Source organism: Bufo bufo, chromosome 6, assembly GCF_905171765.1.
Source record: "Bufo bufo chromosome 6, aBufBuf1.1, whole genome shotgun sequence".
NCBI lineage: Eukaryota > Metazoa > Chordata > Amphibia > Anura > Bufonidae > Bufo > Bufo bufo.
Genome location: NC_053394.1, coordinates 106,756,823 through 106,881,571, shown reverse-complemented (window position 1 = coordinate 106,881,571; position 124,749 = coordinate 106,756,823). Strand labels below are relative to the sequence as shown.

Sequence of the window (124,749 nt, the reverse complement as noted above, 5' to 3'; positions counted from 1 at the left end):
GCGGTAACCGTGCACAAACCCCGCCCACACCTAAGCGCCCGCCCTCTCTAAAGCTCCAGGGAACGGGAGATGAAGCCGGAATCTCGTCACTTCACATGCGGTATTAGGGCTGTGCCTGTGGTTGATACAATCATGGAGGAACAACACGGAGATGCCAACGTCCGCTCAGAGCCTTACCTGACGTTTCTGACGTATCCCCACGTGACTCATCCAAGTACGTCGCTCGTGGAGGAACGGCGCCATATTGTTGGAAGGCTACCCCGCTGTGCATATGGCGGCTCGTTAAGGTTCTTTGACGGGCAATGTTATCCTTATCACAATCTCATTCTCGTATAGTAAGAAGCAGTTTCTCCTCCAAGTATCTGGAAGGCGCTGTTCAAAATCAGTACAGTTTCCAATACAGTCCAAACAGGCCCCCACCACCTTTATATCTGCTCTGGGTTTACTTTGTGCAGCTATTCTGAAATATACCTTCCAGGAATTGTCCTTCAGGTTTTCTTCTGAAGACTTGTGGTATCTAGAACAGACTGGTTGCTAGGGAAAGTGCTGTGTGGTTGCTAGGCAATGTATCTTTGCACAAGTTTGTATCTAAAGCCTGATGAGTTACTGGGGGAAGTTTATCAAAACTGGTGTAAACGAAAACTGGCTTAGTTGCACCTTTCATTTTGCTAAGGAGCTCTGTAAAAGGAATGGTGGGATCTGATTGGTTGCTATGGGCAACGGCCAGTTTTCCTTTACACCAGTTTTGGTAAATCTCCCTCACTGACAGTAGGCGGAGCAGCGGCCTGGGATCAGTCACACCTAGGGTTGCCGCCACAAAAAATACTGACCATCAAGAAACCTGACAATTCAGGGGAATGGCCTATAATTTAAAAAAAATTAGCCGGATTTTTTGTATTAGTGCCGGATCCGTCCTGCACAGACCGAACAAAACGTGAAAAAAATAAATGCCGAATCTGTTTTTTCCAGATAACATAGTAACATAGTACATAAGGCCGAAAAAAGACATTTGTTCATCCAGTTCAGCCTGTCATCCTGCAAGTTGATCCAAAGGAAGGCAAAAAAAACAACAACTGTGAGGTAGAAGCTAATTTTCCCCACTTTAGGCCTCATGCACACGACCGTTCTGTGCATCCGTGTCCGTTGTTCCGTTTTCCGTGATTTTCTGCGGACCCATTTACTTTCAATGGGTCCGTTGAGAACTCGGAAAATGCACCGTTTTTCATCCGCGTCCTTGATTCCTGTCCGTCAAAAAAATAGGACCTGTCCTATTTTTTTGACGGACAACGGTTCACGGACCCATTCAAGTCCCCTCCCTCCCCTGTATTACATTCATTGGTGGCCAGTGCGGCCCCCCCCCCCTCCCTCCCCAGTATTACATTCATTGGTGGCCAGTGCGGCCCCCCCTCCCTCCCCTGTATTACATTCATTGGTGGCCAGTGCGGCCCTCCCTCCCCAGTATTACATTCATTGGTGGCCAGTGCGGCCCCCCCTCCCTCCCCTGTATTACATTCATTGGTGGCCAGTGCGGCCCCCCCTCCCTCCCCTGTATTACATTCATTGGTGGCCAGTGCGGCCCCCCCTCCCTCCCCTGTATTACATTCATTTCATTGGTGGCCAGTGCGGCCCCCCCTCCCTCCCCTGTATTACATTCATTGGTGGCCAGTGCGGCCTCCCCTCCCCCCTCCTAATTAAAATTCCCCCCCCCCCCCCATTATTGGTGGCAGCGGAGAGTTCCGATCAGAGTCCCAGTTTAATCGCTGGGGCTCCGATCGGTAACCAGGACGCTACTGCAGCCCTGATTGCCATGGTTACTTAGCAATTTTAGAAGCATTATACTTACCTGCACTGTCTGTGACCGGCCGGGCGCTCCTCCTACTGGTAAGTGAAAGGTCTGTGCTATAAGCAATGCGCCGCACAGACCTGTTACTTACCAGTAGGAGGAGCGGCCAGCTTACCAGTAGGAGGAGCAGTAGCGTCCTGGTTGCCATGGTTACCGATCGGTGCCCCAGCGATTAAACTGGGACTCCGATCGGAACTCTCCGCTGCCACCAATGATGGGGGGGGGGGGGGATTTTAATTAGGAGGGGGGGAGAGGGGGGGCCGCACTGGCCACCAATGAATGTAATACAGGGGAGGGAGAGGGGGCCGCACTGGCCACCAATGAATGTAATACAGGGGAGGGAGAGGGGGCCGCACTGGCCACCAATGAATGTAATACAGGGGGGGGAGGGAGGGGGGGCCACACTGGCTACCAATGAATTTAAAACTGGGGAGGGAGGGGGGTCTGCCCCCTCCTGCCTGGCAGCACCTGATCTCTTACAGGGGGCTATGATATGCACAATTAACCCCTCAGGTGCGGCACCTGAGGGGTTAATTGTGCGGATCACAGCCCCCTGGGAACGCCTCTGTGTTAGAATATACTGTTGGATCTGAGTTTTCACGATATAACTCAAATCCGATAGTATATTTTAACATAGAGGCGTTCCCATGGTGATGGGGACGCTTCAAGTTAAAATATACCATCGGATTGGAGAAAACTCAGATCTGATGGTATAATAGGGACTCCTGACTTTACATTGAAAGTCAATGGGGGACGGATCCGTTTGCAATTGCACCATATTGTGTCAACGTCAAACGGATCCGTCCCCATTGACTTGCATTGTAAGTCAGGACGGATCCGTTTGGCTCCGCACGGCCAGGCGGACTCCAAAATGACTTTTTCCTTCATGTCTGTGGATCCTCCAAAAATCAAGGAAGACCCACGGAAGAAAAAAACGGATCACGGAACCCGTTTTTGCGGACCGCAAAAAAAAACGGTCTTGTGCATGAGGCCTTAGGGGAATAAAAAATTCCTTCCCGACTCCAATCAGGCAATCAGAATAACTCCCTGGATCAACGACCCCTCTCTAGTAGCTATATCCTGTAATATTATTACACTCCAGAAATACATCCAGGCCCCTCTTGAATTCCTTTATTGTACTCACCATCACCACCTCCTCAGGCAGAGAGTTCCATAGTCTCACTGCTCTTACCGTAAAGAATCCTCTTCTATGTTTGTGTACAAACCTTCTTTCCTCCAGATGCAGAGGATGTCCCCTCGTCACAGTCACGGGAATAAATAGATGGGAGAGATCTCTGTACTGACCCCTGATATATTTATACATAGTTATTAGATCTCCCCTCAGTAGTCTTTTTTTCTAAAGTGAATAACCCTAATTTTGATAAACTTTCAGGGTACTGTAGTTGCCCCATTCCAGTTATTACTTTAGTTGCCCTCCTCTGGACCCTCTCCAGCTCTGCTATGTCTGCCTTGTTCACAGGAGCCCAGAACTGTACACAGTACTCCATGTGTGGTCTGACTAGTGATTTGTAAAGTGGTAGGACTATGTTCTTATCACGGGCATCTATGCCCCTTTTGATGCAACCCATTATCTTATTGGCCTTGGCAGAAGCTGCCTGACACTGGTTTTTGCAGCTTAGTTGTTTGCTGTTTATTAAAATTCCTAGATTCTTTTCCATATCAGTGTTACAGAGTGTTTTACCATTTAGTATGTACGGGTGACTTGCATTATTCCTTCCCATGTGCATAACTTTACATGACACCAGAAAGACAGATCCGGCATTTCAATGCATTTGTAGTGCTTCTTTCACATTCGCGTTTGGTGCGGATCCGTCATGGATCTGGACAGACGGATCCGTTCAGATAATACAATCGTCTGCATCCGTTCAGAATGGATCCGTTTGTATTATCTTTAACATAGCCAAGATGGATCCGTCTGGAACACCATTCAAAGTCAATGGAGGACGGATCCGTTTTCTGTTGTGCCAGATTGTGTCATAGAAAACAGATCCATCCCCATTGACTTACATTGTGTGTCAGAACGGATCCGTTTGGCTCAGTTTCGTCAGACGGACACGAAAACACTGCAAGCAGCATTTTGGTATCCGCCTTCAAAGTGGAATAGAGGCAAACTGATGCATTCTGAGCGGATCCTTTTCCATTCAGAATGCATTAGGGCAAAACTGATGCGTTTTGGACCGCTTGTGAGAGCCCTGAACGGATCTCACAAACGGAAAGCCAAAATTCTAGTGTGAAAGTAGCCTAAGACGGATCAGGATCCTGATCAGTCTTACAAATGCCATGCCAAAACTGCTTGCCGGATCACTCTGCCGCAAGTGTGAAAGTACCCTTACCCAGTAGATCCAGCACCGCCATGCAGGTTCTCCTTGCCGGGCTTTGTTTACTCAGCAGTGACGTTACACCACATGACCACTGCAGCCAATCACTAGTCTAGTTGCAAGGACCACCCAAGCAGCAGATTGAAAAGGCATGTCAATTTTTCAAAATTTCATTTTATAAACTATTAGACAATATTTTAAAAGGGGTTATCCAGCCTTTACTACGTGATGGGTTTTTCCTCAGAATAGGCCATCTCTAGCCGATTGGCTGCTCAGCTCTTTTGTCTCGGGTGGTGGGTGCTGGACCTACACGGCACTGTGAACCTTGTTGTGGAGGGAGCGCATTACTACAGTGCTTCTCACATTTAGAGGGGTTCTCCACTTTTGCTATATCAATGACTTATCAACAGTGTCCGTGCAGTGTTCTCTGTGCGATGGTGACAGGGAACAGGTGTAAATACAGCTCATCCGTCCACACTTCAATGGGACGGCTCCATCCTATTCACTTGAATCCCGTGATAATCTGATACTGATGACCTATCCTGAGGATAGATGATCAATATAGCAAAAGCAAAGAGCCCCTTTAAGGAAGAGTTCACGTCACTGTTAATTTTTCCATTCTTCTGATCCGTCAGAAGAATGGAAAAATAAAGTAAAAAACAGAACCTAAGCATCAGTTATGCACATTTGGCGTCTCTTTGAGCCATTTCCGCCGTAGATCCGTTATTTTAGACGGGGGGAAAAAAGTACTGGATGTGAGACCTCTTTTTTTCCGTCTAATATAAGAGGTCAGCCAGTTTCATAGGTACAAATCTCCTGTTTAAAGGGAACCTGTCACCTCCCAAAACCATCCCAAGCCGCCAGCAGCGTGTTTCTGATGATGCCTTTCTTCCTGAAGGCAGATGCAGCAAAAGTACTGAAAATGTTTTATCCCCTGCCCAGCGCGCTTCTCCACACATGCTTGAAGTCACAGAGGCAGCGGCCCCCTTCCCTGCTCCTTTGCTGTGACTGACAGCCGGCAGTTCGGCTGGCTTTGCCAAACTCTCTGCATAAGCGCTGTCAGTCACAGCGAAGGGGGCGCAGTTACCGTGACTTGAAGCAAGGAGGCCACTGCCCCCGTGACTTCAAGCATGTGTGGAGAAGCGCGCCGGCAGGGGATAAAACAACCTTTTCAGTACTTTTGCTGCATCTGCCTTCAGGAAGAAAGGCATCATCAGAAACACGCTGCTGGCTACACGCAGGTACTGCAGGCGGCTTGGGATGTAACAGATTCCCTTTAAAGGTGTACAGCCCATAACCACTGCAGCCAGTCACTGTCCTCAGCAGTAGACCACCGAGGACAGTGATTGGCTGATGTGGTCATCTGCCGTATAACATGTCCCTGCTACAGTTTGCAAACCAACAGTGGCAGATGGATCGGACCAGTGCTGGAGAAAGGGGCTCCAGCACTCCAGGTTACATTCACACGAACGTTGTTTGTTTCCGTTCCTTTTTTTTTTCTTTTGCGGACAGCATGCGGACCCATTCATTTCAACGGGTCCACAAAAATGCAGACAGCACACAGTGTGCTGTCCACATCAGTATGTCCGTTCTGTAGCCCCGCAAAAAAAATTATAACATGTCCTATTCTTGTCCGTTTTAGGCATTGCTACCATGGATCTGCAATAAAATGGATGGCATCCGTTTTTCTTTTTGAGGACCGCAAAACACATACGGTTGTGTGCATGTAGCCTAATTTATATATTTTTTGAAAAAATTTAGGCTATTGCAGGGCTTGTCAGAAATTTTAAATTATCTTGGACAACCCCCATGAGGATTGTCTGGAAATGCTTACCCTTGACCACTGCCATAATGTATGAACACATCTCTGGGCCTTTTGGCACCAGTTATGGAAGAAGACTCCTTGTGTTGTAGCAAGATGAAAAACTTACAAGATAAAGATGCTTTCCCTATCCTGTGGCTCTGCCTCAGTTTCAGAACTACAACCCTGGAATACTGCCATAAGGAGTCTGGTTTCCATATATTTTGCAACAAAGATGGAGATGTCTTCCCTGGACAAGCATGATGTACAGTATAGTAAATGTATACAGAGATCCTCTGTTGTTGTGGAGGAGCCGATGTGTCCATGCCGGCCAATCACTGCTGTAGGATCAGATGTAAACTGGGAGACCAACAGTATGTGTTTAATTCACACAGTATGAGTGTAGATGGCAAATTGTGGACTTGTCATGGTTAACAGCTGGACACCAGTGATAACCACCATGACCAGAGCAGTGTCTGGCCCCATTATTGAGGTATTGGAAGAGGTCATTGCTCAAAGATAATCATTGTACAGGGTTACGATTTTTATTTATTTATGTAAATTAAAGTAGAGTTCTCCATTTAGTAAAAGTAGGGTAGAGCAGTATGTGGTCATGGTTACCTTTCAGGATGGAATACTCCTTTAAATCTAATAAAAATAACTTACAGCAGTTCACTTTTTGGCTAAACTGCAGATATATTGAATGTATTCCCATCTCAGACATAGATGGCATATCACTCCATGCAAGCATGGCCAACCTCCATTCTTCACTATAGGAGTTCCGTAAAAAAGCTGAGCACTGGCTCAGTTATGGCTGACAATCCTATCGTGGTGAATAGAAAGGCGGCAGTGAATGCGCAGTGCACTCTCTCCATTCAGCACTATAGGCCTTCCATAAATTACACTCTGCTATTTTCCGAACTTGCAGGGAAGTGAATGGAGAGTGTGCCGCGCATGTGCAGTGTGCTCTCCTTCACTTCAGGGGCCCCGTTCTGGAGATAGGAGCGGGTCTCTTCCTCTGGATCAACTTTGCAGGATAACAGGCTGAAATGGATGGACGTAGAACTTTTTTCAGCCTATCTTACATCACTGTACCCCCAACCCCTTTAAATATTTTGCCTGAAGCAAAATATGAAGTCATAAAACATCTACAATTAGTGAAACTTAACCATAGTAGATATTTATTCTACTTACAAAATTAACATTTACATTAGTAATGTACAGATATTCTCCCATAAAAAAACACTGATTTACACAAATTCTCAATATTTTCCCAATTCCTGAATAGAGATCATGAACTCAGAAATTTCTATGCAGCAGAGTATAGAATTAATTTGCTATTGTTCTCTTCAGAATACTTTATATGTCACTGCCCCTTTAACCATTAACTTATAGGTGCATTTTAACCAATGACTATGTTATTCATAGAAATAAAGTGCAGATTTTGGCCATTTGTGAATAAAACCTTGTCCAAAATTAGAAAAAAACCCCCGCTGTATTCCAAATCCAGCACCACACATGTCCAAAGGTTGTGTATAGTATTGCACCTCAGCCCCCTTAACTTCCATGAAGCGGACACTGAAAAAAACAAAACCACACATAAGCAGGTGTGCTGCTGTTTTTAGAAGGAAGCATCCCTGTTTTTCCAAGCCTCTACAAACCGTTAATTCTGCATATGTTTAATTTCCAAGTAAATATATATGCTATATTAATCATTTGGGGCTAATGAAGGGAAAAATGGACACCAAAACTATAGTTGACTGTCTGGAGAAACTAGCAGCATCAGATGTAGAATGGGAGAACCATCAAGAATTTTATAGTGTTTTTTTTTTGTTTTTTTTACAAAATATTCCATTGTGTATGAACAAGAAAATCCTTCTGACTTTCCTTGCAAGATGCTATAAATCTAATTTAAGTATGTACAGGTATCTACAGGTACACATGTACTCAGTGCAGGGCCCCATCCTTTAGAGCATAAAAAAAGGTTTCAATGCGTTATCAAACTGCTAGAGAACAATGGTGTGAACAACGAAACGCTCCTCTTCAGTGATATAATCACCATCTTAATTGTCCGATGCGAGGGTAAGACGCGAAATGGGGACCAGTGTGTATGACAGAAAAGCTTGCCCCCGTCAATTAGGGGAGCAAAATATAAAATAACAACATATATATATATATATATATATATATATATATATACACACACACACACACACACACATATATATGTACATTAGTATAGTCCTGTTTCTCTGCCTTTAAAAAGTTCATCATGTCCGACTTGAAGGGGCAGGCTCATTTGTTGATGTGCTCTTGGAAGAGTCTTTCGACCTATCTAATTTGGAGTCTTTGTTGGTCTCATTGCTTTTGCTGCGGACGGTACGCTCTCGTCCTCTTTCCCTGTCGCGGTCTCTTGTTCTGTCACGATCTCTTTCTCGCTCACGGTCTCGCTCCCTGTCTCTATCACGATCTCTACTTCGAGACCTGTCCCTACTCCTTGATCGATCTCTGCGTCTGTATGAATCTCTGTCACGGTCTCTATGCCTGTCCCGGTCTCTATCTCTGTCACGATCTCTGTCCTTCTCTCGCTCTCTGTCTTTTTCTCTGTCACTATCTCTATCCCGATCTCGTTCTCTGTCCCGGTCTCTTCCTCTGTCCCTATCACGATCTCTGTTTCGCTCTCGATCTCTGTTCCTATCCCATTCCCTCTTATCTAAATCTTTATCACCATCTCGCTTTTTCTCCCAATCTCGATTTGATTCTCTTGTTCTTGGTCGATCAAAATCTCTGTTTCTTTCAAAATTTCTCTCTCTGTTCCAGTTTCTACCACGGTCTCTGTCCCACTGTACATCATTTTCTCTTTCCCTTCGTCTTTCATCAGATCCTTGATTTGATGCATGTTCTGATTGCTCTGTTTCATTAGATCCCTCAAAGTTTCGAGGTCTTCCCTCTAAACCTTGACTGCGATGGTCCTTACTCTGTCTGTAACTGGTAGATCCCCAGTGATCTGGATCTTGCCTATGTTCTGTAAAATCCTGATGGGAATCTGGGCCAGCTTTGTCCCAGTTTTCACTTCTGTGTGGAGGCAAAATGGTTGGAAGCTCAAGCAAAGGACGAGGTCGCATTTGTTGAGGTTGATCTGAAAATCTAGAAGTTGCAGGACCCCGTTGTCCACTATACGGGACAGGAACAGAAAGACACTGATTGGGAAATAAAGTTGGTGAATTGTTATTAGGATCATCCAACAGATGAGGTGAAAGGCCTCTTGGTCCAGGATAGTTACCTGAACCCTGCAAGTCTTCAAATTTATTTGGATATTGTCCACGAGGAGGGAGATTTGATGGTGCAGACCCTCCAAATGATGTCTGAATCTGTGCTGCTCTAGACTGTCTAGATGGACCATCAAAATTAAATTGTTGTGCTCGTCCTCCCATAAATGGAACTGGCATGGATCCTATAGGACCATCAAATCTTGGAGGTCCATCAAACAGAGGTGCATCCCCAGTACCACCAAACCGAGAAACTTCTAATTCTAAATGTGGACTGTTTGCTCTGTCAAATCTAGGAGGTGAATGTCCTTTTTGAGTCGGAAAAGTATTAATAGATGCTCTGTCTTTAAACAGATGAGGAGGTTGATGACTGAAGTGTTCAGGCATAACAGACCCAAGTCCCTTTTGCTCAAGGTTTTCTTCAGACTGAAGGCTACTGTATACTTCTAAATTAACAGAAAAATTGTCTTCAGAAAACATGGAGGATGGTCGCAAACCTGCATTAGACATAGATGGTGGTCTCTGTTCGCCGAACAGTGGTAGAATGTCATGTTGTGGTGGCCCCAATAATGAATTATTAGGAAGCGACAAATGCCTACTATTGCCCTCCTCCCGGAAAGAGGCTACTTGGCCCTTGTTCTGTGCAAAAAGGGATTCCCTTGGAGGTTCGAAAGGATCAGGATGATTTCTACGAGGAAAATTTCTAGATTCCAAATCCCATGCTGGCTCTTGTGCCAAAGGAAATCCAGTAAATGGGACAGTCTGAATTCGTGGTAGAATACCTTCAGGTGTTGGTAATAATACTTTGCGTGGGGCTTTAGGTATGCCTATTGAACTTTCCGATGTAATAGTTACATCTTGTATGCTTTTCCAAGGTGCATCCTCTCGCTTCAAGTCTCTCTCAACTTTATCAAGGATTATTTCAGTTTGCTTAGTGATTTCGATACTAACTAGAGGTTTTGCATCTTCCTCTGTACTGGAAAATGGGTTTACTACAGGGATAGACACATTAGATTCACATAAAAATGGTTCAGGTTCTTCCTCACTTAATAGCTGTTTGCTAGGAATATCTCCAAACTCTAAACACATTTTTGTTGATGCCTGTCGAGGATCCCTGGCTTGTCTTGGATCTCGGCTGGTAGTGATAAGTGGTTCTGAAGTTGCACTCATGTTAGTCTGTGTTATACTAAGCTCTTGTTGGAAGAATTCATTCTTTATTAAGGAAGATTTTGGGGGAGGTGACATTAACGCATCAGATACTGAGAAATGAGCCATAGACACACCTACAGCTGCTCTTTGCTGCCTCAGAGCTTCTTCCTGTTCCTCCAGTTGTCTTTTTTGTTCCTCTATCTGCTTGTTTAGTTCTTCTAACATTTTTTGTTGTTCCAAAAGGGTAGAAGAATCAGGAACATTGCTCAAAATCTCGGCACCTACTTCCCCAGGCTTGACTTTACCAGCAGGAGTCATCTTATTAGGGAAATCTTCAACTGGAACTTTAGCTTCTTCTAAGATTGTTTCATCCTCTGGATCATATGCCTCATCATCATATAAATTTTCACAAGGTTGTTCAGGTTCGTAAGGCACTTCATTATTGTCATCAACTACTGAAGTATCAAATGCCTTTTCCGGATTATACTCTTCTTCTGGATCATAGGGCCTATCATTATCCTCCTCTTCTAACCCTTTTTCTTTTGTCAGTTGACCAAACTGCTGCACAATGGGGTCCACAAACCCTTTCTCAACTACAAGGTCTACAGTAGAGGTGACTGTTGAATCAGAAGATACAGCAGGAGAGTTTGAGGTTTCATCAGCTTTCTTATCAGATTTTCCAAAGAGAGTTTTCAAAATGTGCTCCAGTGGAGTGGAGGTCTTTGACACTGATGCAGGCTGTTCAGCTGCTGGTGGTGGAGAATTACGTGCAGAGCTGGCTGCAGATATGGTGTCCACTTTAATAGATGACAATGGAGGAGCAGAAGGAGCTACCCTTGGAACAGATTCTGCAAGTGGAGGAGGAGATCCTGGTGGTGTTTTACTTTGAACAACATCACTTGAGAGTGGCTGGTATTTCTGGAACTTCTTTTCTGCTAGAGATGGGATAAGAGTTTTACCAAAATTTACAATATCCATCTCCTCCTGGTTTGGAGCTTTCATTCGCTTTTCTTCTACTTTATCTGGGTCACTTGGAACGGGACGCTTGTTTCTCTGACAAATAACCAATCCAAGGATTAAGTTTGGACGTGTTGATTCAAGACCTACAAACCAAAGAAAAGGTACATCAGAGATGCATTTTCTTATGATGCCTCTTGCATCATGCACAAACATATTGTCCTCTTAAGAAAAGGTTGACACACATCTTATAGCATCACATGTCTATACAATTGGCTTGCCCCTGGAGACTGGGGTAAGCCAATTGTGAATCTATGGGGCAGTAAGCAAGGTAGCTATATTAAATATATGCAATTTATTTGCTGTTGTAGCTCCATGTCCATCATGTCTTCTTCAGGTGCTAAGTATAAGCTTCTACAGCAGGGGTCAGCAACCTCCGGCACGCCAGCTGTTTTGAAACTACAACTCCCAGTACGCATACTTGCTCTGCTTTTCTAAGAACTCTTATAAAAAGCAATGGAACATCCTGGGAATTGTAGTTTCACAACAGCTGGAGTGCTGAAGGTTGCCGACCCCTGTTCTACAGGATACACCTCTGAAACAGAAGCCAGGGACTGTGTTCTGCCATTCTTCTAATATGTGGGATTGCATTGTAATGCTTTTATTTTGGGTACAGAAGCTAGTGGGAATGTCAGAATGAAGTCAGCAGATTTGTAGCAGAAATTTCTGCAACTGAAAATCAGTTACATACAAGTGAATGGTCTTGTTTCAGCAGCAAGCAAATTGACGCCTTTCAGATGAATGGAAGGGTCCCAGAAATTTTGTCAAAAAATCTGCCCTGTGTGAATATATCCTTAGCGAGTTGCAGCATTTAAATGCAAAGCTAAATGGCACACATTATATAATGAATAGCACCAAAGAAACATACATCGACTATGTGTGGTCTGTTTAAGGCTAGATAGTGGTGGAGTCTGGGTGCTGGTATGGCTATACTGTGGCTGTGTGTATTAAAAAAAAAATAAAAAAAAAAAAATCGACCCAAAGTAGACAACAATGTTCAATGTGTGACTATTCATCTGGACTTGCCAAAGCTTTTATGATTTTATATCTGCTTATTGCAAATTATTGTATGTAATTAACAGCAGTGCGATGAAGAGGTGGTGATATACTGTTCTTTAAATCTTCTGGTGTGAATGTGTATTTAGTAAAACTTGTACGTTTTGGGTCTAGGTTCTTCATATTTGAGGTTTTATAATCTGATGTTATGTGTGCGAGGTCTTCCAGGAAGGCTCTGATGGACAACTTCGCCAAACGTCAACAATCCCCTTGTGGATGTGGCTTATGAAGGGGACATGTTTTCACTATTCTTACATGTAATGCTCAAAATTAACACTCATGTGTTTGAAAGTGGATGGATCAGCAACTCTTGAAGTTAAGCAAACAATGACGACATTTTATTTTTAAAAAAACTTTATTTCTTTGTTTCTTGAAGAAAGACATCAAGCAGCGGCACATTCCTGTCCTGACATACTGAAGGCAGTACGGGTTCAATACTTACCTGACCCATTTTTTCTAACTGACAACAGCGTGTGGATAAAAGTGATTTATTTTAAGCACAACTTCTTACCTGGTCCCTCAAAAGGCAACAGTTTTGATGGAATTGGGTCCTTTGCACTTAGTGGTATGAGATAAAGGTCTTTGACGTGTCGGTTGTTGTTGGCGACGACCCCGAAGCGACCACGGCTGCTAAAGTATGAGTACAGGGAGATGTACGCCACCTCTTCCTCTTCTGTGGCAGGGTGAAAACGGATCAAGGACAGTTCCTGGAAATCAAAAGCACAATATTGGTATAATAGCTTTCAAACAATCGTAATCTGGCATCTATGAGGCTGGATGGGTGGCAGATTATTAGACAAACATATTAAAACTCATACTGGAAGTAAGTGCTAGATTTTCTGGATAATCAGATAAAATGAATTTCACTGTATAGTTTTTAAATAATGAAATGTATGCAATATTGTGTAACCCTTGCTTAAAAAGAGAACATGTCATCATAAAATGACCTATTGTTTAAATCATGTTTTTATGTTAAACACTAGGAAAAGTAAAAAATAAATAATTACTAGGCCTATAATATGTTATACTATACTAAAATATGTTAGGACTTCCTGTCTTAAAAGCAACTCCATGACACAATGGACAGGAGCTGACCCCATTGGCTTACATGGGAGCGTTTTCTGGGCATGCTCTGTGACCTGTGCAGAGGTCAGGAGGGAGCTGATAAGCTGTAATATCACCCATTGTGAATGGTGGATCCAGTGGTATCTATACAGAGGTGTTCCTGGTCATTGTAATTCTGCCTGTGTTGATAATAGGTACTGAAAAGTTACCTGTACAGAACAGGAAATCATGACCTAATATTAGACCTAGTGGCCAGTGTGAAAATGGCAGGAATATATACACTTGTTTTTAATAAAATATATATAGTGACATGGAAAATGTAAAAATACCAAAAATTCTAAAAAATGTTTAACACAAAAATGTCATTTAAATATTAGGTCATTTTCTGATGACACTAAGTTGCATACTTACTTTTGACAAAGAGGACTTCAGTTTTCCCACATAATCCCACACTGTCTTTGGAGAGATTCTACCACCAATGTGAATGGTGTCTGGCAAGTCCTACGTGACACAAATATATGAATGTGAGATGCCATTGTTTGAAGGACATGGGTTACTAAAACACTATTCTATATAGACAGAAGACTAGACACCAACCTCATTCAGATACTCAACAGAACCAGAGACGGGGTACGCCTTGGTAACAAACTTGGCCACAGACTGCATGTTTATGAATCCTTTCCATATCGGACTCAGGCGAGAAAGGAAAAGGGATGTATCTCCATCTTGAGGTGACCGGATATCTGGTAAACTGTAGAGATGTAACCATAAAAAAGGTCAGCAGGCAGCTATGTGCTATCCTGAAAGATAGCTAAAGGCCAATAAGAAAGAAGTAAGCATTGTTAGGGTTTTCATAATTTCCGTTCTGGCCACCAGGAGATGTTTTTTTTCAAAGCATTGTAGTTAGGGACAGCAAAAAAGCTCCTCAAATCTGTTCTTGTATGGCTTAGACCAGGGCTGGCCAACCTGCGGCTCTCCAGCTGTTGTAAAACTACAATTCCCACCATGCCCTGCTGCAGGCTGATAGTTGTAGGCTGTCTGGGCATGCTGGGAGTTGTAGTTTTGCAACAGCTGGAGAGCCGTTCCATTACAGACTAGAGCATCCTCTTCTGTCCAACCTGAACAAGCACAAAATCTCAGAATCCTAAATATCTAATCTAGTAGGAGAGCAACTGGTAAGTTACTACTCACATCCGGCTAAGTGAAATCTAGCTAATAAATGCAGCAGGCTTGGCTACAATACAACACTGCATCACAACTATCTGTAGATAGGTACATTCAGCCCCAAGATGAATGTGGGAAGATGCAGATCCTCTCAATATTATGGGTGATACGCCCTAAATCTTACGTGTAGTTTGTAACACCTGCAAAAGCAGAATGGCTAATGTCACAATTGCCCCTTGCTGGATGAGTTAGTATAAAACTATGTGGCCTTGTACTTAAAGTATGAACTGAGCACTTCAAGATTATCCTGGGGAAAAATTGCAAGTGCACTGTAGTCGCCAAGCTCCTTGGTCCCATTTCCAATGTTTGCATTAATTACATGGACCTTTCGCCTTCATTTCAGTGTAGGTAAGCTTTTATTCACTGGTGTATGCTGGTCCGTATTTAGCAGCTGCATTTGAAAACTCAAACCAAGAATGGGGATTTAAAAATAAATAAATAAAAATTAAGCCATTTTTTTTGTTCATTTCTTGGTTTCGGCCTTCAATTGCCAATGCAAAAACCAATGTGACAGAGGCCTTAAATCTCCATGATACTTTTAGTTTGGGTTAACCCTTGAGTGGGCTAGGATTAGCAGATGTAGTACAGATGCTAAATTGCACCCACGCTATCGGCAGCAGAATGAAACCTTAGGCTACATGCACACGACCATTCCGTTTTTTGCGGTCTGCAAACCGTGGATCCGCAAAACACGGATGGCGTCCGTGTGTGTTCCGCAATTTGTGGAACGGCACGGACAGCCTTTAATATAACTGCCTATTCTTGTCCGCAAAGCGCGGACAATAGGACAGGTTAAAAAAATTATTTGCGGGGCCACGGAACGGAGCAATGGATGCGGACAGCACACGCATCTTTTGCAGCCCCATTGAAGTGAATGGGTCCGCATCCGAGCCTCCAAAACTGCGGCTTGGATGTGGACCAAAACAACGGTCGTATGCATGAGGCCTTAGGCTGCATTTAGAGCGTTTTCATGAAGGACACTAGTAGTGTGTGGTGTTTTCGCTTACAACCTTTCTCCTCCAGAGGTATTTTACTGCAGATCAGAACATACTGTAATAGAGACACATTCTCTTTGGGAAATGTTTGCCTGTAATTGAAGCCACTCCAAATCTTAAAAAGGAAAGGTATAGAGCGAAAAACTCTTCCCATGTGACTTCAGCTTTGAGTTTACCCACTTCCTTTACACTGAAAACGAGACTTCATTTGACCACAGCCCAAGCGCTCCACCACCTGGCATGTTGCATCTGTATTAAAGGGAATCTGTCCGCATGAGCTTGGATTATTACTTTCAGTATTACAGTATTGAGTTAGTACTGCCAATAAGTGGCCCAGATCACTTCTTTTTTTTTTTTTTTTACCCCCCCCCCCCCCCTTCTTCCCACAAATTGTCATTGCCCGTAGCTGCACTAAATATACACAGCCTGACAATGTATTTCAGCTTTGCAAACTGACACCCGGGGGACCGTAGAATTAAAAAAATAAAATAGCGCACCTAGGGCTTCAGTTAATACTACAAGAGCATGGTGACAGACTCTCTTAAAGGATGCAAAACCTGAAGCTTCCTTGATGATCTTAACTATGTTAGGCAGAACCTCAGATGGTATAGGCTCTGCAGTCATACAACAGGCAGTTAGATTGGCTTACTGTAGCTGTATTTAATTCACCACAGGGTGGATTCACAACTGCCTCAAGTTTACACAATAGACAAATGCTTTCACTGCAGATGGCAGGCATGCAGGTTTTCAGGTAGACTTATCTATTAAGTAAAATTATGCCAGATGTGAATCCACCTGAAGGGGTGATACACAAAACTTTTTTTTTTTTTTCCTGGAAAAAGGTAGGCAAGAACCTACTGAACTCTTCAGGGCACAGAGGTAGCAGATTAGGTCTAGACTATGCCATTTGCATATCACTTATATAGTTACACCCCATACACATTACTGTATGTAAAGTACTCGATCGGACCCACTGTTCTACAGGTTATATGTAATGCTCTAGTTAACCAGCCTAGCTAGGAGTAAGCCAACAGGGTCATCGATCCACAAGAGGAGGCATGCACTGTATAGGTTCTGTAAGAACTTCTGGATTACGCACTTTACGTTTGGTGAAGACGATGATAAATATCGGATGTCAGATGTTGGCTTCATCAGAATTGACTTGGGGGCCATGAAGACGGGAGGAGGTGGTGGCTGTGATGGCGGTTCCTCATCCTTAATGAGTTTAGGGCTTGCATTTGGGGCAGCAGACACTGTAGAAACTAGGGGACGGTTGATTGCTTTTCGGGGATCTCGGCCAGATAAAGTGACTGTGGTAACAGGGTTGGAAGGGGATTGCAGAATAGGTAAAATTGGCTCAGGGTATATGGGGGAAGCACTGGGTACAGGTACATTCTTTGGGGCTGTTTCAGGGACAGTCTCGTCGTCTTCAGCAGTGTCCATAGGTGTTTCAGGTTCTTCAGGGGGAGGAGGTGGCTCATCTACAATCTCTGGTTCTGGTTTTGGTTTTGTTTCAACCTTCTTTACGACAGTTGAGGAAATAGTTTTCATACGTTTGTTTGGAGGCTCGTCATCAGCTGGCATCTGACCTGCAGAGTGAAACAGAAGATTTAAAGAGTTTTTCCTAAACTATAAAACCTCACTTAATGTAACCTTACGGGACTTGGACTCCATCTTTGGAAACATTAAATTCTTGGTCATTTTCTATATAGCTGAAGATTACCTGTACATATTTTACAGTTCAGATCAAAGAGATGGGCACGGTGCTGGCTTGTTGTATCGTTTAGCATGCTGGTAAATACATCTGGCAGTGCCAAACTACTCTTCTCTGGAGCTCGAGCAGTTTCTTGCTGTTCCTAAGTCAGAGACAATACACATTACAACTGAAGCTTTGAATTCAATTATTGTAATGCAAAAAGTAACACAAATATGAACCATTATCAAGCAAAACAATACGACTAAAGAAACCCGACAAACCCTTCTAACCCCAGGCAATCAGCTACCATTACCAGGGGAAACTATGTTGCCATTATCATGTCCAAATGCAGAATAGGGTATGGTAAAAGTGGCTTAATCTAGTTCATTTAAATATTTGTTACCTACCGTATCAGTATCAGACATTGGGGGGGATTCCTCCATATTAACTGTATTCCTGGAAGAGAATTTATTTTCCCCACGAGACTTGACCTTCAGAACCACACCCTATTAGAATGAGGTAAGAGGGTGAAAAAATAGCAATCAGACAACAAGCATGGTCTTCACATTCAATGTTATTATCTTCAAGCTACTTTCATAGTTTAAAGGCCCCTATACACATCAGTGTGTTGTCAGCTGAACCAGCTGCTGGATTCGGCACACACTTTAATGACTCTTCCCCGACTGATGTTAGGGTAGAGAAGGATGGGGCAAAATGGGTATTTTCACCTGATCCATTTTTTCTCCCGGAAGATAAGCTGCTGCCAGAAGCGTCTGGTAGCGCCTCTTTCTGCTCTCCCCATAGAATATACATACACATTGCTATTAAATATGTATGGGGTTGAGCAGTAAGTATAATTGGGAAGTAAAACACACAGAACACAAAACACACTGACTGGCTATGCAGTTTTGTCATTAGGAAGCCTATATTAGCATTTATAATCCTTAAAGCTGAACAAGGCTAGGTTCAAAGGCTAGCAGATGCTGGCACTTTCTGAACACCGATTCATTGATACTTAAACATACTAATGAACATAGGTAAAATATAGTTCAATAGAACCTGTCACCATGAAATGCAGTGCAATCTGCAGGCACCATGTTCTAGAGCAGAAGCAGCTGATATATTTTTGTGGGAAAAGATTCAGTAAAACTTATACATTTATATTGTTACTGTTATTGCTTGTCCTGTTCTGGACAACAGATCACTGTTGACATAGCATGATTTGCTACCCAGAATCAATGATTTAGGTATCCCCATAAACGATTATTTCCCCTGATGAAAGAACATTTTGCGATCTACAGTACCTTTACATAGGCCGATTATCTGGAACAAGCGTTCTTACTAACCTTAAACAGGGACTGCTATCACTGATCATACCTCCCAGGTGAACAATGAAGCCAGAAAGAGCAGAGATTTAAAATGTGTAAATTACAGGCTTCACTGAATGTCTTCCCACAAAACTATGTATCAATCTGCTCAGCTAAGATTTATGAACTAAGATTTTGTGGTTTAAAATGAGGTTGTGAGAAAAACACACCGATTTAGATCCAGCTTCTTTCCAGGAAGAAATCTTCTTCGATATGAGGTCTTCAGGCTTTAGACGCACCAATTTATTCAATGGGATTTGCTCACGCAGGACTCGGTGGAACAGTCCCTGAATATTAAACATATTCTATATTTACATCTCCAAATGTACTACTGGGCGTCTTCATCCTACACAACATTTGCAGGTTTACGTGCCTCAGTCAATAAGATGACTGACAATTTATTACTTACACAATCTAAGATAAATATACGATTCTCTATTCTACACGAAAATATGAATGGAATCCTCACTATAACAGATGAGAATGCCAATCTCCAATTATAAAAATGTTCATGAGGGTGTACCTGATTTTTTGGATCTTTCAGGTTGAACATCAGGTTTCGGTACTTGCTCTTGTAGCGGTTATCTGTATCCTTAAAGAGGCTGAACATTTCTTTTTCAATGTTTATGGCAATGTTAGCGACTTCGTTCTGAGACATCACCAAATCATCGCTGTCAGTCATCCTGTGTGGGGGGGGAGGGGGTTAAAAAAATAAAAAATTTCTTGTAATGTTTGGTGTGTTACGTATTAGGGTTAGGATATTAAACTTCAAACCTTGCAAGTACTTGGAAGCTTTAAGAGTAATATAGTATCTTTACTGGGGATAATGGGGTATCAAGTTTGCTAGAGAAAAAGATCTATAACTGAAAGTCTGTTCCATGCATCTTGAAATGAAACCGCTGCAGACATTTGCATCTTGTGAGCCTACTTTAAAGTCGGAAATTGCTTAGATTTGCTAACTTTACAAGTGTTCACTCACAAATACTAATCTATTTCATTACAGAGATCGCTGAAAAACCTCACTACATTCCTTGCACTGATATAATACCTTGACTGATCGCAGACATTGAGCTCCCCATCTATAAACATTGTGGGATGTGTCTCTATAAACAATGCTAATTCTGTTAAAAATTATATAAAATCCTTGCCATTGTTACTTAGGATCTATCCTGGTCATACGTTTCCTTTAAGATTGCAGTCATTAAGTATATTTGCCTGGAAGCTAGATATATTTCTAAAGTTCCTTTTACACGGGCCGATGTGTCAGGCAAATATCAGGAACGACCCTGACGTTCCTGATAATTGCTTGATTGTCAGCAAAACGCTGCGATTTCTTGTCCGCAGAGAATCACTGTTCCAGTCATCCTCAATAATTGACCCGATCATCGGTCTGTGTAAAAGGACCTTAAGTCTAGTGAAGATAACAAAACCTTCTCCCACACCTTTTTAAAAGAATTTCCTTCAACGACCTCCGAATGTTCTGTCGTATCTGTACATTAGGAACCTGTTGTGAGGAGCTGGATGTTGGCTTGGCAGACACTTTTGATGCTGGTGCTGAGTTTGCAGTAGAACTGGAGCTGGAGGTTGCATTGGAAGGAGAAGCAGAGGGCTTTTTAGGCAAGGAATTGGAGGTAGTCATCTTCTCAGTGGCTCCTGAAGATGATGATGGTTGAGTCTTTTTTGGAATTGGTGGCAATTTACTAATAGCAGAAAAAATGGAGCTAGCACTGGGTTTGGGTTTGATAGACATCAGGTTCTTGCTGCTTGTTGTAACTGGCGTAGATGACTGTTTGATGGGGGCTAATGGTGGAGAGATCTTCTTTAACATTGGAATTCTTGGTAGAGCAGATATTGGCTTCATCATCCCAACAGATGTAGGGGATGGAGGTGGTTTTTTAACAGGCGGTGTCGGGGTCTCCACTTTCTTTTCTGGTTCTTCGACTTTCTCTGCTGCTGAAAGTGAAAAAAAATAAAATGAATATTAAAAATAGAAGCAAAACAAAAAAGTGGAGTCCGGTTAGGCTGATGTTTAGATGGCACAAGTTAGAGTACAAAAAATTTGAGGTCTTCTGTCAGGTAATACACAGTACAAGGTTATGACCCCTTCCGAAGAGCAAGAGGATCAGGCATGCTGAATTTCAAAGTTAGATCGTTTGTTGTTAAATATTACCCGACAATTTTTGTGTTGTTGAAATTATCCATTTTGATCAACTAATGTGTATGGGTACTTCAAGATCTATTTAATCAGATCAGTCAAACTCTGGTACAAATTTGATCACACAACGAGAAGTCCTCAAATACAACACAAACAACAATCATGTACCAAAAGGGAAAGGAAATATCAGTGGTAATCAGTATTATGCACACATTCATTTCATAAACCAGCAACTAACTTAGATATATAGAAATCTCAAAGTCACACAAAAGGAGAGCAGCAATTTTCGCTAGCAATTCTGCTCAGGGATCCTCCCTGTGATCTGTCATGAGGATAGTGAAGGGCATACAAAAGGGGTATTCTATATATATATATATATATATATATATATATATATATATATATATATATATATATATATACACACACACACACACACACATCACAATAAATGTGTGATAGGCAATCTTAGGGCAGAATAACCTTATATTCCAGGCACAGTGGGGAGAAGGTATAAGGCTAGGTTCACACTTGAGCGTTTTACAGCGCGTTCAAACGCGCTGTAAAACGCTCAACACATGAAAACCAATGCTTCCCTATGGCCCTGGTTCACACTTGAGCGTTTTACAGCGCTGTAAAACGCCCTACGCTCAAACAAGTACTTGAGCTTCTTTGGGGCGTTTTGACGCGCGTTTGTGGCCATAGGACATTGCAGTCAATCACACAAACGCGCGTCAAACGCGCGTTTACTATTGCAAAAAACGCGCGTTAAACGCGCATATCAAAGACGCTCAGGTCTGAACCCCGCCTAAGGGAGAGTTGCCTGATTACTTGGATACTTCTTAAAATGGGATTTGTCACCATGAATTTGGACTATTAACTGCAGTAATACACATAAGGAGTCCAGAACCCTTTTTTTTATTTTCCTTTACTAGGTGGCCATATTATTACTATATAACATATTTATGGCTACTTATAATTTACAAGAGATTTACTGTAGTTGCTCACAGAACTACAAGCAGCTAGAGACTACTGCTTGTTATCCCAGTGAGCACTTCTGACCTCAATTATTTAGACCATTCCTCAGTTTATCATGTAAACCTACATGACAAAGCTGTAAATTACACCAAAAAGGCTTTTTGAACACTTAAAAGGGGTGGTCCGGGTTCAGAGCGGAATCTGGACAAATCCACATTTTCAACCAGACAGGCCGCTGGTCAAGAGCATGGGAGCATTTCATACTCTGATGTTCTCCTTTGTCCAGTGCTCAATCACGCAGGGCAAAGGCATTTTCTGGAGATCCGGTGACGTACATGGGTAAAGCTAGGCGGAGTCTTCCACCTAGCAGTGAGCCCGGTGACATCCCTGGCACTAATGGGCGGGCTTTAGCTCTACCCTGATCTGTAAAACGGTTAGGGCAGCTCTAAAGCCCGCCCATCAGAGCCTGCGAAAAATGTAAACAAAAAAGTCCTTGTATAGCACAGGGCAGGGGAGAGCATTGGACATGAAATGCTCCGATGCTCATGTCCGGGGGACTGCCTAGGTGAAAATGGGGATATGTCCGGGTTTAGCTCTGAACCCCGACAACCCCTTTATAGTAATACTTCCATCAGAAAGTTTTTAACGCAATAGCCATAGAAAACACTTGGGTAATCACGATAATCATAGTCGTTGAATTAAGGGCCATTTAGACGAGTAAATAGTTGTTACAATTCGAACGCTAGTAATTGATGGTGGACGATAATTGTGTACTGCGAATGTATGTAGCAACTGAACGATTTTACTAAACAAGCTTGTTCAAAAGCTGGTGAAATTGTTCATGTGAACAAGCAAACTATTACTAGTAGTTAATGAATTCTGGTAATGTAAATGTGCATTGTGTGACCTTTCGCCTATAGGCACGATGACTAGACTTGTCTGTACAGTCAACGATCGTTTCGGTGTACGATCAAATATGGACAAATTTGTAAGTGATACTGCCTGCATGTAAAAGGCTTGTCGTCATCATTGGTGTAGTGTTGGTAGGCCACTTGAGTCATTGATCACCTGAACAATCTACTCATCTAAATGAGCCACTAGGATAACAGTATGACAAATATTTTTTTTATAGGCCTAGATAAAGATGCCCACAGAAGAGCGTTGCATCGATTAGTGTCATGTATGATACTGTAATTGAGTCACTAATGGAGGCCTCTCTGTGGCTACAGTAACTGGAAACGTTACCCTGTTCTTCTGATGTTTCCTTCAGCTGGTGATGTCTTGTATTGTTGACAACAATGTCTACAGAGATGGTATCTAGTCACTTGTAGCTATAAAAGTAGTATACAGTCATGGCTGCAAGTGTTGGCACCCCTGAAGTTTTTCCAGAAAATTAAGTATTCCTCCCAGAATATTATCGCAATTACATGTTTATTTCCTTTGTGTGTATTGGAACACACACAAAAAATAAAAAGCCAAAAATTATATAATTTCATGCAAAACTCCAAAAATGGGCTGGGCAAATTTACTGGCACCTCAACCTAACATTTGGTTGCACACCCTTTAGAAGAAATAACAGAAATTAATCGCTCCCTATAACCATCAACAAGCTTCTTAAACCTCTCAACTGGAATTTTGGACCACTCTTCTTTTGCAAACTGCTCCAGGGTGCCTTCTCGCAACAGATCTCTCCACAGGTGCTCAATGGGGTTTTGATCCAGGCTCACTGATGGCCACTTCAGAACTCTTCAGCACTTTGTTCCCATCAGTTACTGGGTGATTCTATGTATGTTTGGGGTCATTGTCATGCTGGAACACCCATGACCTAGGACGCAAACCCAGCTTTCTGACACTCGGCCCTACATTGCAACCCAAAATCCTTTGGTAATCTTCAGATTTCATGATGCCTTGCACAGACAAGGCACCCAGTGTCAGAGGCAGCAAAACAACCCCAAAACATCTTTAAACCTACACCATATTTGACTGTAGGTACTGTGTTCTTTTCTTTGAAGGCCTTATTCCTGTTTTGGTAAACAGTAGAATGATGTGCTTTACAACAAAAAAAAAAAAAAAAAAAAAAAAAAAAAAAAAATCTATCTTGGTCTCATCTGTCCACAAGACATTTTCCCAGAAGGATTTTGGCTTACTCAAGTACATTTTGGCAAACTGCAGTCTAGCTTTTTTATGTCTGTCAGCAGTGGGGTCCTCCTGGGGCTCCTGTCATAGCGTTTTTTAAATTCAAATCTTGACGGATAGTTCGCGCTGACACTGATGCACCCTGAGCATGCAGGACAGCTAGAATTTCTTTGGAATTTAATTGGGGCTGCTTATTCCCCATCTGGACTATCCGGCGTTGCAACCCTTCATCAGTTTCTCTCTTCGGTCCACATCCAGGGAGCTTAGCTACAGTGTCATGGGTTGTAAACTTCTTGATTATGTTGTGCACCATGGACAAAAGGAACATCAAGATCTCTGGAGTAACCTTGAGATTGATATTTTTTCACAAATTTGGTTCTCCAGTCCTCATCTCCTCTTTCTGTTATCCATGCTTAGTGTCGCGCGCACACACACTGCAAAGATTGAGTCACCTTCTCTCCTTTTTATCTGGTTTCAGGCGTTTTTTTTTATATTTCCCACAGGCATGTTTGAACCCAGCATCACATGCTTGAAACAGTTGTTTACCCAAAATTTTGAAAAAGGTGCCAACAATTTTGTCCAGCCCATTTTTTGGAGTTGTATGAAATTATGGCCTTTTTTCCTCAGGTTTTTTGGTGTTCTTCCAATACACACAAAGGAAATAAAAGGTGTATAAGAAAACATGTGTTTTCTGGGAGAAATACTTCATTTTCTGGAAAAATTTCAGGGGTGCCAACACTTACAGCCGCGACTATTTGCCAATAAAGCAAAACAAAAAAAATGCAGTACTAGGATTATATTATATTTAATACAAATAATATACAAGACTTTATTGTAACCCATAATAAAAACCTGTTTAATACCCTGCAAGTTAATAGTGCATCTATGGAAAAACAGGCCCACACTGATGGCACCAGGCATTCCACTTCCAAAGCACTGGAATACTTTGGGTACGGGTGCGGCTTAGCTTGGCACAAAACAACCCACCATTTCCTCTCTCTATTCAGAAAGTACAGGTGCTATAAGCAGCAGAAGCAATAGCCAATTACACAATCAGTCCTAAATAGAAGGCACATGGAGGTACAGTATATGCATGAGGCCTTAGAGGTATAGATTGAAGAATTACTACACAGATGAGTCATATTATTCTGATGATCAGCCAATATCCAGGAGTAACCACAGTGTGCAGCATGGAGAGCAGCTAGATGGGCTGGGAGTGATTCAGTAAGGTCCCGGTAGGTTGTTAAATGTACTGTATCTGGAGTCATACTGAATGCAGTGCATCCCAGCTGCTGGAGGGTACTCAGTGTGTGGGCGATATTCTTTTTAAAATCTATTTAACTTTGCTGGTACTGTACGATGCTGTAAATTTGCTACACAAAAATCTACAATGGGAAATCTGCAGCATTTTAGTTACATGTGGGTATAAGTCTAAGACCTCTTGCACACGGACAGGTTTTTTTCCCCCCGTTTCCGTTCTTGCGGATTCCGTTTGCAGAACCATTCATTTCAATGGTTCCTCAAAAAATAAAAAGGAATATAACCCGTATGCACTGTTTCTGCTGAAAGACAGAACTTGTCCTATTATTGCCGGCGAATAACGATCCGTGGCTCCATTCAAGTCAATGGGTCAGCAAAAAATACGGATTGCATACGAAACATCTGTATGTCATCCGTTTTTTGCGGACCCATGCCCACTTTGCCCGTGTATACTGTTAAAACATAGGTCATACAATAAGTTTGTTTTCTTATGTTTTCTCATGGGGAGTGCCAATAGAAATTCTGTAGGGGTTGCCATCTAACCTATGAGGCCAGCACGGATAATACTAACATTTTAATGCAAAGTCGAGTAACATTATTATGACCACCATCTAATATCCAAAATAACTGCTGTGTGCAGCACAGACAGCAGCTAGACAGGCTGGGAATGACTCACTAAAAGTCCTGGTAGGTTGTCACAGGTATTTTGAGCCATGCTGACTGCAGTGCATCCCACAGCTGCTGAAGGGTCCATGGGGGAGGATCCATAGAGCAAACACGGCAATTGAGGTGGTCCCACAGATGTTCAATTGGGTTCAAGCCTTGGGGATTAAGGGGCCAGGCTAATACTTGGAAGTCTTAGTCATGTTCTTTCAACCAATCTCAGACATGTCTACCTGTGTGACATATCACACCATTTTGCTTGGAAGATCCCACCAGGGATGACAATCAGTATTTATGTGTGTATGGGACAGCAAGGATGGATTCATACCCAAATCATTCCACATGAGTAGGCCCAAAGAATGTCATTAAAACATTCCCCAGACCATAACCCTGCCACCACCAGCTTGTGTTCTTCCAACAATAGTTGCAGGGTGTTTGTTCACTGAGGTTTCTTGCCTGTCACACCAACATCCATTCATTAGATGAAGCTGAAAATGTGACTCATCCAAGAAGTCAACCCTTTGCCAATCAGTGGAGGTCCAGTTATAACACGGACGCAAAAATTGAAGCATTTCGTTAGAGGTGCAGTGACCATCCGTCTGCTTCAAAGCCCCATACACATCTTAGGTAGTCCTCGTTCATTTTGGTGTTAAGCTACTCCACTGTAGTATGTTGGTCTGCCCTTACACACCTTTGTACAAGACGTTTGCCTCTCCTCAATAGCACGTGGTACTCTAAAGTTTCCACGTGGCTTTTTCATGATAGTGCCTTTTGTCCACTCACTTTCACCACGGCAGCATGCACAGTTCAGAAACTGCGCAGTTCCAAAAAAAAAAAACCTGACACCCTTTGCCTGAAAACCAATAATCATCCATTTTTGCAACTGATAAATTGCCCCGTTTACCCATAACAGCAATGAGGGATGTGTGCAGATAACCTATCCCACACCTTATATACCCACCAAGTTAGCTCAGGACACATGACTTCCTTCATGAGCTCTGCACTGCAGACATCAAAAGTAGGAAGTGGTCATAGTTATGCGACTCGACTGTGTATAAGCCACGTCACTATATTATGAGAGAGAGAAAAAAAGAGAGAGAGAGAGAAAAAAAAAAAAGAGAGAGAGAGAGAGAGAGAGAGAAAAAAAAAAAAAAAAGAAAGAAAGAGAGAGACAAACAGAGAGAAAGAGAAAGAGAAAAAGAAAGAGAGAAAGAGAAAAAGAAAAAGAGAAAGAGAGACATCTAAAACCACTTTTCAAATGGTCCCTGGAATGGCAAACCATTAGAGGTTATTTATGCCTTCTCTCCAGAAAGTAGAACTCTAATGGATGCTGGCCTTATTTTAAAGTGGTCCTAGAGAGTAATAAGGTGAAGCAAAATAAAACATGTGGTTCAACTCACCTAATCTTCATTGAGAAAAGAATTCTCGATGCACAGACAGAGCTGGCTCCCAGGTTCAGTCATTTAGTCACTAAAGTGGAAGGCATCCAGCAATCAGGAATAAAATCCAAAATGACTTTAATTTTTAAATCCTAAAATAGTTTTTTTTTTTCCTTGACTACTGTATGCGTTCCATTTTTGCAACTGTCCTAGAGTGTGACATAAGGTCTCCATAATGCATTATTACTCTGCACAAAGTGCTTGTGTTGATGTATGTGCTTACACACACCCAACATATCCTCTGCGTCCACTCACTAGGCCTGATGAAGGGCTACCTATAGCCCGAAACGTTGCCTTAATGTATCGCACATCATGATGTCCGGCAGAATAAAAGGTCACAGATTTTCACCTTCAATTTTGGAGTGTTGTCAATTTGTATATGTATGGATGAAATTGTTCCTGAGGTGGAGCTGGGAACAAATCTAGACAAGCACCCACAGAAAGCCAGTTATTAGATGAGCGCTGAGATCATTCGGTTTGCATATTCTCGAATGGTGATGGAATACTTGTCCAAAACATACAATCTTCCTCTAGAGCTGTTCGCTTTCCTAGTGCAGCATTCATTCTTTCTTACTGTAGCCATCCACTTTGGTGCTGGTGCTTCATATCATACAGTAATAGGTGCATCCTCTTGACATTTATATATAATTAACCTACATACCTTACGATATATGATGTATTATATTGCCATGGAACTCAGGAGTACACCATTATTAGTATAAATAAGACACCTAAAGAGGCAGTTTTCATCCTCATTTACAAAAGTGTACTGTAAGGTTCTCATTCTCGATCCTGTGTGGATTTCTTTTTACTATGGCAACAAAAATGCAGAATAACATGATAAACCAACTAGAGCAAGACATGCACATTCTGCAGAATCTTCATATGTTTCTATAATCCTCTAATTCAACTCTTCAAATATCACTGGATTCAGATCCTTTAGTCATCCACATAGATAAATGTGAAGGTTAAGGCTGAATAATCAAAGCATCTTCTGGCTACATTAAACAAACATCGAGCAGAGCCGTCGTGAACCTGGACACCTTCATTAATTCACCACTGTGTCTTCTTATGGGAGTTATCCTATTTGGTTAGATTGTTGGTCAGTAGATCATCTCCATGATGTAGAATAAGCTATTCTTTGATGAACTTCCTTGTGCAACAACTTAAAACTCCACTCAGCATGCATTCACTGTGCATAGAACATTTTGGTCATGGTCATCAATAGGTTGCAGCCCCAAATGTATCAATTTTCAAATAAAGTCACTGAAACAAGCTATACACCATGTATGACAAAGTCCTCCAGTTTGGCTTGCGTAGAATGGCTTGCTCAGTCTCTTAATTCTAACTAGTATGTATGAATGTAAAGGTGGATGCAATAATCCCATAATGTGTTAACCTCTCCGTTCAAGCTTGGTTCCGTTGTTCATCCATTAGATATCCAGTTACTTATTTTGTCACGGCTTTGCGCGATCTTCGTGTAAGCAATAGCCATAAAAAGAGGAAATCCACATTTGATAGGCATCATACGTAGACACATGGTCAGTATTAGGTAGATAACATCTCATACGTATATGCTTGGACATCTTGTTCCAGAGAAATGGGTACTTATGTGAAGCTTTCCCCCACAGCCATATCTGCCTCTGCTTTTCTGGGAAGAGTTTCCAATAGATTTTGGATACATCAGGGTTTGTATTGCGCAGAGACTGAGTGTGGTGAAATTAAATCTAGCTGGACACAACTGGATGCTGAAATGAAGAAAAAAGATAAGTTGCCTTTACCCAATTGGAATTATTATCCGAGACTTCCTTGTGCAAAAGCCAAAAATGTTGCTCCTTGTCCACTGGGTTAGAGTCTCTTGCATCTTCCAAACTTCTATCTCAGACTACTATAATTCATCCCAAATATGATTACATTGTTACAGTCCAAAGGGGTTGATTTTGCACCACTGTATGGTGATCTCGGGCTTCTGTGGCCGCTTGGCTATGGAAATACAGTCTATGAAAATCCATTAGAACAGGTCTTTTGTACATATATTGCTTTCAGAGGCAGTACAGGACCCATTCATACAGGTTGCAGCAGGGGAAGAATATAGTAATAGTTATTTAGCGCTCTGCTTTTTTTATTCTTTCCAGCTCACATTCCCAGACTTTTAACCCTTTAACGCCCAGGCCTGAAACCAGACACTTGTGATTTTGCACGTATAGCGGTTTAACCAATTTTTACCAAAACTTTGTTTACTTGTTTGATTACAAAACAATTTTTTTTATTTTTATTAATGTTATATTTTAAAGATTTTTTCTTTTTTTTCTTTTACATGGGGAAAACTGCAAAAAAAAGAGCACCTGGCAGCAGATTTGGACGTATGAAACTGGCTGACCTGTTACATGTGCGTATGGCAGCTGAAGATATCTGTGTTGGTCCCATGTTCATATGTGCCCGAATTGCAGAGAGAAATTTTAATATATGCAAATAAGTCTCTGGAAGCAATGCGAGTGTTGCCATTACACCTAGAGGATCTGCTCTCTCTGCAACTACTGCGCACCCTGCACTTCGGTTGACAGGGCATATCAGTTGCAGAGAAAGAGCGCAGAGCATCTAGGAGCAACATAAATTCAAAACAATTTTTCTCAGCAAAGGGCAGATATGAACATGGGACCAACACAGGCCAGTTGTACAGGTACAAATCTGCTGACACGTGCCCTTTTTTTTCCACCCAAGCTATGGCTCCTTATTTAACCCCATAAGCAACCATTACATACCTGTACGCCATGAAGTGCACTGCATTAAGCCTCCATTACCTACAGGTTCGTCATTAGCTAACCGGCTCGGGACCAACGAGGGCGGTCCCGAGCTAGTGATCACTCTGATTGGCTAACCGGCAAAAGGTTCTGATCCCCACAGTTCATGACTGTGGGGATCAGAATCTTGTGAAATGTATGAATGCCAGCTGCCATCCCCCACCTTTCAGGATGGCCAGCGGTATGTAGCACTCAACAGCTGCTCTTACCCATCATCAGGATGGCCGAGCGTTCGCAGAGTATGTTACAGCTGACACTGCTGCTGCACCGATGTTGGCTGTTTTAACCCCTTCCATGCAGCAGTCCATAGACACCGCTGTATGGAAGGGGTTAAATATGCACCAGTGACACCAAAATAAGTTCCCTATTTTGTGTCAGTCGTTCAGATATATAATATGTATAGCTTAACACAACGACTTTTTGTGCGGCTTTGACGTTTTTCTTTTATTTGTATTTTATTTATTTTTTTACTTATTTTTGCAGTTTTCCCGCTGTAACTAAGGCATCCAAAAGGTGGAAAACAGCCCCATGTGGAGGCATCTGACACAGGCAATCAGTGTCTGTTAAGACCCAGCAGCGCTGTTTTGCCCAAGATATCAGGTGATCACCAAGCAAAGGACAATTCAGAAGTGATAATAAACCGCTTCTGTTTTCTCCTTGGGGTCCATGGCTGTCACTGACGGCTCTGGACCCAAACTACCCGTTAGATTGCAACAGCTTTAGTCCCACACCATACTGCTTAAAGTCCTGCACCAAGCAATGTACATTTACACTCTTGGTTGCTCTTAAGTTAAAGGGTGACTAGCAGCATTACCAGAGAGGAAATTTGGTGATCTGATGTACTGAAAGCACCCATCAATCAAGATTACAGCTTCTGAGATTTAACTTTCCTCTTTAAGATGTGCATTGTCTTGCTTGCAGTGCATGGAACAAGCACTTGCAATGACAGTGTGCCGCCGAGACTTTCAAGACGACGCGCAGTGTAATCTTGAAGAGGAAGTAGCTCTTGTATGAGCACCGCCTCCTTTCAAACAGCTGATCGGTGGGGATGGCAGTAGTGAGAACCCCACCGATCAGATATTAATGACCTATACTAAGGACAGGTCATCAGTATTGTACTGGCTGCACAGCCTCTTTAGGTTAGCAAATGTCAAGCTGCCAATCAAACCTAATGAAAATTAATGTAGTAATGGTGAAATCCCAACAGGTTTGTATTTCTGCTGACTGTTGTGTCACATTTGGTGGGTCACAAACTGACCACACTCAATCATTAGGATTGACGTATTACAAGTCACTGTGCAGCACTACAGAGCCACGTAGTGAATATGTCCACTTTTTAAGAGTTTAAATCACAGCAATGTTACGATTTATCTTGTAGCCCCATTGTTAGATTTAGTCTTACATAGCAGTCCACCACCAAAAAGAAATTAGATGCTTTCACGCACAGGTTTTTGCTTGCTTTTTCTGCACTTGTGTTCTTTGATGCTTTTTTTGCAGTAGAATCTCCAGCTCCAGATGTTAGCTGAAGGTCTATGTAAAATGTGAAACGCAGGACACAAGCAGGTTTTTTTGTGCTAGTTTTAATTTTTTTTTGTCTTTCTGGTTTCTTTTCAAAAAGCAGCATACTGTAGCTCTTGGCTTTTTTTTTTTTCAGGTGTTCTCACCATCTCTAGAGAGGAAAAAGGCCATGAAGAAAACACTAGTGGGCAAATACAAAGTCTGTAAGAAAAAGCTTGGGGAAAAAACCGGTGACAAAAAAAATGCATGCGGTTTATCCAGGTTTTTTGGTGGTGACAAAAACTACTAGTGCATGCGTGTATTGACCCTTAAATGGCCATTTTATAAAAGAACCTTTTATCGCCTACCCAGTTATGGGTTACCCACTAGAACATTCATGTGGATTAGCAGTGGAGTTTAAATGGAGCGCCAATGAAGCATAATTCACTCCATTCAGCAACTATCAGCCTCCTATTAAATGGAGTGGCATGGTGCATGATGTGCTCACCGGAGTCATGTAGGGATCAGAAAAGGGAGCTTAGGACCTATGGTCTAGCAATCAGTTGGGGTACCAGTGATCAAACATCTGTCCTTTGTAGGAAAAAACCCTTTCCAGGATTTTAGACCATCACTATCTGGTTGGTGGGGGTCCAACTACCCGCACGCCAATCAGCTGTTTGGCAGTAGCTCAGTCTTCTGGGTGGTGAATGGAGCTGGCTACCAACAGAACTACCGTGCAACAGTGTCAGACGCCTGCAGATCAGATAGGGATTGCCTATCCTGAGGATATGCCATTACTTGTAAGATCCTGGACAACCCATTTAAAATGGAGCATGCTTAGGGTACGTTCATATATGAGTTTACAAATCCAGCAGGCTGCTCCGCAAAGGAACAGCCTGTCAAAAGGGATGCCGACTTTTGGCCTAACAAAGTTGTGTGTGTGTACAAATTTGTCCAGCTAAAACCGGGCATTTATGCCAGAAAGCAACCGGATCCCATTGTAGTCAAAGGAGTCCATCAGTGCACAGCATTATCCATCTAGGCCAGATCCAGCAAACAGTATGCTGGATTTGTAAACGCATACGTGTACATTATTTCTCATTTCCTAGAGGTGGATACTTTCTGAGGCAGTCACATAAAACTAGGTTCTCAACCTGTGGTTCATGGCCATGTCTTACTACGATGGCCCCATTGCTATCCTTATAGGGGTTATCCAGGTAAAGATAATAAAGACCTATTCTCAGCAGCTTTCCAAGCACAGCGCCATACATGGTATATGGTGGTGTTTGGTAGTGCAGCTCAGCCCCATTGACTTGAATGAGGCTAAGCCGCAACTAGGCCCCGTTACTATGTACGGTGATGTCATGTGGCCTAGGAAGACACTGTAGTGCTCATAGAGCGGATATTAATGAACTATTCAGAGGACAGGTGATCAATAGTAATAGCTGGACATCCAAAAAAAAAAAAAAAAAAAAAAGAATACAGCACCCATTTCAATAAGGGAGATCCAGTTTCCTAGATGCACGTCTCTCTTGGGGCCAAGGCCAATGGCTCCACAGAAATAACGTAATGCAAAAAGATGAAGACCGCATCCAATTCTTAAGGTGATGAGGTTCTTTAATCCATAGTAGTGATTCTACAAACCCAAATAAATGCATATATTTGGGTTTGTAGAATCACTACTATGGAGTAAAGAACCTAATCACTTTAAGAATTGGATGCTGTCCTTATCTTTTTGCAATAGTAATAGCTGGATAACACCTTAAATGGTGCTCTGGCTTAGGAATGTTGCTAAGTACTGTCAAGCTAAGAAGTTGCTTTGACACAAGTGACCAACCAGTGGATATCAAAAGCAGTGACCGGTGTCTGGCAGTAACTTGGCTCTATCATTTATAGTAATGAGATATCAGATGGCTATGCACTAGATCTCCTGTGCATGTTAAAGGTGGATTTACGGCTGATAGGGGCTAGTGGTATTAATTACACAAAATGTATGCTCCATTTTTATGTCACAGAAGTTGCAAAATGAAATGCTTAGTAACTGTCCTCCCTATTTCACTAATCATGGAACATAATGTGACCCCTATAAAGTGGTACGCAAAGTAATTAATGTGAAATGCATGCCCTGTTAATAAAAAGGTCAATCTTTGCTTAGTGGCAATCAACTTGATATCAGTTTATCAGATCATGCGATGGCGCTCGCAGCTGTAGTTCCTGCATGGTCACAATCTTCTTCAAAGCCGACATTTAGGTCCTCAACGTTGCAGAGACCAGGTTTTCTGCGAGCCATCTCCTCCGATAAACATTTTCCTCTGCAAAGGTTAACTTGAAGATATACTGTGGATTTGATCCATAAATATCTGGCACCAGATCAAGGCCAAGATCCAAAATGGCCTTCTAACTTGGCCACAGCTGTCTTCACAGAAGGATGACGGCGACTTGCAGCTTGATGCAATTTGCGCTCACTTATCAAACCTAGCATCAAAGCTTTTTTTTATTGTATTGCTAAAAGTTGTGACATTGTGTAGTAGTCTGCATTTCATTATTCGACTCATAGGAAGAGGAACCTGATAAAGGTGGCAGTGCTAGAGCCATCGCATGACAGACCCTATTGACCAACGGGTCAATCAGGTTTCGGTCATGGTTTTTAGTTATTTCACCAAATAAAATAGTGCAGAATACTGTGCGATCTTGTCAGAATGTGCGACCGAGGCCCCTGACAATCTCAGATGTGAACCTAGCCTAAAATGGAGGCGCTGCAGCTCTTTCATGGCTGTGCTAGTGTTCCTCAGTCTTCAACTTGTCATTGGAGAACAAAAAGTTTTCAATCCAGGAATGTTTGGGTGCTTAACCTCCCACGAAAGAAACAGGCTGTAGCACTCACTGATGGTGAACATGAGCTGCTGGTCTTCACCAATCAACCACCACAAAAGCACATCACTTGGCAGCATCCCTACTTTATTTATTCTAATATTGTGTGGAAGGAGTTGGGAGTCAGAAAAGTCTCGCAGTTCTGGTCTGTGGCTTGGGTTGTGAGACAAAGAAAGGTTGAACAGTTGCGAATATAGATTTAGCAACAATGTGTTACACTAGGAAAAAACCCTTTTTTTCCCTGTTAGAGGGTTTTTTTTTTCCCCATGGAAAAGGGACATATACCCTATGCACAGGATGTGTGGTAAAGTACAGGTTGGTTGAGTTGCTAGAATGTTAGACATGCTTCCCAGCCATTGTAATCATGTGCACGGAAGTACCATAAAACATTATGGAATAGGGGGAAGCAGTCAACCACACATATTTGGATGTTAACAGTAAGAAGGGGTACCTTGTTCTAGTGGGGGTCTCAGTGGTCAGACCTCTCACTGGCCTAACATTACTACCTAACCAAAGAATAGGTATTATCTGTAAGAAAACATCTTTAAAGGATTCTGTCACCTCGTTTAGCTTATAGAGCTGCGGACATGCACGGCTAGATCTCAGTTAGCATGTCCGCAATATACCTGTCCCATAAAGCGGTGTCCTTTTATTCTGTTTAAAAAATGATTTTAGAGATATGTAAATGAGCCTGGTAAGGTGTCCAAGAGGCTGTACGAACATTCTTGGTGCCCAGCCATGCCCCCCTGTGAAGGAAGCCCAGCCACGCCTGCGTCCTCCGAATCTCCTCCTTGCTCAGTTAGATTGCCGTAATCTCGCGATGCGCGAGCTCTCGCATGCACAGTTCCTTCTTTGAGGCTGATGCCAGCACAGGGAAGGAACACTATACCGACACTGCGCATGCGCGAGCTCGCACATCGCGAGACTATGGCAATCTAACTGTGAGCAAGGAGGAGATTCGGAGGACGCAGGCGTGGCTGGGCTCCTTCACAGGGGGGTGTGGCTGGGCACCAAGGATGTTCGTACAGCCCTTGGGCACCTAACCCAGTCATTTACATATCTCTAAAATCATTTTTTAACAGAATAAAAAGGACACCGCTCTATGGGACAGGTATATTGCGGACATGCTAGCAGCGATGTAGCCGTGCATGTCCGCACCTCTATAAGCTAAAACGAGGTGACAGAATCCCTTTTAAAGGGGTTTCCCTGGAGTTTGATACTGAGGGGCCTATCCACCAAATGGCTGATGCCAGCTATCTAATACAGCACTCAGCCAGATGACCAGGATCAGAGGTAAATCAGATCCTGGTCATTTAACTCTTTGGATGTTGCTGTCAATAGTAAACATGGCACCTGAGATATTTAGAGGGGGTCCCTCTTTCCACAGATCATACCACCCCAGCAAGATTGATGGATTCCGAATCAGTTGCTACAACAGCGTGGGACTCATGAAGGCTCCCAGGCCTGTCAGCGACTGCCTACTAAGCAAGCCATGCTTGTGGCACACTTTGAAAAGCAGCCAGTTAAAATATCAGATTGCAATAGTATTCTGTGAGTCTATGGTCCAAGCAATCAGAGGATTAAATGGTTTCAAGTACTATAAAGTGTTATTAAAAAATTCAAATCACTCCCCCTTTCCCAATTTTATGTATAAATATAAAAAAGTAAACATAATAGGTAAACGCTGTGTCTGAAATTTGACATTCTAAAAATATATATTTTTCCTGTACGGTGAAAGCCACTACATAAAAAAATAAAAACATGTGATTTGCCATTTTTGCTCACCTTGTCCACCCCCAAAAATTGAATAAAACATGGTCAATAAGTCATATGTACAACAAAATAAAAACTACAGCTTGCCACACAAACAAGTATTGTTTTAAAGTAGTAAAACACAATAAAAATTAGATAAAATTTGGTATTACCATAATTGCACCGACCAACAAAATAAAGTAGTCGTGTCATTTTTGCATATAGTGAATGCTGTAAAAATAAAAAACCCCAAAAAAAATTAATTTTATATTTTATCAGAGTTCTTTTCCCCTTTTTCAATATAGGATACAGTAAGGGTACTTTCTTTTCTGGCATAGAGTTCGGTCACAGGGGCTCTATACTGGAAAATAACTGATCAGGCATATCCCCATGCATTCCGAATGGAGAGTAATACGTTCAGGATGCCTTCAGTTCAGTCTTTTTGCTACGGTTTTATCTCCGGCCCTAAAAAAGCTTGCCTGAATGCGGATCTGTCTTTTTTTTCTATAGGAATGTAGTAGTGTTGGATCGCGCATTCAAAATACCGGAATGCCGGATCAGTCATTGTGGTCTGCGCTTGCGCAGACCAAAAAATAAATAAATGCTGCATCCGTTTTTCGGGATGACACCAGAAAGACGGATCCGGCATTTCAATGCATTTTTTTTGATGTTCAGGCATTTTTTAAGACTGATCAGGATCCTGATCAGTCTTACAAATGCCATCAGTTGGCATACAATTTGCCAGCGATGGAACTGCTTGCTGGAATCAAATCTGCCGCAAAGTGTGAAAGCAGCCCAAGTTAAATGGTGCATTAAAAACCGCATGGATTGCATTGATCTATTATTGCATATCAGCACAAATTGGGCTATGCATTTTGGTCAAAATGTATACTAATGCCTCGTGTACAGCATGTAGATTAGGGCTTGGTATACTATTTACGCTGATGAGAAGCAATAAGAATAGTGCTGAGAAGCAATGGCAGATGCATAGCATGAGGATGTGCAATCCATGTTTTTTTTTTTTGGGGGGGGGGGGGGGGGGGGGGAGAACAACTTTTTTGCAAAATATATGTGGGTGAAGGAAAAAAAAACCCCACTAAAATTGGCCCAGCCATTAAGGGGTTAAAATCTGCCTTCAGCTTAGCCCACTATTTATTTAGAAGTAGATAAATAGGACTATCCCCATTATATGCAAGGTAGTCTGGAAGTTCTGTGAAAGCTCCCAGACAAATCTATTGTCTGAGGATAGCTTAAAAAAGTGTAGTCGCAACAGACATTTATGACTTAATTATGTCCAGCGTATAAACCATAAAGGACTAAAGATGTAGGTCCCACCTAAAGCAGAGCACATCACATGCATGCACTGCCTCCTCTCCATTCATTCTTTGACCGGATGAACTGGCCACTTTGCCAAGCAGAGAGGAACCAAGTTTTAAGAGGAGGGACGCATATGCATTACCAGCTTTTTATGGCATATCCTGGGAATATAATTAAGAAATGGTCTATTAATCTAGTGAAGTGTTTTCACATCAATTGCTAGACATCAATATGCTGAGGACAGAGCTGTGTCGTAGCATCTACATATCATATACTCTATGTACTATAGCTTCACCACACTGAGATCTGCTCAGAAAGCTAATCTACATATTTCTGCTTTATCTACCTGCACAATATAGGATTAGAAAGACACCAGTAATGTGTCTTTATAAATCAATGATAACTCATGAATCCACATGTGCATCACACTCAGAGCCTGGAGTATATTGATTTGTAGACAAGCCTAGATGTACCACTGCTTGCCAATGCTTTATGATTGTAAGGACTAAAGTGTACCAAACCTTTACCTTTCAATTTCTTCTGACTTATCCACAGAGATGAGGACATAGCTTCAATATAATGCTGGGGAAGACCACGTATTCCTCCAGATTTTCCTCCTTGAGCTGGAACGAATGGTTGGGGCGTGACTAGAGCTAAAAAACACTCTTGACTTGGTCACCCAGCAGAAGTAAAAATATAAAGACATGTAATATCTGCTAAGGCCACAGGTTGTCGGCATCTCCAAATTGTTCAGACAGGAAGAAAAAAAACTTGCAAGAAAAGAAATTGGCAGAAGCAGCGCTTGCCACATAGAGGATGCCACAGGAGTTCAATATAACAAACCTTGCAACAAAATAGTAATGGAAGAGACTGCAGAGAAAACTTCACTCACTGCCTGACCGATATAAACCTACAGCTGAAAATACTTGCAGATACAAGTGATGGTGAAATAACTAAATTAATACACCTTCATGTAAATAGCAAGGCATGTATATGTGCAAAGTCAAACTGATGTTGCAACAAGTTTTTCATTGGAGTGTATAAAGGATTTCATCTGGCGGTGCAACACCACATTTACCTTTGCGCTAACTTACATTATACTACCAGAATTGGAAGAAAAACATGCCATTGTGAGGGCCATGGGAATCTAACTCACAAACATCTTACTATCACAGACCGGTTTAAAGAGAACCAGGTACCTTCCTTTTCTGTAAATAAATGACAGCAACCTGTAAATATACCCATCAATATATTCCTAAGAAGCTTCCATTTTGAATGCATTAAATGGAATCTGTCAGGAGCTTTTATGCTGCCCAAACCACGTGCATCATGAAATACTGTCAGGCTCACCAGTTACAAACAACTATGTTTTATGGCAAACGTTGCCGCATTTCTTAGGAAAGAGTTTAAAAAAGGGAGCGGGGAATATCATGCTTCTACCTGACCACTTCTGCTAGCGTTCCCATTTGGCATATAGGGAGGGACCCATTACTTAACCCAAGCACAGTGGTGAGAAGCACAACTCTTCTTCAGACTGATGTTTTCTCTGAAATGGTGGCATGAAACTCGTGACAGGTTCCCTTTACAGATATAGCACGGAGTCCTCCACAGAGTATTCTCTAGTACACTAATACCGTATACAAGTCAGTACAGAAAGGGAGAAATTAGATCATTACCAATATCTCATATTTAAAGGGTATTGCCAGCTTATAGATATCGATGACCTATCCTCCGAATAACTTATCAATATCAGATCATGGGGTTCCAAAATCCGGCACCCTCACCAGAAACATGACCATGGATGGAGCTGAAAGCAGAAGGCTGCTTAGCCAATCATTAGCTGCAGCAATGACCCTCCTCAGCCAGTGATTGCCTAGGCCAATCTCCTTTTCTGCCGTGTTGAGGAGAGAACCAGGGACGCCGGCACCATCGGAATACCCATGGATCGGTGAGTACAAGTTGTTTATTCATAGCATGTGCATCCCATGGAAACTCCTTTTTGGAGCTGGAATACCCCTTTAATAAGCAAATTAAAAAATATATACTTAAATCATTTCTGGGGAAAAATGGTAACAGGTCCTCTTTAAATCAAGTGCAAAATATACTCCAGGGGTCAGCAACCTCCGACACTCCAGCTGTTCAGAAACTACAACTCCCAGAAAGCTTCATTAAACTACTATGGGAGTATGTTTGTATGCTGGGAGTTGTAGATTCACAGCAGCTGGAATGCTGAAGGATGCTGAAGGTTGCTAATCACTGCTATACTCTAATTATTTCACGTGAAGATTGCCAATAGGTTTTCAGCTACAATTCAGCTGATGTTGTGCCTGTGACAATTCAACACTCCTTAACTAATTATGGTGAAGGACGATGTGCGCAAAAAGAAGATTTCACATGAAGGTGCAGTAAGAGGTTTTAATTTTTTTTTTTTGGTCAGACGTTGACAACACCATAGGTCTATGATCACTTACCTGTACTGTAGTCCACGCCGATAACAGGAAAGAACTTCACTTGGCTTGCATTTGGATGCATTGAAGAAAAGATTACACAAAACAACCAAGGTGCAAAGCAGTCCAACCTCAGAATAGGCCTCATTCAGGCAACCAGAATTTGGCCACAGTTTAGACCCTTGTACTGTTAGAAGGGATCCCGTCCCCAAGGTTGGACTTATGGCCATAACCTGGATGCTAAAATGTAGCCATATAACGGGTGTCTAAATGAGGCCTAAACATAACTTTCTACAGGAAAAATCAGGTGGGTAACAACTTTCTGGTTTTCTAAAAGTCAGAACTAACTACAGTGGGAGCTAGGTGGCCCTGATGCTAGTAAAGCGAGATGCTCATGTATGGTCATGGAGATAGTGTGTCCTAAAAGCTATTAATTTGGAACTTAACCTTACACTGCCTGTTAACAACTGGAGGAATATGTCCTTCTTGCTACACTGAAGTCTCTGATGAACGTAGATTTCCGCAGGAATAGAGAGAAGGGCGGTCCTCTTGACCAAGTGTGTTAACCATTTGCTCAGGGCTGTATGCATCTCATTCCTGCAGCAGCTAGAAAGCAAAAAAGTTACCCAGGTTGGTCTATGAGTTATCTTCACATTCAGCCTACACCTCTGCAATACTTACCTTTTGCCTAAATATACCTATATGTAGCTACCTGAAAGCAAAAGATTTATATGACAGTAGTATGGAGAAGATTGTGTTATGTTAATTAGGATTCTGTTGTGTAGATTACTGGCATCATGAAACCAAGTTTAACAAAGATGCATATGTGGTCAATATGTTGGTGGTGGGCTAGGGGAGAATTCCTATGTGATACATACATTTGTAAAATAGTGTAGATGAAATGGCAGCAGTCTTTTCTGGCTTTACTGCAATGTAATTATGGTCAGTCTCCCAGGAAGGCGTGCTGCTGCCACTTCCCATTTTCGTCTCGCTGCCATCTTCTGCCTCCATTCTTGGTATCATCACTAGGACTTTCTTCATTACAGCATCTGTCTTCTCAGGGGTTGTAGGTTTCTGTACAGCTGGAGGATTCGAGGAAGTCTGTCCAATAAACAATAATAAAATAGTCTGACGCAATTTATCTTAAAAATATCATACTACCAAAGACATCTCAAAAGGGGAGAAGTGGGACAACAAAAAACAGTTTTAAATGGGGTATGCTTTACTCTTTTTTGCTTTATGAAATGGAATGCAGAATCCACAGCGCCCAATGGAGTGTGCCTTCAATACTATGCGTTTCAGCTCATCCATATGTGTGGCTGGGCCCAGTAATGAAGCTTATAACCACTTACATTCTGCAGAACCACACAGGAACTCCCCCACTTAGTAGACAATAAGGCCCTTTTCCAGTTGATTCCCAGTTTAGTGGGAATGTGAAGAGCAGAATTACACTTTAAAGATGACCCGTTGCCTATACCGACATGTCTGTATTAGCAAGTATTTGAATTTTTCCGGTAACCGTAATTCTGGGTTATCAGTTCTTATAACTTCTGTTCCTCTTTTATTCCTGCTAGAAGTTTAATAAAGGACGATCTGGGCATCACCATTTGGGGGGCCCAATTGTGCAGGGATATGCCCCCTACTGGTAACATCCAGGTTATACATTTATTGATAAATTAATTAGTAGGAATAATAAAGGAACAAGAACAGATGCCTCCAAAACTAAATTTCACGGGTAATACAATTATTTACTAAAAACAGACACGTCAGGAATAGTGAGTTTATGTTTTTTCAATCATTAAATGCATTAAGCATTGCAGCACGAATAAGATCCATTAGCCATACATAGAATACATTCCATGTATTACTGCTATACTGAACTGAAAAGGCAAGCTCACGAAAGAAAGCCATTACTGCCCTCAGCAGATCAGCGCTACTCTTCTGTAAGTCACAAGTGCTGATTGCGGGAGCGCATTGTCCAACTCCCACTGTTCTACACAGAAGCAGCGAGTGCAGTAATAGATTCTGCTTTGTAGCAGTCCAGGATGCACTGAGCCACATGGCAGCTTCTGATCTATAGTTGACCAGTGGCCTCCCCTTTCTCTCTCGGTTTTACTAGTGTTGCACAAGTAGACAATTTGCTTGTACTGCTTTGATGGCTGCCATACCGACTACCCTATGCCTTTCATTACAGGTCTGGCAGCCAGAACAAGGAGCCATGTGCAGAGCGGTCAGTTCAGGCAGATGGAGCTGCGCAGGGACTTGGTGAAAAGATTTTTTTCTTGCTAAAAAGTGCTTATTTACATTTATCAACTTCATGAGATAGGCAATATATTTTAGATCATCTGTGGGATCTCTCTCAATAAGCACATACTTTAGTCTAGTTTCATACTAGCATTTGTCAGATCCAGCACAGAACAGCCTGGTGGATCTCTCTGTATGGCATTGCCGGAAGCTACACAGATGCAGTCTGGCCCCATTTACTATAATGGGGACTGGCAGAGATCGGGCTGCAACTCAGCAAATATGCCAAGAATCAGTATTTGTCCGACATTCTCTGCATAGTTGCTGGGTTGCGGCCGGATGTGTACATTCCCCATTAGTTTATGGGGCCAGACATCATCCATGTAGCTCACGGCTGCGCCGTATACACAGAGATCCAGAACAGCCTGCTGGAAACCGCTAGTGTGAAACTAGCCTTAAATGTTTAATTTTTAGCAGTCTTAGCCACACAGAGTAACCCACCAGCATGAACACTAATCAGCTAATGACTAATGGTCAGAAGTGGCTTGCTTTTATTTAAAGATGGCCAGACAGACGATTTTGACCAAAACAGACGTTCCTCAGGTCAAATTTAATGAACGATCACTTTAGCCGGCTGGCAACAGACCCTTATGTCTGAAAAGTCAGCGTTTAATATTTTCTCCCAAAAAAAAAAAAAAAATTCTCTTTGAAAGAAAGATCCCAGAAAGATCTTTCGTCCATCCCCAGTCCACTATAGGAGAGCAATGATCTTGTGTGTGAAAAGCTATTTAGTGGAACACGTGATTGTTAAACATGGTATAGAGTCAGTACTGATGTTAATTGTAATGAACATTTAACTCTTGTCAATTTCCCACTTGCCTGAAAACTATGGAAGAGTCATTCTACATGGATTTCAGCCAGGAACGTGCGCCAATCAACACCACATTTATATCAGGTCTAGTTCAAAAGGCTTTATACACTGCCCAATCCCAATTGTATGGAGACGACCAGGATTGTTCATTCCCAAACAATTTGCATATTGTCTGCAGTACCTGCCCCATGTACACGAGATGTTTTGCTGATCAGACAAATTATGCTATGCTTACTTACAGCAATGATCACAAACAAGAGCATGTATGAATGCTCAGTAAGCCAATTATTACCCATGAAAAGGGGTTAAAGGGATATTTTCATCCGTGCACGGGAACAAGCAGCAGCAGCGCGAGGAGCCAGGCAAGTATATTCACTGTGAGGGGCCCGGTGTATGGGGGACATTTTTATAGTATTTGATAATCCCTTTAATTAATATGAATATTTTACTACTTTCTGTATTCTAAAAGAAAAGTTATGGTTCTTGGATTGCAGCAACTTTAAAAACTGAAAAATTGGTCAGCAAGACCCAAAATTAGCTTGTCACCAAGGGGTTAAGGGTAGTATTGCTAGAAAGTGCAATTGTAATAAGCAATTATAACTAATGTATTTCAGACTACAGGACGCCCCCTGACTGTAGTGGTGTGCACCCAGGGTTCTAAGGAGGCAGCCATATTAAGACCCGTTTGTGTGTTGCCAAGTTTTGTTTTTATTCACTGTCCAGTATAATCAGTATACACTTGTTTTTTGGGTCAATAAAGCTACGGTGATCCATACAGTTGGTTACATTTTACTACTTTTGCACAAGAAACCTCATTTTCCATCGATAGAGTGGCTAATCTAGGCTTCTGTACATGGCAGACCCAGAGACAATTGTTACACCTCAGGCTATGTTTCTACAATCCCAGCCATTGGATCCTAGCTGTCATTAGACAGCCAGGCAAACAGGTTCCGGACACCAGTGCTAGGCCAAAAATGAATACATAAAGATTCAGATCTGATCGGTATCTTGCATTTAAAATCAGTAAATGCTAGGGGAAAACTAATTTATAGGCTATGGACACCTTTGAGGGCAATTGTTTTTTTTATTGCATTCTAATTATTTTTAGATTTTTTTTTTTTTTTTTTTTTTTAAGAAAGACCAAACACACACGCCTCTGTGTATGGTCTGAGTATTTGCAGAGTAGCAGGATCTCTGTTCACAGCAAGTCCCACAGAAGCCCCAACTGCTCACGTGTAGCCCTCATCTCTGAAACACTCAATGGGTAAATGCTATAATGAGTGCACATAAACACAAGATAAATTCATATCAGTTTGACAAGAATTGAGCTATGAGTGTTTATGAGCTGCGAGGTGTTCAGAGAAGGGCTACACAACAGCCATCAGGGCATCTGACAGGGCTCACTGTACAGAAGGGTGACTACACTGCAAATACACAGAACGACATCTGTACAGAGAAGGGCTGAAATTTCTTAAAAACCAAATGAAAAAATTGATTTGTAGGACAAAATAAAATTATTTTTTTACCCAGGCAGCCCCCCTGACTTGAGCATCGGAGCAGTTCATGCTCCGATGCTCTCCTTTGCCCTGTGCTAAATCGTGCAGGGCAAAAGGCATTTTTTGGAGATCCGGTGACGGGCTCTCCATGGGGCTGCCAGGAAGCCCGGTGACATAACCGGAACTGATGGGCAGGCTTTAGCAACAAAAGAGCCTGTGCCTTGCGCGATTTAGCGCAGGGCAACAGAGAGCATCGGAGCATGAATTGCTCCGATGCTCAAGTCGGGGGGGGGGGGCTGCCGGGGTGAAATTATGGGTATGTCTGGGTTCAGCTGTGAACCCAGACAACCCCTTTAAGGCAAAGTACAGAGTCGTGTCTCTTACCAGGGCCTTGGGCGGTGACTTCTTCTCATTCTTCACCTTGATCTTCTCTTTAGGCTTGCTTTCTTTGCTTGAGCTAAGCGATTTCATTGTGGCTGCAGCGTGCTTGAGTATGCAATCATGACCGCAGTACACAGAGTCAGGAAGAGCATTGTTTGCACAACCTGGTCCAATGCACCTGGCTATATCTGGAGAGTCCGTCAACTCCGTAGACCTAGTAACCTCATGTAAAACCTGAGGTGCCTCAGACATACCTTGAGGTTGTGCTACAGACTCTGGAACCGCCACCTGCAATAAGGTTAAAGTTATGAGTAAAAAGGTCACTGTACTTTTACGCAACTTTGAATAAATCAATAGTACAGGTGAAAGTTTTCTGAAAGTTTCAGAACAGTCATTTTATTGAGTAAAAAGCTCTCATATGCTGAATGAGACTTGCAAGAAGCTGCCTGAAGCAACAATTTAGTGGCACCATGTACACAATGCAGAACTTCTGACTATAATAATTTATTGAGAATAGGCATTTTAATACACCAACTACTACATAACAGCAAGAAACACCACATGATGTACTTGTGACAAGGGTTTTTCCCAAAAATATGTTGTTACGAGATTGAGTTTTGCATTGTTTGTTTTCACACATTCTTAAATAAAGAAAAAAAAAATTATATAATAATAATAATAATAATAATGATGATGACGCATGTAAATGAACATTTAGGATGAGCTTGTATGCTGCAGCAAAAAAAACTGCGAACTGTCATGAGAGATCTTGTTGGCATTTCATGCTGACCATGGTTTGGCAACTATATAGGCAGCCTGGGAGATCCCCTTTAAATGGGTTAGCCAACAAATTCCACAGGATAGGTGATAATGGATCACGGAATGGTATAACCGCTTGAACCCCCAGCAATCCCAAGAAGGGGTCCCCGAATACCCTCCCAGTCTACCTCAGACCGATGGAAGTGAATGAAGCAGTGGACAGACAAGCACACTATTGCTCCATTCAGAGAGGAGGCCACAAGTTCTCTCATTGGGGGCTTCGGCTGTAGGACCAGTTATTTATCACCTTTCCTGTCGACCAATTTTTATGGGCTAAACCCATTCTGGGACATTTTTAAAAACAAAGTTTCAAGTGAAGAATACTTACAGGATGAAAAATCTTCAGTTTCTTTTTGCCACTCGGGTGTGCAGCTTTCTCAATTCTGCCTTTGATACCTTGACTGAGAGCACACTGTTGCATAAAACTCAAACTGGTAACTTCAGAAGAACGAGCAACTGGTGCTGTCTCTTTGTAGTCACTATCTGTTCCACTTTCTTCACGCTCCAGCAAAATGGTGCAGTTGGGGCAAATATAATCCTCACCATCCTTCTCGAGAAGTCGACCACGACCTTCAGATATTCCAACACAATCTCCATGAAACCACTCTTCACATCTGTCACAGCAAATCATGAACCTGTATTTCAAAGACAACATAAAAAGGAAGATATACTATTGTTCTGTGTTGTGGCTACAAAAACAAAACAAAAAAGTAACCTCCCTAAAGCATAAATTAAAAAATAAGCACAGCAGCCAACAAGAAATGATAAAATGCTCTACAACACTTTCTTCCTGTGGTGAGAAAGTTCCCTGAAGTTTTATTGTCCCTTGGAGTGTTTTTTCCCAAATCGCAGCATGCACTGGGGTGTGACTGTTTTCAGCCACTCAGAGCAAATGTGACTTAAAAAAAAAAAAAATGCCAGATGAACTGCATATAAGCAAAATGCTTTAGAGAAAAATCATAGGCAGACTATACCTGTTATTGTGAGGCTGACGACATATACAGTATAAAGCATTTGGGTCATAGATCTCAGCTTCAGTTCTTCTTCTTGGTGAGACAACTGTCTTTTCCGGTTTCTGGTCCTGTATGTGTTCTGGGCTGTGGGGTTCCTGCTTTATGGCAATGGTTTGAGCTAGCTGCTGTAGTAGGGCTGCACGATTTGCACTCCTAGTGCGGACAGTGGACTCTGAAGTGTTTGTGTTTCCACTGCTCATGGCGTGCACATTCACAGTTTCACCTGCAGAGTTGCTGCTGCGCCGACTTCTTAGCTTGTTCTGAAGCTCCTTCAGAGTCATTCCATCACTATCAGAACTGTCATCCTCTTCTTTTTTAACCTGGGCACTAGAAGAAGCGTCTATAGTCTTGGATTCGAGCTTTACTTCAGGAGTACCCTCTACACTCCCTTCTGATGCACTTTCCACATCAGTTACTGGACACGACCTATCGCTGGAATCTTCCACATTGTTGCTTTTCCTCACTCTATTTCTTCTGACTGCTGTAAGGAACTCTTCCACCCTCTCCGTAGGCTTTGGTTGGCGTCCACTGCGTCTCAGAGACGGAGTCTGTTGCCGAGTGGAGTCCGCACTCTCCATATCTGTGTCGCTAATTATCTCACGCTTGGCAATTGTCGTTTTACGAAATCCCCAAGTTTTCTTGAACTCCTTGCTTGTTGGCTTAACAGATCTCAGCACATCTTCACTCGTATGTTCCTTGTCATCCGAAAAAGAGGCTATTATGATAAAAAGTAAAAGACAAAATACTCAAAGTGATCAATATTTAATTAATCCTTAATGGAACAAGTTCCTGCACCTTTATAACATGTTGTGCTTGTTCAACTGCTCTATGTTCCTTGCATCTCATGTGTACGTGGAACCTGCTTACGTGGAAACTGCCAAGTTCTAAAATTTACACTCCTACCCTTACCAACCCTCAGCCTATCCCCACAACTCATGCCAAAGGGAGAAAGCAAAAGGTTACTCTAACCATATCCTAGTACCACACTACTTTGCAATAAAGAAGGACTTTAAAGGGGTTCTGCAGTTTTTTTAAACTGATCGGCAGGGGTCCCCACCCGGGACCCCCGCCGATCAGCTGTTTGAGAAGGCAGCGGCGCTGGCAGTACCGCGACGTACTTCTTGCTGTCAATGGCCTGGGCGGGGCTAAGCTCCATTTAAGTGAACAGAGCTTAGCCCCGTCCAGGCCATTGATATTAGTTGTGACGTCACTGGGCCTGCGGTAAACAGCGAGAAGGCCGCAGCACTACTGCCAGCGCTGCTGCCTTCTCAAACAGCTGATCGGTGGGGGTCCCGGGTGTCGGACCCCCGCCGATCAGATGCTGATGATCTATCCAGAGGATAGATAATCAGTTTAAAAAAAAAAGACTGCAGAACCCATTTAAGAGTCACAACAAAAAAGTGACAGCCACAGCTGGAAAACTATCATGCTTAATAAAGAGTACATTAACTATACAAAAAGACTCATTTTAAGCAGAGGGAGGGGGGGTGTAGCAATATATACTGTAACGAGCCACTGTCTACAGTATGATATATACAAATAAAATAAGTGACCTGAAGTCATGTCATCCAGCAAAGGGCATCTTTAAACTTACAAATAAAAATGTTCCCAATTACTATAGCGTACTCCCCATTCTGGTATGACAACCTTTTAATAATGAGGGATGGATGAATTGATGGGCAATAGGAGCAGCATCACTTGTGAGGGGAGTACCCCTCTAATGCAGACTGTAGTGAAAGATTTTATTCGGTTTTATGTGCAAAAATCTGCAAATATTGGAGCTTTTGATTTCTAAGGCTACACCTAGTTCCCACTGTTATATACCAGATACTGACAGCTCATTAAAGGGTAACTGTTATTTTCTATTTTTATTTGCTAGTTTATTAGAGCTAGGCTTGTATACCTGAGTTAGTCTGTCAATGATTGTCAAAAGATCTGCAATTACCTTATAATAACAGCTTTCATTAGTGTCCCCTGTCCCTTTCCACTGCTCCCTTAACAGACAGTTGCTATGGCTTGTCTGCCTCTGGCTAAGACAGGAAGACGGAGGGGCGGCCTTCACACTGCATGCGGCTTCAGAGTGAGGAGGCGAGTCTCTCAGTAATCCAATCCGATTGGCTGGCAGGGAGCTGCTGGCTACAGCAAGTGTGTATGGGAAGTGAGGGAAAGCAGTTTTGGCCTCAGAGAACTGGCAGAGGAGCCACCTTGAGAAGGTCCTCATATTACATAGAAACATAGAATGTGTCGGCAGATAAGAACCATTTGGCCCATCTAGTCTGCCCAATATACTGAATACTATGGATAGCCCCCGGCCCTATCTTATATGAAGGATGGCCTTGTGCCTATCCCATGCATGCTTAAACCCCTTCACTGTATTTGCAGCTACCACTTCTGCAGGAAGGCTATTCCATGCATCCACTACTCTCTCAGTAAAGTAATACTTCCTGATATTACTTTTAAACCTTTGCCCCTCTAATTTAAAACTGTGTCCTCTTGTGGTAGTTTTTCTTCTTTTAAATATGCTCTCCTCCTTTACAGAGTTGATTCCCTTTATGTATTTAAACGTTTCTATCATATCCCCTCTGTCTCTTCTTTCTTCCAAGCTATACATATTAAGGTCCTTTAACCTTTCCTGGTAAGTTTTATCCTGCAATCCATGTACTAGTTTAGTAGCTTTTCTCTGTAAATGTTTAAACAGCCGTAACTAAGGGAAAAACTCAAGGAAAACAGTGGTATGTGAAGAAACTAAAGATTGCTTTATGCATAATGCTGCTGCAGCAGTAACATATGCTAAAATAGATTTTTTTGATGAAAACATGACCGTTACCCTTTAAGTATATTTTTAAAGGTAAATAAATTCAGGGAGCAGTATTTGTATTGTAATAACAGCAAATAAATAAATAAATAAATAAATAAGAGCACTAAAACAGGAGTTAGCCATACACCTCATCTTGCCTATTGGAATCCATTCCCATTTATTTGGGGGGAAGTAGACTCCCTGTTCTTATTATCAGTGGGAATCCCAGAAGCTGGAACCCCAGACAGACACTTGGCCCCTAAACAATGGGTAGAGGATAAATTCCTATTGTGGGAAAACATAAAAGGGCAATAGTACACCATTCAGCATACAATATATAAAAAAAAATAAAAGGTTCACTAAAAAGGTAAGCTAAACGCCTATCTAGGAGGAGGCCAACAAAACCAGCCTAAAAAAGGCTTTTATAAAGTCTTACCTCCTCAGAGAGAAGATGATCTGATCGAACCACATATAGCTAATGCCAGTCCTACAAATAATGTGTACAGACCCTGGAGTTGAGCTTACTTGTAAGATATCTACTGTAGATCCAGCCCAACCTTTAAAGGGAACCTGTCACCAGGTTACACAATAAAAGCACAGAGCTATGGAGACTGGGTATTGCGGATGTGCTAGCGGCCATGAAGCAACCCATGTCCTCAGCTTTATACCCAAAATCCCGGTGACAGGTTCCCTTTAATTAAGCCTAACGCACACCACGACATACAGTTAGGTCACAGTGCACTGAGCCCGCTCCATATGTGCAGGATGTCAGCTGTATAATACAGGCCGAACGCAGTGTTAAAGACTGGGTTTGGCCATGACTAGGGATGAGCGAACTGACTTCGGATGAAACATCTGAAGTCGATTCGCATAAAACTTCATTCTAATACTGTACGGAGCAGGAGCTTCGTACAGTATTAGAATGTATTGGCTCCAACGAGCTGAAGTTATTGCTTCGTGAAGTCTCCGAGCCTTCGCACAATAACTTAATAAATTTATTTTTACTGTAAAAAAAACAATTCCCCAAACTCTGGTTTGGTTCCAAGTGGTACCTTGGAGCCGAACCAGAGTTTGGGAAATGTTTTTTTACAGTAAAAATTAATTTATGAAGTTATTGTGCGAAGGCTCGGAGACTTCACGAAGCAATAACTTCCGCTCATTGGAGCCAATACATTCTAATACTGTACGAAGCTCCTGCTCCGTACAGTATTAGAATGAAGTTTTATGCGAATCGACTTCAGATGTTTCATACGAAGTCGATTCGCTCATCCCTAGTCATGATGTCAATCCCAGACACTTAACCCCTCATATGCTGTAATAAACAGCACTGATGGCATCTGTGGGGTTAGGCAAAGGGAGAGAGCTCCCTCTGCCTTCTAAATGAAGCTCCCACAGCAAAATTGTGGGGCTCTGACTGGTTGCCAGTTCCTAGGCCTGTAATGGCCAAGTGCCTGAAAATCTGTGCACGAGGCACAGCTTAACAGGCAGCGTATTGGAATCCCATAGCATAGAAAACTACCGCGGTCTTTGGGACAAGTGATCAGAACCTAAGGGACTAAAAATGACACTGAAAAATGTATTTTAATGTAAAAACACAAAAATAAAGACTCCTCTCTGCAAGTGGAGGCAACCAGTCCCCCCCCCCCCCCCCCCCCCCCCCCCCCCCCCCCCCCCCCCCCCCCCCCCCCCCCCCCCCACACACACACACACACACACACACACACATTCTAGGACAGGTAGATTGAAGCCATTTTAAAATCACTCCTGGAGACCCCATTTAAGAAAACCAGTGCACACTCCAAACACAAAACCAAGCAGAGCTCACAATGAACTGCTGCCGGGTTAACTCTGTACAGCATCAGGGACAGAGCTCACAGAGAGTGGCCCCCACAGACAATACACAGAGGAGCAGAGACACAGCCTCTCCTAGTATATGTAGCTGGGGACAGCGTAGAGAAAGGACAAATAAGGCTACCTGCACAAGTTTAAGATTATGCGCAGACAAACGGCATAATACAGTACAAGCAAACTGAACGAGATTAGACACCTCATGTACACTTTGCTTTCTTCTGCGAAGAAATCTACCTGCTGTGTGGATTTTGATATCCACAGCATGTCAATGTTTCCCCCATTTATTGCAAGATTGAGGTCTGCCGAAAATCCGCACCAAAAAAAGTGACATGGACAGTTTTTGTGTGGAAGCGCATGAAAAAAAATAATTTGATAATGTTCTGTTTTGAAACTCACTCCCGTGTGCAGGTAGCCTACGGGGTAAAACACTTAATAGGCAGAGTTACTGAGGTTGAGCTCTGCTACTGATTTATGAAATGTCAGAACACTCTTCACAAGTGGAAATTATCTTTACAATACATGAAGCGGGTCCAATGCCCTGTACTGGTTTCTTGAGGGTAGATTTTTTTTTTTTTTAAATAAAGCACTCTGAGAAACACTTGGTGTATTTTTAAACGATTAACATACTCTAAATTCTCTTTAGGCTAGCATCAACAGGCCAACTGGAGTAGTTTAAATGACACCCAAGAAATGTTCTGTACACACTTGGATAGGAACATAGAGCTACCTCTATCACTTACAGGGACTGTTAGATACTGAGGGGGAAACAATTAACCTTTTCACATTTTCTTGGTTCTAGCACCAATGCTCCCAACAAGTGCTGTCCATCGGGTAATTGGAGTCGCCTTTACACCGCCAGTGTAAACATCGGGCAGTGTAAAGTGGCCTTTAAGACAGGTCATGAATACCATATTGGAGATGTTCACTAAAAATGGGAGCTTCCAGTACCCAAAGCTCCTGCAAACAGCTGATGAGCAGGGGTGGAGGGAGTCAGAGCTCTGCAGATGTAATTCATGACCTATCCTTAACATAGGCCAAATGCCCCAGCACAACACTCATTCTGTTTCACGAGTCCAAAACAGCTAATATAGAGCCTTACGATAATCAATGTTTAATGAGGAGTATGGTTTCTGGAGACCCTCCAAGTACTCTACTTCTTTCACTGATAGGACTGCCTCCTTGACTTTAAAGCCCAGAATGACCAGGAATTTAAAAATTTATAGAATACAAGTTAGGCCTCCTGCACACGAACGTTGTGTGCACCCGTGGCCGTTGTGCCGTTTTCCGTTTTTTTTCGCGGACCCATTGACTTTCAATGGGTCCGTGGAAAAATCGGAAAATGCACCGTTTTGCAGCCGCATCCGTCATCCGTGTTTCCTGGCCGTGAAAAAAATATGACCTGTCCTATTTTTTTCACGGCCAACGGTTCGCGGACCCATTCAAGTCAATGGGACCGTGAAAAATCACGGATGCACACAAGATTGTCATCCGTGTCCGTGATCCGTGTCCGTTTTTTCCTATCATTTCAATGGCAAACTTGACTTAGATTTTTTTTTCATTTTTCATGTCCGTGGATCCTCCAAAAATCAAGGAAGACCCACGGACGAAAAAACGGTCACGGATCACGGACCAACGGAACCCCGTTTTGCGGACCGTGAAAAAATACTGTCGTGTGCAGGAGGCCTTAGGCCGCAGACCGCAAATTGCGGTAACGCAATGCACAGGCATCTACAGTGTGGCCGCCGTCTGTGCCTCCATTCCACATCGCGCTGTATCTCTGGGATTCGGTGTGCACATGGCCGGTGGCCGTATATTACGGACCCGCGGTTTGCAGGCTGCAATGTGGGCACGGCCGGGTGTATGAGGCCTTATACTGAATGTTTTCACATAGAACTTTATATTAATCTGCTCAGCTCCTCCTGCTCTATAACATGCTGCATTTAGCTCAGACACCATGTTCAACGTGACAGTTTTTCTTTAACGTTATAACTTCTTCAAGAGGATAAGTGACTGAATTAGAGCAATCAAACATTAAAAAATACAATGATCATCTGTTGGCATCTTTATCTAGACCTAGTTAGAAAACAAAAGAGCTGTCATACTATCCTAATTCTGCAATCTAATGTTTTACTAAAGGTGGATTTACACCGGGTGAGGAGAAGCCGATTGTCAGCAAGGAAGTCTTCTTTCCCGACAGTAAGCTGCTCGTTGTTTGTACATTTTCCCCACGTTTGAGTGGGATTCCTTCTGTTACTCCGAATTCCTCTCACACCCCCGAAAGACATACTCACAGGGTGCTATCAGATTGTGAGCCCCACACGGGACAGCAAGCGACAATGATATATGTAAGGCGCTTCAGAATATGATGGGGCTATATAAGTAAAATAAATAAAATATACATATCACATCTGTACCAATCCTATGAAAAGTACATAAACTACAGCATACCAGGAGAACTGCTCTCCAAGATTTCAAGGTTGAGTTCAGTTTCAAAAGTCACTGAAGGTAGAGAACTTGTCACTTCCTCCATTGCAGGTGACGCTTTAGCTCCCACACTGCAACTCTGAAAACAAATATGTATGTTTGTAAAAGCAGCAGTAGCCAAATCTTTCAGAGCAAGCCGCAAGCCAACAGCTGCGGAAAACACAGTGTGTCTGACTGTATCTTGAAGGACGGCCAGTCTAATACAGGCCCAACCGATAAAAATTCACTATTAGAGCTACTAAGCCCTTATTCATGTATACCATGCGCACAGAAAGGACTGCCACTAAAATGAATGCAGCCATCTGTAAATGCTTCCATTGGATGTTTACATTCAAAACTAAATTTTGGATGACTGGGGGGAGAAAAAAAAAAAAAAGAAAAAAAAAAATCATACAGTCAAGCACAAAATGTATTGCATGTTTCTAAAAGCCTGGAAATGAACTACTTTGTGCCCACACCCACATTACAAAGCATGCCAAATAAAGCGTATGCATCACAAAGATATGCAAAATGAGCGTTACCTGGGCGTCAAGGAGACTTTAGCCTTGATCCATTCTCACGGGCATGACAGTAAAACTTTATACCCGGTCAGAACTTTCCCATAAGGGCGCCGTCCTGGAAGAGAGGAAACAAACCGATTGGCACTGTGTAACAAACAGCTCCGCTGTAAAACTGCAACTTCTTACAGGAGCTCGCTAGATGGATCCCAGTCCCTACCACATCCTGAGAGCACTATTCATATCAATAGATACAGTTGGACTTACACGCAGGCTAGTAGAAGCAGATGAGTAGAGATATTTCTGACAGAGAACTGTTGTATAATGTATCCACCTCTGAGATAGCCTTCTCAGTATACCTTGTCATAATAAGAAAAAGCAATAAAGACTTCTTGAAGATCATTGTGCAAATGAGTTTGTTGCAGAGCCTTTCCAACAGTGACTTCATAAGGTGGATTTACACGGTCCGATATTCAGGCAGATTACTGGGGAAAAAACGCTCCTGCAATCGCTTGTTCCCAACAATTTGCTGTCTAAATGTGACGCCGATCACCCGATGAACGAGCAAAACGCTCCTTCATCAGGTGATCCGGACGTTCGTGCGGGCACATCAATCGTCATTTCTGGGCAGCGGGTTGTGTGGTCTAAACAGCGATCTGCTGCCCAGAAAGCACGATTCTGTATGAGGACGAGCGATGACCATAGCGATCCCCTGTCCTCATACAGTGAAGAGGATTCCTGCATGAAAATACAGCGGTCTCCTTCACTGAGCAGTCGACTGTTGGGGAGGACAAACACTGCAAGGTGTGGCAGATTAGCTCCATACACAGCAGATGTCGGCTGTAGAATACCGCCAACATCCAGCCGCAATGACCAGAATAAGATAACTCAGATGCTGCGGTCAATAGTGATGTAGGCACCTGAGGGGTTAGACAGCGGCCTGGGGTTCCCTCTGTCCTCCATTCGGAGGTCTTGAAGCAAAACTATAGGGTTCTGATTGGTTGTTGAGGGGCTCCCAAGACTGCTATAGCCTGCAACAGGGCTTAATAGGTAACTAGTAAATATCCCATAGACTGTTACAAATTAAAAAAAAATTGTTCAAAGATAAAATAGTAAAATATAGCAAAACTATAAAGGTAAATTCACACGTTCAGGATTTATGTGCGGACAATCCGCACTTAAATGTGCAGGTCCTCGCAGGGAAATCCGCGCGGTCAATCCACATCAATTGGTGTGGATTTTACGCTCACCATTGAAGTGAATGGAGAAAATCTGGTCAGGAAAAATAATTTTTTTTTTACATGTTGTGGATTTTAAAATCCTCATGGGAAAAAAAACTGCATTGTGTACATGAGAATTTAAATTTCGCATAGAATACAATATACACGACCTACGGTGCAGATTTTCCACGCTGAAAATCCACACGCAGTCCTGATCGTGTGCATTTGGCATCGTTGTAATCATACTAACCCACAGAATAAGGTATTCAACAGTGAACGCTGTAGGAAAAAACCCTAAAAACAGCAGTGGAATTGCTTTTTCTTCCAAAATAAAAGCGCAAGAAGAAAAAAAAAAACTGGTCTGGTTCTGACAGGGTTAGATTTCAATGAAGTCTCATTTTTTTGCTTTATAAGACGTATTTGTCCCCCAAAAGTGGAAAGAAAATGGCTGTAGGCTGTAGGTCTTATAAAAGCAAATACTAGTGAGCGCTTTCACTTTTGAAGCACCCGCTAGCATACAGGAGACACCCCAAGTGTAGCAATGCTAGCGCCAGGCAGCGCTATCCTGACTGGTTGTACTGCGCGGACTATGACCGCGCGCCGCATGCGTGCAGATAACTACAGCGTGGCACTGAGAAGACCAGGGAGCGGTGAGTGCAGGAGAGGCAAGTTCATTTATTCTCTCTCTCATGGGGGTCTGACTGATATGGGGGGAATCTGATACTAGCAGAATGACCAGGCTTCGCACGAGTATATTTCAACTATTTAATTAAATTTTTATGCATGTGGTTAAAAGAAATCCACAGTGTCCCCCATAATTGGCTAAGGCCTCTTTCACACTTGCGTTGTTGGGATCCGGCATGCACTTCCGTTGCCGGAGGTGCCTGCCGGATCCGGAAAAACGCAAGTGTACTGAAAGCATTTGAAGACGGAACCGTCTTCCAAATGCTTTCAGTGTTACTATGGCACCCAGGACGCTCTTAAAGTCCTGGTTGCCATAGTAGGAGCGGGGAGCGGTATACTTACAGTCCGTGCGGCTCCCGGGGCGCTCCAGAATGACGTCAGAGCGCCCCATGCGCATGGATGACGTGATCACATGGATCACGTGATCCATGCGCTTGGGGCACCCTGACGTCACTCTGGAGTGCCCCGGGAGCCGCACGGACGGTAAGTACACTGCTCCCCCGCTCCCCGCTACACTTACCATGGCTGTCAGGACTTTAGCGTCTTGGCAGCCATGGTAACCACTCTGAAAAAGCTAAATGTCGGCTCCAGCAATGCGCCGAAACGACGTTTAGCTTAAGTCCGGATCCGGATCAATGTCTTCCAATGGGCATTAATTCCGGATCCGGCCTTGCGGCAAGTGTTCCGGATTTTTGGCCGGAGCAAAAAGCGCAGCATGCTGCGGTATTTTGTCCGGCCAACAAACGTTCCGTACCGGAACTGAAGACATCCTGATGCATCCTGAACGGATTTCTCTCCATTCAGAATGCATTAGGATAATCCTGATCAGGATTCTTCCGGCATAGAGCCCCGACGACGGAACTCTATGCCGGAAGACAATAACGCAAGTGTGAAAGAGCCCTTATACATATTTTTTCCCGAGATCATTGGTTTTGTTGAAAGTATATAGCAGAAACAAAACACAGCTAATTACATAAAGCAAAAATGTTATTCTCTGACCCTTAGAAAGGTATATGATGTAATCTGTAGTGGATGTAATCTTTTTACCAGTGACTATTTGTGAAATATCCACTCCCTTCTGATCCTCAGCTGTGTCATGTGACCAAGACTAACAGGACAGGAAGTCAGCTGCCTCCATTCATTCCTATGAGGCCGACATTGAGGCTCCCATAGGAATACATAGAGAAACTGCCTTCCTGTCCACACATAAGATGCTGAGTCATTTGGAAAGTCCACGTGCTGGCCACATGACACAGCTGAGGATCGGGAGGGGATAGCTCACAAATACAGACAACTGGTAAGAAAATTACCTTCACTACAGTTTACATCATGTACTTGATCTCTTCTCACTAATTATTTGTGGGAGTGCTACTTTACAATAAATTCGGACAAACCCCAGGATAGGCTGACCATCTTGTGTGTATGCAGCCTTCTTCCCAATGCATGGTGAAAGATGGATTGGTCCTGAAGGATTTCAACATGCCCAACCCCACCGCCAGAAGGGTCTAGCAGCTGCTTATTCCCTCTCCCAGTTAAAGTAACCACACATACTCAGCTGAGTGCACACTTATGTTGTTTATATATTTGGTCACCATTATTTCAGTTTCTCTCTGGCATGGAACAGAAATGTCAAAAGGAAACGGATGCTGGAATTGCTCAGTTTTCTATGGGATGTTCATATGATTTGGTGCATTAGTTTTAAGGCCAGAGGCAAAACGTAGAATTGATAAACCTCGTCTGGCACTCTCAGTCTATGAATGTCAGACTGGGGCATCCAGTATGTAAGCACATATCAATTCTATCTGGTTCCCAGCATAAAACTGGTATGCGAGTAAGGGTCCATTCACGCGTCTGTAGTGTATTGTGGATCCGCAAATACAACCGGCCGGCATCCCATAGAACTGCCTATTCTTGTCCGCAATTGCGGACAAGAATAGGACATTTTCAAAAAAATTTCGAAGCTGCGGACTGGAAGAATGCGGATACGGACAGCACACTATTTACTGACCGCATCCATTCCTGCCCCATAGAGAATGAATGGGTCAGCACCCGATCCAGATAATTGCGGAACAGGTGCGGACACATTCTACGGACATGTGAATGGACCCAAATTTGTTGCAGAAATTAAGTGTATGTGTCCCAACAGATATGCTACATGTGAATATAGCATATGATGGAGTCTGGGAGACGGATCTAGGCTGAATTAGCATTTGGTTGACAGCTTTTTTTTTTTTTTTTTAGATGGATGCTCTATATTAGGCGGACCTTAGATATTGGGTTTTTAAGTGAATAAAGCTTCCAACTATTAAAAGGGTTGCTTCATGAAAGAGGTTTAAAAAAAAATTCAAATCAGCACCAGGATCTGGACATTTTTCTGATTGCTTGCAATTAAAAATATAGTATAGTCACTGAGCAATTCAATAAAGTCTGGAGCCAACGGCTGTTTTCTTTATTTTTCTGGCCACCTGCAGCAGAAAGGACATGCTCCTAAGGCCTCATGCACACGACCGTTTAGTTTTTTGCGATCCGCAAAACACAGAAGCAGCCTGTGAAACGGAACAGGCGGCCCATTGTAGAAATGCCTATTCTTGTCCGCAAAACAGACAATAGGACACACGGAGTGCTGTCCGCATCTTTTGCGGCCCCATTGAAGTGAATGGGTCCGCACCCGAGCCGCTGCGGACCAGAACAGCGGTCGTGTGTATGAGGCCTAAGGAAAGACACACACCCTGAGCTGCCAACCTGAAGAGAATCCAGCAGAGTAACTGGATCAATGAATGGAGATCTCTGGATCCATGGGAGGTACAGCGTTCTAAATTTCTTAGAAACCTATTGTCATGTACAATGACGTCTGATTTATCACATTAATCATAGGACAAGCCCTTTAAATGGTAAACCCAGACAAACCCTTCTCTACTCATTGCATTGCGCAGGTCAAAGGCTGTTTTGTTTACATTGTCACACTGCTAGGAGAGGCTTCCGCCTAGCAGCTATCCCAGTGATGTCACTGGCACTTAGGCGGTTTATAGCGCTGCCCAGCATACCCATGAAAAGCCTGGTATGTCACCGGAGGTAAAGAAAAAGCCCTTGCCCTGTGCTATGCAGGCCTCTTACCACCTATCCACAGATTGTGAGCCTCATTTACATTAAACCAGAGATGCCTCTAAACAGGACCAGTTGTACTTTCTAATGGCACCATTTTATATCGCACACACTTTAGGGGAAAACATTTCAAATGGGATGAAATTGTAAAAAAATAAAATTCTGCCATAGTTATGTTTTTTTTGGTTTGTTTTTTACTGCATTCGCTATGCTTTAAAACTGACCTGTTACCTTAAGGCTAGGGCTACACGACGACATGTGTCGCGTGACAATTTTTATAATGATAGTCTATGGTGTCAACATACGACATGCTGCGCCTGCGACACAACAGTAGCAAAAACTTCATCCCGTCGCAGTATGACACCATAGACTATCATTGTGCGACATGTCGTTGTGTAGCCCTAGCCTAATTCTCTGGGTCAGTACGATTACAGCGATACCACATTTCCAGTTTTTCTTGTGTTTTAATACTTTAAAAAAAAAAAAAACGTTGGAAAAAATTATTTCTTTGCATCGCCATATTCGGACCAACATAACTTTTTTATATTTGCGTCTATAGTGCGGTATGAGGGCTCACTGTGTGTGCTATTTGTCATTTTTACTGATACTATTTTGGGGTATCAGTGCTCCTAGGTTTTCACCACTCAGATGCAGTGGTCACAACTGACCATGTCATTAAACGTCCATGCTGGGTGTTAACGCCGATCACAAACAATGCCTCCGGGTGTCTGCTCTGTAGAACAGAAGGCACCCAGCGGCTATAGTGCCCACTCAGCTTCTGATTGGTACCTCCGAACTGAAGCAGGAGTTCTGATCCAAATTTTAAAATGGTTTTCCAGTTTAAATAAATAAATCACATACTGAAGTTATTCACAAAAGTCTTTTGAGACTTTGGGGAATAACTGACTACGGCTCATCAGAGGCCATACATTTTAATGCTGTACACAGACAGATCTCCGTACAGCATTAATGCAAAGTTTTGAGGGAAGCGACTGGATCTAGGATTCGGAGCTTGCTTCGCTCATTGCTAATACATACATCTAACTGCTACACCAAAACACAATAGGACATCGTTAAAGGGGTTGCCCAGGATGAAGGGTTGATTCATACGACTATCTGATTTGAGGTCCGCACCACCCAGATATCAGCTGTGTGCGTGCCTGCACATTCTGCCCTATATTAGAAATGCTTATTCTGGTCTGGAATAAACACAAGAATAGCACTATTGAGATGAATAGGCCCACATATGATCCGCAAAAAAAGTGGATGGGAAGTGAACCGAAAATACAGTTGTGTGCAGGAGCCCTTATATTGATGGGTGCAGTGCTGGCTCCTATTCACTTCAATGGGAGCAGCTACCATCTCCGGACACTATTCTGAAACCGCTGATTAGTGAGGGTGCCCGACCCCCACCAATCCGATACTGACAGCCTAACTTGTGGACACGTCAGAAGTATTAATATCCTAGAAAACCTTTGTAAAAAAGAGGTGAACAACCAGAACACTGGTTTGCAATCAATACAGCTAACGATACTCAATATGCCACCATCCTACTATTCGGCCCAGGCAGCGAGATGGCTGTTCCTGGAACAGCCTAGAAGCTGTACTAAAACTTGACAGATGCCATGGTAAAATTGAATTCAGAAAAAGATAAAAACATTGTTCAACTTTTTAACAAAGTTACAGTAAAATACATTAGGGGGATTATCAAAACTGGAGCAAAGGAAAACTGGGTTACAACTAGGGATCGACCGATATAGATTTTTTAGGGCCGATACCGATAATTTGTGAACTTTCAGGCCGATAGCCGATAATTTATACCGCTATTCTGGGAATTTTCATTTCTGAGAAAAAAATAATTCCTACACAAATCTGCTGAAAATTAATTTGTTTATTGTTAATGTGTATTTTTTTAATTTTTTTTTATAAATCTTTTTCATTTATGGTTTTTTTTTACTAACTTTTAGCCCCCTTAGGGACTAGAACCCTTGTCCTATTCCCCCTGATAGATCAGGGTGAATAGGATCTCACACTGTCCCTGCTGCTCTGTGCATAGTGCACACAGCAGCATGGAGCTTACCATGGCAGCCAGGGCTTCAATAGAGTCCTGGCTGCCATGGTAACCGATCGGAGCCCCAGGCTTACACTGCTAGGGCTCTGATCGGAGGAGCAGGGGAGAGGGGATCCTGTGGCCACTGCCACCAATGAGTAATACTGGGTGGGGGGGGGGCGCACTGCGCCAATGTTTTTACTATTGGCCGGGATTGGGATGGGGGCGCACTGCGCCACCAATGATTAATACTGGGGGGCTTGGGGGGGGGGGGGGGGGGCGCACTGCGCCACCAATGAAGATAAGTCTCTCAATCATTCATATACAGGAGGCGGGAGCTGGCTGTAGAATCACATAGCCGGCTCCCGACCTCTATGAGCGGTAGCTGCGGTCCGCGGCACCTGAGGAGTTAACTACCGCGGATCGCAGCTACCGCTCATAGAGGTCGGGAGCCGGCTATGTGATTCTGCAGCCAGCTCCCGCCTCCTGTATATGAATGAATGAAAGGCTTATCTTCATTGGTGGCGCAGCGGCCACAGCCCCTCCCCTCCTCTTATGTTCTCTCCTCTCATTAGCGGCAGCGGCGGCAGCAGCAGCAGCACAGGGGGAGGGAGACACTGCTTCCTTCTCCCCTGTGCTGCGGAGGGAACACAGAGCGCTGAGAGCAGCGCGTTCTGTGTTCCCAATACGTTATCGGAATATCGGCAAAATAGATGCCGATACCGATAACGTTCAAAATCCTCAATATCGGCCGATAATATCGGCCAAACAGATAATCGGTCGATCCCTAGTTACAACTGCCCATAGCGAACCGACTGATTCATTTTCCAAATGAGCTCTGAAAAATAAAAAGGGATAAAGGCAGCTCTGGGCAACTAAGGCGGCAACTAAGGCAGCTTCTCTTTGCACCAGTTTTGATATATGTCCCCCATTTTATTCCATACTTTCACAAGAGCAAGTTTTCTGTCCGGATGCAATGTGTGTAGCCAACTCCTAGACTGAATCCTGACATGTTCCACTCAACATCTCTGCGTTCACGGAAGAAAAAGAAAAATAGCAGCATGTTCTAGATTGTGCGTTTGTCACACAGTTCTGGCTCTGTAGAAGTGAATGGGGCTTGTGTGAAAATCGGAAACCATTCAGTTGCGATGTGTTTATCACAACGGTCACTGGAGATGTAATGGTTACACCTTCGGTTCTTCACATGCTTGAAAATGTATCAAAACTCATTGAATCCATGTGGAAAAAAAAACGCACACACTGAACACAACTGCAGACAAAACTGACAGAATTTTTGCACAAAACCATCAGTTTTTTTACTGACCAGATCCTGACAATCCGTACACAGATGAGACATCGGCCTCTGTCACATACACAGGAATACTGCAGCTCCAAAAACAGTGGGGAAGATAAAAATGTAAATCATTCCAACTTTTTTTTTCTACAGCCCGATTGCTATTGGCAAATCCAACCTAATCGGGCTGCTTTTAAGAAGCATAAACTCCTATTTTATTATTATGGACATCACAAAGAGCAGAGAGGCAAGGACTGAACTAATTTTCGGGTAGCCAATGCTCATTTTTTGTCTACTGAGATCTGTGAAAGCGGACTATAAAATAATATTCTCAAATAACATTATTAATGACAACCAGTTACAAATACTGCATAGAAATCAGGTTTTAATACCAAGTAGTTCTATTCCTGGCAGGCACATGTGTTCAGTACACGAGCTGGTGATGCACAATCCACCATGACAAATGTTACCCACAATGCATCCTGTACTGGGCAGGCAGCCAGCGTCTGGATGAGCACGGCGTCTGCACGTCCCAATACTGCCACATGTAACAGACAAAACGTGAGCAGCTCTGAACCAAGTGCCGGGATCACAAGGACAGACGTGGTTCAGGCGTGTTCACCTCACTTATATTAAATGGGTTACACTACAAAAAGTATTGCTGTGCAATAAATAGGGTATTTCAAATGAAGTATCAGTGGTCCAGATGGCGACCAACGTGACCAGGAATTTGCAAATGGCGATAAGACTTTTAAGTCTTATCGCCATTTGCGACTTGTCCCACCGCTGCGCTGCAGCTTTAAGAAAAAAAAAAAAAAAAAAAAACTTCCTTCAGCAGACGCACCAGGCTAGGCACGTCTGTTAGAAGAGCCAATCCCCTGACATCCAGCCTGCAGCCCAGAAATCTGCATAAGCTCTGCCCACACAGTGCTGCAGAGCAATCTGTGCCTGCAGGGGAGAGAGGACTGAGCTTCAGGAACGGGACAAGGTGAGTAGTTACTGTGTTTTTTTTTATACAAAGGCGGTAAAGAGGGCATTACAACTGTGAAAGGGGCACAGAGAGGGCATTACAACTGTGAAGGTTGTACAATGAGGGCAATACTATTGTGAGGGGGGTACATTTTTTTTAATTATTTTTAGTATTGGGGATGGGGGTGCCAGAGAAAGGACCTGCTGCAGGGACCATAAAGCACCACAGGGAACACAGAAGGACTGAATCAAGGACAAGACGAAGGAGGTCCTGTATACACAGACAAATGGTTGGACACAGTGCAGGAGGACACATAAGGAAACAAACAGCGTTTTGCAGCGTTTTGGTGTCAGTCTGAAAAAACTGAGCCAAACTGATCTGTTCTGACACACAATGTAAGTCAATGGGGATGGATCCATTTTCACTGACACAATAGAAAACGGATCCGTCCTCCATTGACTTTCAATGGTGTTCAAGATGGATCCGTCTTGGCTATGTTAAAGATTATACAAACGCATCCGTTCTGAATGGATGCAGACGTCTGTGTTATCTGAACGGATCTGTCTGTGCAGATCCATGACGGATCCGCACCAAACGCGAGTGTGAAAGTATCCTTAGACCCTCTTGCACATGAACGTGTGCTGCGGACCGCAAATTGCAGTCTCCCATGTATTGCGGACCATCGGTGCTGGAAGTTCAGATAGATGATGGTAGGCGTGGAAAGGTTTTTTTTAATTCCCCAAAGAGAGTTAAAGGGGTTCTCTGGGTGACCTATCTTCAAGATAGGTCATCAATATCAGATCGGCGGGGGTCTGATACCCGGCACCCCGCCAATCATCTGTATAAGGAGACGGCGCACGTAGTGTGCAAGTGCGACCTCCCGTATCTCTTCATGAGTGCTGCTGCTTTGCCATAGACTTAGCAGCAGCGAGCATAATTAGTAATCAATATTAAAAGCCCAGAGGACTGCTTTAATAAAAGCTGATTAATAAATTTTATTATATATATATATATATATATATATATATATATATATATATATATATATATTAGGGATGTCCCGATACCATTTTTTTAAGACTGAGTACGAGTACCGATACTTTTATTTAAGTACTCACCGATACCAATTACCGATACTAATTTTAACAATAAAATACACACACATGTATTTTCTGACCACTGACCAACCAAAAGGCCCAAAAACAGAACTATAACATTCCAAGGAGACGTTATACTGTATGGGGCAGCCACAAGGAGACGTTACACTGTATGGGGGCAGCCACAAGGAGACGTTACACTGTATGGGGGCAGCCACAAGGAGACGTTACACTGTATGGGGACGGCCACAAGGAGACGCTACTGTAAGGAGTCAGGACAACAATTTTTGAAGCCCCCCCTCCTCAGTATAATAGTCTTGTGGCCATCATACAGTAATGTATATTTCTTCTTGCCCTAATGCCTGCTTTTAGAGATCAATGTGCAGCTTGCAGGCAGGAAGGGAAGGACCAGGCCATAGAAGACAGACACTATCACTTTTAGAGGGACTCGCTCCTGGCAAACACAGCTCTGCTGCAGTGAATGCAGTGGAGCAGACTGTGATGTAATTATAGTTATTGCAGGGACTCAGAATCGTCTGAGAGTTTATTAGTTAAAACGAATCAAATGAGTCAGAGACTGTGTCACCCCAGACTTCCTGCTCTGCTACATGCACCCTGTACACACACAGCTCCACTACATGCTATGCTAATAATGCCCCCCCTTCCCCCCGGACGGACTTACAGGGAGCCGCAGAGCAGGAAGCCTGGCAGGGACTCGATGACACGGTCTGTGACTCATTGGATTCTTTTAACTAATAAACGGTCAGACGATTCTCTGAGTCTCTGCACTACGCTCCCTGTGCTGTGAGTCAGTGCTGGTTGCCTCTGATTGGTTGGAGGGTGGGGAGGGGCGGAGCTAGTTTCCACTCTAGGCTCCAATTACACTGCCTGTGAAGCTGTTAGCTGTTCGAGATGCAGGGGCCGCGGACGGACACATAGAAGCGGTGCACAGGTATCGGCAGTGGTATCGGGCACATTTGCACGAGTACATGTACTCGTGCAAATGCCCGGTATCGGTCCCGATACTGGTATCAGGACATCCCTAATATATATATACCCCAGGATGGAACTATTAAAAAGTAGAACTCAAATCCAGTGTGAACAAAGGTTTATCAGACCAAAACAGAATTAAAGGGGTTGTCCGGGTTCAGGCAGCCCCCCCTGAGGCTAGAATCGGAGCATCATGCTAAATCGTGCAGGGCAAGGGCTCTTTTGTTTTCAATAACACACGACTGGGTGGAAACTTCTGCCCGGCAGTGTGCTCAGTGACGTCACCGAGGTTCCAAAAAATGCATTGCCCTGCGCAATTTAGCGCAGGGCAAAGGAGAGCATCGGAGCATGAACTGCTCCGATGCTCAGGTCAGAGGGGCTGCTGGGGTGAAAATGGAGGTATGTCCGAGTTCAGCTCTGAACCCCGACAACCCCTTTAAAATCAAAAGTATGCAATCAATTCATATTTCTACACTGGAAGATCTAATCCAAATGAGCTCAGAAGGCCCTTCACTGGAGCCATCTAATCCTGAGCAAGATGCTGGTTTGGATCTAAGAGAAAGAGGAGGCCTCATTCCACAGGACGACGCTGACATTTTGACTGTTTATTGGGACCAATAAATCCTAAATTTTGAACTATGTAGATAGTTTTCATCACTGATAAAAGTTCAAGTCTTTAAGTTCAGCTGTAAGGCTTCATTCACACGTCCGTGGAACACGGTCCGTGAGATACCGGACTGGCATCCTTAGTGCAGGAGCGCACGGCGTCATTGGTTGCTATGACGCCGTGCGCTTTGTGCTGTCTCCGCAGTACAGTAATACACTCGTATGATCTATACGAGTGTATTACTGTACTGTGGCAGAGGCACAAAGCGCACGGCGTCATAGCAACCAATGACGCCGTGCGCTCCTGCACTAAGGATGCCAGTCCGGTATCTCACGGACCGTGTTCCACGGACGTGTGTATGAAGCCTAAGACGACCAAATGGAATGAGGGGGAGAGATGCGGGACACAGTAATGCCTTAGGGCTCATGCACACAAACTTATTTTCTTTCCGCTTCCGTTCTTTTTTGCGGACCTTATGCAAAACCATTCACTTCAATGTGTCCGCAAAAACGGAAAGCATTCCATTTTAGTATTTCCGTTCCGCAAAAAAGTAGTGCATGTCCTATTATTGTCTGCAAATCACGGTCCGAGCCCCCATTCAAGTCAATGGTTCGGCAAAAAACATGGAACACACACGCATGTCATCCGGATTTTGCGGATCCATATTGTAGAAATGCTATGCACAGCCCATATTGCTCATGTGTTTGGTGATTAATAAGTTACTGTTTCCGTTTCCAATCCACAAAAAACAGATCGCATACAGAAACCATACGGCTATGTTTTGTGAAATAACATAACGGAAGAGGACCTAAATCAGAGGGGAAAAAACTCAGATACAGAACAACGGATCTGTAAAAAGCAGACCGCAAAACAACAACGGTCGTGTACATGAGCCCTTATGGCTCGTTCACACAAACATTTTGTGCGTTCCGTATATGGGCCGTTTTTTGCGTTCCATATAGGGAACCATTCATTAAAAAAAAAAAAAAAAAAACACGGAATGAACTCAGTATGCATTCCGTTTCTGTATTTCCGTTCCGTTTAAAAAGATAGAACATATATTATTGCCCACAAATCACGTTCCACTGCTCCATTCAAGTCAGTGGGTCCGCCAAAAAAAAAAAAAAAAACACAAGGGGGACCACATACTGAATACTTCATATGTCTTCCGTATCTGTTCCATTTTTGCAGAACCATCTATTGAAAATTTTATGCCCAGCCCAATATTTTCTATGTAATTACTGTATATGCCATAAGGAAAACGGAACAGAACCACTGCTAACCACAAAAAACGGATCCGTTAAAAACAGCCCGCAAAACACTAAAAAAGCCATACGATCGTGTGAACGAGCCCTTATTCACACAGTGTTCAGTCAGTGATCTTGAGCCAAAACCAGGTGCAGATCTTTCCCTTATACCTTATCTCTGTGGAGGCTCCAATCCTGGTTTTAGCTCACAATCACTGACCAAACACTGTGTGAATGAGGCAATTTATATTTAAAATTTGGCGGCTAAAATTTTGATTTCACTCCTAAATTTTTCAGTTTAGGACCAATGGCTCCTAGGTAAAAAAAAAAAAAAATTGTCTGGAGCACTGATTGTCATATACATGCAATAGAAATAGTGTTCAGCTTATGCACGTTACATTTTCCTCTCTGTAGCGCCCTCTACTGTTTCTCCTTTAGGTCCAGCTTAGGCTACTTTCACACTAGCGTTCGGGGCTCCGCTTGTGAGTTCCGTTTGAAGGCTCTCACAAGCGGCCCCGAACGGATCCGTCCAGCCCTAATGCATTCTGAGTGGATGCGGATCCGCTCAGAATGCATCAGTCTGGCACAGTTTGTCCTCCGCTCCGCAGGCGGACCCCTGAACGCAGCTTGCAGCGTTCGGGTGTCCGCCTGGCCGTGCGGAAGCAAACGGATCCGTCCAGACTTACAATGTAAGTCAATGGGGACGGATCCGTTTGAAGTTGACACAATATGGCTCAGTTTTCAAACTGATCCATCCCCCATTGACTTTCAATGTAAAGTCAAAACGGATCCGTTTGCATTATCATGAACAAAAAAATAAAAATAAAAAATTATTTTTTTGTTCATGGTAATGCAAACGGATCCGTTCTGAACGGATCTAAGAGTTTGCATTATAGGTGCGGATCCGTCTGTGCAGATACCAGACGGATCCGCACCCAACGCAGGTGTGAAAGTAGCCTTATCCTGCATGTAGAGGTGGACTAACGGCTCGGATTCCCTCTCCCATACCTCCCCTCGGTGCTGGTGAAATGATCTCAGAGAAGCAGGTAAAGCACGTGCACCTTTCAATAATCCCTACGCGTATTATAGCCATCTCTCTCTCTCTAGGCAGCGGAGCAGGAACATTACATTGGGCTATTTAAAAATCATGGAACAGTTAAGACTTCCACAAACATGTCACATGATGTTCTAGAACCCCCCCTTCATAAGAACCTCCTCTGAAGTGCCAAGACGTTATCCGACCAGGCATAAAATGCATTACTGATCCTTGCCTCATACAAGAAAGGAACCGTGAGGTCCATAAGCGATACAAGTTTACAGCTCCCCCTGCAGAATAGTGTTCGGCCACACATGGCGGCTCCACTGCGCACAAAACAGCGTCCGTTCCGCAAATTATAGAACTTGTCCTATTCTTGGCTGCATTGAAAAATGCGGACTCCACACGGCAGGCGCGGACATGGTCATGAAGAATTACGCTGCTGACTTCCACAGAAATTACTGCATGTCCCCTAAGATTGATCAGGCTGAGTGTCCTAACACCAGTATAATACAGACACATTTTCCATCCATAGTAATCCCAGATACTTACCGGCTCCCCACCACCAGGTTTCAGCTCCTTAAGGTGATACGACCTATCGCCGCTGCAGCAGGACACGCGACCGCCATCAAACCAGATGGTGACGAATGGGACCTGAATGCGGTGGCGGGGGACTGAAGAAGCTGGAACCTGGCAATGGGGAGCAGGTAAGTACGCTTCCCTTCGCAGGTCCAGCCAAAAGGCCCCTGAAGGTGAACAATGCCTTTACACAAGTTTGGCGCCAGCTCACCCTTCCTCGCGCTCCCAGAATCTGTTCTGCTCAGACTCCGCTTGGAAACATGTATAACCGAAGTAGAAAATCGCCGGGCGTCTCAGAACAAAAAAATAAATAATCAGGGCATTATTCAAGAAAATCCCTACATAACAAGCGATTGGACGTGTCCTTCACATGGCAGCGTGGCACTGCCTTGAGTAAGGACACTGAGGCTGTCTGAAACGCGTAGGCCTTAGGCATCACTTGAATCTTTCAGCCACCACTTTTATGAATGGATTTTCTTAAATAAAGCCCTGATTTATGGATTCTGAGACGCCGGACGATTCTATACCTTCACGCCCGCGGTTGGGCCGCAATAAACAGGATGGTAAACATGTCCGCATTATGCCCGAGTGACTTTAGCCTAAAAAGACTACTGCACGCGTCCGCTTCCGTGATTTTCGGAATACTGGCCGTGTGCATCTCACATTTTCCCTTCCGCAGGTCCAGCCCTATGTTAAAAATGTTTATTCGCCACAAAAAAGACAAGCATAGGTCATAGGACAAGCTCAGCTTTTTGTTTTGCAGGGCCGCACAACGGACGTACGGATGCGGACAGCACGCGGTGTGCTGTCCGTGAGTTTTGTGGTCCCATTGAGATGAATGGATCCGCAAAAAAATGTGGATCAGATGCGGACCAAAACTACAGTCGTGTGCACGAGGCCTCACAAGTGTAGGAAACCTTAGGACCAGGATTAGGCCGGATGTACACGATCCTGGTAACGGTCGGTGGGTCCAGGACGCAGCAGTCTCAGCCTCCATTTCCTTCACAGAACCTGCAAATGTTCAACTACACCACAGACCCTTAGCACCCAATAAGACCCCTATTCAAGCCTCCAGTACACCATAAATGACACCCTAATACACCTCCTGCCCACCCAACCTAGAGATATTCCAACCTCACGTGATCCAAGACAGCCCAAATCCTCCAGATGTCCTGGTTATAATATGCCCAATACCACCCCACCCAAAAAAAAAAAGGGGAAGAAGAAGTCCCCACATATAGCCCCGGTCAGTAAACCCCACACTGACCTCCAGGGCCACAGCCACAACCTTCACACGAAACAGGATTTCGGAGCCCCCCTCAACCACGCGCCTCATGCCCCCTCATACCTCACCAGAGGGCTGAGCTGCCACCCTTCGATGCCTTGTTGACTGCGCCTCAGACGACGGCCTCCATTTTGTCCCAGCCATTACCCGCCCCACGTCCCTCATACCTAGGCGCGGCTTACTGTTAGGTTCCTCAACATGGAAACAAAATATTACCCGAAAAGATTATCGAGTTACCGGGGAGGTCCCAAAATCCTCCGTCTTCCAGCCCCGGGTCCGGATAAAGCCCGCTCACCTCACGAAGGAGATCGTCTCACACGACAACCGCCGCCATTAGCTGTTCAACTGCGGGGTCTCTGCGGCTCAACTGCACGGACTGCAAGAGGAAGTGGCAAGGGCTCCCCCTACTGGTGACTGACTATGCGCATGCGCGTTAACGCTCCGAGCGCTAGTAACACAGGCTGAGAGGTATAGGGCAAATGGCGGACAATGTATTAAACGCATGCGCGGGAGAAGTGAAGTCCTCCAGTGGGAGCTTTTAGGGATGTCTTTGCGCATATAATAATAAAATCACCTGTTATCCTATTCTGTCATATGTTCAAACTAAAGTCCTAGTGATATCCGTATCTAGGAAAGATGGGTAGCACTGGGGAGAACTGCTCAGCTTACCAGGATTCCTCCCATTAGGGCTCATGCACATGAATGGCACGGGACCATTGACCATTTATGCACCGCATCACGGATGAGGACCCGTTCACTTGAATGTGTCCGGAATCCGGAAAGTGTGGTTCAGAACGGAGTCACAAAACCCCATGGAAGCAGTACAGAGTGCTTCCGTGTGGGTTTTCTGTCCGTGCCTCCGCACCGCAAAATAAAAGAACTTGTCAAGTTGAGTGGGTCTGCGCCAGCCACACAGACCGTGCCCGTGCAATGGAGTGCGCAGCTTGCGGTCCTTACATGCACGTAACGGGTAGCACAAGTGCATGAGCCCTTACACAACAAAGTGGGAGCAGGAAATGCAAGGCTGAAATTGGTTCCTTATTCCTCAGTTTCTTATTCACATTATTTGTATTTTTGGTGTCTTTTTAATTAAAGGGGTTCTGAAGTTTAAACTGATGATCTATCCTCTGGATAGATCATCAGCATCTGCTCGGCGGGGGTCCGACACCCGGGACCCACACCATTCAGCTGTTTGAGAAGGCAGCGGCGCGGCCTTCTCGCTGTTTACCGCAGGCCCAGTGATGTCACGACTAGTATCACTAGCCTGGGCGGGGCTAAGCTCCATTCAAGTGAACAGAACTTAGCCCCACCCAGGCCAGTTGATACTAGTTGTGACGTCACTCGGCCTGCGGTAAACAGTGAGAAGGCTGGAGCGCTGCTGCCTTCTCAAACAGCTGATCGGCGGGGGTCCCGACAGATGCTGATGATCTATCCAGAGGATAGATCATCAGTTTAAACAAACTGCAGAACCCCTTTAATTACGTCCTAAAGGGAAATCAGTTGAAAGAGGCATTAAATTAGAAATGATGGGTATCAAAGTGGGCACAAAATACCAACTTCTGTATGTTGGCAGTGCAAGATCACTGGCCCGGGTTTATTAAAAGGGGTCACCCGCGATGCTAGGGAGGCTCGTCCCCGTCGCGGCCTGCTATTCGCTGCTCCCCCAGTTGCCGGATGTTTTTTATCCGAGCAATGGTGAGATGCAGCGGTGGCCATGCAGGGATCCGGAGTGAGGCGGGTGCTGGGGAGCAGATAAGTAGAATGTATACAAGGGGCTCTTTAACCCTTTAAATTCCACTTTTTGATACCCATTTTTGTGCCCATCATTTCTATCTTAATGCTGCTTTCAACTGATCTCCCTTTAGGACAGCCCACTGCAACTTTTTTTTTTATTACTGGCGATAAGGTCTCCTCAAAATTCAATAAAAAAAAATAGAAATGATTGTAAAATAAGAAACTGACGAATAAGAAGCCAACTGCAGCCTCGTAGAGGGAATGTCAGTATACAGCCATTTCACATGTGAACCTATGGGTGATGTATGCCATGCCAGGTGTCCATAGACTTTCCTGGGGCGTGGGTGATTATAAAGAATGTGATGTGAACCGCTCCTAACACGCAATATGGCATCCTGCCACACCTCTACCAGCACGATAAGGTTCTATCATTTTGGAAGTGGGCAGCACACGGAAGACATCAGCGTGCTGTCCATTTTTTTCGCGGGCTCATAGAAATAAATGAGTCCATGTGTTCTCTGGAAAAAATGCAGATTGGACACAGACCAAAAATACGGTTGTGTGCATGAGGCCTAAGGCTATGTTCACAAAGGAAATGTTTTGCCATGGATTTAAGAGTGAAGTCCGCATCTCCGTTCATGCAATTGCGGATTATTTAAATGCGGTTTCCGGTTCCTGACAAGAAAATACGTGTCTGTTTTTGGAGCAGAATCCACATGGATAACACGTCAAACGACAGCACTGAAATTGATTAAAAAAACGTGGTTTTGACAGCTCCAAAACATAATATTAGGGTACACACACACACACACAGCGGAATTTAACGCCAGAAAGCAGGTGCGGATTTTTAGAAAGCAGCAGATTTTGTGGTTGTGAATTAGGCTGCATTCACACGTCCGTGGTGTGTTGCGGACCCGCGGGTCGGCAACACACCAGCCCGGCACCCCCATTGAAATGCCTATTCTTGTCCGCAAGCTGCGGACAAGAATAGGACATGCTCTATCTTTTTGCGGAGCTGCGGACCCAAAAACGGGGCCGCTCTCCGCAATTGTGGCTGCAGACAGCACACTGTGTGCTGTCCGCATCCATTCCGTCCCCATAGAGAATGAATGGGTCCGCACCCGTTCCGCAAAATTTCGGAACGGATGCGGACACATTTTGCGGACGTGTGAATGGAGCCTTATGGTGTGGATTTTGTTGCAACATTTCCTGTATGGGAAACTCTTCATTCAGTTCTGCCGAATCAATTTCCCATTGAACTGAATGGAGAGATTCTAATACAGAAAATCAGCAACACAACGTTATTAACATTATTCATTTACATTCAGAACACAACGCAGGGATAGACAATTTTCAGCCCTATAGGATAACGGGGGAAGTCTTGATGTGGATTTTCTGGCAGAAAATTCTGCCATATGCGAGTTCACCCTAAGACCCCTTTCACACGAACGTATGCGCTCCGTGGCCGTATTGCGGACCGCATTCGCTCCGTGGTCATTCCGCATAACGGATGCGGACCCATTAACTTGAATAGATCCGCAAATCCGGAGATGCGGAACGGAACCTTACAGAAGCACTACGGAGTGCTTCCGTGGGGTTTCGTCCCGTACTTCCGTTCCGCAAAAAGATAGAACATGTCCTATCTTTTTGCAGAACGGGTGGATAGCGGACCCATTAAAGTGAATGGGTCCGCGATCCGCTGCGGCTGCCCCACGGTTGGTGTTCGTGCATTGGAGGCCGCAGCTTAGCCACGGGGTGCAAACGTTCGTGTGCAAGAGGCCTAAGGTGCCATTTGTACGGATTTGTCTCAGACAGGGCCGGCGTCAGCACCCGGCATACCCGGGCGAGTGCCGGGGCCCACAGCACAGCTGCCAGAAGCCAAAAGCAATGAGCGCTTCCATCAATATTGCTGGAGCGCAGGGAGCTGGGTCCTGTCACTCACCGCTCAGCTCCCTGCTCTCCTCCTCTCCAAGCCAGCCGCACTCTGAATAGTGAAGCAGGAAGACTTCTCCCTGCTCCACTATTCCGCCTGCAGGCACGGATTGTGCTGCCGGCCTGTGTGGGCGGAGCCTGCAGCCCTGTAATCTGCATAGGCTCCCCCCACACCGTGCTGCAGAGCGATCTGTGCCTGCAGAGAAGAGAGAACTGTAAGCTTCAGGAACGGGACAAGGTGAGAAGTTACTGTGTTTTTTTGTTTTTAATACAGAGGGGTCACAGAGGACTTTATTACTATGGAGGGGGCATAGAGGTCTTTATTACTATGGAGGGGGCACAGAGGGCATTTCTATTATGGAGGGGGCACAGAGGGCATTACTAATGTGAGGGGGGCACAATGGGCATTTCTACTATGGAGGGGACACAAAGCCAGAGGGCATTACTACAATGAAGGGGGCACAGTGGGCATTATTACTGTGAAGGGGGCACAATAGTGATTATTAATGTGCAAGGGGCATAGAGAGGACATAACTACTGTGAGAGGGCACAATGTGGACCTAACTACTGTGAGGGGGCACACATCTGTACAAAACTACTGTGAAGGTTGTACAATGAGGGCAATACTACTGTGAAGGGGTACAATTTTTTTTAAAGTATTGGGGGGGGGGGGGGGGGGAGAGAAAGGACCCGCCCCGGGTTCCAAACACCGTAGCCACGCCACTGAAGCAGGGAACTATTTGCTCCCTACTCCACAATTGTCCTCACACATCGTTCTGCTTATCTGTGTAGGAGGCGGAGCGGGGCAGGCTGGGAACAGTATCTTGCTGTTGCTGATGGGGAGCGCAGATCATGGGAAGAGCCAGGTGATTGAGGCTAAGAGTATTTTATTTATTTTTTTCACTTCACTGAAGGGGCACATCTGGGCATAACCACTGTGAAGGGGGCACTGGGCACATATATTGGCATATCCACCGTAAGAGGGCACATATCTTGGCATATCTACTGTGAGGGGGCACATATTTTGGGATATCTACTGTGAGGGGTCACATATCTTGGCATACCTACTGTGAGGGGGGCACATATCTTGGCATACCTACTGTGAGGGGGGCACATATCTTGGCATACCTACTGTGAAGGGGGCACATCTTGGCATACCTACTGTGAAGGGGGCATATCTTGGCATACCTACTGTGAAGGGGGCATATCTTGGCATATCTATTGTGAAGGGGCACATATCTGTGAGTAGACTTGAGGGACTGAAACACTGGGTAGAAAATAAAAGTAGGCACATACGGACTGATTCTCCTATATCCGCTCTGTAGCATGCTCTGTGTAAGGTATTTAATCTATAATACATGCAGTTTCATTGCTGTAAGCGCCGTGCAAAATGCCACAAGGGGGCCCACTGGGACTTTATCGCCCAAGGGCCCACATGAACCTAGAGCCGGCCCTGGTCTCAGATCTCACCGTTTGCATTGCAGAGGGTGAAATCTGCACTGAAAATCCACATGAATAATTGCTATACCGCAGAGTTGCCCAGTGGGCCGTTGCCCTAGGGGCTGCCCAAGCCCTCCTCATGGCTGCCGGCCGGGTACGTAACGATTTGATGATCCTAGCATTATAATGAAGGGGGTTCAATGACCCATCAGATCCCAACAAGGGGGTTAGAAGACTGGGTAATCAGCATGTGTGTGCCATCTGCATGAGGCCTTGTTCACATTTCCATTTTTCGTACAGCACATGTAGCCACCGTGGTTCAGTGAAAAAAATCATGGAGTCATGCACTACTTTGGTCCATGATGCGGACCAAACACTCCCATTATAGTCTATGGGCCCTTGAAAAAACATGGACACAACACGAATGGGATCCATGTTGCGGTTTTTCCGCTTGAATTCCGTGCAGAAAAAGTGCAGCACAAGCAAAGTTTATGAGAGTACACAAACAGGGGCAGACTGGGAACTTAAAGTGGCCCTGGAAAAAAAATCCTAAAAGTGGCCCCACGTTGTAGGGGGTCCGAATTGACAGAAGGTAGGGAAACACAATTAGGCAGGGTCAGCAATACCAATAGTGCAAAATACTGTCCCATTAGAACCATATACCATATAGTGCAGACAATATATTGCCTCTGTGGTGGCCATCAAGAGATGCTCTTTTCTGTCTTCCTCCAGTTGTCTCTGATTAGGATATGGCACAGGGGCCTCCTGATGCCGACCACAGCAGTTAAATTCAGGAGGGCATGTGTGGGTACAGGAGTACCTGAATCTCACAGTGTTAAAGGGAACCTGTCACCTCCAAAAACCATCCCAAGCCGCCAGCAGTACCTGAGAGTAGCCAGCAGCGTGTTTCCGACGTTGTTTTATCCCCTGCCGGCGCGCTTCTCTAGTCATGCTTGAAGTCAAGGGGGGCAGCGGTCTCCTTGCTTCAAGTCCAGATAACCACGCCCCCTTCCCTGCCCCTTCGCTGTGACTGACAGCCGGCAGTTTGGCTAGCTTTGCCGAACTCTCTGCATAAGCGCTGTCAGTCACAGCGAAGGGGCAGGGAAGGGGGCGTGGTTATCTTGACTTGAAACAAGGAGACCGCTGCCCCCCTTGGCTTCAAGCATGACTAGAGAAGCGCGCCGGGCAGGGAATAAAAGAACGTTTTCTGAGCTTCAGCCGCATCTGCCTTCAGGAAAAAAATTATTGTTGGAAACACGCTGCTGGCTACTGTCAGGTACTGCTGGCGGCTTGGGATGGTTTTTGGAGGTGACAGGTTCCCTTTAATTACCGCTGAGAGATCATTATGTACCCGGTAAGTGGCAAAAAGCAGGGTGGCCCCCTGGGCATCGGCCCACTAGTAAATTTCCCTGTAAGATCTATGGCCAATCCGCTCCTGTACACTGTGAGGGTTTTTTTTCTGCACAGAAATTGGTCTACCGTGCGGATTTCTAAATCCGCCCCATGTCAATTATGTTTGCGGTTTTAGCTGCAGATTTTATCCTTTTTTTCAATGACGGGTGAGATCTGCTGCGTAACCGCATCAAGTCCGCACAAAAAAACGGTTAGAAATTGCAGAAACGCTCAGAAATCCGCACTAATCTTATGTGCATTCACCCGCACTCATGTCCAGGTGGCCTAAGGCTACCTGCGCACGTTACAGATTACGCGCGTTTATTTCTGCGTGGATTTTCACGTTCAACGACCACAGCATAATTCAGTACATACAAAGGGAATGAGATTTGACAAAATGCGGTTTGGTTCCATATTGTCTACAATGCTACTCTATGGAATTACACAGCTTCAAAATCCCAAATCATCCCCCAAATTCCTTGCACAGTACACGGCTGGTGATATCGCCCAGGTGTGGAACTCATTTTATTTGTAGGGAAACATGGCTGCTACACATCAATAACCTTCGTCATTAAAAAGAAGAAAAAAATAAAAACAGCCACTAGCTATGACACAGACTTGTAATGACGTAGCCTGGACTTTTAAATCCTACCCAGTTGCCTATAGCAACCAATTAAGGGGGCGGGACTAAAGAAAACCGCACTGCGCATGTGCATCTGACGTAGCTCGCCGCAACCTTCTGATCACATGACAAAACCTCGCGATGCTGCCGAGTCACGTGACGCGCCCTAAGAGCTCGGTGCCTCGGTGACGTCAGCGCCGGAAGTTCGGTGAGTGCCTGTTTACCGGGAGGTGATTGAGGACTGTTTTGCGTTCCATGGTGGTGTCGCCAGGTGGTACTGTGCCCCGTCCGGTCACTGTATGACCCAGGTAGCTCGCTCCTGTCCCAGTTCCCGGGCTGTCCCTGACCTGTTTACCTCTTACAGTGTTGCTGTCTCCCCCATCTTTGTCTCAGTGTTTGCAGACTTCCTTCTACCCCATCTTCATAGACACACGGATAATGAGGACACTGCTGATTGCCCCTTGTACCAGTCATCTGTGCTTCTGTCGGAAGCCGGTCGTAATTGCTTCCGTCAGGGCTATATGGAGGCATGCATGAGAGTCGCCATCTCTGTTATTTACTTTTTATGTGTGATGACGTGTTGTCCAGCGCCATGTCACATGACTGCAGCAGTTTACCATGAGGTGTTGTCCAGCGCCATGTCACGTGACTGCTGCAGCAGTTTACCATGAGGTGTTGTCCAGCGCCATGTCACGTGACTGCAGCAGTTTACCATGAGGTGTTGTCCAGCGCCATGTCACATGACTGCAGCAGTTTACCATGAGGTGTTGTCCAGCGCCATGTCACATGACTGCAGCAGTTTACCATGAGGTGTTGTCCAGCGCCATGTCACATGACTGCAGCAGTTTACCATGAGGTGTTGTCCAGCGCCATGTCACATGACTGCAGCAGTTTACCATGACGTGTTGTCCAGCGCCATGTCACGTGACTGCTGCAGCAGTTTACCATGAGGTGTTGTCCAGCGCCATGTCACATGACTGCAGCAGTTTACCATGACGTGTTGTCCAGCGCCATGTCACATGACTGCAGCAGCAGGTTTCGCTGACGTGTTGTCCGGCGCCATGTCTCATGACTGCAGCAGCAGGTTTCGCTGACGTGTTGTCCGGCGCCATGTCTCATGACTGCAGCAGCAGGTTTCGTTGACGTGTTGTCCGGCGCCATGTCTCATGACTGCAGCAGCAGGTTGCATTGACGTGTTGTCCGGCGCCATGTCTCATGACTGCAGCAGCAGGTTGCATTGACGTGTTGTCCGGCGCCATGTCTCATGACTGCAGCAGCAGGTTGCATTGACGTGTTGTCCAGAGCCATGTCTCATGACTGCAGCAGCAGGTTTCGTTGACGTCTTGTCCAGGTTGCTGACTGGCAATGACGTCATTGTGTGAGGAGGGAAAATGGAGAGCGGCACAGCAGGAATACGTAGACCTTACAGCTGAAGGTTTGTTACAATGTATCCAGTCTACACTCTCCTCTGTGAGCCAAACCTCAGAAGCACACATCTCTCTCTCCTGTCCTGATGTGTTACAATGTGTCAGTGCAGGTAAAATGCATCAGCCTGGAGTCCACAGAAGACTGAATACAATTGTAACAAACTCTCCAATGTGAGCCACCTAGTATTGTCAGGTCTTCATGCACTGAATGGGAACCAGAGAGTTCCCATTCATCAGCAGCAAGCAAGGATCTTGAAACTGTTGGGGAAATTGACACAAAATTAGAAAGTTACAGAGGTTTTTCTTATCTAGTGAATGAGGCCGGGTTCACATCACTGATCTGCTCTGTTATAGGAGCTGAATGAAAATGATCAAATGAACTGCACCCATGGGACCCTGTCGACTATAATGGGGCCCATCGGGTATTCCTTAGAAAACCCAGAAATGTACTGGACAGAATAGTGCGGCATACTGTATAGTGCATATACGGTATAGAAGCACTCTAGGTTTTCCAGTTTAGGTCTGGGTGATCTGACATCTATATGTGGCCTGTATGTGTCTATTTCCCTTTTGTTTCCGGGGTCTCTATCCACAACACGGGCACGGCGCCCATACGACCGTCTGAATGGGGCCTACTAGTGCTCCTGTTCATTGACAGCAAGCAGGGATCTTGAAGCATTTCTCGTTTAAGAATATACACTGGTATTGGGCATAGAAGCTCTCTAGGTTTTCCAGGTTAGGTCCGGGTGGTCTTACATCTGTATGTGTCTATTTCCCTTTGTCCTGCGGGTCTCTGTTTATTCCATTTCGCTTCTGTCCATTCCTCTCTCCACCCTGGGGGTCCCACCATGGCAATATGCCCGGCACTATGGTGTGGTGGTCCACCTCTGGCCTCAGAGTTGGCTGACACGTTCCTTGCACAAGGTCAGTCTCGCACCCCTCATTCCTGTCTGCGGACCCTTACCTGTCATATGTATATGACCTGTTAACACAAAGGGTATTTGTAGGACCACCTCTTCCAGTTTACAGTTGCTCATCTGTCAGTTCTATAAATCCAAATGGGTTTGGTGGTAAGCGCTTGGATTTCTGCAAGCCCCATTCAGTTGCATGTACTTTTGCAACAAATCTGCCACGTCTTTGACCTCTGCAGAGAGCAGTTGTGTGCGGTACAGGTCAGTCACCTCCTGGACAGTAGCTGACAAGTCTTCACCAAAAGAAATTAATTGTTGTACCCTATTGACAGGATAGGGGTGTATGTTCCAATGGGGGAGGAGGATCACTAGAATGGGGGTCCTGAGGAGTTTCAGTGTAGTACCACTCTATCCAATGGTTATGAGTTTGAGGGAGATAGCTGAGTGCTGTCAGTGAATGAAGTGGCAGGACGCATGTCTGACCCCTGCCCTTGTTGTCATGCTGATCACGTGGGCACTGCTGGCATGCCTGTGCAAACAGGAGCTGGTGCCACAGCTGTAATATGTAGCTGTGGGCTCACTGTAATGGTGGAGATCAGAGACAGCCGAGCATCCATTGAAGGACCCCACCCAGGTCAGGCTAATGTACCGGAATACGCTGTAGCTATATACCAGCACAGTATCAAAATTCCCCTGTGGAACATAAAAAAAAAAAGCCTGAGCTAGCATGCATTTCTTTTTGTAGTAGCACCGCAGAAAACTGTCTCGCACAGTTAGGGCTCATGCACACGACCGTCTGTATTTTGCGGTCCGCAAAAAAATACGGACGGCACACTTCGTATTTTGCGGAGCAGCAGGCCCCTAATACAACAGTCCTATCCTTGTCCGTAAAGCTTATTTTTTTGCGGAACGGAAATCCGGACATACTGAAACGGAATGTACACAGAGTAACTTCAGTTTTTTTGCGGACCCATTAAAATAATTGGTTCCGCATACGGTCCGCTAAAAAGCCGAAACGGACACAGAAAGAAAATACATTCGTGTAGGGCTGCAGCTAACGATTATTTGAATAATCGATTAGTTGTCGATAATTTAATCGGTTTAATCGGGGGAAAAACAAACCAAACCAAAATGACCAAAAAAAGGGGTTTATATGATTTTACTTGACAAATTATGGATGGCACTGTTATGGGGGATCTGTGGGTGGCAATGAAGCTCCGGTAACAGGCAGAGCGGGTGGTGGCGTAACGTCACTTACTCACGTGACGCGCCTGCTCCGCCCACTTTATGAATGGAGCAGGCGCGTAACGTGAGTTAGTGGCGTTACACCGCCGCCCGCTCTGCCTGTTACCGGAGCTTCATTGTAAGGTAATAAAGATGCGCTGATTTAAAGTTGGGGTAAAAGTTACTGCCGGTTAAGGACCTGCAGGCATAGCGCCTGAGCGCTCGCTCCTGCCTGCATAGCAATGAATCGGCCCGATTATTCGATAATGGGAATTGTTGTCGACGAATCCAGTTATCGATAACTTTGATTAATCGTTGCAGCCCTATATTCGTGTGCATGAGCCCTTCACCACCCCAGCATTTGTTGGAATTGCAGAAATCTGTGGCAGAAACCGCACAGCCATTAGCTTAGGCAGTTGAGGTTCTGTAATATATATTTTGGAAAAATAATACACCGCAATTAATTTTTTATCTAATTCTGTAAATGTTTTTCTGCCTTTCACAGCAGCCATGAGTTATTCAGAGAAACCGGAAGAGATCACCAAGGATGAATGGATGGAAAAGTTGAACAACCTGCACATTCAGAGAGCGGACATGAACCGACTGATCATGAACTACTTGGTGACCGGTCAGTGTTAATTGTGTGTGGAATTAAAGGGCCAGTAGACCTGATGTCTGGCTGGTGATATGAGTCACACCTATGGATGTAAATGTATCCAAGGTTCTCGGCACTGGACCTATGGCCTCATGCACATGACTGTGTACGTTTTGTGTTCCTCTAATCGCAGATCCACAAAATACAGATGTTGTTTTGCATTTTATTTGTGCACATTTATGGTCTGCATTTTCGGGCATATTATTTTTTTTTTTTTTTGTGGAACGGACATAAGGCTCCAGAAGGCACACGCATGATCCGTGTGCTTTCCACATCCGTATGTCTGTTCCACAAAAGGAAAGGAGTGGACCGTCATCTGTAGAAGAATACTGTAACCAGCCTCTCCTCAAACTAAAGGCTCATGCACACGACCGTATGCATTTTGCAGCCCGCAAAACACAGATCCGCCAAAAATCACATCATTATGTCAGTGTTATCCAATACATTCCAGACCTCTACGCGACCCCGTCAGTGCTGGGAGGTCAGGACGGCTGCTGCCGAATAGTCACAGCTGCCAGTCCGATGCATGGAACTCGCTGGTCTGAAAGGGGCCTTAGGGTCTCACTCCCACTTACTGATTGACAGCTATCATGCATATTTAGTTCTTATTCACTATTTAGGACCACCCAGAGAAAGCAGAGGTACTGATCCTTTTCCCATAAAGCTGTGCTCAGTATCTCTTGCTCTATATCTGAAGATATTAAAGAGGACCTGTCACCACTCTTGACATGTCTGTTTTAATAGCTTCATGCATTCCCCATGTAATAACAATTCTGGAGCATCTATTCTTATGTCTGTATGTTGTACCATTCCTTTATTATTTCTACTAGAAGTTATGAATGAATTGCTATTGGCCTTTGGTAAGTGTACAGAGGGGAGGTAACAAGTTGGGGGCGTGTACCTGCACAGTCTGAATATGGCAGCAATGATTGGATAGAGTGAGTCTGTGCAGGTACCCCCCACCAACTTGTTACCTCCCCTCTGTACCCTTAGGCTGGGTTCACACGAGCGTGTCCGGATTAGTTCCGGATGCGTCCCGGTGTGTTGCGGCAAACCCGCGCGAGTAGGAATGCAATTGCAGTCAGTTTTGACTGCGATTGCGTTCCGATGTTCAGTTTTTATCGCGCGTGTGCAATGTGTTTTGCACGCGCGTGATAAAAAAACGACTGTGGTACCCAGACCCGAACTTCTTCACTGAAGTTCAGGTTTGGGTTCGGTGTTGTGTAGATGTTATTATTTTCCTTTATAACATGGTTATAAGGGAAAATAATAGCATTCTGAATACAGAATGCTTAGTAGGTGATCAATTGAGGGTTAAAAAATAAAAAAAATTAACTCACCTTGTCCTCTTGTTCACGTAGTTCTCCCGGTCTTTAGTTCTTTAAAAAGATGAACTATGGGCTAAAGGACCTTTGGTGACGTCAGATCACATGCTCCAATCACAAGGTCCATCACCGCGGTGATGGACCTTGTGATTGGAGCATGTGATCTGACGTCACCAAAGGTCCTTTAGCCCATAGTTCATCTTTTTAAAGAACTAAAGACCGGGAGAACTACGTGAACAAGAGGACAAGGTGAGTTAATTTTTTTTATTTTTAACCCTCAATTGATCACCTACTAAGCATTCTGTATTCAGAATGCTATTATTTTCCCTTATAACCATGTTATAAGGGAAAATAATACAGTGTATAGACAGTCACCTAGCAACCGTGCGTGAAAATCGCACTGCATCCGCACTTGCTTGCGGATGCATGCGATTTTCACGCAACCCCATTCACTTCTATGGGGCCTGCGTTGCGTGAAAAACGCAGAATATAGAGCATGCTGTGATTTTCACGCAACGCATAAGTGATGCGTGAAAATCATCGCTCATCTGAACAGCCCCATTGAAATGAATGGGTCCAGATTCAGTGCGGGTGCAATGCGTTCACCTACCGCATTGCACCCGCGCGGAAATCTCGCCCGTGTGAACGCAGCCTTACTGAAAGATAATAGCAATTCATTTATAACTTCTAGTAGAAATAATAGAGGAATGAGACATACAGACATAAGAATAAATGCTCCAGAATTGTTAGTACTTGGGGAATGCATGAAACTATTAAAACAGGCATGTCAGGAGCGGTGACAGGTCCTCTTTAATATCTTCAGATATTACACACAGAGGGATGCCCTCGTGAGTGACACACACACACACACTGATGCCCTCGTGAGTGACACACACACACACACACACACACACACACACACACACACACTGATGCCCTCGTGAGTGACACACACACACACACACACTGATGCCCTCGTGAGTGACACACACACACACACACACAGATGCCCTCGTGAGTGACACACACACACACACACACACTGATGCCCTCGTGAGTGACACACACACACACGATGCCCCTCGTGAGTGACACACACACACACACACACTGATGCCCTCGTGAGTGACACACACACACACACACACACTGATGCCCTCGTGTAGGGGTGGGCGATATAGACGATATAGGCGATATGCGATATAAATTTGTGCCACGATATGGATTTTGAGCATATCGCCTATATCGCCGGACCGCGATATGATCCTGAGCCGGCACAGTGGAGAAGGAGAGGAGTCCCTCCCTCCCCACCACCAAAGACAAGAGGAGGAGGGGAGGGACTGACAGTAAATCATTGAGTTTTCCACGATCTCAGTGAGCGCATGAAAACTCAAATCCGATGGTATATTCTAACCCCCAGGCGTTCCCATGGTGACAGGGACGCTTGCCTGGGGGTTAGAACATACAGGGCCACGCCGCTGACAGTAGAACATTTAAAAACTAATCAGTAACTTTAACTTTATTAATTGGTGATCTCTTTACTGTATACCTTACTAGGTCTTAGCTCCGGTAACTAGTGATGTCCGGTTCATGAACGAATCGTTCATTTGAATCGATTCAGTTCAGTGAACCGGAGGAGTCGATTCACTTGAATGATCCGATCCGTTTGAATCGGCTCATCACAGCACACAGACACTGCAGACAGAGACGCTCAGCTCACCTCACGCTGGCAGCAGGAGCCTGAGGGAGGGACTCGGGAGGAGTCAGTAATATGATCTTAGAGTGGAAGAGCTGCTTCTGCCAGCCCCACCCCTCCCCGCCCACCAACCAATCACCGACCAGAGCTGAGGGGGCGAGGCCAGCACAGCACACTGCAGCTCTGACTCGAGTCCTCTGAGCCGTCTGTACAGGGAGCTAAAGGAATCGAATGAAGTCTCAAGAATCTAAAGATCCGACTCAGTCAGTGACTCATTCGATTCATTGAGTAGAGAAGAGCCGCGAGTCAGACTGTAGAACAGGTTACACTGAGGCTGTCAGCTCTTGTTGCAGCAGTGATAAGGAGCAGAGAGATAAGAGAAGGGACAGATGACACAGAGTTTAGATTACAGGATGAATTAAATTAACCCTTTAGAATCAAATTGGCTTCTCAGGAGATATATATGTTTAAAGGGCATATATAGGCAGTACTACTGAATGAGATGCCTTTAACATATATATCTCCTGAGAAGCCAATTTGATTTGTGGGATCTGTGATGGCACCGTTTAGGGGGAGGGGGGGATCTGTGGATGGCACCGTTTAGGGGAGGGGGGGGGGGGGGATCTGTGGATGCACCGTTTAGGGGAGGGGGGGGATCTGTGGATGGCACCGTTTAGGGGAGGGGGGGGGGTCTCTGTGGATGGCATCCGTTTAGGGGAGGGGGGGGATCTGTGGATGGCACCGTTTAGGGGGGAGAGGGGGGGATCTTGGATGGCAACCGTTTAGGGGAGGGGGGGGGGGGATCTGTGGATGGCACCGTTTAGGGGAGGGGGGGGGATCGTGGATGGCCACCGTTAGGGGGGGGGGGGATCTGGGGATGGCACCATTTAGGGGAGGGGGATCAGCTCCCTGCTGCTGTGTGCACAAAGCACAGGGCAGCAGGGAGAGTGGTAGAAGGTCCTATTCACCCTAATAGAGCTCTGTTAGGGTGAATATGACAAGGGTTCTACGTTCTAGCCCTTAAGGAGACTAATAGTTATTAAATAAAAAGTAAAAAAAAGTTTAAACACGCCCCCCCAAATATAGAAAACAATATATCGCAATATATATCGCATATCGCACATGCTTAAAATTATATCGCAATATAGATTTTAGGCCATATCGCCCACCCCTACCCTCGTGAGTGACACACACACACACACACACTGATGCCCTCGTGAGTGACACACACACACACACACACACTGATGCCCTCGTGAGTGACACACACACACACACACACACTGATGCCCTCGTGAGTGACACACACACACACACACACACTGATGCCCTCGTGAGTGACACACACACACACACACACACTGATGCCCTCGTGAGTGACACACACACACTGATGCCCTCGTGAGTGACACACACACACACACACACACACTGATGCCCTCGTGAGTGACACACACACACACACACACACTGATGCCCTCGTGAGTGACACACACACACACACACTGATGCCCTCGTGAGTGACACACACACACACACACACTGATGCCCTCGTGAGTGACACACACACACACACACACTGATGCCCTCGTGAGTGACACACACACACACACACACACTGATGCCCTCGTGAGTGACACACACACACACACACTGATGCCCTCGTGAGTGACACACACACACACTGATGCCCTCGTGAGTGACACACACACACACACACACACACTGATGCCCTCGTGAGTGACACACACACACACACACACTGATGCCCTCGTGAGTGACACACACACACACACACACTGATGCCCTCGTGAGTGACACACACACACACTGATGCCCTCGTGAGTGACACACACACACACACACACACACTGATGCCCTCGTGAGTGACACACACACACACACTGATGCCCTCGTGAGTGACACACACACACACACTGATGCCCTCGTGAGTGACACACACACACACACTGATGCCCTCGTGAGTGACACACACACACACACTGATGCCCTCGTGAGTGACACACACACACACACTGATGCCCTCGTGAGTGACACACACACACACACTGATGCCCTCGTGAGTGACACACACACACACACTGATGCCCTCGTGAGTGACACACACACACACACTGATGCCCTCGTGAGTGACACACACACACACACTGATGCCCTCGTGAGTGACACACACACACACACTGATGCCCTCGTGAGTGACACACACACACACACTGATGCCCTCGTGAGTGACACACACACACACACTGATGCCCTCGTGAGTGACACACACACACACACTGATGCCCTCGTGAGTGACACACACACACACACTGATGCCCTCGTGAGTGACACACACACACACACTGATGCCCTCGTGAGTGACACACACACACACACTGATGCCCTCGTGAGTGACACACACACACACACTGATGCCCTCGTGAGTGACACACACACACACACTGATGCCCTCGTGAGTGACACACACACACACACTGATGCCCTCGTGAGTGACACACACACACACACTGATGCCCTCGTGAGTGACACACACACACACACTGATGCCCTCGTGAGTGACACACACACACACACTGATGCCCTCGTGAGTGACACACACACACACACTGATGCCCTCGTGAGTGACACACACACACACACTGATGCCCTCGTGAGTGACACACACACACACACTGATGCCCTCGTGAGTGACACACACACACACACACAGTGATGCCCTCGTAAGTGCCCCACACACACACACACACACACACACACACACAGGGATGCCCTCGTAAGTGGCCCCCCCTCACACACACACACACACACACACAGGGATGCCCTCGTAAGTGACCCCCCTCACACACACACACACACACACACAGGATGCCCTCGTAAGTGGCCCCCCCTCACACACACACACACACACACACAGGGATGCCCTCGTAAGTGGCCCCCCCTCACACACACACACACACACACACACACAGGGATGCCCTCGTAAGTGGCCCCCCCTCACACACACACACACACACACACAGGGATGCCCTCTTGAGTGTGCCCCCCCCCCCCAGTATCAGTGATTGCATCTACTGCTGAATGTTTAGCCTCTCTGATGACATCAGTAGATTTTTGATTACACGTCTCAGTTATCTTTTGTGTTATTTTTAGAACCTCTAACGCCCTATTTGGTTGTCTGTAGGTATTGCATACTATTTGGGTCACCACTTATATTAAAGGAAATGTGTCACCCAAAATTTTCTCTGCCAGTTAAAAGCAGATAATAGCACATATCTTTTTTTTTCTAAGCTGTTTTTGTTTTCTGATTGCAGTTTTTTTTTAATTATGTTTCATGAACATTATTATGGTGGACGGCCATCTTTCCTGAGCCGTTCTTAACAGCATTTAGAAAGCATAAAAAAATTGCTTCACAGCAGCCCCATGGGCCATAGACACAATGGTCAGGGGGAGACATCCTTGACGTCTATGGGAGAGTTTTCTAGACATGTCCTGTGACCTGTGCAGAGGTTATTAACATAGTAACATAGTACATAAGGCCGAAAAAAGACATTTGTCCATCCAGTTCGGCCTGTTATCCTGCAAGTTGATCCAGAGGGAGGCAAAAAAAAACCTGTGAGGTAGAAGCCAATTTTCCTCACTTTAGGGGAATAAAAAATTCCTTCCCGACTCCAATCAGGCAATCAGAATAACTCCCTGGATCAGCGACCCATCTCTAGTAGTTATAACCTGTAATATTATTACACTCCAGAAATACATCCAGGCCCCTCTTGAATTCCTTTATTGTACTCACCATCACCACCTCCTCAGGCAGAGAGTTCCATAGTCTCACTGCTCTTACCGTAAAGAAGCCTCTTCTATGTTTGTGTACAAACCTTCTTTCCTCCAGACGCAGAGGATGTCCCCTCGTTACAGTCCTGGGGATAAATAGATGATGGGAGAGATCTCTGTACTGACCCCTGATATATTTATACATAGTAATTAGATCTCCCCTCAGTCGTCTTTTTTTCTAACGTGAATAACCCTAATTTTGATAATCTTTCAGGGTACTGTAGTTGCCCCATTCCAGTTATTACGTTAGTTGCCCTCCTCTGTACCCTCTCCAGCTCTGCTTTGTCTACCTTGTTCACAGGAGCCCAGAACTGTACACAGTACTCCATGTGTGGTCTGACTAGTGATTTGTAAAGTGGTAGGACTATGTTCTTATCACGGGCATCTATGCCCCTTTTGATGCAACCCATTATCTTATTGGCCTTGGCAGCAGCTGCCTGACACTGTTTTTTGCAGCTTAGTTTGCTGTTTATTAAATTCCTAGATCCTTTTCCATGTCAGTGTTACCGAGTGTTTTACCGTTTAGTATGTACGGGTGACTTGCATTATTCCTTCCCATGTGCATAACTTTACATTTGTCAGTGTTAAACCTCATCTGCCACTTATCTGCCCAAGCCTCCAATCTATCCAGATCCTCCTGTAGTAGTATACTGTCCTCTTCAGTGTTAATTACTTTACACAGTTTAGTGTCATCTGCGAAAATTGATATTTTACTATGCAAGCCTTCTACAAGATCATTAATAAATATATTGAAGAGAATAGGGCCCAATACTGACCCCTGAGGTACCCCACTAGTGACAGTGACCCAATCTGAGTGTGTACCGTTAATAACCACCCTCTGTTTTCTATCACTGAGCCAGTTTACTTACCCACTTACAGATGTTTTCTCCCAGTCCGAGCATTCTCATTTTATATACTAACCTTTATGTGGTACAAGGAAAGATGTTGTACAAGGAAAGACTAGATAAGCTCTAGCAATCCTCTATTGTGAATGGAGTATCCTGTCTTATCTATACACAGAGGTGATATCATTACAGGCAGGACTAGAATAATATCTAACTGCAGTACAGGACCAAGAAGTGGCGCCTATTAGGCTTAGCGGCCAATGCGAAAACTGCAGGAATTTGTTTTTGTTTAAATATAGATAGTGACGTGGAAAATTAACAATAACATCATCAAAAATTCTTACAAAATATGTTAAACATAAAAAATGTGATTTAGACAATAGGCAAATTTTTGATGATACATTTCCTTCAAATAGTAAACTGATCCATATGAGTGGCAGATTAGCAGAATTTCCTGATTATTAAATTCAGCAAACACTCTAATATGACCACATTTCTCGCTCTTATCATTGGGGGACAGAGGACTGTGGGTATAGCTGCTGCTAGGAGGCAATACTAGGCTAAAAAGTGCTAGCTAGTACTCCCCGCAGGCTATATCCCCTCTAGCCTGGAGAGAGCATATCATTTTTAGCTTAGTGTCGTAGGAGGCAGACCTCCCTGCTCTGCAGGGTCAATTCTGCTATTTTTTTTATGTTTATTTTGGTTTCCTTTTCAGGCTGGGGTAACAGGGCCGCCTGGCCTCCCTGTTTTCCCAGGGACCATGGCCCGGGTGAGCTTTCCTCCCAGTCCAGCTTTCCCGAGAAGAAAAAGAGGACCAGGCAGCCTCGCTCCCTGCTTCCCCCAGCCAAGGAGTCGCCTGGATCCGGGCCCTCCCTCCTTGGCAGCTTTGTGCCTCTTTGGCGCCCCCGCAGCTCAAGAGGTGATCGTGCTGGACCAGTCGAGGGAGGGTGAACAAAATAGGAGGAAGATGGGATGAGTAGGCCGGATTGGGGGAGTATTCCCCACTGCCCGGTCCCCTCCTTCCCTTTTTCCCCCCCTGGGGCCCTAATGTCCTCCTCCCTTGGGGTTTGGCCCTGGCTCCAGGGGGTCTTGGGGGTAGCATCACCTTCTGGTGGCCGTCCGCCCCTCTAATTTAGGCCCCAGTCTCTGTGCGCCTCAGCCCCCTCCCCCCTTTTTTTTTTTTTCCTCTCCTCCGGCTGGTCTCCGGTGTGCGCCCTCTCTCCAGGGCAGCCCCCTCTCCCCCTTTAGTTTTCGGCTGTCCGGAAGTGCTTCGCAACTAATTTAGCCCCCGGCTTCTTTTGCCCCTACCTAGGTTTGCAGCCGTCCAAGCATCCGAGTGCCTCGGGCTTGTTTCTTCCTCCTCTGATGGGGACTCCGGAGTGTGCCCTTCTTCCGGGGCAGCCTCCGCTCGTCCCGTTCCGCTTCCGGTTTTCCGGCGGCTGGAAGTGCGTCGCTGGCCCGGCCGCCACAACTAATTTAGCATCCGGTCTCGGGGCCTACTAGGCCTCATTTCCTCTGGACCCTCCCCCTACGCTTGCGGGGCGGGACCCTCGGCCACCGGACACTCCTAGGAGAGCGGGGTTCCCTCTTTTTTTTTTTCCCACGTCGGCATTCCTCTCCCTCTTCACCTCGGTTGGCAGGAAGATTCATTGGGGGACATCAGGACCTGGTTCCACCTGCAGCTTTTCTGGTAGGACAACCATATATCCCTCCAGCCCGTGTGACGCCCGCTACCAACCCCCACCCACTACGCTTGCACAAAATGCGAGCTTAAGTTTTTTCGCGGCCAGTCGGACTCCCTGTGTACCGCATGCCGTGCGCCCAGACCGGCCCTAGCCATCCCTCCTGAGCAGCCGGACCATGTGGAACCGGATTGTCTTGGGCAGTAGAGGGCCTATCAAAAGTTTCCCAATCCACCCTTTCTCTTGTGGGTCGATTGGTTGACCAGTCCTCACCTGCGCCTTCCTCGGGTGACTAACCTAGCAGCAGACCTTCTCACAAGTGGCCCAGAACAGGACACTTTTTTCCCTCTTCTGATGCCTCTGTGTCTCCACCTCCCCCGAGGCCATGCTCGGACATGTCCTCCCTCCCAGGCGCAACACTGTCCAAACGGGAGGTACTTGATTCAGACGACTCGGATCAGGAACAATCTTCTAAGATTGCTTCCATGGTAGCCTGGTCGTGGCTGTCCGCGACACCTGTCAGTTCAAGATGACTCGCCTTCGTCCTGCCGCCAGGGAGTTTCGTTTTCTCCACTCGAGACAAGCTTCCTAAGGCCTTTCCCTTGCATGACGATTTTTTGGTTGTCATTGCCAAGGCATGGGGACATCCAGATTGTCGTTTCAGCGCTTCTAAGCGCCTCAATCTGTATATACCCTTTTCTGCCAGACCTGGTCGCGAAATGGTCGTCCCCACCCAAAGTGGACCCGCCCGTCGCGCGTCTCGCTAAGTATATCTCTATTCCGTGGCCGATGGCACGTCCTTTTCAGGACCCCATGGATCGCCGGCTGGAGTCTTTACTAAGTCCGCCTTGCAGCCGCTAGCTCCGTGCTTCGTCCCAGTTTTGCCTCAGCGTGGGTGGCTAAGGCAGTCTCTGAATGGGCCCTTCGCCCTGCACCAGGACATCGTGGCTGATCTTCCCCCGGCGGACCTTCAGTCTTTGGCCCTGCAGATCTCTCAGGCAGGGAAGTACCTATGCGAGGCCTCTTTGGACGCGGGCGCTCTTGTTGCCCGCTCATCCACTCACAGTTGCCTTACAGCACGAGGTGTGGCTTAAGGTCTGGGCTGCAGACTCCTCGTCAAAGCGTTTCCTGACGGGGTCTTCCCTTTTCGGGTTCTCGTCTGTTCGGTACTCTTTTTGACGAGGTCATCTGTGAGGCCACAGGCGGTAAAAGTACAGAGGCTAGGGTGCCACCCAGGGTTTTTAATCAAGAGCAGAAGAGAAAACCGTCCTTGAAAAACCGTCCTTAAAAACCCCAACCAGCACTTCAGGATGGAGTGTCTCTGCTCCGTGGTTGCCTCTCTGGAACGTGGCAAGTTCTTTTCCTCGGTGGACATTCAGGACGCGTACCTTCACATTCCCATTGCTCCCGCGCACTAGCGTTTTATTCGCCTTGCGGTGGAGTCTCCCCACTATCAGTTCGTGGCTCTACCCTTCGGCCTAGCAACAGCACGGCGAGTGTTTACGAAGGTGCTTGCTCCTCTCCTCGCCCTTCTCCGTTCCAGGGGCATCACCCTGATCCCCTATCTGGACGATGTCCCCGACAAGGCTGTGACCTTCGGTCAGAAAAAGGACAGTTTACTCATCACCCTGGAACGTTTCGGCTGGCTGGTGAACTTCCAGAAGTCAGCATTGCATCCCAGCAGGGCAGATTACTTTCTCGACATGATCCTCGTCACGGCTGCGGCGACAGTCTGCCTCCCTCGGACAAGCGGTTATCCCTTCAGGCGGTCGTTTCGTCTTCTCCTCTGGCGCAGACATCTGTATGCATTTTGCATGTGAGTGTTGGGAACGATGGTCTCTTCCTTCGAGCGCTTCCGTTTGCCCAATTCCACACTCATCCTCCCCAGCGGGCGATCTTGTCATCCTGGGACAAGACAGAGTTCCTTGGACCATACCATCGCCCTTACTCCGCAGGTGCGGTCGGACCTCAGGTGGTGGCTCTCGACTCCAACCTTGGTCTCCGGCAAATCCTTTCTCCTCCCGGTCTCAGTGTTATTCAGCAGCACTGATGCCAGCCTCCTCGGATGGGGCGGAATCTTTCCACCTCGGACAGTCCAAGGCAATGGTCTCTGTTTGAATCCAGACTGCCCATTAACATCCTGGAACTTCGGGCCATTTATTTGTCCCTGCTTCATTGGACTCCTCTCCTGAGGGGACTGCCGGTCCGGATCCAGTCGGACAATGCCACAGCGGTGGCGTACATCAACCACTAGGGGGGGAACCCGAAGTCGGGCGGTGATGGCAGGGTCGGCCAAAATTTGTGGGCGGAAGAACATGTACCAGCCCGATCGGCAGTCTACATTCCAGGAGTGGAGAATTGGAGGACGGCGGACTTGCTCAGCCAGAAGACCGTGGAACCGGGCGAGTGGTCTCTGCACCCAGAGGTGTTCGACTCAATCTGTCTCCGTTGGGGCTGTCCGGACGTGGATCTGATGGCATCCAGGATCACCCACAAGCTTCCCACCTTCATCTCGCAGACAAAAGATCCCTGGGTATGCGTTATAGAAGCGCTGGTGGCCCCACGGGACGGCTTTTTCCTCCTGTATTTCTTCCACCCCCCCTCCCTCTCCTACCCCGGGTCCTTCGCAGGATTAAGAGGGAGGGCATCCAGACGATTCTCATCGCCCTGGATTGGCCGCTCCGAGCCTGGTACAACCAATCTCATCCTTCTTCTAGGTGGCCGCTTCCGCTCAGGGACGACCTTCTCTCTCAGGAACCTGTCTTCCACCAGCATTTAGGAATCGCTACGTTTGACGGCGTGGCTTTTAAAACCTGAAGCGGCGAGGTTTTCTCCGATGGAGTCGTTCGCACCATGATTAAGGTCAGGAAAACCGACGTCGTCCAAGATATATCACAGGACTGGGAAGTCTTTCCTGCGCTTCTGTGCGGATCGTCTCCTCCCTCCACTCTGTTTCTCTCCTTCCTCACAATCCTCTCCTTTTTGCAAATGGGGCTGGATTTGGGTCTTGGCCTTATTTTCCTAAAGGGGAAGGTGTCGGCGCATAAGGCCCCGGTTAAGACCTTTCTCCAAGGGGTGGCTCACACTGTCCCTCCTTATTGTTCCCCTGGTACCCTCTTGGGATTTGAACCTTGTGCTTGGTTCTCTCCAATCAGCTCCCTTCGAGCCTCTTGACACTTTTTTCTCTCTGCATTCTTTCCTGGAAAGTGGCCTTTCTGGTGGGTGGGTCACCTCCATCAGGCACGTGTTGGAATTGGCGGTTCTTTCCTGTAGGGATCCCTTTCTTATTCTGCACCAAGACAAGGTGGTGCTTCGCCCTGTGCCTTCCTTTCTTCCGAAGGTAGTCTCCGCCTTCCATGTCAACGAGGACATCGTTCTTCCCTCATTTTGTTCCTCACCTTTGCATCCTGGGGATTGGGCCCTCCACCAGCTGGACGTGGTTCGTGTCCTGTGGATTTATCTGCTTCAGAGTCATTTCGGCGTACCGACTCACTGTTATTCCTGAGGGTCCTTGCAAGGGTTTGGCAGCCTCCAAAAGAACGATTGCCAGGTGGATCTGCTTGGCCATTGCCCAGGGCGTATCGATCCCCGGGGCAAGCCTCCACCCCTCCGTATCATGGCTCACTCGAACAGGGCGATGGGCGCTTCTTGGGCCCATTTCCACCAGGCTTCCGCTTTGCAGCTGTGTAGGGGCGGCAACCTGGTCTTCCTTGCACACTACTTCCTTCCTCCTACAGCTTGTGCACAAACCGATATGCTCTCTCCAGGCTGGAGGGGGATAAAGCCTAGTGTCTCCTCCTAGTGGCAGCAGCAGTTATACCCACGGTCCTGTGTCCCCCAATGAACTCAGCGAGAGAGATTTACAGGTGAGTCCACAAAGATCTCCGTTTTTGGTGTCGGCCACTCACAATATCTTGACCACGTTCTGAATTTTTCACTATAGGGACACAGTTGTTTAAAGGGCTATAACACTGCAAGTGATCTGAGCAGCTGAGAGCGAGTTTCACATTTACGTTAGAAGCTCAGTTCGGGAGCCTCTGTCGCAGATTCCATCAAAAAGACCCGACAAAGTCCTGAATGCAGAACTTTTTTGTCCAGTAAAAAAAAAAAAAAAAATCTGAATGGAAACTGAATGAGCAGAGTAACTGAAATATTATAGCGGTTGAATATCACTCATATTGGTTGTAGATATCCTTTGTGATCATTGCTAGGGTACGATGAGGTCATTCATAATGCAATCTTTGTAAGGGTCGAGGCTATGCTTTTCTGAGGGATTGCTCTGGAGGAGCAATATTATATTTCTCCTGAAGCCCCACTGCGGGGATAATAGTAGTCCGCCAAAGCTGGTATTGCCTGGCTGCTTTCAGGTGCTAAAACACCAAGGCCTTATTGTTAAATTGGTTGTCCAGGCAAGAATGACTCCATGCTTCCCTTGTCAGAAATGTACCGCAGGCTACATAGTACACAAACCATAGGCCTAGTTAAAAAGGCCTTCTCTGCATGGGAAAGGGAGCTAGGCGTCCCAAATCTGTCTAAAAAGATCAGAGATGGTTTTGAACTATTAAGGAAGGCAATATATAATGAGCAATGGCGGGAGACCCAGCTGAGAATAAAGCATAAGGCCACTTATGCTTTCGACCTATCTTATAGAAAAGCTCCGACCCACTATTTGAGGCAGTGTCCTAAATGCTCATTACCAAAAGCAAATCTATTACATGGACTGTGGAACTGCCCAAACTTAACCTCCTTATGGTCCCAAGCAAGTGACCACATCAAAACAGTTTGTGGGGTAGATATCGCTGTGAACCCGCAACAATGTATTTTTTCAATTTATCCCTGTAGACCAGATGGGAGGGGGAGGGAAAGGGGGTGTGCGAAAAAGGAGTCCATATACTACTCACGGCAATCAAGAAAGCTATTTTAAGACACTGGCTCCAAAGTGAAACTCGTGTATAGGAGGAAGTATTAGGTATCTTGAAACATATGCTTCTCATGGAAAGATTGGAGATGGAGAGGTACAAAGAAAAGTCCATAGGCAAATTTGTAAAGAAGTGGAGAAAGTTTATTGAAGCTTCACTATCCGACTCAGAAATTCGGAGTTGATGTCTCCCTTCACACAAACAAGATGGTATTTGGAGGCCCAAATGGGAGAGAAATTGGGAAAACTGGAAATCTAAGATGATTAGGGCGTAATGAAGATTTCAAGGAGGCAGGATGCGAGTCTAGGTTCTACAAATTTGGAACAAAGCAGGCATACATGATCAGCAGTCTCAGTTTGGTTGGGATAGGGAGGGAAGGGGTGAATTAATGTTTTTGTTATCATGTAAAATGTCGAAAACAAAAGGTCTGTAAACTATGTGGATTTTAACTTTGCATAGATCTTTCAATAAAAATATATTTGAAGAAAAAGTAAATAAAATCGGAGGCGGTCCGACACCGATCAGCTGGTTGAAAAGAAGGCTGCGCGTCATGCCAGTGCTGCCTGCTCTTCATTGTTTACCTGTTCGCCATCACAACAGCAGCTTCTGGGGCTGCTCTGTAGTATACACTTGAATAGGAATGAGCCGTCCCATAAAAGTAAGTGGGACGGCTTCTTGTAGTTACACCTGCTCACCGCTGCTGTTGCGATGGCGAACAGGTAAACCAATGAAGAGAAGGCATCATTGGCACGGCGAGTGGCCTTCTTTTCAACCAGCTGATCGGCAGGGGTTATTAGGTGTCGGACTCGCGCCAATCTGATATTGATGACCTATCCTGATGATAGGTCATCATAAAAATAACTTTAACGAGGTTGTCTGGATTTAAAAAAAAACATGTTATGACTACAATAAAAAAGTTATAAGAAATCCGTTATTAATGTTTTTCATATCTTTTGAGCGTATAGTAATTTAGGCACAGAAAAAGTTTGGGGACCATGGTGGTAAATCTCCACTTACAGTATTTTCACCTCAAATCTATAGTTAAGAAATGAGAACCTAATAGAGCTAATCTAACCGTACCCATACGCGCTGGTCTTGTATCAATGCTTGATATCCATACTTCAAGATATCCCAGGTCACCATGCACACCAACATGGTGATAACTGCAAATACGTGTGCTGTAATCAGCTATGTGTGATGTGACACTGTCGGCCTCCATTTTATTGCATAGTCCTTGTTTAATTGTTACAATACAAAGCGTTTTATGATTTCAGAATACCATAGAAACGTCTGACAAAAAGCAGCAAACCAAAATTTGTGTCAGTCTTAAAACTTTTGGCCACGACTGTAGACACCAGTTCAAACCCTCTCTGAGACACCAATCCACTGCAGCCATAGCCTCAAGTTCTTGGCTGCAGCAGCGGGGAAGATAGTTCCCTGACTTAACTTTTTTTTTTTTTTTGTGTGTAATCCCTTTTAGGCAGCCTCATCAATTCATTAAAGGGTTGTCCAGCTGGGTATTTCTTTTTTAAATTAAGGGGTTGAATAGTTGAAAATAAAATAAAGCAAGCACTACTCTCCTCACCATTCCCCTGCTGCTTTTATTCCATTGCTTCCTGGTTCCCTGCTGGTCTCTAATCACTGGATTTATTGGATCCTCTCCTCATCCAGTGATTGCTGACTGGGCACACCAGGATCAGTGAGGTGCGTCATGATCCTTTTTATGTTTTTTTTTTTTGTTTTTTTTTACCCATTCTGCACCTTTTATAAATACCTTTCTCCCTGCAGCTCACTGCATACGGATTTAATATTGAGTTCAATTTGAGATGCATATTTCAGTTTTTTTAATTGGTTAATTTCTTCAATGCAGAGGGGTTCAAGGAGGCAGCAGAGAAATTTTCGGATGGAGTCTGGTACGAGCCCAGCGTAGACCTGGAGAGTCTGGATGAAAGGATTAAGATTCGGGAGATGATTCTTAAAGGACAAATCCAGGAAGCCATCGCCTTAATAAACTCCCTACATCCGGAGTTGCTGGACACTCACCGCGTACCTCTATTTCCACCTGCAGGTCAGACTAGGGGGGTGTGCAGGGTTTGAACGTGACTCTATACTAAACTAAAGGGTTACTGCTTATTCCCAGCATCCCATTCCCACACGTCATGCTCAAAGGAGTCCTAGAAGTGATGTATGGGGAGCTGTTTTGTGGGATATATAAACTTTATGAAAGGAAGGAACACAGTGGTAAATGGGATTTCTGGTCTTTGACCATAGCTTTTGACTTTGACCCTGCAGAGTTGCTGTCCTGTTGGGAAAGGAAGTCCCATGTTATTTAAAGGGAACCTGTCATCAACTTTATGCTGACCTCACTGAGGGCAGCATAAATTAGTGACAGAAATGCTGATGTCAGCGGTGTGTCACTCATGAGCTAAAAGTAAGTGGTTACCGAGAACCAGCATCATAATAATTGCAGCCCAGGCCTTGAAAAGAGTCAGATCTACCTGAGAAGAGTCCTGGTTATTCCTAATCTCCTGCTCTCCCGTCCATCTGCTGATGATTGGCAGTTCTCTCCTAGAGAGAAAGGGAGAAAACTAGGTAGAAGACAGTCATCAGCAGGAGAGCAGGGATTCATGAATAGCCATGACTCTTCTCAGGTGGCCGTGACTCTTTTCCAGCCCTGGGCTGCAATGATTGTGATGTTGGTTCTCAGCAACCACTTACTTTTAACTTTTTAATGACAGACCACTGAAATCAACTCACCTGTCTCTACTTTATGCTCCCATTAGTATGGGCAGCATAAAGTTGATGACAGGTTCCTTTTAAGTGTTTTCTTCTTGTTATGGTAGGCCCGACGATATCTACACTGTGAGGACCCTAGCAAGAAGCTCATCCACATGGAAAAGTAGTTCAGAGCATGTCATAGAAACCTTGGGGATTTAAAGCAGAAAAAGCCCCCCCACCCCCACCAGTTGATCTATTCTTCCCTTATATTATTACTTATCTAGGATAGGCATGTTTAAATTCACTTGGCGTTAGCTACCCAGCGACAGCCGTTGCGGCCAGGTTCTCTGAGTAGCGATGATCCCATAGAAATGAATGGATCGCTGCATCCGTAGCAAGAAATCTAGCAGTTTTTTTAATCGACCCTACTCGGCAAAACCTGGCTGTGACGCTGTTGTGCCGTGTAGCCGTACCCTTACGTAGATTTTCCAATAGATCCTTGTCTTCTGAAGTCTTGCCTAACACAGGACTGCTAATGTGATGCAGAGGGTTCCTTTTCACCAATTGCATTACTTACATTGTTTGGACACTTTATCCAAATAAATTATTTCTTTTTCCATTTACTAATGCCTACAGGAATATATACCCTGGTACATACTTTTGTATCCTCAGCAACAAGCAAATCTGCTTTACCAAACCTTCACCTATGTCACCTACAAAAATATTAAAAAAGATAGGACCCAGGACAAGACCTTGAGACCACCACTCGTGACATCTCCCCTCAGAAGGCGCACCATTACTAACACTCTGGTGTCCATTCACTAGCAAAGTGTGAATCTACTGAACTATTCGGAGATTAAGTCCAATCAAATATTTTATTAAAGTCCAGGTAGGCAATGTCCGTGGTGCCACCTTCACCAGCACTTTTGCGACATAGTTAAAGGGGTTATCCAATACTACAAAACTGCCCCCCCCCCCCCCCAATGCTGAGCCCCTCACAGGGAATATACTTACCCACGCGCCCCCGCTCCTGTGCCACTTCCCTGGTCACCGCACTGCCGCTGCTGCTTCTCCCCTTGCGCCGATTAAAACATCCGGTGTCTGGGAGGAGCAGGCGAGAACTGGGACGAGCCTCCCTAGCATCGTGGGTGACATCGGATGTTTCATCGGCGCAGGGGAGAAGCAGCGGTGGCAGTGACCAGAGTGGCACAGGGAGCGGGGTAAGTATATTTCCCTGGTGAGGGGCCCGCATATGGGGGGCAGTTTAAGTATTGGTTAACCCCTTTAAAGGAATCATCTGCCCTCGGTGAAACATCATGCCGTTTTTGGATAGCTGGTTTTTAGGTGGCCGGCTATCTTCTTTTTCAGGAGGGTTTCCATAATTTTTACTACTACTGAGGTCAAGCTATCTGGTCTGTAGATTCCAGCTTCTTCTCTGTTAACCTCCTTGTGGATAGGTATAACCGTTGGCCATTCTCAATCCTCAGGAACATCCCCTGTAAGGAGGGGACTGGTTAAACAAATCAGTAGGAGGAGCAGCAACCACAGATGGTAGTTCTGTAAGGATTCTGGGGTGAATGCCTTTCTGGACCCATGGCCTTGTTATACTTTAAATGTGTCAATTCACACCAGAACATCAGCCTCCTGAGCCTTGACAGCCAGCAGTAATGTCATGCCCATACAAGTTACAATGTTGAAAGCCACCTTCTGACAATACTGAACTATTCAAATGGTCAGCGACAGCCTTATCCCCATCAGTATAGTGACTTTGCTCATTTTTTCGTTTTTGTAATCCCAATTTATTTTTTTTTCTTCCTATAACTCATGGCTCATTCAGACGGGCCGTATGTTTTTTGTTTTTTTTTTGTTTGTTTTTTTACATGCTGATCGGTTTTTTCTGTGAACAGTTCAGTCTGTCGGCAAAAAACTGAATGCATAAGGAATGTGTTTCTGTATGCATTCCGTTTTTTTGCGGATCCATAGACTTGAATGAGGCCACGGAGCCGAGTTGTACTGACAAACATAGGACATGCTCTATCTTTTTTGCAGCGCCACAGAATAGAACAATGATGTGGACTGCAGACGGTGTGCTGTCCGCATCTTTTGCGGTCCCATTGAAATAAATGGGGTCCGCAACCCATTCCACAAAATGCGGACGGGGTGCGGGACAAAACATACGGCCATCTGAATGAGCCCTAATACACAGGCCTGCGATGCTTCACTGGGCTTCATGGATGTCGACATCTGGTTTGACATCACCCACAGCCCGCAGGTTGTGTCTAGCTTCCCCTTGCGTCCTGACAAATGATCATAAAACACAAGGGGAGCCGGACACCGCCGCAGCCTGTGATTGGTTGCAAGCGATGTTAAACTGGATTTTGACATCATGGACCCAAGTGGAGCTTTGCATGCCTGTAGGAGAAGAAGCAGGGAGCTGGCCCTGGGAAGTAGGTAAGGCTGGTTTCACACGGGCGTTGCGGGAAAAGGTGCAGGTGCGTTGCGGGAACATGCGCGATTTTTCAGCGCGAGTGCAAAACATTGTAATGCGTTTTGCACTCGCGTGAGAAAAATCGCTCATGTTTGGTACCCAAACTTCTTCAGAGAAGTTCAGGCTTGGGATAAAAAAAATAATAATAATTAAACTCACCTTAGTCCACTTGATCGCGCAGCCCGGCTTCTCTTCTGTCTCCTTCTTTGCTGATTGCAGGAAAAGGACCTGTGGTGACGTCACTCCGGTCATCACATGATCCATCACCATGGTAAAAGATCATGTGATGACCGGAGTGACGTCACCACAGGTCCTTTTCCTGCACACAGCTAAGATGAAGACGGAAGAGATGCCGGGCTGCGCGATCAAGTGGACTAAGGTGAGTTAAATTATTTTTTATTTTATTTTTAACCCCTCCAGCGCTGTTTTACTATGCATTCTGTATTCAGAATGCTATTATTTTCCCTTATAACCATGTTATAAGGGAAAATAATAATGATCGGGTCCCCATCCCGATCGTCTCCTAGCAACCGTGCGTGAAAATCGCACCGCATCCGCACTTGCTTGCGATTTTCACGCAGCCCCATTCACTTCTATGGGGCCTGCGTTGCGTGAAAATCGCAGCATGTTCTATATTCTGCGTTTTTCACGCAACGCACAAGTGATGCGTGAAAATCACCGCTCGTGTGCACAGCCCCATAGAAATGAATGGGTCAGGATTCAGTGCGGGTGCAATGCGTTCAACTCGCGCATCACATCCGCGCGGAATACTCGCCCGTGTGAAAGGGGCCTAAATCACCTTCCCTTTGCAGACTCAGCAGAATGGGGGAGTTTGCCAAAACCCCCTGATTCTTGCACAACCCTTCTAAAGTCTAATACGTTTGTTGTAGTGTATGATTGTTCACAGTTTCTTTTTATGTCAAATCATAAACATTGGTGGTCACTGGAACCCAAATGTTCTTCCACCTCAACCTCTGACACCAGATCCCCATTTATGAAGACTAAGGAGGGGTATTCATTAACATATATACCAAAAAATATTGCCGTATATAAGTCGCAGATTTTGCCGCAAAATACCATGCAACAAAATTTGTAACTTTTTCCTGCTCACGTCACTTTTCCAAAGTGGATAGAGAAGGCGTCATGGCGTAGATGAAGAAACGGGCAGGTTGTCAGGCCCGACTCATTTATCATTTTCCACACCAGTTTTTGGCACTGAAAATGGTTTAAATCTACGCCTGCAAGGAAGTTGGCATAGAGTTAAAAGGGTTTTCTGAGATTTTAATACTGATGACCTATCCTGAGAAGGTCATCAGTGTTTGACAAGGCACCCGCCCTCCTTTGAGCCCTGCAGCCTTCTCACAGCTTACCAAGCACAGCGCCGTACATTGTATAGCAGCTGTGCTTGGTATCGTGCTCAGCCCACTTCACTTCTTTGGGGCTGATCTGTGCCTGGGCCATGTGACAGATGAATGTGTGGTCACTCGGCCTAGGAAAAGCTGCGAGCGCTGCTGTCTTCTCAAACAGCTCATCGAAGGGGGTTCAGGCTGTCAGACCCCCACTGATTAGATACCGAGGACCTATCCTGAGGTTAGGTCATCAATATTAAAATCTCGGAAAACCCCTTAAGTCTGTTGCACAGCCTGCTGGTGGAAGTGCCAAACTTTTGTAGAAGCCTGTGACTCCTTGGCACTTCCTCCAGCAGCGCAGAGACAGACTTGAGAACGGTGTCCGCCTAAATGTAGAATGTTTTCTCCTCTGGTCGTGACTAGACTAGCTGTTGCAGAGATGCTCCTTTTAGTGCTTGAATTCTACTCCTACTCCTGCATAGATGAGCAGCACTAGAGATGTTACAGTCTACACCAGGCATGTTGAAGTCACCCATAACTACAATATCTCCCTTTTTTTGCTTTTTGAGAAATTTCGTCCACAAGCTTATCATAATCCTCACTTTGCTCTGGAGGCCTATTTACTATATACCGTATAGTCATCTACTCTTCTTCTGCTTCTTCAGCAACAACATCTCATTGAGCTGATCAGACAGAGGGAGACCGAAAGCCGCCCTGGAGTTCGCCCAGACGCAGCTGGCTGAGCAGGGGGAGGAGAGCAGAGAGTGTTTGACGGAGATGGAGCGGACACTGGCGCTGTTGGCTTTCGACAATCCAGAAGAATCTCCATTTGGTGATTTGCTGAACATGATGCAGCGGCAGAGGTAAATCTCCTTTGCAGCACCAGGGCAGATTTACTGTTCTATATGCTGAGTATAGGTTGAACAAGCGTATTTAGATCAGGCTGAATCAAGCACTGCTATCCTATACTCATGCAGTCCCGTTCAGATAGATCTCAAGTCCGTATCGGACACAAACGCATCCGATCATATGGTTTGTATGGCTTCTGCTTACCAGAATCTCGCAGAGCTCGGAATTGTTGGTTGATAGCAGAGCAGTTTATACATACGTGATGTTACTCCATAGAACCTTTTACGGCTGCTGGTATCTGTATTCAATCCCTGCACTAGTGCCGGCACTTTGATTTTTCTGCGCATGCGGGTTGGGAATCCAGGGACGCCAAGTCGGTATCGTGGCTGTGTGTGATAATCTCCAATACAGATGGTAAGCGCTTCAAACAACCTTATATTCAGCTGTATAAATGACGCTATGGCAGCATATTCTTCAGTTCACCAGACGCGTTTCGAAAACCATCATGGTTTTTTCCTCAGTGGTGTATAATCAAAGTGGGGGACCAGGATCGCTTTTTATATTGTTATGATCCTCACAAAACCTGTACTGGGACTTTACTCCGCCGGACCGTTGCTAAAAGTTGGGACTGGACTATGTGATGATTCCATGTACCTATTCATATACTGCATTTTTTTTTACATAATTCTATTTACTTACTAACTAAACCCCATTTACATATATCTTCCTAGGTATAATCCTACATGCTGGCAATACTTTCCGCATACTTGGTGCGGCAATAACTATGCTAGTACCAGTAATAAAATCGCATGAAATCAAATAAAATTATAATAAAGGCTGGCAATTAGTATATCTGCTACCAAAAGGAGGGAGAGCCATAGCGGGGACAACTGGGAGGCCTAGAAATGTAAAATGTACATAGCAGAAATCAAGATGAAAAGCAACATTGAAGGGAGATATGTGGTAAAAAAATATGACTTGTGGGACAGTGCATTGTGCTGGCCACAGGTACTGAAGCTCTGTCCTATTCCGTTGAATGGAGCGGATCGCAGAAACGAATGGACAGGTGTGGTGCTGTGTCTGGAAGAAAGCAGCCAATGTTTTCTAATATTGTACAACCCCTGGCCTAGTAGAGTCAATTCACATGGGTCACATTTTACTGAAAATCCACATAGGATTACAGTACAAGGCAGGTGGATAGCATTTTACAAATCCACACTTATGCCTATTGCAGCCAACAGGGGGCAGCAAAAAAACGTGTTTGAAGCAAAATTGTAACTTCCCCTACTGGGATTATTCTGCCTAGGAGTCCGGTATTGCCCCCAAAGGTAAAATGGCACTGCATTTCAACAAAAAACAAGCAGCCAATATTTCCTAGTACATATTTAAAGGGTAACTGTCAAATTATTTTAATTTTTTTTATGTAATTGGATTGGTCTGACTAAGTTTACCTTAGTTCCCTAATTAATACTTTTGTGTAGGTATTGAATTACCTAGTAATTGCAGCATGTTCTTTCCTTCCCCAGGCATTTCAGTGGTGCGGCTAAACAGCATTGCTAGGTGTCCTCTGTCTCCTATCTTCTATATACAGAAGATGGAGGTGTGCAGTAGCGGGCAGTCCTGAACGCTGCGTGCGCGCCTCCCGTGGACTGGGATAGTGCCAATATTTGCGATAAAAATTTGCGATCAAACTACTCAGGAGGAGAGGGCGTGTTTAAGTCTGGAGAAAAGCCGATTGGTTGGGTTCCCGAGATGAGCCCGAATTAAATTCTGGGTAGTTGGGGAGGGAGGTCTTGGCCCTCAGGGTAAGGGCATCGGCGGCCATCTTGAGAAGATAGTCAGAAAGAAGTCTTGTGAGGAGCGGTTGCTATGGACGGAGTCTTTATTAAACAAGTGGTATGTGAATACAGTAATTAGTGATTATGGATTATCACCACAGCAGCAACAACATATAGGAAAATTACATTTTGAGTGAAAATATGACAGTTATCCTTTTCAGGGTTTCTAGGCTTTTAATATTGACCTATCCTCAGGATAGGTCATCAATATCAGATTGGCGAGGGGCGAGACCCGGCACCCCCCGCCCATCAGCTGTATAAGAGAAGGCACGCGCCGTCTCCTGTCTCTCTTCCTGCTCACTGCAGCTATGTCTGTGGTAAGCAGGAAGAGAGAAGAGGCGGCACGTGCGCACTACGCATTTCTTCTCTTCATACAGCTGAAAAGCCCCGAAAAAACCCCTTTAAAGGGAGTCTGTCACCCACCTGACCAGTTTTAAACCGATCACATAGTTCAGCGGGACACAAAGACATGACGCAGATGGTACCTTTTGTTTCGTCTTTCAGATCATTCAAATCGTTTTTATGATATGCTAATGAGCTGCCTAGGGCCGGAGAGTTTTCTGAAAGTGCCCAAGTTCCCCCGCCTCACTCACGCCTAACTCCGCCCCTCAGTAAACTCTGGCCAGCCCTGTGGTGCTGTGACATCATATTTTCATATAGGCCGTTCGCGCATCGCTGCCTGGCCCGGGCATGCGCAGTGTTCTGCCCACTGTAAGCGGAGGCACAGAGATATGCAGTGCGCATGCGCCAGTTACTGGCGTGCAATCGCTCCTGGCAGTGAACTCTCCGCCCCTGGGCACTTGCGACGGCTCATTAGCATATCATAAAAACTACTTTTTGGGTGATTTGGATGATCTGAAAAACTAAACAAAGGTACCATCTGTCACTGTGTCATCTCTGTGTCCCCTGAAACTATGTGATCGGTTTAAAACCGGTCAGGTTGGTTTCAGACTCCCTTTTAAGGAAGTCATGGTGCTCTGTGTGCCCACTGAGGTGGGCATCTTATTGCACTGGCCTTTTATTTCAGTTTTGCATTTGCACCCTTATTTTTTGTTGTCAACAACCACAGGCTCTGTAGGTACAGCGTGCCAGCACCGCTTATCTCCAATATTCCTATGCGCCTACAGTAACCAGGATCTATTATGTCCTCACAGGTTTTGGAGTGAAGTTAACCAGGCCGTCTTAGACTACGAGAACGAGAGTCCACAACCCAATTGGGCAAAACTCCTTAAACTACTTCTTTGGGCTCAGAACGAGCTTGACCAGAAGAAAGTCAAATACCCCAAGATGGCCGACCTCAGTAAAGGCCACAGTGGAGGATCCCAAGTAACTCCCCTACCAGTGGGGATACCTAGAACATGTGCGACCTCCTGCATTACCAGTCTGTGACTGCAAACATCATTATTATATATTTTTTTGCCATGCCAGCACTAAACCTGGACACTTCCTTTGCCGAGACAGTTTCTCTTTGGGCACTGACATTTACAGGGGTCAAGGATCCAACAAAACCAAGTTAACCCCTGCAAGTTTAAGAAAAAAATATCTCAACTTTTTCTTCCCCCTAAGATCACTTGGCTGTCCAGTATTTGATTTCAGTTAATTGTCCTAGCTATCCAGACAGGAGATATAGGGGAGGAGGTAATAGTCTATGCATTTTTTACCACAGGAGTACAGAGTATTTAGAGTACAGTACCAGGAGCTTTTGACCTATATATTTATGAAGCCCATTTTTACCATAGCCTTGTACGAACTATATGAGAAAATTTAATTTATAACCTTTATTAGTAATGCGGCCCCTGTGCTTTCATTTTTTAATGTTGTGACAATTATTGTAGAAACATTGTAATTAGATACATTTGCTGTGGCTTGTTCTCCTCTATTAAGTAGATTATTTTTATGTATTATGTGACTGTTTGAGTTGTCTCATATGTATGTATGTATTAGACTCTCCAAAGAAAGTTTAGTTTAAAGAGTATGTCCGTATAGAATGAATCTACATAAAACGTTCAGTCACTGTGTACATACATTGCATTACTTATCTCATACTGATCCTGAGTTAGGGTACTTTTCACACTTGCGGCAGGACGGATCAACAGGCTCTTCACCCTGTGGATCCGTCCTTTCGCTATTTCGCCGGACCGCCGCTCTGTCGTCATTGACTATAATGGGGACGGGGAGTTCGCGGTGAGAGGCCGCCGGACTAAAAAGTCGGACATGCAGGACTTATAGTCCGGCGGCCTTTCGCCGTGCACTGCCGTGCTGCGCCGGTGCTCCGTCCCCATTATAGTCAGTGGTTACTGAGCGGCGGCACGGTGAAATAGCGGAAGGACTGATCCGACAGGGTGAACAGCCTGTCGGATCCGTCCTGCCGCATGTGTGAAAGTACCCTTACATCCTGTATTATACTGCAGAGCTGTACTCGCTGTTCTGCTGGTAGAATCAAAGTGTCCATATATTACATTATCCTGTATTGATCCCGAGTTACAACCTGTATATATTCCAGAGTCATTATACTGCTGGTGGAGTCACTGTGTACATATATTACATTTCTTTTCGGAGTATAAATGCAAGCTGTAACTCGGGATCAATGCAGGATAAGTAATGTATGTACACCGTGACTCCACCAGCAGAATGTGAGTGCAGCTCTGGAGTATAATACAGGGTGAAACTCAGTACAGGAGACGCAATAAACATGTATTTTCCATAGTGATAATATTTTATGTAGAATATATATATGTAGAAAAAACCACCGGCAGCCACCATCCAAAAGAAAAAAGGAAAGTAGGAGGGTGCAAGGTCCAAGTATGGCAATAGGTGCTTACCCACTTGTATAGAACAAAAATCGGACTGCAGTCCAGAAGACTGCCACTTCATGGGTGAATAAAAACACATGGACTTATTGAAGATTCATCTGGAGTGCAGTCCCGATTTTTCATTATATATATATAAAATGAAAAAAATCGGACTGCACTCCAGATGAATCTTCAATGAAATATATGTTTTTATTCACCCATTAAGTGGCAAAGAGCGACGTTTCGGCTCATACATGAGCCTTTCTCAAGCTTTTCATTCTATACAAGTGGGTAAGCACCTGTTGCCATACTTGGACATTGCACCCTCCTTTGTTTTTTCTTTACCTTTTGTTGGGTGGTGCTGCCAGTGGTTACACACACCACACCTGTAAAATGGTGATTATATGTGGAGATACATTGTCGTGGGAGTTTTGTTTTACTTCTGACACAGAAGGCCATGCCTGATTTTTAACTCCTTCATCTGTATACTTCGGGGTGGGGGGCTTTATCCGTTTGGTGCTGAGGCTTTAGCGTTTTGGTGACCCATTTCTACCTCTGGGGGGTTAGTTCTGTATTCAGTAACAATCCCTAATACATAACAGTCTAATAGACGTCCTCCTAAAATTCGTTCATCTGTATCTGGTAAGCCTGGGTGGGAAACTATATGACCACCATTACAGCTCCTATAGAGCTTATCACAAGCTTCCCTGATTCCTTAGGTGTTTCCAGGAATTAAGACTCTCTGTAATGCCTGCAGCCTCCCTCCATACATAAAAAGTTCATACATACCTGCTCCCCGCCTGACTTCCGCATGTCCATGTTCGTGTCCCCGGACTCTTTATATCTGTAGGTGAATGGTGTAGTCACATGCTCCACTACAGCAATAACTGGCTTCAGCGTTACGTGGCCACAAGCCGCACATAATCACTGAAGCCAGGTATTGACTGCAGTGGAGCATGGGACCATGGCCCAGTGACTGCTGATCGTAACCACTCTGGGGACTGAAACGTAGACATGCGGGAGCAGGTAAGTATCAATCTTCTATTTACAGAGGCAGCTTGCAGAGACTTCAGTAAAAGGACTTAAAGGGGTTCTGCAGTTTTTTTTTAAACTGATTTATCCTCTGGATAGATCATCAGCATCTGAACGGCGGGGGTCCAAACACCCGGGACCCCTGCCGATCAGCTGTTTGAGAAGGCAGCGGCGCTGGCAATAGCGCCGCGGCCTTCTCACTGTTTACCCGCAGGCCCAGTGACGTCACGACTAGTATCAATAGCCGGGGCGGGGCTAAGCTCTGTTCACTTGAATGGAGCTTAGCTGTGCCCAGGCCAGTTGATACAAGTTGTGACGTCACTGGGCCAGCAGTAAACAGTGAGAAGGCCGCGCCGCTGCCTTCTCAACAGCTGATCGGCAGGGGTCCCGGGTGTCGGACCCCCTGCCAATCAGATGTGAACTGCAGAACCCTTTAATTTCTGGAGAACCCCTGTAAGTAATCGGTATATAATTTGTGGGAGATTGACTTTTGGCACCCCCACAGATCAGCTTTTTGAAGGGGCTGGGACGATTGGATGAGGACTGCAACCTCTTTGGATTATACCAAGCACAGCGCCATACATGGTATGGTGGCTGTGCTTGGGTACTGCAGCTCAATCTCATTCTCTTGACCATGTGACTGATGGACGTGATGTCGCAGGCCAAGGAAGAGGCCACATTTACTCGCCTAAGTGTGCTTTCCACCATGTCCATATCCCCACCAATCTGATATTGATTACCTGTCCTGAGGATAGGTCATCAATATTAGAGTCCCAGAAAATCCCTTTTAATGGCAAAACTACCTAGTTATAATAAATGTGTACTTTGTGACACTGTAGCTTAGGCAGATGTGATATACAGGAACATGGAAAAGCTGGATGATAAACTCACTGTTATGGCCGTCAGATTGGTTGTCACCTTGCTAGTCCAGAAACATATAATTGAGAAACAGCTTGACAGCATTTCTTTACTTTACTGTAGAAAAGTGTTATCCAAGAAAAACATGGCTGCTATCCAGAAACAACACCACACCTGACTGCAGGCTTTGTCTGGCATTGCTGCTGACTTGCATTTAAGGGGCTATGCTACAATACATCCACCACCCATGGACTGGTGCACTGATTTTGAAAGAAAGCAGCCATTTTTCCCCCCCCCTAATCCTGGCCTGGATCCTCCTTTCTTGGATATGTCTTTGGAGGAACCTTGCAGTAGGTAGTTTCTACCCTTATTTAGGCTACTTTCACACTACCGTTCAGAGCGGGTCGTCTGCTCTCTGCACAGACGGATTCCGCTCCTATAATGCAGACGTTTGGATCCGTTCAGATCGGATCCGTCTGCAATTATAGTTTCGAAAAAATTCTAAGTCTGAAAGTTGTTCAGACGGATCCGTCCAGACTTTACATTGAAAGTCAATGGGGGGACGGATCCGTTTGAAAATTGAGCCATATGGTGTCAACTTTCAAACGGATCCGTCCCCATTGACTTACATTGTAAGTCTGGACGGATCCGTTTGGCCGCCGCACGGCCAGGCGGGACACCCGAATGGAGCGGAGGCTGAACACTGTCAGACTGATGCATTCTGAGCGGATCCGCGTCCACTCAGAATGCACTGGTAGCTGACGGATGCGTTCGGGGCCGCTTGTGAGACCCTTCAAACGGAGATCACAAGCGGAGCCCCGACGCTAGTGTGAAAGTAGCCTTAATCTGTATTCTAGTGCCAGAGAGGCTGGCAGGCGAGTGTCGCCCCCTTCTCCTCTCCCACTGCAATGGGCGGCACTCCAGATCCACAATGGGGATGGTACGATTTATATTGTGTAATTGTTATTTAAGCAAGAAGTTGTGCAGAAGTTCTCAGTCTGCAGTCTTCACACTACCTTTCTCATTATTTGTTAGCACAGTACGTGTTGCATCAGACTGGCACACAGAACTGGCACTCCCTAGGAAGCAAATTTCCCATTGTGCTGGACGAAACATTTTGTGTACCCAGCAGGGAAGTGTCAGGTTCCCAGGATTTATCCTCTCTGCCTACTGACAGGAACAAAGGTGACATTGACATCACCACAAATCATAGAATATAATGGTCAATGCATCATTGCCATATTAATGCACAGTTACACAGGGTGCTATGCAGGATTATGGGAAAGCCGGGTGGCAAGTCCTATGGGAGCTATATGTTGGTAGTTGGGTCACTTTCTATGATGTGTTGTATACATCTACAACACGTGGAAGCAGCCATGTTGTACAAATTGGACACCAGGACAGCTTTTATTGGTATGGTCATTCAGCTTTTCCAGACTTCGGCATGGCAAATCTGCCTTGTTATGGAGCGATATAGACTTGGGTGTGTATCAATGTATTTTGGGGCCAATTTTGACATTTAGGAGTCTAGGAAAGTTGGGTGGTGCTCTCATATCCGATGTCTAAAGGACAGCCAGCTTTCCAAGAAACGCATAAAGTGATGACTTAAAGAGGTTGTACAGGCTTTAAAAAAACCTGACTGTTTTCCTCCCATCACAGCGCCACACCTGTCCTCAGGCTGTATGTAGTAGTGCAACCCGGCCTGATTCTCTTTAGTGGCGCTGTGCTCAATACTAGGCTCCAGGTAGCATAAAGCAGTGACTTGCAAGCCGTGGCACGCTGGGAGGGTGTAAATCGACAACTCTAAGCATTAGATTTTGGCACTGATGAGAGTTGTAGTTCCAACGCTACTAGTTTGGCCATAGCTTGCAGGACTCAACCATAAGGTATTTTTGCGACTGTAATTTAATTGTTCCCAATACAGTTTTTTTTTAGGGAAGGTGCATCGTGCACAGTTTCTACATTGGGAGAGGCGCAAAGATGGATTCCTTCTAGTTATGGTTAAAAGCAATTACCTTCTTCCTTTTCATATAGGTCATGTTGTTCATGTCAGCAGAGAATGCAGGGGTGGCGCTCCTCTGCGGGGGAGGGGTTGTGTGCATTACATTGTATATAGAGTCTGCCTTTGTATATAGTTTTACATTCTTGCACATTGATTGACGTGTGTGCGTGCGCTGTATTACGTGCATCCAGCTCAAAACAGGTTAGTCAAATGTTTTGCAAATAAAATATCTGAGACTAGAGACTCGCTCCGCTGACTCTTTATTTTACCGTCTTCCAACATTAAAATGGTATTCCCATTATACACTAGACGTGCCATACATGCCTGATAGCCGCCAGTCCAACCTCACGGCCACCAGAGTCTCCATTGAAGTCTATGGAAGTTACGCGCAGAGCCATGTAAATAACACAACCACAGGCATGTCCCGATTGAACTGTATGTATGGTATACGGTGTCAGCTGTCAATCATCATACCATCGAATGAGGGTCCCAGAGGTGGGACCTGCACCTCTCATGCATTTCTGGTATATCATTTGAAGGGGGATACACCTTTTAATGGCGCTGTTTATTTTGATTGATTCTTATGTGCTTCGTTGCGGTGGGCATAGTTTACCCTTTAACGCCAACAATAGGAAGAGACTTCTCTCCTATAGGTCTCTTTACAGTCACGATGGCTTCTCCCATTCTCAGCTGCCCACATTGGGAGCAACAACCCTACGTACAAGTATTCATGTAACTGGTGCGCCATAACAATAAAAAATAGAGCAGATCATGAAAAGTGTTCCAGGATCAACTATGAATATGTGGATAGCGTACCTAGGCAAACGCTCCTGAGCTGAAGAATTGTATTAGATGTGTTTATTTCGTTACGTGTGTAGTAAGAAGGTATTGATAGGCCCTGGCAGGAAGCATTTTAGTAGCCGAGGACATTTCTGATCTGTCCTTGATACTGCAGTCGTGTCCAAAAGTTTTGAGACTGACTACAAGTTTTGGTTTTTTTACAAAGATTGTTGCTTCAGTTTTTATGGAAACAATTTGCATTAAAATGGGTGGTGTGTCATCTGGCTGTTACTAAGGCGAGATGAGACACCGTCCGGGCCAGGAAACAGCCAAGTGCTCTGGAGCTCGCTGTTTCGATGGCTCCCATTGCAGTGCATGAGAGCTACGGAAACAGCGTAGCACAGCAAGCCGGGAGGTGGTCGGGACGGTGTCTCATCTTGCCTTAGTTAACGGCAAGATGAGACAACCCCTTTTAACTCTAGATTGTTATGAAGAGGGACCAGACGAATTGCAATTAATTGCAGAGCCATTCATTGCCATCAAATTTACTTAATCACCAAAACCCCATTTCCACTGCATTTCAGCCCTGCCAGAAAAAAGACCTACTAACTTCACTGATCTTCTAGTTGGCTCATGAGAAAGCATTAATAGGGACAAGGCAGCTGATATCACTCTGTCATGCTAATTGAATTAGAAGAGCAGAGCGGTTGCTTTAAAAAAAAAGGAGCTGGTGCTTGAAATCCTTGTCTTCTTCTGTCAACCATGGTTACCTCCAAGGAAACATGTGCAGTCATCATTGCTTTGCATCAAAGGGGCTTCACTGGCAAGGACATTGCTGCTTGTAAGACTGCTCCAAAATCAACCATTTATCAGCCACCACAGTGCCTTGAAGCTCTAGGGTCCAAATCCGACCAAGGACAACATCTGCATGGAGTTTGTATGTTCTCCCAGTGTTTTCGTGGGTTTTCTCTAGATACTATGGTGTCCTACCACACTCCAAAGACATACTAATAGGGAACTTTGATTGTGAGCCCCCTGGGGGACAGCGTGATGCTAATGTGTGTAAAGTGCTGTGGAATATGTCAGCGCTATATAAGTGAGTAAAATAAATAAATTGTAGTGAAGAAGGCTTCAGGATGCCCAAAAAAGTCCCACAAGTGCTAGGATTCAGCTATAGGATCGGTTCACCACCAGTGCAGAGCTTGCTCAGTAATGACAGAAGTCAGGTGTGGGTGGATCTGCATAGTGAGGCAATGGGTTTTGGAGAATGGCCTGGCAGCAAAGAAGCCACATCTCTCCAAGAGAATCATCAAGAACAGACTGACATTCTGCATGATGTTCAGGAAATGGACTGCAGAGAACTGGCGTATTTTATATATATATATTTTTTTTTTTCTAAGGAAGCCCCCTTTAGACTGTTTCTTTAGAAATTATAATTTAGACATCTGGAGAAATTATTATCCAGAAAAGAAAAAGTGAGCAAGAAGGTGAGTCCTGTGCTATGTCAACAGTAAAGCATCTTGAGACCATTCATGTGTGGGGTTGCTTTTCATCTTGAGTTATTGAGCTCACTCGCATTTTCGCCTAAGAACACTACTGTGATTGAGAATGTTTTGAATGCCATTCTTTAAAGAGCAACTTCTGCCAACAATCCAGGAGCAATTTGGTCATGAACAATGCTTTTGAGCACCCTATCACGAGGCAGAAGTGATAACTATGGCCAGGAAACTCCCCAGATCTCAGGTACAGAAATTGTGATAAACTCCAAGCACTGATTTGGCAAGAAGGGTTTGGCCCAGAAGCTGATATCCAGTATGCCAAGGTGAATTGCAGAAGGGTCAACGCAGGAAATATTGAGTCTTTGTATAAACTTGATGGGTTTGTCAAAAGTTAAAGGCTCCTTTCACAAGGGCGAGTTTTCCGCGCGGGTACAACGCGTGAGGTTAACGCATTGCACCCGCACTGAATTCGGACACGTTCTCTTCAATGGAGCTGTGCAGATGAGCGGTGATTTTCACGCATAACACTTGTGCGTTGCGTGAAAATCGCAGCATGCTCTATATTCAGCGTTTTTCACGCAATGCAGGCCCTATAGAAATGAATGGGGCTGAGTGAAAATTGCAAGCAAGTGCGGATGCGGTGCGATTTTCACGCATGGTTGCTAGGAGATGATAGGGATGAGCAACCCTGGACTCCATTAAAGTAAGTTCACTGTATTATTTTCCCTTATAACATGGTTATAAGGGAAAATAATAGCATTCTTAATACAGAATGCTAACTAAAATGTTGATGGAGGGGTTAAAAAAATAATATATATAATAACTCACCTCATCCACTTGATCGCGCAGCAGGCATCGTCTTCTTTCTTCTTCTTTCAGGACCTTTGATGACGTAATTGCGCTCACCATGTGCTGAGCGTGGTGACATCAGCGCAGGTCCTGCTGAATGAAGATAGAAGGTCCTTTTGCAGGTCCTGAAAGAAAAAGACGATGCCGGCTGCGCAATCAATTGGATAAGCTGAGTTTATTTTTTTAACCCCTCAATTGACATTTTAGTATGCAGTATGCATTCTGTATTAAGAATGCTATTATTTTCCCTTATAACCATGTTATAAGGGAAAATAATAAAATCTACAGAACACCGATCCCAAGCCCGAACTTCTGTGAAGAAGTCCAGGTTCGGGTCTGTGTTAACCACATTCAGTTCTTTTATCACGTGCGTGCAAAACGAATTGCACCCGCGCGATAAAAACTGAACAGCTCAATCGCAGTCAAAACTGACTGAAGTTGCGTGCGCACTCGCGTGGCTTTCTCGCAATGCACATGCGACGCATCCGGAGCAAATAGAGGATGCCCGTGTGAAAGAGGCCAAAGGGGTTATGCAAAAATGAAAGATTGGGGGGGGGGGGGGGGCGGCCAAACCACCCCACTTTGTCGGACCTGTAAAGGGAAGCTTACTTACCCTGTGCTGGCTCCCGCTCCTCCTGACCGGTGATGCTCTGCTGGTTTCCTTCTCTGTAAACATCCAGGGTGAGATTTTTCAAACTAGTGGAACAGGCTTAGTTGCCCATGGCAATCAATCAGATTTCACCTTTCATTTATCACAGCTCCTTTGGAAAATGAAAGGTGGAATCTGATTGGTTGCTGTTTGCTACTAAGCCAGTTCTACTTTATACCAGCTTGATAAACCTCCCCCCAGTTTGACATCACTCACAGCCAATCATTAGCTGCTGCGATGACCAGCGCCTGTTAGGTCACATGATGCAAGAGGATCCGGTCTCCTCTGCGGCCAGTGATTGGCTGCGGTGATGTCAAACCGGATTTTTTCAGTGAGGGAGCGCAGCAGAGCAGCCCAGGTCTGGAAGAAATGAAGTGGGGAGCCAGCGCCGGAAAGCAGGTAAGTTCCCCTTCACAGGTATGGCCAAGTGGGGAGGTTTGCCAACTGCACATAAATCAGGACATTTCAACAGCGATTTGGAACATTAAACAGATTCCACAAACGTCTATCAAGCTTGAATTGTCGCTGTTGCTTCATGGTTATTATATCATGAGTACAGTATCATTCACTCCCTCTTGCACACCACCACACCCCCATTCAGGCTACCAATGTTCTAGCAGCCAGCCATAATCCCAGGGCGCCATAGCAACAGGGGCGCCGGGCGGCCGACAGCTCGCAGTGTAATATGCGGCAGGGAGATGAGCGCTTCCATTGTGGAAGCGCTCATCTCCCGTCTGATCAGAGGCCGGCGCAGGCGCTGGACGCGATGTACGGAGCGGGGGCCGGGGGAGGGACAGGGACTGGGGGCCGGCAATAGCGGTGGGGCGGTGGGGTCACTGTACTATAGCCCCGCCCCACCGCTCCCTCCGGTATACTAATATAAAATGTATTATTGAATTAAAAGTTATTAAACATGCCCCCCTCACTCCTAATAGTACCGTATATCCGAATTTCTTCTGTATAATGCCGGCAGGCGGGCCGGGCGGCCGGCGCGTCCCTCAGTGATGTCACGTGCCTGCGCCGCCTGCTTTATGAATGAAGCAGGCGGCGCAGACAAGTGACGTCACTGAGGGACGCGCCGGCCGCCCGGCCCGCCTGCCGGCATTATACAGAAGAAATTCGGATATACGGTACTATTAGGAGTGAGGGGGGCATGTTTAATAACTTTAAACGGCGGAGGCGGGCACACGGAATCTGTGGATGGCACAGTTAAGGGGTGGGGGTCTGTGGATGGCACTGTTATGGGCTGGGGGGGCACTGTGGATGGCACTGTTATGGGGTGGGGGGTCTGTGGATGGCACTGTTATGGGCTGGGGGGGGCACTGTGGATGGCACTGTTATGGGGTGGGGGGTCTGTGGATGGCACTGTTATGGGGTGGGGGGTCTGTGGATGGCACATATATAACAGTGCCAGCCTCAGATCCCCCTGTAACAGTGCCAGCCACAGATCCCCCCTATAAGTGTCCGTCATCCACAGATCCCCCCATAAGTGTGTGTCCGATCCACATTTCTTTCTTTTTTTTTATTCTCTTATATGTTAATAAGGATACAGTGTTATGCAGAGGTGTACTTATAACAATTTTATAGACAAATGATACTATTTACAGTCGCGCGGGGGGCGCAAAATGTTTTCTTCTTCCTAGGGGGGGGGGGGGGGGCATGACAGAAAATAATTGAGAAGCACTGGACTGAGGGGACTTTAGGAGGTTTCCAATTCAGTAAAATAGATTTCCTAGCATAGAACATTAGAAGTCGATACAACTTCTTAGAGTATTTGGTTTGCAACAAATCATCGACGAGTCCAAGCAAGCTATTTTCAGAAGCACATACCGCCTGCAGTCCTAACTTCAAATTCAGGAACTCATGAACCTCTGACCAGAATTTCGCAATTTTCGGACACTCCCAAATCATATGGAGCAGAGTGTCAAGCTATCCATTACATCTAGTACATAATGAACTATTAAGTTGACACATTTGTTTTAGTTTAGAAATATATAAACATAGAATGTGTCGGCAGATAAGAACCATTTGGCCCATCTAGTCTGCCCAATATACTGAATACTATGGATAGCCCCTGGCCCTATCTTATATGAAGGATGGCCTTATGCCTATCCCATGCATGCTTAAACTCCTTCACTGTATTTGCAGCTGCCACTTCTGCAGGAAGGCTATTCCATGCATCCACTACTCTCTCAGTAAAGTAATACTTCCTGATATTACTTTTAAACCTTTGCCCCTCTAATTTAAAACTATGTCCTCTTGTAGCAGTTTTTCTTCTTTTAAATATTCTTTCCTCTTTTACCTTGTTGATTCCCTTTATGTATTTAAAAGTTTCTATCATATCTCCTCTGTCTCGTCTTTCTTCCAAGCTTTGACTGGGGTTAAATAAACTCTGTGTAACCACTTCACTTGTATCAGCTGAGCTCTAGCACATATGACTGTGTTCCTCCAGCTATGCACGAGCTCCCTCTCATGCTTATCCTCCAATCTCGGAATATCCCTCTAGCATCTTGCCACTGCTCTGGTCAGCGGGGAGGCTACTCGATACATAAGCACTGAATAAAAAGAGGATGCTAGTTTACACAAATTTGTTTGTCTAACAATTTCGATCTCTCCATGTTCTTTCTTGACCCTACCACTTCCAAATTGCTCTACACAAGCATGTCTTAATTGGAAGTATCTAAAGCATGCATGCTCAACCTGCGGCCCTCGAGCGGTTGCAAAACTACAACTGCATGCCCGAACAGCCTACAGCAGGGCATTGTGGGAGTTATAGTTTTACAACAGCTGGAAGGCTGCAGGTTGAGCATGCCTGGTCTAAAGAGACTATTCCGGGGTAAGTGGAATTCCTCCCTTAAAACAGGAAAGGTCTTCAAAACCACTTCCGAGAACAACTGGGTCATATACATAATTCCATGTTTCGGCCAAAACTCAGTCAGGCAGTGTATCCAATTCCGGTAGCTTTACGTTCCTCCATAATGGCAAAACAGGGGACCATCCCTCGCCTCCCCCTCTGCTGCCCCACACCCACACATGTTCTTTCCATACTTTTATTACCGCGGTCATATTAGATGTAAGACATCTAACTGGGTATTTACCCATTCTGTACAGAAGGTTTGTCAGAGACTCATAAGAACCCAGGAGTGCCGCTTCTAACACTATTGCCAGGTTATTGGCATCTGCCCTTACCCACCAACTTGAATATGTCAACTGGACAGCACAGTAATATCTATACATGCCTGGCAAAGCCAGCTCATCCCTAGTGTATGGCGCTTTTAGAGTTTCCCTGGCCAGCCTGGATTTCAAATTGGCCCAGAGGAATGGAGTCAGTAGTTTGTCGATTGCCACGAAGTGGGGTTTCTGAAGGACAACTGGCGCCGCCCTATATACATATAACAGTTTGGGTAAAATTATCGTGTTGAAGATATTGATACGACCTACCAGGGACAGAGGGAGAGTCTCCCATGGCTTGTTTTCGGTTAATGTATTCCACGGTCGGTAAGATGTTGAGTGGGATAAATTGCTGTATATCTTTATGCACTATTATTCCCAGATATTTAAATTGATCAACCACCAATAATTTGGATATGGGCAAGACCGAGGTTCCCTCCTCTTCATCAACCAAATATAGCACTGATTGGGCCCAATTAACCCTCAGACCATAAAAACTGCCATATTCATTTACTACCTCCAAAAGCGCCTCCAGTGACCCAACAGTGTCTCCCAGATACACCAACATGTCGTCCGCGTATAAGGATACCTTCTCAGTTATCTCCTCGATGTTCCAACCTTCTATACGGTTACAGCTATTTAATAGACATGACAGAGGTTCCATTAACCAATGCAAATATTAGTGGCGATAGGGGACATCCCTGTTGTGTACCTCTATGTACGAAGAATGGTTCTGACAGATATCCATTAACTCTGACTTGGGCCGTGGGTTGCCGGTATAGGAGTCGCAACCATTGCAAGAAGTTCCCTGGGAACCCGAATCTCTCCAGGATCTCCCATACAAAGATCCATTCTACTGAGTCAAAGGCCTTTTCATTATCTAATGAGGCTATAGCTCTATTGCCCATATTATCATGCTTGATCTTTACATTAGTTTAGATACGTCTAAGATTGATATTTGGAGATTTCCCCGGCATAAAGCCGTATTGATCTGTCCCCACCATAGGATAACCCCCGTCAGCCGTAGTGCCAGTACCTTAGCCAAAATTTTGGCATCCAAATTTATAAGTGAAATAGGTCGGTATGAACTACATTGGCCCGGTGGATTCCCCTACTTGTGAATCACCACAATTGTAGCCTCAGAAAAGGACGGTTGTAACTCTGAAGTCTCCAAGGAATATTTCAACAACTTGCTTAACCGGGCACTAAGGCTCTCCCCCTTCCCCATTCTTGCACAACCCCTTTAAAAAAAATGTATGAAATGCTTCTAATTGTACTTCATTGTGTCATAGAAACATCTGCCAAGCAGAAAACTTGGACAGGCTTGAATCATGGCTTTAAAGCAAGACCAGTATCCACCCATCTGAGCTAGAGCAGGGTGAAGTGTGAGCAGCATGTACTTGCAGCGCTCACTTCATCTTGTGTGAAGAGCAGTATCTGTGATTTCCCTCTTCTGCTCCTCTATGGCTTCAGATGACTCCAGGGGGAGGGGTAACATGGACCTTTGCACATGTTATCACTTCCCTTATCAGTACTTGCCATTTGGTTGTCACAAATGGTTGTCATTTGGTTCTCTTTTTTGCAGTTTCTTTACTCTTGCATGAAGGTGTTTGTATTTTTACACATGGCATGCTGTACACATGCTGTAAAAGCTCATGGGCCCTGGTGCAAAAGTTCATCTTGGGCCCCCGTCCCTCAGTGCTTGTTGGCAAGGGGCAGGGTAGCACATATCCTTCCTGCTGCCTGAGGCAAACATTGAAAGGGCACCCCCTCATGCCAAATTCTTAACCTAACCCCTTCCTTCCAGCCAGAGGTGTAAATTGACCAGTATGCACTTTCTATAATGCCAGTGTCTTATGTGGCACAAGGGTCTTTGGGCCCCATCAAGCTCCTGGGCCCGGTAGCGACTGCTAACTCTGCACCCCTTATAGCTACGCCCCTGTGTACACTCTAAAAAATGTAGATTACGGTAGCATGGTAGCCATTTGTGGTATATATTTTAACACACTCGAGGTTGACCAACAAACACTGTACAGCTTCGATTTCAGTGTTTTTGATAGCACAGGCTCTTGTTGATGTAGATTCTTGTCATACTGGATATCTTATCATTACTACATTCATCTATTACTTTTACGTTGTTTTTGTGTACATGTGAGTTTTAAGCTGAAATGTACAATTTATACAATTTTTTAAATCATTTCAGTTTGTATTAAAGTTACATGAAGGTGGACATAGCTGTCAACAGTACATTAAAGGGGTTTTCTGAGATTTTCATATTGATGGCCTATGCTCAGGATGGATCATCAATATGAGATTGGTCGGGGGTCCTACTCCCTGCACCCTGTTGATCAGCTGTATGGAAAGACTGTGGCGCTCCATGAGTGCTCAGGCATCTTCCTAGGCCATGTAGGTCACATGTCAGTCACAAATGAATGGGGATGAGCTGTAATATCAAGCACAGCTGCTATCCAATGGACGGCGCTGTGCTTGGTAAGCTGCGATACTCACCAGAGCTCTGGTAAGCACCGTGGCTTCCCTCAAACAGCTGATCGGCAGTGGTGCCGGAAATTGGACCCTTACTGATCTCATATTGCTGACCTATCCTGAGGATAGGCCATCAATATAATAATTCAGGAAAACATAAGATTATCTGCTTTCAGGAAATACAGTAGGTGTGTAATCCCTGTATTTTATAAGTTTGTTCCTGGAAAAAAAAATCCATCTTGAAAGTCGATTTTTTGATTCTGGACCAAAGAGAACTCCAGCTATTAGAAAAGTATCCTATGAATCTTGTTGTACCAAGCAAAATGGCCACCACAGGCTGAAAAACAGATGGAGTAGAGAAGACAGGGGACTCTTCCAGCACAGTGTCCTCCCCAGTCAAGCTCTCCTTTCCCATGACCATTTTAGTTAACACAGCAGGAACAGAAGAACCCCATTCACCCACTACATGGGGGTCCCAGAGGCAGGATAAATAATTAATGTAAATGGTCAGATTACCCCTCTAACAATGTACAGTATATTGACCCCCACCTGTATAAAAATCGGTGTACACATGCATTAATGGATACGTTTAGAAAACGGAAACGTGTCAGATTTTCCAATTAGTGCCGATACTAATCCACCATATTGAGCATGCCAGTCAACAAATTCAGATGAGAAGACTAAGTGAAGGGGAAAAAGTAACTTCAGCCATATGAGGGTGGTTTACACATGTATAGTTAAGTCTGGTCTACATGGTAGTTCTCAGCAGTGCTCTGATCCAGGGGACGGGATGTACTGATCATCATCGTACAATGACTCCAAAACACCAGCCACCCACCTAATGTGTATGGGGACCTCCTGACTCTCTTGACGGAGATAAGGATTCCCTAAAGCAACTATTGTCGTCAGTCGTTGGCTTACTAGAGGAGGAGACTGCTCCTATTACATGCAGTGATCTCCTCTCCAGTACAGGGACTGGTAATCGCTAATTCATGGTTTGTCCCTATACTGTTGCCGGCAGCAGAGCACCTATCTGCTGCGGGCAAACCAGGATTTTTTAACATGCTAAAAGATCCAGATTACCCTATGAACAAGCATTTGCTCGTTCATCAGGCAATCGGCGGCAGTATTAGTGCTTATGCACACGACCGTATGTATTTTGCAATGAGCAAACGGATGACATCAATGTGACGTCCGTTTTGCATCATTTTTCTTTTGCAGATCCATTGTAAGAATGCCTGTCCTTGTCCACAAGGACATGTTCTATTTTTTTTTGCAGAATGGACATACGGACACGAAATGCACATGGAGTAATTTCCGTTTTTTTTCAAGCCCCATTGAAATGAATGGTTCCTCATACAGACCTGTAAAAAACGGAACAGAAATGGAGAAAAAAACATTTGTGTGCATGAGCCCTTACACTGCCATTGTTGGATCGTTTGCGATCATTTTAAGAATAATCTGCCCATGTAATAGGGCCTTAATTTGTATGGCTGGCCTTGACGGCAGGAGGATGTATTTATTGCCTTAAAGGGGTTCTACCGTTTGTTTAAACTGATGATCTATCCTCTGGATCGGCGGGGGTCCCGGGTTTAAACAAATTGGAGAACCCCTTTAATCTCACGCTGGGATCTCCTAACTCAGCTCTGCCACATTGTATTTACAAACCTCAGATATTCTTTGGCAAATATTGATCATTGTGATGAGGATATATAGTATCAATACTGTGCCGGAGAATAAACCTGTGTGCTCAGCAAGAACAATTTGTATTAATTACTGGTTCATCATGGCTGCTGACTTTATTATGTATGAAGTGGGGCAGATTTACCAATGCGGTCTAAGATTAAAGGTGCCCATACACGTTCAATAGCTGTTGACCGAACCCGTTCAGCTAGCAGCTCTCTCCTGACTCCTCCATACGTGAACACAGCTCAGCTGATCAGCTGATGCACCCCTAGAGTAGAAACTCCATAAAAGTGACCCCATCTAAGAAACTACACCCCTCAAGGTATTCAAAACTGATTTTACAAACGTCGTTAACCCTTTAGGTGTTCCACAAGAGTTATTGCCAAATGGAGATGAAATTTAAGAATTTAAATTTTTTGGCAAATTTTCCATTTTAATAAATTTTTTCCAGTAACAAAGCAAGGGTTAACAGCCAAACAAAACTCAATATTTACTGTACAGGCACACGGTAGGGCGTAGAGGGAAAGGTACGCCGTGTGGTTTTTGAAAGGCAGATTTTGCTGAACTGTTTTATTTACACCATGTCCCATTTGAAGCCCCCCTGATGCACCCCTAGACTAGAAACTCCATAAAAGTGACCCCATTTTGGAAACTACGGAATAAGGTGGCAGTTTTGTTGGAACTATTTTTAGGGTACATATGATTTTTGGTTGCTCTATATTACATTTTTGTGAGGCAAGGTTGCCAAAAATAGAAATTCAGAAATTTCATCTCCATTTGCCCTAAACTGTTGAGGAACACCTAAAGGGTTAATAAAGTTTGTAAAATCATTTTTGAATACCTTGAGGCGTGTAGTTTCTTAGATGGGGTCACTTTTATGGAGTTTCTACTCTAGGGGTGCATCAGGGGTTCTTCAAATGGGACATGGTGCCAAAAAAAAGGCCATCACAATCTGCCTTCCAGAAACCATACGGCGTTCCTTTCCTTCTGCGCCCTGCCGTTTGGTCATACAGCAGTTTACGACCACATATGGGGTGTTTCTGTAAACTGCAGAATCAGGGTAATAAATATTAAGTTTTGTTTGGCTGTTAACCCTTGCTTTGCTACTGGAAAAAATGGTTTAAAATGGAAAATTTGCCAAAAAAATAGCTGTTTTGGCACCGTTTTTTTTTTTTTACCGTGTTCATCCAAGGGGTTAGGTCATGGGGTATTTTTATACAGCAGATTCTTATGGACGCGGCAATACTTAATATGTCTACTTTTCTATTTTTTATTTAGGTTTGACACTTTATTATGCT

At 44.9% G+C, this 124,749-nt stretch overlaps 2 protein-coding genes across 10 annotated transcripts; one reads left to right on the top strand and one right to left on the bottom strand.

Annotated features, from left to right (window-relative positions):
* Nucleotides 1-8,149: 8,149 nt before the first annotated feature.
* Nucleotides 8,150-71,154, bottom strand: DIDO1 (death inducer-obliterator 1). Of its 9 annotated transcripts, none has more exons than XM_040438625.1 (17): nucleotides 71,047-71,154; nucleotides 54,615-54,708; nucleotides 54,058-54,172; nucleotides 46,923-47,676; nucleotides 46,277-46,583; nucleotides 45,133-45,417; nucleotides 41,016-41,238; nucleotides 20,264-20,774; nucleotides 19,345-19,504; nucleotides 18,992-19,108; nucleotides 17,862-17,960; nucleotides 17,482-17,614; nucleotides 16,858-17,347; nucleotides 14,137-14,290; nucleotides 13,951-14,040; nucleotides 12,986-13,181; nucleotides 8,152-11,504 (listed from the first exon to the last, which is right to left on the bottom strand). In XM_040438625.1, exons 3-17 carry the CDS (start codon nucleotides 54,137-54,139, stop codon nucleotides 8,254-8,256), a joined length of 6,852 nt encoding a protein of 2,283 aa, XP_040294559.1. In that variant the 5' UTR covers nucleotides 54,140-54,172; nucleotides 54,615-54,708; nucleotides 71,047-71,154; the 3' UTR covers nucleotides 8,152-8,253. The 9 variants fall into 9 exon arrangements, with proteins under 9 accessions (XP_040294566.1, XP_040294565.1, XP_040294559.1 ...); XM_040438624.1 differs by having other exon boundaries at nucleotides 70,968-71,129; XM_040438627.1 differs by having other exon boundaries at nucleotides 20,264-20,771; nucleotides 70,968-71,129.
* Nucleotides 71,155-78,063: 6,909 nt separating this feature from the next.
* Nucleotides 78,064-107,185, top strand: GID8 (GID complex subunit 8 homolog). The gene is given in 8 exon segments (XM_040436487.1): nucleotides 78,064-78,179; nucleotides 81,939-82,061; nucleotides 98,278-98,453; nucleotides 98,455-98,475; nucleotides 103,628-103,669; nucleotides 103,671-103,825; nucleotides 106,804-106,957; nucleotides 106,959-107,185. Coding segments are annotated over 7 exon segments (687 nt in total). The 5' UTR covers nucleotides 78,064-78,179; nucleotides 81,939-81,943; the 3' UTR covers nucleotides 106,980-107,185.
* The last annotated feature ends 17,564 nt before the right edge of the window (nucleotides 107,186-124,749 follow it).

Coding starts and splice junctions, on each gene's coding strand:
- DIDO1 (XM_040438625.1), bottom strand. CDS start 54,139: ATGGAGGAAGTGACAAGTTCTCTACCTTCAGTGACTTTTGAAACTGAA. Junction 46,584..46,922: donor CGTCAGCCTCACAATAACAG/GTATAGTCTGCC, acceptor TTTGAAATACAG/GTTCATGATTTGCTGTGACA. Junction 14,291..16,857: donor TCGTCTTCACCAAACGTAAA/GTGCGTAATCCA, acceptor ACATCTCTACAG/TTTACCAGATATCCGGTCAC.